The 106,056-nt window shown below is 38.8% G+C and overlaps 1 protein-coding gene across 3 annotated transcripts; it reads left to right on the top strand.

The window, feature by feature from the left end:
* The first annotated feature begins 10,931 nt into the window (after window positions 1–10,931).
* Window positions 10,932–78,263, top strand: LOC124387778 (aquaporin-4-like). 3 transcript variants are annotated; one of them, XM_046852338.1, is made up of 8 exons: window positions 10,932–11,002; window positions 58,820–58,935; window positions 59,026–59,062; window positions 70,026–70,145; window positions 71,208–71,622; window positions 71,977–72,141; window positions 73,081–73,161; window positions 76,144–78,263. In XM_046852338.1, the coding sequence occupies exons 4-8, from the start codon at window positions 70,078–70,080 to the stop codon at window positions 76,414–76,416; spliced, it is 1,002 nt and encodes a 333-aa protein (XP_046708294.1). In that variant the 5' UTR covers window positions 10,932–11,002; window positions 58,820–58,935; window positions 59,026–59,062; window positions 70,026–70,077; the 3' UTR covers window positions 76,417–78,263. The 3 variants fall into 3 exon arrangements, with proteins under 3 accessions (XP_046708294.1, XP_046708293.1, XP_046708295.1); XM_046852337.1 differs by lacking the exon at window positions 59,026–59,062 and having other exon boundaries at window positions 69,954–70,145; XM_046852339.1 differs by lacking the exons at window positions 10,932–11,002; window positions 58,820–58,935; window positions 59,026–59,062 and adding an exon at window positions 70,604–70,652 and having other exon boundaries at window positions 70,090–70,145.
* Window positions 78,264–106,056: the final 27,793 nt, after the last annotated feature.

Here is a 106,056-nt window from a genome sequence, read left to right as displayed (position 1 = left end):
TAGTTTAACTATCACAGATGGCCATCTTCGTTTACCTTTTTGACTGCCGTATTTATTCAAGTTAACGGAGATTTTTTTCTACGATTTTTTTGTTTTTTAATGGTTTAAAAAATAATTGCATACTTCGTCAAATATGTAGACAGGGTTTTTTTGGTGTAGTATTTATTACATATTTTTGGTTACAGTTTTTTGGAAAAAATTATATTCATATTTTTGGCCAATAAGGCTGAGGGTATTCCGAGTCCTAGGGTCAATACCGGATATAAGTAACTCTGGATTGAGTTACCTAAACCCCCACCCCCATGTCTTATATTTCTAATCAAATCTGTTGTGCTGAAAAGCACTTCACTGCCTTACATCCCACATCTTCTCTCATCTCAGTACAAGCACTGCTTCAGAAAGCAGCAGCTCTTCATTCTGCTAAAGTAATAGGATTGAATTATGTCTATTATAATATTACTATGGATTTTTTTTATTTTATTTATTTATTTTTACGAACATGGTTGTAGACATGCAAAGTGATGATTGAGTGAAGTATTTTTGCAGTTTATACATCTATACTAAACATTTTCTAATGACCTTACTGAGCTAAATGCATGATTTCTGTGATACGTTTAACTGATATGGTAAATATGGAGATTTTGATGAATCGGCCAAAACTCAAGATGAAAAAGAAAATGCTACAATAATAAATAACAATGTGGACAAAAGTTTGTGGACAATTGACTGTAAGATTGGCGTGTGCTTTTTGAACATACCATTTAACATTAAGTCTCCATCTGCTGTTAAACTGTATTAACCTCCACTCTTCTGGGAAGATGTTCCACTTGATTTTGGAGTGTGCTTGTGGTACTGATGTAGGTGAGAAGGCCTGGGTGCAGTCAGTGTTCACATTTATCCCAAAAGTATACAATAGGGTTGAGGTCAGAGCTTTATGGCAGGAGATCCACATTTTCCTGGAAAAAGTAGGATGTCCTAATACTTTTGGTACAATGACTAAACATCAGCAGCTTCATTATTAGTATGTACTTAATTTACACATACATTTTCTCTCTCTTTCTCACTATAAAGTGTCATTTATCTAACTATCATTATCACCAATTATTAATAATGATTTTATTTTTTACATTCTAACATTCCTTACCATGTTAGCATGCGCAGTGATGGTCATTAAAAAATATTCAAAATGATTATGATGCCCTGCCTTGTTTTAGAAGCAACAGGACAAACAGTTTTCACCATGCAAAGTTATGAAAGCTTGACTTTTCCTCACATGAGAAACAGCAAACACAACTAAATTCTTTATTCATTTTTTTTATTTACTGTTTTTTTTTTCTTTGGTTCAGCGAACACACACACATACACGTGCCAGCACTTTCAAGCTCTAATCCTTACAGCTGGAGGCGATTCCAACTTTTTGCGATTCCAACTTTTCAACTTTCCAAGTTTCTGTGTGGCTTCAGACTGTTTTGACATAAAAACTGCATCGTAGAATCGTTTGAAAGCTTGGCTTTGAGACTACAAACCGCTGTCTGTGTTTACACAGTTGAAAATTTCTCAACGGGACTACCGTGGAGGCTAAAGTTTAAATTCACCTTGGCTGAACATACTCCACATAGTCCAGTTATTCACACCTCCACACATTTCATGTTACCGAACGTTTCATTTTAGTTGTGCATTAAGACCTTGTTCATACACCTTCTCAAGCAAATAGACACGGTTATTTCACCTTCTGCTCATTATATCAAAATTACTGGGGTTGGAAAAAATGCAATTCACAATTATTTCATGAATCAAAATGAGTTTTAGAAGCTTCTAATTTTCTATCTATCTATCTATCTATCTATCTATCTATCTATCTATCTATCTATCTATCTATCTATCTATCTATCTATCTATCTCGTATACAAGTTTTTTGTATCACGATGCATTGTTTTGAAAATATTTGCAACTGTAAAAAAAACTATGTATATATATATATATATATATATATATATATATATATATATATATATATATATATATATATATATACGTAGTTTTGCATTTAGGCATGTAGACATGGTCAAGACGATCTGCTGCAGTTCAGACCAAACGTCAGAATGGGGAAGAAAGGTGATTTAAGTGACTTTGAACGTGGCATGGTTGTTGGTGCTGAACGGGCTGGTCTGATTATTTCAGAAACTGCTGATCTAATGGAGATTTTTCTTCAACCATCTCTAGGGTTTACAGAGAATGGTCCGAAAAAGATAAAATATCCAGTGAGCAGCAGTTCTGTGGGCGCAAATGCCTTGTTGATGCCAGAGGTCAATGGAGAATGGCCAGACTGGTTCAAGCTGATAGAAAGGCAACAGTAACTCAAATACAAATGAGGTATGCAGAAGAGCATCTCTGAACGCACAACATGTCGAACCTTGAGGCGGATGGGCTACAGCAGCAGAAGACCACACTGGGTGCCACTCCTAAAAGCTAAGAACAGGAAACTGAGGCTAAAATTCGCACAGGCTCACCAAAATTGGACAATAGAAGATTGGAAAAACGTTGCCTTGTCTGATGAGTCTTGATTTTTGCTGCAACATTCAGATGGTAGGGTCAGAATTTGGCATCAACAACATGAAAGCATGGATCCATCCTGCCTTGTATCAACGGTTCAGGCTGGTGGTGGTGGTGTAATGGTGTGGGGGATATTTTCTTGGCACACTTTGGGCCCATTAGTACCAATTGAGCATCGTGTCAACGACACAGCCTACCTGAGTATTCTTGCTGACCATGTCCATCCCTTTATGACCACAGTCAAGAAACCAGTCTGTGATGATTTGCGCTTTATGACATGGCGCGTTACCCAGCAGGATAACGTGCCATGTCATAAATCGCAAATCATCTCAGACTGGTTTCTTGAACATGACAATGAGTTCACTGTACTCAAATGGCCTCGACAGTCAGCAGATCTCAATCCAATAGAGCACCTTTGGGATGTGGTGGAACAGGAGATTCGCATCATGGATGTGCAGCCGACAAATCTGCATCATGTCAATATGGACCAAAATCTTTGAGGAATGTTTCCAGTAGCTTATTGAATCTTTGCCACGAAGGATTAAGGCAGTTCTGAAGGCAAAAGGGTGTCCAACCCGGTACTAGTAAGGTGTACCTGATAAAGTGGCCGGTGAGTGTGGCCGGTGAGTATATATATTATATATATACAGTACAGACCAAAAGTTTGGACACAGAATGTTTTTTGGTCTCATCTGACCACATGACCTCTGGATCATCCAAATGGTCATTGGCAAACTTAAGACGTGCCTAGACATGTGCTGGTTTAAGCAGGGGAATCTTCTGTGCCATGCATGATTTCAAACCATGACTTCTTAGTGTATTACCAACAGTAACCTTGGAAACGGTGGTCCCAGCTCTTTTAGGTCATTGACCAGAATATATATATATATATATATATATATATATATATATATATATATATATATATATATATATATATATATATATATAGTACAGACCAAAAGTTTATATATATATTATATATACAGTACAGACCAAAAGTTTGGACACACCTTCTCATTCAAAGAGTTTTCTTTATTTTCATGACTATGAAAATTGTAGATTCACACTGAAGGCATCAAAACTATGAATTAACACATGTGGAATTATATACATAACAAAAAAGTGAACTGAAAATATGTCATATTGTAGGTTCTTCAAAGTAGGCATCAAGAGAATGCCAAGAGTGTGCAAAGCAGTAATCTAAGCAAAAGGTGGCTACTTTGTTGTTTTTAATGACATAAATCATCAGGACACCAAAGTAAACTTTTGCTATGTTTCCATACGGACAGTTTAAATTGCTGGATGTGTCCATCATGGCGGATTTTGGTGCTTGATTTGAGACTTGGTGCATCAGTAAAATAACTGTTTATTGATTACAATTTTTTTTGCTGTAGTTTATATATATATATATTTTTATATTTAAGTAAAGAAAGGATGTCATAAATAAATGTTTGTTGCGCTAAAAGTTTTAATTTTGCCTCTTTATATTTATTTATTTATATTTTTGATCAAAATGGCCCAATAGAAATGCGTGCTGCATTAATCAGGCGTTACTAAAGTTAGTGCCATTAAAATGAGTTTGCATTATTAATGAATAGTATATTGGGATGTGCATCTCCAAACCTGAACCCAATGCGATTTATGAAAAAAAAAAAAATTTAACCGTAAGATTAGTTTGTGCTTCTTGAATATCTTATTCCACACTTATTTCCCATTTGCTATGTAGGTGAGGTGAGAAGGCCTGGGGTGCAGTCAGCATTCACATTCATCCCAAAGGTGTTTAATAGGTTTGAGGTCAGAGCTCTATAGCAAGCCAATCAAGATATTTCACTTCAACTGATGTAAAACATATCTTCATGGAGCCAGTTTTGTGCACATGGGTATTGTCATGCTGGAGCAGGTTTGGATTAGAGCTGGACAACTGCTATAATCAGATAGAGCCAGAGGTGGCAAAAGTAAACACATCCTTCACTCAAGTAGAAGTACAAATACTTATGTTTTAAAAGACTCTGGTAAAAGTTGAAATACTGATGATATTATTTTACCCAAGTTGAAGTAAAGAAGTTTGGGCTCTGACATGTACTTAAGTAAAAAGTAGTCATTGCTGCTACCTGTTTTAGTGTCACAGTGGTAACTATCTCACAATATATCAATATATTAATTCAAAAGAATTAAAAATTTTGTTATCCAGGCTGTACATCCACCATATAGAACACAAGCAGAGAAAAGATGATGATGATCAGATGATCAGGAATGTCTCTGCTCACAGTCATGTTTACATCACTGACTCTTGCCTTCTTGTTGATTCTGCTAGATAAACTAGCGTTCATCTGTGGTGTGTGAGAGCCAGGAAATGATACACTAGTCGTAGACTGAAAAAGTTGCACAATGACAGGAAATAGGTCGATGGGCTGAAAACGGCGCAATGAGAAGAAAAAATATCGATCGTCACCATATAGATTAAAACTAAAGTTACAAGTCTGATTTGAAAATGTAGGAAGTAGAAAGTAAAAATATTTGTGTAAAAAATGTAATGAGTGAAAGTAAAATGAAAGAAAGATTAATACTGAAGTAAAGTACTGATACCAGAAAAATCTACTTAAGTACAGTAACAAAGTATTTCTACTTCACTACTTCTCATCTCTGGATATAGCATGTGTGCAGTTATTACAAATATTCATAATACTGTAGGTATTTTGTGTTAATTTATTTGTACATTTTTATCAAATTAATAAAAATCGTACACAAGAATGCAGTATTCAAGGAAAGACACTTTACTTTCTTCTACCAAAATTTTAGCAAATGAATAATCAAAGAAAATATTTAAATTTTTATTTATATAAAAAAACATATCATATAATGATGATAACAATTTTCTGCAGTTTTATATACTAGAATGATTATGCTGGATTTTTTTCTCAGTTAAATGAAAATTTTCTGAAACTCATGTCATGTCATATTGATGCCTCGAAATAAAGCAATATATTTAATTAGTATTGGCACCCTATAAAACAAGGATGCATTATTGTGTATGTCTGTAGCTGATTCATTGCAGTGGCTGAGCTGCTTAATTGAAAAAATACAGTATATGTTTTAGGAAGGGCTGTTCATTGTCTTCGTTGTTTGTCAACTGGTTTGAGCTTCTCTGTTTGTCTTTATGACAAATGAATCACATGTCCAGTTTGCTCATTTATAACCAATTAGCATTTTCTTAAACTGCATAGTGAGTAGAACCACAAAAACAGTATTACTTAAAACTTTTGTAAAGTGATCAAACAAAATATTTTGTCAGTATATACGGCTTTTTAGACACATGATCGTACGACTTGTAGATTTCCTGTTTTTATAACCTCCACTTTTCTGGGAAGCCGTTCCAATAGATTCTGGAGTGTGAAGAGGCAGTCAGCGTTCCAAATTTATTTCACAGATGTTCCATAGGACAGTATTACTTAAAACATTTATAAACGTGGTGGGAATTTTTTTTTTCTTTGTTTCTTTCTGTGAAACATTTACACACAACCTTAAAAAAAGTGATCGTAACCAGGGACGAGGGCTGCAGACTAGCTTTATGCTATATGCTCATGTGAGAGAACCTCAGCACTGTTTGTATTCACAAAACTAAAATGAAACATTACACTGCACTTGTGTTCATCACATCCCTGATTTCCTCCTGGAAGTTTTACGAGACTGTTTTATAGGATACTTTGCAGTGAAAAAACCCAGATATCACTCGTCACACAACTGTACTTGTATAGAGGAGGTAGGAATGAAAAATAATTGGCCAGATGGTTAGACCAGAATAACACGGTCTTCCTTCACAGGCCAACGGAGAGAGAGAGAGAGAGAGAGAGAGAGAGAGAGAGAGAGAGAGAAAGACAGGATTGAGTTCAGCTTCATGCCTCAGACCATAACTCTGCGAAACAAGCAGTCACATGGGGGATTTTACCGTCGGCACAACTGATACGTGTAATGTATCAGAATGAACTTTCACCGCCTACATGAACCCCTTTACACGTTTTTATTGATATGTTCATTCTAACATTATGGTTTCTATAGTAACAGCTCATTTAAAGGAACCTAACAGATTGGGTGGTGATGGAGTCTCCAGTGTTAGTGCAGGTTGTGTGTATTTCAATTTTTTTAATTTCAAGCAAAAGAGACAGTTAATAAAAAATTTAGTACATTTTTTTTTTATATAGCACTTTTAAAAGTTACACCTCAAAGAACATTTAATGCATAAAATAGGAAATAAAAATAAAATTAAAAAATGTAAAAAAAAAAAATAATAATAATAATAAAAATTAAATAGGGTTAGGGTTAAGGTCATTAAATAAATAAATAACTTAAAAATGAACCATCCAAAAAAAAAATAATCATCTGAAAAGGTCAGTTTTATGAGCAGATTTAAAAACACTAAAAGATCCAGCCTGTCTAATCTTAATAGAACGTAAACCATAGAACGTAAACGGGTAGCAGAAACAAACAAAAAACCTGAATCAGAGGAAAAGAGATCATGTCTTGGAGTGTAAACAGTTAAAAGTTGTGACAAGTAATAAGGTACCATACCATGTATAGTATAGGTCAGCATAGTCATTCAAAATCAAAAGGAAACCTAATAGTGAGCCAATACAACGACTCCAAACCCTGAAGAAATATGCTCACCAGACCCGGTTTTTGTTACCATGTCTCTGGGATACAATGTAAATGCAAGTATAGATGGATTAAAAGTTGTCAAATTCCTGTGTAACAGGTATAAAAACACTTCAGGATGCACTGTTATAGAAAGCTAAACACATTCAGAATGGTAACAGTAATTGTGCCTTATCACACCAACTTTTCTTTGATTATTTTTCTTTAGTAGCAAAAACTCCAACACTCTGATCCTCAATGCCACTGGTTTTGGTGTAAACCCTTCATAAGACATTTAGCATTGCTTTCTAAAATACCACACAGAACCAACACTGTCATTGAATAAGACAACTCTGGATGCAAGTGCAGAGATTTGATTTCAAGTGCAACCTTGAAACACAAAAAAAAAAAACAACAACAAAGGAACAAAGAAAAAAAAAAACGCAACCTGGATCATGGAAACAACGATCAAACAACATCAACTGCAGGCGACAAATGTGGAACAGGGAATGTGTTGTGAAGTGTCTTTATACAAATGCTAATTAGCTGAGAACGTGATTCGGGTGCAAACAGTTATGTGACATGAAATATAGAGAGGTGCAGTAGCTGATGGGAAACAGAGTCATAAATCATGGCATAAACCTACCAAATTATATATATATATATATATATATATATATATATATATATATATATATATATATATATATATATATATATATATATATATATATATATATATATATATATATATATATATATATATATATATATATATATATATATATAGTATAATACTATTCAATTTAATATGGTGCAGATAGTTCGCTTTTATTTCTTTGAACAGCAAATCATCGATTTACTTATGTGTCTTCTGACTTCTAACACATGGCCCTTTCACACACAGAGGATTTTGTAGTGCAAAACAAAAGAAAAAAAAATTATTTTCCTGTTCTGTCTACTGGAAAATGCAGCTCTACCGCTGCCATGTAAATCTGTATTCTATGTGACTCAGGATACACCTCGGTCTCCACAGTGTTGTGATATGTCATAACGAAACAGTTTAGCGAGGAGAAATCAATCTATATATAAAATATTGGCCACAAATTATTGGTCACTTTCTAAATAATAAAATTATAGCATCTTCTAATAACAATGGCAACTTGTATCTTATGGACACTTTTTAAAATCGATGAATCGCATACCAATGTAAATCAGTGAATCTTATCATCTTTATATCTATCTATGTATCTTTAACATGGGAATGACCGATGAAGGCTGAAGCCATGTGTAGCGCTTGGAGGGGTATCATGAAGTTTTTCTATAACCCTGTTTATGCAAGATTTTGTTTTGAATGGGTTAAACCACGTGTTCTGTGTTTGGAATGGGGGCATATGAGGGAAGATGTAGTAGATGAAAGAGTATATACGTGTGTTAAATAGAGCTAGGTTACATGCACCTTATATATGTGTTTGTGTATGATTTGTTTGTTTGTTTGTTTGTTTGTTTGAGAGAGAGAGAGAAAAAGAGAAAGAAAATGAGATCCTCTCTTCTCTTCCTTATGGCTGATGAATGTTGATGCTGTTTGGCTCACTGGGGAAATAAGCAGCAGGAGGATAATTAAAGAGAAACCCTGTGCACTGCAGCGTCTCTTGGCCCTGAAATGCCGTTGCCATGATCACAGCCAGCATGCATGGAAAAGTCCGGAAAAAAACACATCGAAGCCGGACCGCGGCTGTGCATCAGCTAAATTTACACTAGTACATGCTGGATGTGGAACTGTAATGAGCTGACAGAGTGAAGCACAAGAACATGTGAGCTTTTTGTATCTGCCTAGAACTGGTAATAATCAGTGAAAAATAAAAGTGTCGGAAAAGTCAAGTAGTTACTGTAAGTACAAAAGTACATAAGTAACTTCTTATTACTAGAATTATTAGTAACTCACTTATTATATATCTTGCAACCCCCCCAAAAAGGTAGGATGCTGTGTAAAATGTAAATAAAAACAGAATGCAATGATTTGTAACTCTCAAGCCAAATTTTATTCACAGTAAAAATTATAGGTTTTACACTATGGAAATGTACCATTTTAAGGAAAAAATAAGGACATTTGTTAAATTTGTTGGCTGCAACAAAAAGCTGCTAAAAGAAACAGCTGGATGAACTTTTTTGCAGCTAATTAGGTTAATTGGCAACAGGTCTGTAACATGATTGAGTATAAAAAGAGTCTCTTAGGGAGGCAGAGTCCCTTAGAATTATTGATGGCCAGAAAAGATCTGAAATTAAACGTTGTCTACAAATTGTGGAACAATTTCAGAATACAATCATAAAGTAGTTTCCAAATGCCTTTGTACATATAGTGTATTTTCAGCTGAACACAAATGAAGTAAAAAGGGATTTATATCTACAGAGACACACTGAAACAAATCAAACAAAAAGAAAAACAATTGTAAAGGTGTCTAAAAGTGCATAACAGCTACCAAGAGACCAGACTTTAAAACCTCTCTGCCAGCAACACAAGCTCTTTTATATACCTGGGATGAAAGGATTGTTTATGAAATTGTGACAATTTGATGTTCGGTTGTTTACCGCCACGGAGCAGGAAGTGAAGACACAAATAAATCGCAAGTCCAACCTAATTGGTTTTACTGGTTGATGAAGCTGAGACCAGGGTTGGGCAAAGATACAACAAAATGTATTTGAAAATAAAATATCAAATACCTTAACTTTAAGTGTATTAAAATATGCTACAATATACAGCAGCCGCACCATGTATCAAACAGTTATTTTTCTGGCCGAGTCACACAATAAATCTGACAAATGCAACCTGTTAACGGATCAAATATTCACATACAAAATCCCTGTGATCTCGAAGATAAAAACTAGTTTTAAAGTAGCCAACAGTTTGATGTTTACCAGTTTGTAAATGACTCGTAATTGTATCCTAATTTAGTTAATTGGTGATTGGTAACTACTAAAAGGGCTACTTTACATCAGCAACACTGACTCAATGACAAACAAGTCACTCATAAGTCAATAGACGATGGCACCTGCATTCATACCAACTAGTTTTTAACTAATAAATCATTTGATTGTAAATCATAAATATAATAATATATTACGTGTCAGGCAGTCATTCATGCAATGGTATGCAAAATCATGTTCCTACTAACAGCTACTTCAATTAGGGTACAATATTCGACAGTCAAATATTCATTTAGCAATCAATGGACACCTATTTGGAAGTTAAAAAAACAAACATTTTAGAATTTCAACAATTATCAAATTATCAGTTTTAAAGCTGGCAGCCTGCACGTTTCGTACATTCACCACCTTCCATATGGATCAAGTTTCTGTTCTAATCTCAACCAGTCCGAGAAAATGACTGAGTTCTCTTTCAGGAACTCGAGCTGCCCCAAACAATGCTTTCGGAACGTTTTCGCGTATAACGTCCGACTATAAAAACGCACATGCGGTGTGGCCGACGGTAGCTTTGGTTTGCTCAGGAAGCGTGTGTGTCTGTGTGAGAGGAAAAAACATAAAAAAAAGAGATAAAATAAGCTATATATATATATATATATATATATATATATATATATATATATATATATAAGAAATGGAATAGAAAAGCAAGCATGACTTCCGGCTCTGTGTCCCTGCTTGCCCCCGTTATATTACGGGGGAGGATACATACTGTAGCTTGCTTGGGAGAGGAGCATGCTCAGTCGGCTCTCGAGGGAGTCGACTGTTCGCATTGCAGCCGGATGTCCATGTGGACATGTTCTTTTCAAGGTTTTTAGTTCCTTGTCCTCCAACGGTGAGTCAGTAAGAGACTTCCACAATCCTGTGCTTCCTCTTGAAACTCGCGAGTGTTATTGCTGCCATGAAAAAGGTCATATAATTGCTGTGTGCCTAGTGGTAAATCGAAAAAAAAACAGGAACAGCAGGCTTTAGTTAAGAAAGTTAATGTCAAAGGTGTTTTGTCGGACGTGCCTGTATCCAAGCCCACTGTCGAACCTGCGTTTGAGTCATTTATTTCTTCTTTTTTAACACTAGGCGCCGAAGGGGTAAAGCATCCGATTAGTGTTCTGAGAGACACTGGTGCTGCTCAGTCATTTATTTTAGAAAGTGTGTTACCCTTTTCTGAAGTTTCCTATGCAGGCAGCGATGTGTTGATTCAGGACATTAAACTCTTTGTTATGCGCATATCCCTGCATTACTTATATTTGGAGACTGAGAACTTTTCAGGTCAACGCTTCCTGTGAATGGGTTTTATCTTGGGGAATGACCTAGCTTACCCGAAGTGGTGGCTGATCCGGTGGAGAACACTCCTGATATAACTGTTCTGTATTTTTCTGTATTTCCTGCCTGTGTATTAACACATGCCCAGCAGAAGAAGCTTTATTGATTTGTCTGAGACCTTTTTGTGTCAGGAGAAACAATTTGTGGATAAAGTCTCTTGTTTGTTCCTGCTGCGTGTAACAAAAGTCCGAAAGCTAAGTCCAGTGTTGAGCTCCATATATCCTGTGCTGCTTCAGTGACTGCTTACAAAGTGTTTCCATCCTTAAGACTTAAGTTTTGAGCCTGTGGTTCGTAAATCTGATTTTACTAATCCTCAATCTGGTTGTTTTGTAGAACATGATGTGGGAAACGGTGTCTACATGCTGTTGATATTTGATGGAAGGTCTTTCAGGTGGTGGGTCCATGTCCCCTAGTTGTTCCTGAGTTGCAGATCCAGCTGTCGTCCTAATATATTGTTGCTGACGCTCTTTTACATTGCTGAAAATAATTGTTTTTATGTTCTTTTGGATAATGTGAACCAATGGGTGTGTGACCAGTCTCGATGGGTGTGTCCCACTCGGGTGGAACCCAAGCAGGCTCTGGTCTTGGAACAAGAGGTACTTACTCTCTTAAGAAAGGAGGCTATCAAGCGGGTCCCTCCTTTAGACAGAGTTCTACAACCTGTACTTTGTGGTTCCCAAGAAGGTTTGGGGGTTGCATCCTATTTTAGATCTGCGCTCTTTGAACCACTTGTTACTGAGGCTCAGGTTTAGGATGCTTACTCTCAAGCAGGTCATGTCTCAAACCAGGTCTGAGGACTGGTTTGTCATGATAGATCTAAAGAATGCTTACTTCCACATATGCATCCTTCCGTCCCACAGGAATTTCCTGAGGTTTGTTTTCTGGCGCAAAGCTTACCAATATCAAGTCTTTTTGTTTGGCCTTGTGCTCTCACCCCACACCTTCACAAAGTGTATGAATGGGGCTCTGACCCCGCTGAGACTCCTGGGCATCCACATTCTAAACTATATTGACGATTGTTTGATATTAGCACGATCAGAGCTTCTGGCGGTCCAGCAATATGATGTTTTCTCACCTGTATGAAAAAAACCTGGGGATAAGACTAATCCTGCTCCGCCCAAGTTTGGTGGAGTGGGCTCCATCTCACTTTGCACATCAACTGCCTGGAGATGCTGGGCATGTTTTTGGCTCTGAAGCACATTCTCCCAGACCTGAGGGACCGTCATGTGCTGGTCCGTATAAACAACACATCGGTTGTCTCCTATATCAACCATCAGCGGGGTCTGCGATCTCAACCCTATACAGACTGGCATGGCAGATCCTCCTGTGAAACCAGGGAAGACTGCTCTCCTTGAAGGCACCTTACATTCCAGGGTTCTTAAATCAGGGAGCAGACGCCCTCTGGAGGCAAGGGCCAAGGCCCAGGAAGTGGAGGCTCTAACTCGAGGTAGTGGAGCAAATATAGAGGAAGTTTTACAAGTTTAAAAGTTTGTGACTCAAGAGACATTGCTCTGTCCCCTCTGCTGTTTGCCTCACTCACGAAGCCCCTTTTAGGCTGGACGCCATGGTACAGACAAGTGAAGTCAACAAGCTTTTTTACTGTCATATCAAACATATATAGCTGATGCAGTACACAGTGGCATAAAAACAAAAAACTTACATAAAACAACGTTAAGAGGACTAGTAAGTGTACTCAACTCATAAAGTGCTTCGTGTGCAACCTGGTGCAAACAGTTCAAGACAGACATCAAAAGACAGTGTAGGACAAATACACAACACACAAAATATTGCTGCCAGTAAATGTACTGTATATTAAACAGTACAGTGTGCAGAGAGAACTGAGTACAGGAGTGTACTTGTAAGACAGCAAAACAGCAATAACAGAAGTCAAAAAGACGTGCAAAAACAGCATGTAAACAGTATGTAAACAGTTTGTAGCAATTAAGTAATATAATATGGGTGGTACTACAAACATGGATGTGTGAAATGAGTACGAGTCAAGTCAAGTCAAGTTTATTTGTATAGCGCTTTTCACAACAGACATTGTCTCAAAGCAGCTTTACAGAAATCAACAGTCAAGGTGAATGGTGTGCATTTATCCCTGATGAGCAAGCCTGTGGCAAGGAAAAACTCCCTCAGATGTTATGAGGAGTATGAGTGTGTGTTTGAGTCCGGGTTTTACAGATCAGTAACACAGTTGAGTGTTTGTGAGTTTCAGTTCAGTTCTGTGTGATGAGGAACGCTCCTCATCACACAGAACTGAACTGAAACTCACACACACTTAACACACTCAACTGTGTTGGCTCGAGGGAAAAAACCGTTGCACAGTCTGGATGTGGTGGCCCGAATGCTTCGGAACAGCTTCCCTGATGGTAGGAGAGAGAAAAGTGTGTGTGGGGTCATCCACAATGCTGCTGACTTTGTGGATGCAGCGTGTGGTGAAAATGTCCATTATAGAGGAGAGAGACCCCGATGATCTTCTTAGCTGTCTTTACTATCCTCTGTAGGGTCTTGCGATCCAAGACGTTGCAGTTCCCAAGGTAGTCAGTGATGTAGCTGCTCAGGATGATGCTGTTCCCTAACCGCATGCACCTTAGTGGTCATCAATGGGGAATAGAAGCCTGGTGCTCGAAGCAGAGGTTGCATAGCTTTTGCCGCAGATCATCATTTATTGTGTTGTTAGGGTTGTTTCTGTGTTCCTGGAGTGTTTGTTGATGGTACACAAGGACACCGGTTGCTCCAATGTCCATATGTTGCGTAAGGTGGGCTACAAAGTGAAAGTAGCACGATTTTGGATTCAGAACAGCTGCTGTGAGCTACTGCTATGCCACCATCTTGGATCGAACATGGCTGAGGCTGCACCTGTACGCCTTTCCATTCCAACAATGATGCTGCTCCTGGGAGTTCTGGAGAGAATTTGCCATCCTTCAATCAAGAGCTCCCTCTGTACTGGAGTTCCTACTGGAGCAGTTTGCCTCAGGGTTGTCTCCTTCTACCATGAAAGGTTACATGTTTGTAATTGCAGCTTACCGTGCTCCATGTCCCTAAGAAGCCCTCAGTTCCCCTATGACCTGTCATGCTGCAGGCATTCTATCCTTCTCTTTTCCAGGCCCCTGACCAGGAGAAGCTAAACCTAAGCTAAGCTAAACTGTGTCCGGTGCGAGCACTGAAAAAATCTGTGGAGTAAGTCATGGCAGCGTTTTGTCTGCTACGGTCCCTATAAAAAAAAGGTTCCCTGCAAACAAACAGACCCTCAGCAGGTTGATTGTGGATGCTATCTTATCCTCCTATGAGTCTTCTGGTCTCCCCGTTTTTTTTGGGGTCAGAGCTCACTCTACCTAGAGTGTGACGGCCTATATGACCTGGACCTCTGGAGTCCTACTCCAAGATATTTGCAATGCTGCAGGCTGGTCCACCCTACTGACGTTCAGGCTTTATAAGTTTGACCTTTGAGCCACTCCTGGCTCTTCCGTCTTTTGGTCTAGCTGTGCCCATCCACCCTGGGTGGGGACTGGAATGCTTCTTCCCAAAGCATTGTGGACACAGCATCTCGTTCCCTCAGGGAACCAGGATTCCACACTGACAATCACTGGCTGAGAAGTCAAGATATGTAGGAAAAATAAATAAATACATAAGGTGTGAGGCCACGAATTAGATGAACCACAGAGATCTTGATGGTGCAATCTGCTGAATTTTTAAATAGTAGGGTGCTTAACTTTAATAGTTGAGTTGAATAACCTATAGCACTTTAAGTAAAGGTAGCATGCTAATCAGCGTTATTATTAGCAAGGACTCATACACAAGTGATTGATTTTTGTTTTAACAACTAAAAATATCTGCACAACAACTGATTTGGTATGTGTGGATCATTTAACCAATTATTACGTGTTGGTTGAAAATTGCATTAATTGATTTATCCAGGACACAAATTCTGTATCCATAATTCCTCCATCTTGGTAAAATGCTGTTACTGTTTACTCCGGTATTTTCTGTACTCTACTCAAGTATTTTAACTTGTAGAGTGATTTTCTTTTTTAGTTGATAAAGGGTTGGAGTAACATGATAATCAGGAGGATCATGTGAACACAAAAAAGCTTTCCAGGATCTATCTATCCAATCTATCAATCAATATGTTCAAAAGTGTTTAAAAAGCTCTTTCAACATCAGATTCCACATTGGTATAATAATGATTTTTTAAGTACTAATAGTGAAATTAGGAGGACTGGGGTGCAGTCAGTGTTCCAGTTCATCCAAAAGGTGTTAAGGTTTGAGGTCATAGCTCTATAGCAGGAGATCTTCCACTCCAACCAATAAAAAGCATATCTTTATGAAGCTGGCTTTGTGCACAGAGGTACTGTCATGCTGGAACAGGTTTGGGTCTCCTAGTTGAAGTGAATGAACATTTTTTTATATACACATCCAAAGACATCCTGTACAAGTGTCTACCTACAAATTATTAGAAACAGTTTGGGGAAGAAGCACTATTTGCTGGAAAATCAGATGTCCAATACGTTTTGTCCAAATTAATCAATTACCCCAATGTTCACCATTCAGTATTTTCAAAACTACTGTAGGTTGACTTCATGGGGTAAATGACAAAATATCAAATTATTTGTACCAGCATAATAATACTGAATCATTTAATCACACTTTATGTATACTGTCCGCAAATGAAATCTAGTTCAAAACAAAAATTTGTAAACAAAAATAAATAAATAAAATAAAATCACAAGCTATACTAATATAAAACCACAATATCACAGAGAATAAATCACCTTCAACAATGAACCTATAACCTAAAGTACTATCGTTTAATACTTATATAAAAAATATTGTTAATTATTTATATATTGGTTTATTGTGTTTTTTTTTTTTATTTGCATGCAACAATTATTCTGGAATTCATCAATAGTCGTTTTTTTATATTTATTATATATATATTTTCAATATTATTTTGTATATATATATATATATATATATATATATATATATATATATATATATATATATAAAACAAATGTCAAATTAAAGTAGTGTTCAGTTATGAAAACAATATTATTATTTCTTTGGAACAATGAGTTTGGCTCCTGCCAGTGTAATATTTGCCCTTGGGTCACATTTATACCTGAAGTAATTGTTCCGAAGTGATTTTCAGTTTTCCAGGAGGGGCGAAATTAAATCACTTGCATTGACGCTGCTCTATTTGGACCTACATTACATGTTACAGGTGACTCATTGCGGTTTTATGATGTAAAATGCAATCCTTTATAGACTTTATTAGTAATTTGCCATTTGTATTGGTGCCATCAAGCTGCATGTGATTCTACATACACACGTACCAACCGTTGGTAAATCAGAGTATTAAAGTCTAGATTGGATCTAGTGATTATTAGAAAAGCTTGATTCAGATAATCTAGCCGAAGGAGCTTTATTTGCTTTCCTAATATGTTTACTGACCTTTTCACGGTAAACAGCTGCATTGATTAACAGTTGCAGGAGCAGACGGGTCTCATGCATTTGAACAGATTTATCGGGTTTATTCTGCTCTCTGAATGGACAGTTACATGTGGACAACTGGGACCAGACAACAATGCAACCAATGTAATCAGCAATTCTTCTACTGTAGACACTAAGACCCTAATGGCCTGATATTTTGCCTCATTGGTTTTATTTGTTAAGAGGGAAAAAAAGGTCAGCCCCTGTATTTGTTTGGCATTTCCAGTATTGCCACCCAATCAATGTTCATTTTTGTACTAAAGCACTGCTGATATCCTTGCTTCTGATTGGTCAGAAGGTTTTAACTAGTTTTTCTTTAAAAAGTAGTAGTGGTGCTTGTTTTATTACAACCAGAATTCTAAATAAATTGGGACACTGTGCAAAATGTAAATAAAAACAGAATGAAATGATTTGCAAATCTTATAAATCCTTATTCTATTCACAATAAAACAATAACAAAAATAATGTATAATCTGAGAATATATACCATTTTAAGGAAAAAGTAAGTTTACTTTGAATTTGATGGCTGCAACACGTTTCAACATAGGGCCATGTTTACCACTGTGTAGCGTCACATCTGTCTGTAAACATCTGTGAACAGAACAGAGATTTTTCTCCAATTGTTTCATAACACTGAATTTTTTCATACTTTCGATGCCCCGTCCCAACTTTTGCATGTTGCAGCCATCAATTTCAAAATGACCTTATTTTTTCCATTAAATGCTCTCAGTTTAAACATTTGATATGTTTTCTATGGTCTATTGTGAATAAAATATGGGTTTATGAGATTTGCAAAGCATTCTGTTTTTATTTACATTTTGCACAGTGTCCCAACTTTTTTGGAATTGGGGTTGTATAACAGACTCAAGCTGGACAATAAACAGTGAAGTTTTTATATATAAATAAAAACTATATATTTTAGGAGTTTACTATTGAAAATAGGAAAGTCTTTGGAACAGAAAGATTTCTGCTTCCTTTTTCCATCTTATTAACTTCTAAAGAAAGACCGATGACCAGAAACTGGTTGACTCTGGAAAAATATGCCCTCTAGGGTGCTACTATGATGCTGGAAATAAATTGATGGTGAACATTTTCAGTAACTGCTGCCTTTCATAAGAGGTATAGGGTGGTACTTTGTGCCTTATGTGCCCTCAAAGGTGTTAGTCCTCTAGGGCAGTGGTCCCCAACCCCCGGGCCGCGGACCATAACCGGTCCGTGGGTCAATTGGTACCGGGCCACACAGAAATAATAATTTCTGTTTTATTTATTATCTGATTCTGACTGATGTTTTATTTTGGAAAATTACCAGATTCTCTCCGCCACATCTGTCTATGACTCACTCTTGATGCATGTCAAGATGCCTCGGTCACATGTCTTACTTCCATCCGCTACCTTCTTAAAGGGGCTGCTTCTGCCGCTAACGCATAATACATTACCACTAAATTCAAACCCCCAAGCTAGCAAAATGAACAAACAACAACACAGTGGATTCACGTTTATTATTATATTTAGAAAATATCAGTTTTTATGCGGTTGATCATTTTATTTTGTTGTATTTACCACTCCAGGCCTCCTCACCTCACCTACATCAGTTCCTGACTTTATTAACACTCTTGTAGCTGAATGAGCACAAATCTCCACAAAACCTAGTGGAACACCTTCCCAGCAGAATGGTGGTTATTATAAGAGAAAACAGAGACTAAAATGTGAATGGAATGTAAAAAATGCACATTTGAAGCAAACGTTTGTCCGTATAGTGTAAGTAATAGCATTCATATCAGCACATGAGAACATTTTCGGGAAAGGAGTCTGGTCCAAACATTACTCAATAAAATATGCACAGGCAGAAATCATGTTTTTACGCGATTGCAAATCTATTAAATGTTGTCCGAAACTCCAGTTCGGTTTAGGGATGCCACTTGAAATGGAAGCGAACAGATCAAAGAGGACGTCTTAATTTCCTGGCCAGTATGAAGGTTGTGGTGTGAACACGACGAGATGAAACAGGCCGCTGTGAATATGCAGATGGAAAAAATCTCCCACAGTCGATCGCACCGAACAAGCAGATGGGAAGAACGAGGGACGGGTCGGCTTTGAACCCTCCACCCTTCCAGCACTTGGTAATGAAACTCAAACTTCACTTTTACACTCTTCAAGTGCAAAGAAAGCATAGGTCAAATGTGGGTTTTTTTTCTAATTCCAGCTTGTCCCATATCAACGACGGCTGAGGACGAAGCAGCATGAGGCTTGACATTTGTTTCTCTGAGGCTAACTTAAACAAATCACTTTGCCCCCCAGTAATTGCACACTTACCTATTTTAAGAAACTCGGGAGAGCTACCCATTTTCCAGTTGATGCAGGTGACCGAAGGGGTCAGTGACTTTCATTATGTTGCAAACGCACATTAATTACAATTCAGGTTTGAAACGCAAGAAGGGAAAAAAAACAGCACCGTCACCATGACAACAGCCCCAGGAGAAAACGGTGTTCGGTGCTTTGTTTATGAAGGAGCCCTTACAGCAAGTGCCCTAACAGCGGGGCCTTGAGTGAGTGAATGGCTGCAATAACTTCATAGAACATAAAAAAAAGCATTGATGTGAATTTTCTCCTTCACAATGCTGTTTATATGCAAACGGTTGATTTTGTTTACCATCCCAAAATGAAAGGTAGGTCTCAGGATATTACTGTAGGTCAATATACAGCACTGGTGATTGTAGTACTCTAGATTGTCCTGTTTCGAGCTCAGGTGCTTTTATAGACACTTTTCTGGCCACAAGTTTTAAAATCCCAACGGCTACACTTTCATTTATAAAGAAGTATTTTCTCTAAGTATTTGTTGTAGTTTTGGAAAACCTATTGCCAGGTCGATTGAGGTACTTTAACTCCTCTACACAGAAAATGTAAATATATTTAATCGAAACATTGTGTAAATGTTTATATTTTGGCTACTTGTTGACCTTGCTTTTGGGTCATGCTGCAAAACATTTTGTCTAAAACACAGCAGTGCAATAAAAAAAGCAGTGTTTGTTAGCTTAGTGAGGTAGGGATATTTAGATGTTGTAGCTAAATGGCATAAACTTAATCAATTCCATTTATATTCACATATAGACTCTCAAAATGGCTGCCACATTTCTCTAACCTTCTTCATCACATTCAGACATGGGCTGGGGACATTTTGTTTGGGGAGATCCTCAAGGAAAGTCAGGAGGCTATGATATAGTGATAATATAACTTTTCATTCCTTTATTTGTATAGTATTTTTAACAATGAACATTGTCTCAGAGCAGCTTTACATAGATATAGGTTTTAAAGTGGTATAAAACAAAGTATAAGTTTATTGCCAATAAGTTTGTTCTTTATCATTTTAATTTTGTCCCTAATAAGTGAGCCTGAGGTGACTGACAAAGAAAAACTCCCTGAGATGGCATGAGGAAGAAACGTTGAGAGGAACGAGACTCAAAAGTGAACCCATCCTAATCTGGATGGCACTGTATGAACTTTCATTACAGTTACATCATTGTTGAGGTGTACTGTTTAGCGTTGGGCGCATAAATGCAGAACTGCTCACGCAACCTTTGGTCCTAGTAGACTGTTGATATAATTAGAGGCAGGTTTATATCACTTCTTGTCTCATGGCTGTTGTTATGGTCCACACTTGATCAGATTATGGTTTCTTTGTTACCTGTTTTTTGTTCTCATGGCTCAAATCCCAGTACCTCCAAGCTGGGGGGAACTGGGGGCCATCGAGCAAGGCCCTTATCCCTCAACAACTCAGTTGTAAGTCGCTCTGGATAAGGGCATCTGCTAAATGCCATAAATGTACAAATGTAAATATAATGTAAATATTTACGATAATTTAATATAATGTAAAATTCCTGGACAATGCAGTACAAATTTATTTACTCTTGTTCTTATATTTTATTTTATATTTATTACATTTACCTCATATTTACTTAGCTCTATTATGTTTAATGTTTACTCTTAACTTATGTTTAATGTTTACTCTTGCTGTTTCACAGAATTTATGTACATTGGCCTGTCAGTAACAACATTTCATTCTTTTGTATACTGTGTATGTGGAAGAATGACAATGCTTGAGTTCAATTTGAGTTGAGTTAAGTAATGTAGTAACACTGGAAATTCATCCATCAGAATATGTTACTGCATAATTCTTGTTATATTTCCTTATTAGTGTTAGCATGAACCTCTCTGACACTGTTCATAGATAAGAAATATGTACAGGCAGTATATTCAAGGCAAAATACTTGATCAGAAGAGTTTTGAGTCCGCTGCACTGAGTAAATGAGGTGGTCTTGGTAAGGTAATGAGGTAATGTTTTTGCTGTGGGGAGAGAAAGAGGTCTGCCATGTCAGTCAAATTGCCTCTTCCGGTAAAAGTCACTAGTTCTTGTCTGTGTTTGTTAAAGAGCCAGGGTATATTGTCTGGGGTGCGACACTGTACATCGCCCACAATAAATGGGTTTTCCTTTAAAGAAAGAAAAGATTGAAAAAAGAATTTTTCCTGAAGCTCTCCTTCTGGATCAGTGAGTCAAATCTATCATGGTTATACAAAATGATCAAAGAACTACATTTTCATGTTTGTCCTAGCCTACCGTACACCCTCTTTCATTTCGTGGGATGATGAAGCGCCCCGGCGTTATTGCACTTTTTGTGTAATTGCTTTATAACCGCCCAGATCTGTGAGGCAAATGAAAGAAAATAAATATAAGTGTGGCACGGTCATGTGTTTACCCAAACAGAAATATAATACGTCAGCATACATAAACACTATCATCTACAGTACAGTCATGAAGCTCATGTATCATCTTTTGCTTTTTTATGACAAACATGATTCCATTGCATTAATGAACTGCATATCACTTAATACAAGTAAAATGCCAGTAATACTTTCCCCAGTGATCAATCATTAATTTTACACTCATTTACCTTTCCTCATCTCTCCTATAAATCATGAGAAGAAATGCGTATGGCTTTCCGTGCCCAGAACTTGTGGTCTGCCTCTTAGCTCTCCTTGTTTGTGTGCTTTCTGTAATCCAGCACATTCCCAGAGCCAGGCCTGGCCGCAAAAAAAAAAACACGCCGAACCAGGGGAAATCCAGATGGTAAACCGAGTCTCAGCATGAGCCTCTTATGCACTGGATATTTTTTTTGTCTCCAGGACCACAATAAGAGGAGATTTTGTAGCTCAGTAATGGAGTGAGTAATAAAGTCATAGCATGCAATCAACATTTGGGATAGAAACGAGAATGTCGTGCCTTTTGTAATCAGACATAAAATGCACTGCAGATCATCAATGTTAACTCGTGAATAAACGTTATACGGTCTATTTAAATGAGTCCTGGAGGGAGAGGATTTCTGCTGCTGCCATATTCTTTCAGTTTCTGCTTACAGACTTCACAACTGTATGCTACAAAACGATACTGTGCTTGCAGACATTTCTGTTATATGCTTAGAGTTCCTTGATGCATTGCCCCTAGAGCAGAGATGGTCATGGGCCCAACAATGATAGATTGGTGGTGCTAGGGCTTGAACCCCAGACCTCCTGATGAGTAACCCAGCGAAAAAAAAAATAACCTTTTTACATGCCACATGTACATAACAGCACAGTAAAACTCTTTAATCACATGTCTCCGTGATATTAGGAAGCTGGGGTCAGAGTGCAGGGTTCCAGCAGGAATACAAGGGATACAGCACCCCTGGAGTACAGTGGGTTAAGGGCTTCGCTCAAGGGCAACAAGAGTGGCAGCATGGCGATGTTGGGGCATAATGGCTTGAATTTTTAAGCTCTAATCAACAGTCTTATCCTTTAAAATGTAGTTGCTCTAGCATAACTTCATGGAATCATTCTTATCTTTCAATAGAAACAAGTGTCAAAAGTCATATGTGATTGCTTGCATGCTGAACCTGATGCATCAATCATTTCCGTCTTGAGTTTCGATTGTCTCTTAAATTAGTATTGGATTTGATAAATAATCATAATCATTTCAGTGGCAATGAGACTTTATCCTCTTTTATCTAATGGATCGTTATATGAACAATATTTTTAAGCATAATCAGGGTAGTGGTAGCTCAATGGTTAAGGCTCTGGGTTACTGATAGGGTGATTGGAGGTTCAGGCCCCAGTACCACCAAGCTGCTTCTGTTGGGTCCTTAAGCAATATCAAGGCTGAAACTCTGCTCTGACCACAGCTTCCCAACAAACTGGGATATGTAAAGAAAGAATTTAAGCGTGCTTTTAAGGAAGTGGTAGCTCATAGATTGAAGGTTCTTGTTACTGATAGAAAGGTTTGGGGTTCAAGTCCCACTATCCCCAAGCTGCCACTCTTAGGGCCCTTAAGCAAAGAACACTATGTTCGAGGAGTGCTGTGTCAAGGCTGACCCCAGCTTTTTAATATCACTGAAACATTTATGGCATTTGGTAGATGCCCTTACCAAGAGTGACTTCAAATTACAACTGAGCAGTTGAGGGTTAAGGGTGCTGGGATTTAAATTCATGACCCTTTGGTCCAGTGTCCAATGTTTAATGTCAATGTCCAGCCACTTTTCATCTCTGGGTTACTCATCAAAAAGTCTGTGTTTCCAGCTGCAGCACCACCAACCTACCACTGTTGGGCCCTTGAGTGAGGCCCTTAACAATCTGCTCTAAGGCATCATGGCTGATCCTAACATCCTAAGTTGGGATATGTGAAGAAAGAATTACACTATGCTGTAAATTACGTGTGATATAAAGGCTCTTACTCATTTCTGCTGTAATGGAGATCCGATTCCAATCTATGTTTTAATGATCTTCTCTTATACGATGGATCAGTGCATGTGCAGGTCAATCCCTCTTGGTCATGGCTGATAGTTTATTGTCTTTTGTTCATCAAGTCAATGAATTGGTCAGTGACCAGGAATTGCTTTTTTGCCATTCAGTGTATCAGTGTCTGAGTAGTGAATTATTCTCCTATAATCAAGAGTTGGAGGGGAGGTGGTTAAGATGTTCTGATCAGAAGGTCAGGAGTATAAATCCCAGCACTACTAATCTCCCACTGCCTGGCCCCTGAGCATGCCCCCTAACCATTACCTGTTTCGTTGTAGTAATGAGATTGTTGTAAATCTACCAAATGCTATGAATGTAAATGTGTTTGTCTGATTGAAACATTTCTGCCATAATCAAAATGTAACCATCTCTTGTTCAGCAGATCTGTGCTTTCGTCAGTGACTCCTTTTGGTCATAACCGAGATTTCCTTCTCTTTTATTCTGCACCCGGGTGTTTTGCATCAGCGAATCGTTTGTCATGAATGAGATTTAATCGTACTTGTTCAGTGGAAAATTAGTTTGTGCTCAGCTCAGGCTTGCGATCTTAATCCGCGCTTCTTCAGAGTATCAGTGTTCGAGTCAGTGGATCATTCAATCATAACCCTAAGCAAATTTTTGATATTTTGTATGTTTTATCAGTAACATCTTTTAACAAACATCGTATTTGCAGCTACATAAAAAAAAAAAAACTTGACTACATTCCTTCTAGTTAGTGAATCCTGACCAGCGTTCACTCTCCTCTTATTTAGTGGATCAGTGAGTCAGTGAATCTTTCTGTCAAGTCTGAGATTTGCTCTCTTGTGTTCAGCAGATCAACTGAGTGAATTCAATGAGTTTCATTCAGGCTTCGTTGGTCAGAGCTGAAGATTTCGAGCATTTCAGTGCACGAGGTATTAATCGGTGTTGAGCTTAGGGGTGGGGACTTTTTTTGCTAAACATGCATTTTTTTTAGCACACACACACTGACAGTGATTTTCAATTATCTTTTAATATTACATAAGCTGTTTGTTATTTGCTTTAGATGGTAGGTTAATCTGGGTTTCATTTGCAGAAATTTTTTTAAATCCTGCTTAAGAGAAGGTATTTTGTACCCTTTCTTTGTACCAGGAAGTAGTGAGTTGGCATTTACTATTACAAGCCGTTACTGGTCAAATGGCTCCACTGTGAGCTTCGGCAAGCTGCGCTTACTCCTGAAGCTCTTTTGTTCATGCCAACTTGAATATGTTGGTGTGTATCGTCACAGAAATATCATTCCGCTTGCAATATTTGTTCAGCTAACTAGACATTAAGGTAATTAGTAATCTACACCTCTGCTGGTGTAACTGGTTTTAAAAAGCTATTTTATTGCTAATAAACCAAACATGTGCAAAAGTACACACATCCTTCATCTAAGTGGAAGGACTGATTATACTTTTTCACTCAAGTTAAAGTTAAGAAGTTTGGGCTCTGAAATGTACCTAAACAGTCGCCATTGCTGCTACCTGTTTTAGTGTCACGCTGGTAACTGGACCTCACATTATATCAATATATTAATTCAAAAGAATTTCAAATTGTTTTACCAAATGAATGTATCCAGGCTGAACATCCACCATATAGAACACAAGCAGAGAAAAGATGATGATGATCGGTTGATCAGGAAGGTCTCTGTTCTCAGTCATGTTTATATCACTGACTCTCTTTGTCTCATCCAGGTTACTCCCAGACTTCTTGTTGCCTTCTGCCTGCTTGTGGTTAGCTTCGTAAACCAGCCTGTGTGTAGAAGAGCCAGGAAATGATACACCAGTGGTACTGTAGATTGAAAAATCGCAATGACCCGAAATAAACGGTGGCCAAAAAGTGCAAAAAACATTAGCATATCAGAAAACAAATTAACAAATTACAAAACACTAACAAATCCAAAAACAAAATAACAAATCCAAAAACACAACGACAATTCAGACAAACTGGAAAGGGTAGGTATAGTTTGTGAATGGAACATTTACCGAGCATTGGACAAGACACCTTGGTTAAAGCGTTGAAAATGGCATGCAATGAAAAGAATTTTTTTTTTCCACATTTCACCCAATAGATTAAAACTAAAGTAAAAAGCCTGGGTTGAAAATGTAAGAAGTAGAAACCACAGATATTTAAAAATAAATAGTGAAGTACTGATATCAGGAAAATCTACTTAAGCACAGTAACAAAGAATTTGCAGTTTGTTACTTTCCAACTCCCCACGACTAAAACAACCACAGTCCCTGCAGTGAGACTAGGACCCTGCCTAGAAACGGAGTTGTTCAGGAAGCTTGCAGAAAAAACCTTCTAGCTCATCCATGCACTTGAGTAAATCTCAGCTTGGCTAATCGAAATAAATTTGGACAAAAGTGAGTGGAATGGAGAAATGGATGGGATATTAGAACTGGGGATATAACAGCTACTTTGGCATGCCTATGCACTCTTATGGTTACTAGCTGCAAACAAGTTCATAACGACCGTCTAAGAATACATTTACGACTCTAATTATTATCCCCAATCTATTAGGAGCTGCTCTTGTTGAGGCTAAAAAGCACTTATATAATCATGGTATTGAAATGCATTTACATTGTACAATTAATACCACTAATGGTGAATTAACTTGGGTAACCCCGACTGGGGTTAAACCCGCCAATCAACCGGACGAACAGGGCAATTCAGCTGCGCTGATTGTAGCATAATTATTATTACAGGTTTGTTCAGGGCAAAAGAAGAAAAAGACATGACTAAAGACATTCTCAATAAAATCCAACTTTGCAACTGATTATTATAGTGCTTTGCATAAAAAGGATTAGCCCTTATTAGCCTTTGTGCTCCACTTTATGATTTAGAGGAAGGTCAATATGCTCAAAACTGTCCTCTATCAGTCTTAGCCCTTGATAATTCATAATTAATTCATGTTTAATGGAGGGGCGTTACTGCTATGGGTTCCAGATTAGGGGAACAAGTTTAACAGTTACTGTTGAACAGCTGCTTGAAGTATATAGAAAAGATTTCAAGTAATGTCCATTATACTAAATCACAGAGCATAGAACACTTTAAATGGTCCAAAAGTTATTCATGGCTGACAGCTAGAGTGCATTAGAAAAGTGAAGAAAAACAGCTCAGTGTGAGTAAAGTTTATTGATAAGGCAAACTGTCAGAAATCCTTGAGGAAGACTTTTAACCTTTAATGGTTTGGTGTGTATTAGCTTTGCTTGTAAATTGCTCTAGATAAAACATGAGCCTGTCATGTCCTTGTGGTGGTTTGGCCGAGAATTGCCTCTAGGTGTTAATATGGTGCCTTGCAATGAACCATCCAGAATGACTTCCCAGTTTACATCCAGTATTCCCAGGACAATCTCTGGATCCGCTGCAACTGTGACCATAATTATACACAGATGTTGATCCAGAAATGCCATGAAAGCATATTTTGTACACTGTAACAGAAATTCCAATGTTTCCACTACAAATACCATTACAAACCAACAGCTTTTTGCCATCGAAACCATTACAAAATACCAATTGGTGTCCAGTAGGTACAAACATCTCAAAGTTGCCACAGGTGTCCTGTTGGTCCTCGATGAGATCAGACATAACATAGCGTATTGTAAAAAAAAAAGCAGCATGAAATATAACATACCATTACATAAGAAAACAAATAGCCTGTAGAGACCTACAGAAACCAACACAGTTTCCATTAAAAATTCTAATTTCTATTTGTTTGGGGACGTTTCATTTTTTAGCAGGTCTTTGTGCTGGTTATTTGAACGACGTAAATGTCAAATCTGTGTTTTCTGTTACTTTGGTATTTTTCATAACAGTCAGGTAAAAGTACAATCCAGGAACTAGGGCTTTTCTCAAGGAACTTTTATCAGGTCCCTGAACAATATTTAAAAACGTCTTCAATTGTATTGTTTATTTTCCACAAGGGAATTGTTTCATCTGGAAATTGGGAGCTCAGTGGTTAAGATGTTGGACTTTTGACTTATAGGTTGTGTGTTTAAATTCCTAATCTGCTCCGTGAACCTCAACTGCTCAGTTGTATAAGGTTGTTCTGTATAAGAGCATCTACCATCTTGAACATCAACTGCTTGATTCAGGGGCTACACTAGAGCACCCTGTCCTGATTTCAAGCTATTCTGGAATGTTCTTGTTTATCAAGTATAATCCCCACATTCTGTTCGTGGTGCCTTGGAATCCTCCTTAACATAAACCATGCTCAGTATTAACAACTCAACATCCTGTAATGTGCAGGAAGGCTGAGTGTCTCATGCAACAAAAAAGCAGTTTTGATGTGATGCATGAACAACCGATAATCAGCGCCAGACACACTGACAAGCCATCTACCATATTGAACTGCTGCACAATCTCAGGTTCTGGAAGTTGTTCTTATTGGTCAGGAGGTCAACTGAAAGATGATCTTGACTAAAAGGAAAATCTGTGAATTCTATTATTTAATAATATTTATAATAATTTTCTCTCAAATATTTCAATCTTCTATAAGTTCTCCCAGGCAGAAAGAAACTAAATTTGAAAAACAGACATTTTTAGGTTGTCTACATTCAAGATAAGTAGGAAATGTGTTTTCAGAGGAAGTTTTCTCCTCATATGATACCTTTAATGTTGTCTATTTGGCGCACGATGAGTGGTTTTGTATGTTCCAGCTAAGTGAGGTTCCAGCAGTGGAACAGGAACAGGAGAAGAACTGAATGTAACTTATTACGGAGAGACAGGAAATCTGCGTGGCTTGTAAGCTTTTCGCTAAGCAGCGCTGCTCAGGAATTTGCGGGCTAAAGGCTACATGGGAAAAGTAACAGATACACGAGTGTCTGAGTGGGGGGGTAATGCTGGTACAATCCAATCAAGATGTTCATGCTTTCTCGCTGAGAATCTGCTCCTGTCTTATTTTAAATAAGCTGTCTGACAGCAGGTGGAACGAGTTTGCTGTCATGTTTGACCAGGTTTGACTTCCAGACAAAGGAATTACTTAAATACATTTGTCATAACTCATTCTTATTCTTAAACTCTATGGACAAAGGTTTCTGGACACCTGACCATAGGATTCAAATGTGCTTTTTAAACATCTTATTCCACATTTAGTCCCAATTTGTTGTTATAATAAGATCTACTCTTCTGGGAAGATGTTACACAAGATTTTGCTGAGATCTTTGCTCATTCAACCATAAGGATTTTAGTAAAGTCCGGTAATGATGCAGGTGAGGTGAGGAGGCCTGGGGTTCAGTCAGCATTCATATTCATCATGTTCAGTAGGGTTGAAGATAAAACTCTATAGCAGGAGATCTTTAACTCCAACCCATGTAAAGCAAATCTTCATTGAGCTGGCTTTGTCATCATTGAGTGATATTGTCATGCAGGAACAGGTTTGCATCTCCTAGTTCAATTGAAGGGAAAATTGAATGCTGCCACATCTAAATTATTTAAATGCCACATATTAAAAGTTGCTCCTATTCATTTTATATAAAAGTGTAAAAACAATTATGTGAGCAGATGTAAAAAAGAAACTAAACACTTTGTTAAAAAAAGGAAATTAATCATATAGCATATATAGAAAATAAACACATAAATCTGCATGAAAACAATTAATCCATAAGAAAGTCACAATTGAAAAGTGAAAGAAATTAAATTAAAAAAGTAACCCCTGTAATAAATTAATCATATTTTCTTAAATCATGTGTAAATTTATTACATGGGAAAATAAATAATTCAGAAAAGAAGATAAACAAATAGATGATTCACTTGTGACAACAAATTAATCATGGAACAAAAAAACAAAAAAACATATGACTAATTGTTTGACACCTGAAAAATTAAGGCGTAAACTATTATCTATCGCATGAAAGAACTGAAACAAGGACCAATAATTCATGTAGAAACAATAGTGTAAACAAATGAAGGCTGAGAAACATCATATTAGCATAAATGAACCTTGTGCACAAAAAAAAAAAAATAATCATGTTAAAAATCATTCATGAAAAATATATGAAATCATGATAATGACATGGAAATGTAAAAAGAAAAGTGGCGAATATTAAATGTAAGCATAAATGAATCCTTTTTTTTTATTCACACCTGGAAGTAAATTGTGTAAAAACAAGGTGAGCAGTGAAAAAAAGATTGTGAACTAAATATTTTCTGTATAAACATTCATATGCTTTATTTATAATGTTCTCTAAAATATATATTGTATAGGTTAGAGGTTGTACAGGAAGTATATTGAATATAGAGTGGAGTGTGTAAGTGCATGTGGTTGTATGTATGGTGACAGAACTGCAAAAAAAACACACCCCTGAGGTGGAAAAAGCTGTGACCTGTTTGACATTAGGCTGCATTCATTCTTCAAGGCTCTCTTTTGGAGAACAGAGACAATAGCAGACAAGGATCTCCAGAGAGTGCAGTTACTGAGAGAAACCCAGTGTGCTTGTGTACGTGTTCTATAGGAGAACCACAAACTGGCTTAACATGCAATAATGTCACCATGACAAAGATAAATTGTTGCGACCTGGAAGACTATTGAGGGAAAGAAAGAGGGAAAGAGAGAAAGAGAGTGAAAGAGAAAGAGAGATGCGAGTAGAAAAAAAACACAAAAGCATCTGGCTGTTTTAATCCTCAGTGATGAAGCTTGTCATCTTTGCATTTCTCTCAGGGTTAAAAACACCAATTTTGTTCTTGTAGAAATATTATGGAAAAAACCCCACTTGGGTTTATTTTACATCTAAAGAGAAAACAACATGTTTCATGTAGAACAATCTAAAAAACTAAATATAGGATATGCTTCCTGAAAGACAAGAAGAAACTCCATATGTGTAGCATGTGTTGTTGCTTTGGAGGACGCCTGACTGAAAGCAAAGAAGGAACACATTTTTTTTTTTTTTTTTTTTACATTTCACACGCGATTATACTGTACTGAAGTACATTATATAGACCAAAGTTTGTAAACACGTGACCATAAGATAAATCCCAGCACCACTGAGCTGCTACTGCTGGGCCCTCGAGCAAGGCCCTTAATCCTCAACCGCTCAGTTGAGATAATTGGAAGTTTTTCTGTATAAGAGCATCTGCCAAATGCCGGAAATGTAACTGAACATCCCATTCCACATTAAGTTCCCATTTGTTCTTATAATAAGATTCACTCTTCTGGAAAGATTTTTCACTAGATTTTGTAGAGATTTGTGCTCATTTTAAGTAAAGTCCCTTTAAGGAACTCGAGCTGCATCAACAACGCTTTGGGAATGCTTTCGCCCCAATGAAAAGTGGGGCGGGGTGACCTGAAAGCTATAAAAACGCACATGGAGAAAAACCGGCTTCTGTTTGTAAATGAAGCGCTCTATGTGTGCATGTGTCTATGGTAATTGGTAAATGTTTGAAAAAAATATAAAAAATTAAGCGACTAAGAAACAAAGCATTCCCCAGAGGGCAATCCACTTTGTACGATCAAGGTCACGTGGTGAGCCCTACGTGCCTTAGATGTGTGGAGAGATCCCAGGTTCCTGTCTCAGGATCCATGCTGGGAGTTCCTGGTCATCACGTAACGCTTACGCTTAGGTCTCTGGCAAAGGCCCCATTACACATGGCATATCAATTGCCTGGAGATGCTTGCTGTACCTCAAGCATTGAAGCATTTTCTTTCAGACTTCTTTCAGAAGGCTACCATGGTTCCTACATCAACCACTAGGGTGGTCTGCGATCTCACCCCCTATTCAAGCTGGCACGTCAGATCCTTCTGCCCCTCAAGGAAAGCTACTCTCCTTGAGGGCAGCATTATCCCAGGTGGATCTGCTTGCGACTCGAGAGACATCGCACTGTCCCCCCCTGGTTCTCCATGACACCCCCAGCCCCTCTAGGGCTGGATGCCTTGGTACAAGCATAGCTGAGGCCGTGCCAGTATTCCTCTCCCCCCTTCACACTGCTTCCGGAAGTTCTGGAGAGAGTTTGCTGGAACGGAGTCTATCTCATTCTGGTGGCCCCACGGTGGCCAGGCAAGCCATGGTTTGTGGACCTGGTAGCCCTTCTTGAACACCCTCCCTGTGAGATTCCTCTCAGAAGGGATTTTCTCTCTCAGGTAGGTGTCACAGTATGTCACCCCTGCCCAGACTTGTGGCTGTGGCCCCTGAGAAGGCACAGCTCCTAGCCTCCGGTCTCTCCACCAAGAGACCATTCTCCAATCCAGTGCTTCTTCCAAGAGAAGGTCGTACACTGCAAGATGCAGAACCAGTAAACTGCCCAGTTGGTTCAGTGATGAAATTTCTTTAATAACAGTTTGCCAAAGGGTTGGCTCCTTCCACCCTAAAAGTCTACATGTATGCCATTGCAGCGTAACATGGCCCTCTTGCGGGGAAGTTGCTGTGTAGAACCCGTTGGTGACACATTTTCTCCTTGGTACCCAGAAGCCCCTGGCACAACCTAAAGTGCCTGCGTGGGACTTGGCCACCGCCTTGGAGGCCCTATCGGAGCCTCCCCTCAAACCGTTGACCGAGGTGCCTTGGAGGTTCCTCACAGTCAAGACTATGTTCCTCCTGGTCATTTTCTCTCTCAAGAGAGTGGGAAATCTTTAGGCCCCCTCTTTCCTTGAGTTTACTCCAGGCATGGCCAGTGGCTTCATTTACCCTAGAACAGGGTTTCCAAGATACCCTTGGTCACCCTATGACCTGTTATGCTACAGACATTCTTCCTCCTCTTTTCCAGGCACCAGACCAGGCAAAGCTGCACCGACTGTGTCCGATGCGAGCACTGGACATATACGTCCACAGAACAAATCTGTGGAGAAAGTCGGAGCAACAGTTCATCTGCTATGGCCCACTGAGGAGAGGCGAACCAGCAGACGCTCAGCAGATCGATTGTGGATGCTATTTTATCTTCCTATGTATCCACTGGGCTCCCCGCTCCTTTCTGGGTCTAAGGCTGTTCTCTAAGGCTTTGTCCTTAGTAGTTTCTCTTCAAGACATCTGTAACACTGTGGGTTGGTTCACATCACTGACCTTACAGGTTTTATAGCCTTGACCATAGAGCCACTCCTGGCCCCTCAGTCCTTTGAACTAGCTGTGCCCTTCCACACTAGGCAGGGACTGGTTGGTCTGGCGTGATTAGACTCTCGTTCTTAAAGCATTGTTGTTGCAGCTCAAATTCCTGAAAGGGAACGTCTCTATGTTACGTATGTAACCCTAGTTCCCTAAAGCCATTAGACGCTGCATCCCCACTGCCTGCATCCCTTCAGCACTTTTTTCCCTTTTCAGAAGCTAGCGCCGGTTTCACTGTGCATTTTCTAGCTTCCTGGTCATGACATCAACTCAGCATCCCATTCCCTCAGGGAACCAGGGTTACATACGTAACCTAGAGACAGTGCTGATGTAGGTGAGGTGAGGAGGCCTGGAGTGCAGTCAGCATTCACATTCATCCCAAAGGTGATTAATATGGTTTAGTTCTATACTTTATTCCATATAGCGTATGTGAAGGTGGGTTTGAACAGACTAGGCTCTGAAACTCAGGTTCCTGCCTTACACAAAATGAAGGAATGATTGTATAAAACTGAATGATGTAAAACAAAAGAGGAAAAAAATCTATTCAACAAACCAATAAATAAATTAGTTGTAATGAATAAATAAATACATTTAATTCAATAAATCATCTAAAATCCACTTACTGTATCTTTTAATAACACCCCACAAAAATACATTTCAAGTCAAGTCAAGTTTATTTCTATAGCGCCTTTCACAAGAGGCATTGTCTCAAAGTAGCTTTACAGAATTTTTAGAGTTAAGGTAAATGGTGTGCATTTATCCCTGATAAGCAGCCAAGGCGACTGTGGCAAGGAAAAACTCCCTTAGATGTTATGAAGAAGAAAACTTGAGAGGAACCAGACTCAAAAGGGGAACCCATTTTCATTTGGGTGACATTAAGAGTGTGATTTATAACTCTTTAAACAATACAGAACACTGGAGAGTGAGAACTAACATGAGCACTGGAATGTAAGATTATGAGTAATGTTCTTTCGACAGTCTTATACAGTCATTTGTGGTTTTAAAATTAGGAGCTACTGAGCAACTCATAAAATAGCTCAACATTTGAGATCATCACAGATCCAACACCAGCTTCTCCATACCAGAGCCTTTAAACACTCAAGGAGGTCCAGTGTCCAAACTCCATATGAAGTGGGATCCAAAGGGCGCTGGTACGTCTCTAGATGGTTCGGGATGTTTGCAGGCTTCTACTTCTTTAAAGGTCCACAATATTCATGAGGTGGGACGTGACTGGGGCTGGCAAAACCTCAGGATGCCTCAGGATGGGGAGAGAAAGAGAAGCAGTTGAGAGAAATAAGCATAGCTGCTTGTTAATGATATTAACAAGCACAAGTTGATGATGTGCATTTGATCAGATGTAATGCAGCACAAGGTTATGATATGTGATGTGTGTTATGTGTAGGCTTTGCTAAAAAGATAAGTTTTTATTCTGCACTTAAACTGTGAAACTGTCAAATCATATTTGAATCACATTTTTAAAAATCACATTGAAATATGTATATTCACAAATTTATATTATATATATATATATATATATATATATATATATATATATATATATATATATATATATATATACAGTATATATTAATAAACATTTGTTTTACTGATGCACCAGATCTCAAATCAAAATCACTAAAATAAGCCATGATGCACACATCTGGCAATTAAATCCGTCCGTGTGGAAACATTGGTGTCCTGATTATTTACTTTATTTAAACACCATAAATACTTTAATACATTTACAAAAATATTTTGTCTTGATGTTGAGTTTTGTTTCACTATTAATAATAAATATATATTTGCATAAAGCATCTATATTTGTCCATGTTGATTAGAGTATTAAAAACTTGAAAAGTATTAATTTAGGGTACATTTAGAACAGATCAAAACAAATAGATATGCACAATTAGGTTGCAATTCATCACGTGTTAACTCATGACTATCGTGCGATTAATAGCAATTAAATCTTTTTAGCAATTGACAGCAATAATGTCCATCATCTATCTCATCTCTCTCTCTCTCTAGATGGATGGATGGATGTATATTATATATATATATATATATATATATATATATATATATATATATATATATCCAATTTAAAGTAAAATGATTCCCTTATATCAGGGCAGAAAGTGGTGGTGTAAGCAAGCACTGACCTCTAGTGTCCCTATCCTGCTCTTGCTTGTGAAAGCAGGGTGAAAGTAACAGTAAAACATCCATAAAAGGAAATGTCTGGGGAGACGGAGGACTTCAAGAGGACTCTCTGATGAATCACACTTTGTCTGAAGAAAGTGCTTTTTCAACATGTTTGGAATGTAGGATTAAAACGAGTTTTAGTTAAGACTGATGAAAAGCTTTTGAATCCTGCTGTTGAGAGTGGAATGTGAGAAAGAAACAAGCGGGCCAGCTCAAGGCCACAATGATCGTTTACACGCAAATGCAGAAAAATACAGTGTGGTAAATGTTTGTGTTTGATGGAAATCCATCCTGCACTCATGTAGCGTGTTTTTTTTTAGAAAGCCTGGTCTATTTAATTAATCACGCTACATTGTAAAAGGAAGTAAAAACACATTCGAGCTTATCGTGATCCAATCTTTGAAGAAAAAACAAAGGGTTTCTCAAGGGTTCTTTTTGGCGGATAAAAGATCCTAAAATAATGTTTTAGAGATTTTGTGTGAGATTGCAGGAAATATTATTATAAGAAAAAACTATTTTGCTGAACATAGAACTTTGAAGTATCCTAAGAAAAGACTGGAGAACCCTTAATAGTGCTATGTAAAGTAATATAAAACAATGAGTATATAAATAGTTTATAGAGTTCTACATAGAAGCAGGGTCTTCTCCATTGAACAACATAATCATGTTCAACCGGGATGCACTTATTTTTGACAGCTTTTCTTTTACTGAATGTGCCCCACTATGTAGTGGTTCAGAGCTAGAACCCATTTCGGGAGCAAAGACTTCTTAATTATCTAAAGCAGTGGCCCCCAACCTTTTTTGCCCCACGGACCGGTTTAATGTCAGGCAATATTTTCACGGACCGGCCTTTGAGGTGTGGCAGATAAATACGTACAAGAAAATAAAATGAAATGACCGGCATAAAAACTGGTATTTTATAAATATAAAAATAAAAAAAAATTGTTTTTTGTTCATTTTGCTTGCTTGGGGGTTTGAATTTAGCGGTAATGTATTATGTGTTAGCGACCGGAGCAGCCCCTTTAAGAGGGTAGCAAATGAAGGTAAGACATGTGACCGAGCCATCATGACATGCATCAAGAGTGAGTCATAGACAGATGTGGTGGAGAGAATCCAGTAATAATAGATAAAGATAATAAATAAAACTGAAATAATGTAAGTTATGTATTCTTTCTGTGCGGCCCAGTACCAATTGACCCACGGACCTGTGCCGGTCTGCGGCCCGGGGGTTGGGGGCCACTGCTCTAAAGAACCTTTTGTAGAAAAGATTGAGTACCATAGCACTGGCAATAATCACAATTTAAAACACAAAGAATAAAAAGTTGAACAAGCCCAGCATTGTACAGTAGATTGGTTCAGCCAATCAGTGACCGTCATCTTGCCAAGCGATAATACAGAGTGATACAACCCTAAATTTATGCTCCTTAATGAGTTTTAGCCTGTTTTAGAGATGTTTTAGCAAATATCATCTAATCTCCCCACAGGACATCACTGCTGCTAACCAATCATGTTAGTTAGTTTGTCCAACCGAAGACAAATTCTTAGATTGTATATAGGCCACGCCTCTTTTTGCTACATGATACTACGTGATGTGTAGTCCAGTAGATGAGAGGAAGGCATATTTACACTTACTATATACAAATGAGGCTTAGTGCTGCATTCAGTTTTACTCATGCTGCACATTTGCTTGCTCCGAGCTACCAATTAGAAAAAATCATTAATGCTGCCATGTGTTAGCAACAGTATAGTCAGCGAAATGTTAGTGATATGATTCAGAACATCAAATTATATAGTCAGTATTACAGATTTTACTCATTCAAAGGTAATAAGTGCTGTACTGTGCTTAATGTTGATGCTGGGAGAAGCCATGTTGATTTGATGTCACTTGTTGTGCTCGAGGGTTGAAAAGATCTTCTCTTTGAGGTTTCTAAGTGTAAGAGGGCATTTCCTTTGGCGTTTGGTGAGATTTATGATTAGTTGAGGGAAATTTAAATCACCATTGCTCACACTTTTTTTTTGGGTTGCAAGCTACTTTTAAAATCCCCAAATCTAAATGATCTACCTACATCAAAAAATCATACATATTATATTATATATGTTATATAATTCTTTTTTTTTTTTTGGAGTCAAGCTCTGTTATTAATCTACATTTTCACACCATCCTCTTTAAAATACTCCCCTTGTCAATACTCCTTTGTCATGAGCTCCTTGTCATGAGCATTGCTGCAGAATTCCTGCCACTTCTGGAATATGTCCTGCAAGTCTTCTTGAATCACCTACTGGACCTCCGCAATGGTATCAAAACAGTGACCTTCAGCTGGATCTTCATCTTTGGGAAGAGGGTGAAGACCACAGGAGCCACATATGGTGAGTACGGTGGGTGCTAAAGTGAGATTGTGTTGTTTCTGGCGAGAAACTCGCATGTAAGGAGAGTTTGGTGACCACCAGTTGCACAGCTCCCGATTTACATAGGACGTTGTCTTTTGGCACACAGATTTATGAAGGTTGGTGATCCCTGTGACTGTGCAAACAGCCTTGCACTGCCATCTGCTGGCATGTTACAAAACTAGTCTCAAACCACCTCATACGTTTTATGGTCACTATGATACATTTATGGTCCCTACCTTCCTCTGATGACTTGCGCTGGATGGAGTCAGCCAGAGTTGACAGTAGCTGCTGGCAGACTTCCGAATGATCATCAGTCATGGTGGAATGGTATTTGAAATTAGTTTTTCTCAGTTTCTTTGAAGGATTCTCAAATCAGAAATGAAATTCTCAAAACTACTTGTTCAACCTCCACATCATTTAGTGCACACCACAAAAACATTTCATGTTGCTCAAATTGTCAATGTTTTGGTAAATGTATTTAATTAATTGTGTACAATTGTCAAGAATCAATTTCAGAGTGAGTGACAGATTGACTGACTTGATCAACCAATCCATCATGATTGACATATTGTTCACCAATGTTCTAGAAGAATGGTTCTAGATTAACTTATGGTATTTAGAACACTTTGTGAAAGAGAAACAATTTCATTGTGACTGACAGACTGACAAAATGAATGAATGTTTAAATAATTTTGGAATAAATTGCTTCCAAACCTAATATGACATTCCAAACCGCAATGAGATATTTTGTCTAATGAACTATAAATCGGAGGAATTACCTTTCATGAAATTATTACACAAATCCTAATGATTCTCTAATGATGTTAATTTCTCATCGCATTAACCCCATGCTGTTTTAGATCTTTCCATTTTCTACAAAAAAGAAAACCCGTGCAGGTTCACTGTGACCCACACTCTCTACTAGCACTGGGAGAAGAAAAAAATATTTGATCATTACAAGTATTTGATCAGATTTCCCAAAGCCTTCAAACGAAATTGTATTTGCGTCTCAGTTCCCCGCTTGCAGCCCCTGCTGTGCTGTGGTGGACACATTTAAATTTAAAGGCGATCCCTTTGTGGAAGCGTTTGAATTTCCAGCAAATATGACATCTCATTCCATGCTTCTTCTCTCTCAGTGGAAGCTCAGCAATGAAGTGTTTTTTTTTTCATCATCATCAGCCAGGGGAAACTTTCAAAGGGCACTTTGACAGGTTGCTGAGCACTGAGGACCCTCCCCTATGATTACAAATGATCTTGGTGACTGTCTCTTGGCCTCCAGTTTCTGAAAGGCCGCCTGTGATTGATGGATGGCTCAACAGGTCCTGCAGCAGCACAGAAATAATTGAGATAATTGTACAATTAGCCGATAGTGGGAAGGTTGGGGTGGGAGGTGGGGGGAGAAAGACTTGCCACAATGAGATGTTTAATAAGATTTGCATAGTGCGAAGGGAACACTGTTCTGAAGCAAGAGCTCATAAATCACACTCTCTTGTAGGATGAAGCTCAAGGGCTGCTATCCCTATGAAAACGATCGCCAATCATCAGAGTTTGTTTTATAGCATGTCAGGACACATCAGGCTTCAATTTTGACATGTGGAACAATTCTCAGCAAACTGGTGTAAAAAGGGCAAATAACTGCATACACTTTTACAATGCTATTTTTTGTAAGTTTTTTATTACTGCATTTTTTTTCCACTTAATGTGTTGTTTTACAATCATGAAAGCATGATGCAACAGTGTTGTAAATATCCCCATTTTGCTACAATTGGGATATATAGCGTGTAGTGTAACTCGAATATCTTTCATAAATCAAGTCTTATTATAGAGTTTGAAAAACAAAGTCGCTGCTGTTTCCTGGAGTTTTGTAAGAGTAAAGAATATACATTTTTATTGCAGCAGTATTAAAGATGGAAAAAATAAAATGCACACCAGAACATTGTTTACATAATAAATATGTGTGATGTGTTTAGCCTTTTTCTTGATAAAGTTTGGTGCTGTACTCTCATTCATTCATTATTAAGAAAAGTTAGCAGTCATGTAATGCACTGATATTATAGTCAATAGGACAAAAAACTCAGTCTCAAACATGGATAACGATTAAGGTTTGTTGTTGTCCTGAAAGCAAAAGATCTTTTTTTTCTTCCTCAATATTTTCCAGTGTTTAATGAGAAATCCAGCGTAGAAGTAATGAGGAGAGTAAAGATTGGATTTTCTAAGTGCCAGATTGCAATGCATCTAGAGATCATTCAGAGGCTTGGCTCGACTAGTTAGCAGTCTATAAGATGATGAGTGGTTCAGCATGAATGGAAGCTAATAGATTGGAGAAGGAGGGAGGACTGATGCCACATTGCTCTCATAAGGTGATATTAAGCAATAGCTATATCCTATGAAAATCACTATCAGCAAGTAATCATTAATCACAGCATTAGGTAATTCAATTTGCCTATAAATCCTAGATTCTGTCAAAATCATATGCTGTTTAGAAAATGACTATGCAAGTGATTTACCATGGAATTAGTTTAGCGTTTGCAGCATTTGCACCAGTTAATAAAAACCACAGTCACATTCTCAATGTACTAAAGGAAATGTACTAAAGTCAATAAAGTGACTCTATGGTTTACATTTACCATATTTGGTAGACGTACATATCCAGATGTGCTTTGAAGTTCTTTATCAGTAAATACACTTTGACTCTGGTTCACTACGTCGCAGACTAGGAACACATCTAGGGGTTCATCCCACCACCGACAGTAGGTGACAATACAAAAATTGTCTTGACACATTGCCTTCTTTGTACCCTGAGAGATGTTTGGACAGATTCAAGTTCAAATTTGTGCAGTGCAGTGCAGTTCCCCTGAGAGATGCTGGGACCAGTCTTGATGTATTGACACATTGCCTTCCTCATACTCTGAAAGATACCAGGAACCAGTTTTATTGCAGTACTAGAAGATCAGCGGTGGCATGGTATAGTGCAAACTGTGATACATGCTTTAACTCAAGTTGATGCTGGTCCATCTATTTTGTATGCAAGCATCAGTTGTTAAATATGATGTGGTCAGCTTCAGGAAGCCAGTAGAGGGTGGGGTAACTTTTGAACGAAGTTAGGAAGGAACTTAGGAACTCAGTTAAAGAGACTGAATGTCGCTTGCAAACCGGCTTGCCATAAATGAGTTGCCATATATCTACTTGTGTATCTACTCTTGTGTCTACTGAAAGGCACCTGATATCTCCCATGTAGCCCACAACCCTGCACCTCCGGCATAGTGAGTTGCAACAAGCAGAGCAGTGCGACTTGCATTGCCTCTGTTAGAAATCCTGTGCGACAATCAACCCCGAAGCCTTGTGAGCTGATGGGTCTGAGGGCCGTCATCCGCAATATAGGAGCTTTGCCCAAAAAGTTAGTATACAGTGCCCGCCCCACCCCGGCACCCTCAGAGAGCTGGTTTGTTAACCCTGCCACTTTCAGTGCTTCAGGCCATGGCCAGCTCCAGCAAACACCCTTCTCGGATCCACCCGATACTGTAGCAGACTCGCAGGAGGCCCCTAGAGCTGCACCAGGGTGTAAGCTCTGGTATAGGTGTAATAGAGGTCAGTCTCGAGAGACTGATTCCCTTAGGAGACGATCTAGCTGCCCAGATGTGTCTTGAGGGTCCTGAGCAATGTAGACAGAGGCTAATCGATTCAGTCTGGGTATTGTCTGACCCAGCTCAACAGGGTGTGCCCCACCTTGGTGGGCCCCGAGCAGACTCTGGTCATGAAACATTAAGTAGATATTTTCTTGAGGAAGGACAGACAGACGGAGTGCCCAGTACTTCAAAGTTCCCAAAAAAGATGTAGGGTTGCAACCCAGACAGATTTATGTCAGCTGAACTGCTCACCTTTGAGACTCAGGTTTAAGATGCTGACCCTGAATCAGGTCGTGTTCTGCATCCATCCGTCTAGCAAGCTGGTCTGTTAACCCCGCCACACTCAGTGCTTCAGGGCATGGCCATCTCCAGCAAATGGCCTCCGTTTCCTCCCGGTAGCGCAGTGAACTTGGAGGCTTCGCTGCCTCTCAGAAGGCCCCTAAAGCTGCACCAAGTTGTAGCTCTGGCTCTAGGCACACTAGAGGTCAGTCTCGAGATACTGATTTCCTTAAGAGACTATCTAGAAATCAGCCAGATGCGTCTCAATGGGTCCTGCGCACTGTAGACAACAGTTGCATCATACACCCTGGTTCAACGGGGTGTGCCCCACGCAGGCTCTGGTTATGAAACATAGGAAGTTGCTACGGTTTGCTTTCAGGTCTTAAGTTTACCAATACCGGGTCCTTCCATTTTATCTTACCACATTTCCCCGCACCTTCATGAAGTGTGGATGTGGCACTGACCCCGCTAAGACTTCGGGGTGTCCGCATTCTAAATTTTGTAGACGTAAATACTGGCTCATTCGGAATAGCTGGCAGTCCGGCATCAAGATGTCCCACATGAAGGAGCTGGGGTTAGGGCTGAATGCCAAAAAGTGTGCATTTTCCATTTCTGAGAACCAACTATCAGGTGTAGTTTGGGATTTGACCTTTATGCGGGCACAGTTGTCCCCTGCTCGGGTCGAATCCATCCTTACAGCTGTCAAGAGAGTGAGGGAAGGCCAGTCACTCATTGTGAAGCAGTTTTAAAGAGTGCTGGGTCTGATTGCGGCATCATGTTTTCCAATGTGCAGGTGGATTGTGAATGCTATTTTATCCTCCTATAAGTCCTCTGGTCTCCCTGCTCCTTTCAGGGTCTATTTGGTCTGTGGCAGGCGCTAAGACTTTGTCCTCTGGAGTTTCTCTCCAAGACATATGCAATGCTCCCGGCTGGTCCACCCAGCTGACCTTGGTCATGTTTATAGCCTTGACCTTAGTGGCACTCCTTGTCCCTCAGTCCTTCGACTTAGCAGCGCCCATCCACACTAGGCACGGACCGGTAAGACTGGCATGATTGGACTCTCGTTGTTGACGCAGCTTGAGTTCCTGAAACGGAATGTCTCTAGGTTACATATATCTAATCCTGGGTCCCTGAGAGAATGAGGCGCTGTGTCTCCATGACACACTACCTGCATCCCTTTGGTGCTTCCTTCCATTTTTAGAAGCTATCGCTGGTTTTACTCCATGTGTGTTTATAGCTTCCTGGGCAGGACCTCACCCCACCAGTGACGCCGTGCTTTTCATTGAACTGATTACACACCTGCTTCAGATCGTTGTTGATGGGAAGCGTTCCCAAAGCATTGTTGATGCAGTCTCATTCCCTCAAAGAACCAGGGTTACATATGTAATCTAGAGATGTACTCACTGAAAGGTGTTGGGAAGGAATAGACCCTGAAGAGGATATCAGTTATATTACATTCATTTTTTTTTCACTTTGACTTTTGGGGTTGACTGTGGCCGAGCGCCGGTTTGTAAAAGGAGGGCGCGGCCGAGAGCAGGAAAGCGTAGGAATGACACACCTGAGGGAGATGTTTACTAATGAATGTTCTCTCTCTTGCACTTTTAACAATGGACATTGTTTCAAAGCAGCTTTAAAGAATGTAATAATTATAGAACAAAATTCCCTTACATTGATATGTATGTGTATTTATCCCTGATGAATAAGCCTGGGGTAACTGTGGCAAGGAAAAACTATTAGATGGTATGAGAAAGAAACCTGGAAAGGAACCAGACTCAAAAGAGAAACCCATCCTCGTCTGTGTGACACCAAGATTGAGATTATAAAATCATTAAAACATACCAGAATGTGTTTATGAGTAAAGTCCTTACTACAGTCTTATACAGTTTGAGTTTTGGAACCAGGAGCTCCTGAGAAACTCATAGCCTACTCAGTGTAGTCTAGAGTATTTTGGTAAATACAGACATTTAGATTGCTCAGTCACATCTTCACCAAACAAACAAAACTTTTTTAAAGCAGAACTGCAGCCAGCCTGTGACTCCAAAACAAGTCAATGTTGTGCCACCATCCTTTTCTTTTATTTCCGTGCTTCACGAACATGAAAAAACAGCTTTTTCACCATGTGTTAAATTGATCCAGTGAGCCGGGATTGCAATCGCAAGGACGGAGGCCATTTTCTCATCGAGGGACTAGAAAATGGAATGGAGCGTCCCTGGCACAAAGGGACTTTCATCTATAATTGCGGGAAGGTTCATTGCTGTGGCAATCGAGTGCAGCTTTTTATGCTTGCAGACAAGGTCAAGTCCAGTTTGTGAGTTAATTAACAACCAAAAGAACAGCGATTCAATCCGTGGAATGAGCACTTAATCATACGTGGAATGCATCTGGGCTGGGTGTGTATGAAAAAGATGAGAAGCTTCAAAATATAAAAGAAAAAACCTCTGCAGATGAGTGCATCGGGGTAGAAACATCACTGAAATGCTTAATCATAATTCTTAGGGGAAAAAAGGAAAGAGCAAGAGATAGCAAAGGACTTATGGGATCTTCTAAAGCTTCTAGATGTCCATGTTCATGAATCAGCCTGAAAAAAAAAATAGGTGGAATAACAGTACAGTGGATGGAGTGGCTTTCTTCTTGTTAAATTCGTACTGATTTCAGTCAAATTTTGATAAAGACATAGCATCAGCGCATTCCTGAAACAGCTTGTTAGTGTAAATCGTTCCAGAGTTGAAGAGGATGGGCTTTCACTTTCCCTTGAGCGAGATCGTCTGCTTTTCCGAGAAAGTGCTTGCAAAGATGTGTGTTTGTCAGGCATTTATATCTAAATAAACATCACCAATCATATTTACAAAGAACTATTGGGTTCTATTCTACATGCTGTTGACCTTCTGTGGAGGCAAGACTGCTACTGTGATCATGGGGTGAGGGGAGCATCAATTCTTATTGCCATTTCCAGTTACTGTTTACAAAATGCAATGCAATACAAGCAATGTTTTTTTTTCCCTGAAGTAATTTTTACACACACACACACACACACACACACACACACACACACACACACACACACACACACAGAGATCTTTTTACAGAATCATGAATCATTAATAATGGACTTAATTACTGAGTTTGGTTTGGATTTGGTGCCCCCATGAGGAGAGCGATGCCATCTGAAAGAGCTATAAAAACAGAAATAGAAGGGACAAGAAATTAAGAGTAAAAAGCCTAAAGAATTTCAAGAGTGTCAGAAAAAAAGACTACATGGATTTGTAAAAAAAAAAAAGAAAGAGAAAGACAATGAGGGAGAGAAAAAGAGTGAAACATGAGAAAAGAGGAATGAACTGGGGGCAGGGAGATAGAGGAGTTATGGAAGGGAAAAGACAGAGGAAGGGAACTTATCAATACATTTACATTTGTGGTACACTGGTACGCTAGATTACAAACTTAAGATAACTCGAACTATAACTTTTGATTTTTACAATGCAATCTTGGAAAGTGCTAATTTAAGTGTTTCAGGAAAAGAAAGGTCATCAATGGTCACTTGAAGATAGTCAGGGACTCCGCTGTTCAGACATCTAGGGGAAGTTCATTCCACCACCTCAGTGCCACAACAGAGAAAAGCCTTGTATACTTACCTCTTATTCTGAGAGAAGGTGGCACCAGTCGAGCAGTGCTGGAGGATCTCAGACAGCATGGCGCAGTGCGAGGTGTGATGAGGTCTCTGAGGTAAAATGGTGCTGATCCATTTTTGACTTTGTAGGAAAGCATCAGTGTTTTGACTCTAATACGTGCAGCTACTGGAAGCCAGTAAAGGGAGTGCAGCAGTGGGGTGGTGTGGGAAACTTGGACATACTTAACTGAAGTCGTGCAGCTGCAACTTATCGATGCATAAAGACTGAGACAACTAGCAGAACGACAGAGAGAGAGTGAAAACAAATGCAGAAAAATGGAGAAAGGACATAATGAGAGAGACAGACAGCAGATTTGTATAGCAGTACAGAATTACTGTCCTCCAAAAACTAAATAACTGGCAACAAAAGTTTGTACACCCTGAGTTATAACAGCTGCATGTCGTGTAACTATTCAAATCCACATCCTATTCATCATGTTCATGTTTTTGTCTGCTTGACAGGACCATACAAATATGTGTATCTTGTATTAACTGGTAAAATCTGGTGCTTTTAGTACAATTCTCTCATATTGCCCACTGGATTTTCAACATGGCACCTCATGGCAAAGACTCTCTGAAGATTTAAGGTTTAGAATTATTGCTCTCCAGAAAAATGGCAGAGGCTATAAGAAGATCAGTAACACCCTTAAACTGAGATACTGCTGCTGCTACTGGGGAGCTGCGGTTCATTAAGGGAAACATAGATTTCTACATGTACTCTGACATTCTGATGCAGAACATGATGCCCTCCCTTTAAAAACTGGGCCAAATGGGAGTTTTCCAACATAATAACGACCTCAACCACAATGACAATTGCCTTGGTGAGGAAGCTGAAGGTGAGGTGACAGCCAAGTATGTCTCCAGACCTGTACCCTATTGAGCACCTGTGGGGCATCCTCAAGCGGAAGGTGGAGAAGTGCCATGTGTCTAACCTCCAGCAGCTCTGTGATGTCATTATGGAGTGGGTTAGGGTTAGTGGAAGCTCTGGTGAATCCCATACCCAGCAGAATTGAGGCAGTGCTAGATAACAATGGTGCTCACACAAAATATTGATGGTTACATGACATACATCTGTTATAACTTAGGGTGTACAAACTTTTGTTACCAGTTATTTAGACAAGAATGGCTCTATGTTAAGTTAGTGAATCTGTACTGCTATACAAGCTACTCTAAAACATATCCAAGTTTTATTTGTATAGTATTTTCCTTCGCGAACATATAATAAAATTGTGGCTAAAATGTGAGGGGTGTACTCACTTTTGTGAGATGCAGTCAATTGATTAAAATATTCAATTGCGATAATTGAAGACAATATTCTTGTAAATGTTATTTAAAATTATGTAAATCTTCAGGACACCAAAAAGAACTTTTGCTATGTTTCCACATGGACGATTTTGATAGCCAGATGTTTGATGTTTGATTTTAGACTTGGTGCATCAGTAAAACAAATGTTTAGTGATTAAAAAATATATATATATATATATTTTTTTTTTTTAAATAATAATCAGACAGACAGACAGACAGAAACATAGAGAAAGACATACAGAGAACATTAGGACATACTAAAGTTTTTTGTCTTTTTGGACATTTGATATACCGTAATTTCCGGACTATAAAGGGCACCCAAATATAAGCCAAATATAACCACTGAATTTCACAACATTTTTTATTTTGAACATAAATAAGCCGCACCTGTCTATAAGCCACAGGTGTCTACACTGAAACTAATGAACTTTACACAGGCTTTACCGAAAGAGAGTGTCTGTTACACGGTGTAAAGGGTGAAATATGTTGTGGCTCCTTTAAGAGCAGAGCGGCATTTTGGGAATAGGCTGGCGCCGCATTTTTCTGCTATTACTGCATGTGTGCAAGACCGAGGAATATGTCCTTATTATTTTCTGATGCTCATTGCTAAGTTTCTTTGACTAACCCGTAACGCTGTTGCCAAGAAAAATAAAAAAGCATGAGTTTTGGAAACCTCTCTGTGCTTATATGATTTCTGTTGTAACTGAAGTAAGCGAGCTCTCCCAAGACCCAGACTCAACGCGTTACAACGGCTTGTATCTAAACAGTAGCCTACCAAGAAAGTCATTGTTCACTGTCTTCCTCCTTCCTTTCACAACAATTTCTCTTTCTTTTTCTTTTGGCATCGTCCTGCGTTTAAAAATCACCATCAGTGAAGCTTTTCTCCCGATGCCGTGCAGCTCAGAACACAGGTGAAGTGTGTTTTTTCATGCCCGGTTGTTTTCAGCATGACGAATGATTCCCATTTCCTGTAGACAGTCAGAGTGTGCAGCAGGTCAAACGTCAGAGGAACCTCATCCATATTTATGATGTGGTGCGGGTTGATTCAGTGGGAGGGCATCTGATTTAATATAAAGAATTTCATTGGTTCACCTAAACCCATTTGGCAATTTCATTGGTTTAATGTTATGGGGCTCGGTCTTTTGGCTTGAAGCTTGTGAAACCGGGGAAAACCCAGGAAAAATCCATAAAATCAGCCGCCTTCGTTGTTTAAGCGTGGGGGAAAAAGTAGCTTATAGTCCGGAAAATACGGAAGGTTCTAACTGGTTTAAGAAACCAGAAGCTTCAGGCTCTTCACGTGCTATTTATCGCAAAATAAATCAAATTAAGTTTCTCATAACAATAAGCCATAAGTGGTGGCTGTGTTTAAGATGTTTGAAAGGTCTTGAGTTCGAATACCAGCACCACCAAGCTGCCACTGCTGGTCCCTTGAGCAAGTACAGTAAGTAAGTACTTGACCAACAGCTGTCCTTTTCAAAGAAATATAAACAGATTAAAATGAATTAAATAGAACAATATATTCCTAATTTCACTATTTCTTCTAACTATCTAACTAAATGTTCTGGGCAGAACCATATTATCTGGTTCATGTCACTCATCCATATTACCCATCAGCCCCTGCATATCACATGACACACTTATCACTAATCACCCTCACCTGTGTCTTCTTATGTCTTGTTAAGCTCCCAATTTAGGTTCTGGAATCTGTCTGTGTCTTTCTCGAGCTCTTTCAGTGTTAGACATATGGTCTACAGTCTTGCCATCTGTCTGCCTGATTTTGTTTCACTTGTTACCTGAAACATTTGTCCCCTGGTGGTCTAGTGGTTAAGATGCAGTGCTCTCACTGCTGCGACCTGGGTTCGATCCCCGGTCAGGGAACCATCCCCAGCCACTCTCAGTGCTGGTCCCAAGCCTGGATAAATTGGGGAGGGTTGCGTTAGGAAGGGCATCCAGTGTAAAAACATGTGCCAAATCAAACGTGCGGAGGATCTGTTGTGGAGAAACGGGAGAAGCCGAAAGAAAGTTTGTTACCTGAAACATTTGGGTCCAGGTTCCTCCTGTCTTCTAAACACATTCAATGTTGGTGAATCTAATGTTCTTCTATAAATGTGTGTGAGTATAAATCCCTGACTAGGATGAAATGCTTGCTGAGGATGCATGGTTAAATACAGAATATAATATATATATATTTAGTCTTTGAAGACAAATGAGTAATAAAAATGTGCTTTTCTCCACTTTGGTCCATAGCAGCTAATGAGATTCAAAAGGTCCATCAGGAAAATGTGTGAATTTGTGGCGCTCCTCTGCTCCTCTGAGCCTAAATCTAATGAGATTAACTGTGGAATGTATTGTTTTCATCTCCTAACTGAAGTATTGTTAAGTGTGTGAGTCTGTCTGCCTGTCTATGTGTGAATGTGTGTGTGTGTGTGTGTGTGTGTGTGTGTGTGTGTGTAAACAAGAGAAAATGGAAGAGAGAGAGAGAGAGAGAGAGAGAGAGAAAGAGCAAGAGAGAAGGGGGGAACCATCATCCCTGCATTGCCACAATGATCAAATCTGACAAGCCTCAGCCTGTTATTTCAGTTTGATGGCCAGTTCCTGAAAAAAAAGGGCTGCTGCAGTGGGTTTGAGCAAGACAACAGTCCCATCTCCTTCATTTTCCTCAATAAAGCTCAAGCTCATGTCTCACTTTCATGTTCTGCCTTTGGCAAACACATAGTGCTTTTGCTTTTTGGCCCGATGTCAGGTAGACAGCTAATGCGGAAAGCCAGAGTTCAACTCTCTGCAGGACTCTAGGGAGCTGAGAGTGCAGGTCCTAACGAGGAAGCACGCTCCGCTTCAATCAAACAGGGCTGAACAGACTCTTTAACCATGTCTGGTGATTCTACGGTTGATCTTTTGCTTCTGCCATGGGGCACTTTTAGTGTTTCTGTCACTGTAGAAAAGTTTGGCCCTTCAAGTTTGGATATGCTTGAACTTTTCAACGTTGTTTAAAAAATTGATGAAGAGAAAAGACTTGAAAGCTAAGTGCGCAATGAAAATGCCAAGGAATAAATCAATGGCAGGGTGGTATGACGTGGTACTAAAGTAAAGATTTTTGTTATCAGTCTTAAAGTTAAGAGTTCTAAAGAGATTATTTTCATTATTTTACAGTAGTTTTTATAATGCCATATTATTTAGACAACTATATTAGGTTTCAATATGCTATTTAATGACATAAATTGATGACGATTATGGCTGGAAGCAATATATCAAACTTAGTACAGATTATATGCGTTGCCATCTACTGGCTATACGAAATGGTATCAAAACAACTGTTGCTATTCTGACCACTTGTGTTACCATGTCTGAGATTATATCATGGACAGCAAACTAAAACAAAGAGCAAACATTAAATTCTGCGTGAAACTAGGCAAATCTGCCACAGAGACTTTTGACATACAGTAAAACTGCAACCAGTCCTTCAAGTCGTTTTGAGTGGCACGTGATATTACCGGTGGGGTGACGTCAACCAGGTAACTAAAAAAGCACATGCAGTGGAGACAACAATAGCTTCTGAAATGGAAGGAAGTGCTGTAGGGAATGTGGCCTGGAGACGCAGCGTCTCGTTCCCTCAGGGAACCAGGATTACATATATGACCTAGCGATGTTGCCTTTTAGGAACTCGAGCTGCGTCAACAACACTTTGGGAACGAGACTACAATACCGCCAGACCAACCAGTCCCTGCCTAGTGTGGATGGGCATAGCTAGGCCGAAGGACGGATAAGCCAGGATGGCCATAAGGTCAAGGCTATAGAACCTGATGAAGGTCAGCGGGGGGTGGACCAGCCTGCAGCGCATAAAAACTGGCATTTTCTATATATATAATATAATAATAAACGTGAATCCACTGTGTTGTTTTTTGTTAATTTTGCTAGCTTGGGGGTTTGAATTTAGCGGTAATGTATTATGTGTTAGTGGCCGGAGCAGCCCCTTTAAGAAGGTACCAGATGGAGGTAAGACATGTGACCGAGGCATCATGACATGCATCAAGAGTGAGTCATAGACAGATGTGACGGAGAGAACCTGGTAATTTTCAAAAATAAAACATTGTTCAGAATCTGATAAATAAAAGGGAAATAATGTAAGTTATGTATTCTTTCTGTGCGGCCCGGTATCAATTGACCCATGGACCGGTGCCGGTCCGCGGCCCGGAGATTGGGACCTGACCTCAAATGGTGCTGGGAGACCAGAGGACTCATAAGAGGATTAAATAGCATTCACAATTTACCTTCTGAGGGTCTGCTTTTTCACAGGGAGCCCCTTTATATAGAGACCACAGCAGATGAACAGCTGCTCAGTCTTTCTCCACAATTCCGTTCTGTGGATGTGAGGGCAGCATATATCTAAACCAGGGAGCAGACGCCCTCTCAAGGCATGAGCCAAGGCGTAGGGAATGAAGGCTCCACCTAGACATGGTGGAGCAGATATGGAGAAGTTTTACAGAGCACAAGTGGACCTGTTTGCAACCCAAGAGACATATCACTGTCCCCTCTGGCTTTCCCTCACTCAACCAGCCCCCTTTGGGCTGGACGCCATGGTATAAGCATGGTATAGAGGTTGTGCCTGTACGCATTTTTCCCTGTCACACTGCTCCCGGTAGTTCTGGACAGAGTTCGCTGGAATGGAGTCAGTCTCCTACTGGTGGCCCCACGGTGGTGAGGTAGACCATGGTTTGCAGACCTGGTATGCCTAGAGAAGATTGCTGTGGCCTGAAACAACATATGGGGCATAAGCCAACCTTCTGAGGGCACCAAGGAGGGACAGGCACTGTATACTGAGGTGTACAAACTCGCAGAACCTCGCAGATCCGCGAGGAGTGAGAGCGCCTGCTGGAGCAGAGGGTCCGCATTGACATGTGGCCATAATGAGAGCAGTCAGGTCCCTAAAGAACTGACTGAGCATGCTCCACTCCCATGCAAGCTACACACAAGCTTTGTTATATACACATATATATACACATATATATATATATATATATATATATATATATATATATATATATATATTTTTTATAATTCTAAAAAATTTTTTTTTATTTTACCACTTACCATTGACACAGACACATATAGAGCACTTCCTGAACAAACAGAAGCTAGCATCGTCTCCACCGCATGTGCTTTTGTAACTTCCTGTTTATGACGTCACGCTGCTGGTGACTTTGCACCTTTCTGTTGGACAGATTACACACGTGATTCAGAGCTTGGACTCCCAAAGCGTTGGTCACGCAACTGAAGTTCATGAAAGGGAACTTAAACAAGCTCAACCCCCAAAAATGTCAAGTCCATTCGCCAACTTGTGCATGATGATCGTCAGAGAACAGTTCACATGATTTCAATTCCGCACCCACTTTACTTGCCAATTTTGGCTCCTGTGGACTTCCCCTCTTTCTAAAGACGAAGATTCAGGACAAAGGTTGCCATTTTAACACCATTGCGATGATCATTGCGATGCTCAACACACTTCGAAAAGAAGACATCCAGGACACATTCCAGAAGTGTCAAAACCCTGAGAGCACTGTATTGTGCAAGAGGACTATTTTGGGGTGATTGTGTGTAAACATAGAAAAATGTACTACTTTCTTATAAACAGAGCTAGTTTTAAAACTTTTTGTATAACACCTTTGTAGCTATGCAGTGGCCATAAGCTGAGGCGACATTATCAAGACATTATCACGATTAGGAAAAGGTCCAAGGTTTTTTTTTCCAAAAGGTACATTAATGGGGTCCCCTCGTATTTTACTCCTCAATAAATGGTCCTGCCAAAATGGATGAAAGTATGGCTGTAACTGATTTACATTATCTCTGGTATGCAAATTATCCCAGAAAATTTCGCTGACACTTAACCCAACTACAGTATATGCAATACCATGAGAGTGACATTAATGAAAAATGTATTTCCTTCATTGCCTCTGTACTTGTCAAGAAGCTTTTATATTCATATTAACCATATATAGCTTATGCAGTACACAGTAAAATGAAACAAAATTCCTCCAGGACCCTGGTGCTACATAATCAAGTCAAGTTTATTTCTATAGCGCTTTTCACAACAGACATTGTCTCAAAGCAGCTTTACAGAATTTAACAGTTAAGGTGAACGATGTGTATTTATGCCTGATAAACAGACTGGAGCCACTGTGGCAAGGAAAAACTTCCTTAGATGTTATGAGGAAGAAACCTTGACCAGACTCATAAGGGGAACCCATCCTCATTTGCGTGATATCAAGAGAGTGACTATAGTTTTTAAACAATACAGAATACTGGAGAGTGAGAACTAACATGAGCACTGAAATGTAAGATTATGAGTAATGGTCTTTCTACAGTCTTTTACAGTTATTTGTGGTTAAATAGACAATATAAAGCCACATAACAGAAAACACAGGGCAAGGGACTGGTAAGTGTCCTCACCACATAAAGTGCATTGTGTGCAACTGTAGACATTGTGTGGACATGGCTCATTGTGCATCAAGGTGCTTATACGCTACCAACTTAGACAAACACATACTTTTTGAACACTCCAATATACATTTAGTTCCCATTTGCTGTAATGATAAACCTCAGTCTTCTCCAAAGATGTTCCACTAGATTTTGTGTAGATTGGTGCTTATTCAGACACAAGCATATTAGTAAAGTCAGGTACTGATATAGGTGAGGTGAGAAGGCCTCATAGTCAGTATTTCAATTCATCCCAAAGGTGTTCAATAGGGTTGAGTTCAGAGCTCTATACCTGGCTCAGATCTTCTACTTTATTGCATGTAAAGCATGTCTTCATGGAGCTCATTTGTGCAAAGATGTATTGTCATGCTGGAATAGGTTTGGGTTTCCTAGTTTATGTGAAGCAAAAATTAAATACTTCAGCATCCAAAGACATCTTATACAGTTGTTCACTTTCAAGTTTGTTCCAACTGTTTGTGAATGTATGTACTGGAAAAGTCAGGTGTCCCAATACTTTTGTCCATAAAGTGTACTTAAAATCTGTCAATTTATAAAGGGCTCTCCTCTGTACAGCCCTTGTCAATTCATAGGATATGGAAAGGATTAAAATATGAACTGAGACATTCTGAAGATTTTGTTCTACCTTTTGATTTTGATTCCCTCTATCTTGACTCAGTTCAAGCTGAAGAAAAACAGCCCCATTGCTTGGTGCTTCCACTGCCATAAGGTTTTTGTGTTTTATGAAGTGACACTTCGTAAGAGTTCCGTTTTTTTTATATATATTAATAAATTGGGTTCATGTTAAAGCTAAATGCTTAGGGTAATAGAGTTCCTTAATTTAATTTGCATAGTTAACAGTCCAATATATAGATATAGCTCACTCTTTTTGAGGAAAATGTAAAATATTTCTATAATATCCTGTAATGGATAATATATATCAAAATTTGGGCTCTGATAAAAAATCAAGCTTTTAAAACAGTTTCCCAGAATGTAGTCTTTAAAAAAGTTCTGTTGTTACAAAGAACTTTTAAAATTTCACCAAGTGGGTTAACCCAAAGTATTGTGAAATCCCCTATCGTTTCACTCTTTCCTGTAGATTTGTTTTCAGTTCACTCCATTTGCTTTTATTCTGTGTTCATTCATTGGTTTTCCTGTTTGGTGTCGTGGATTAGTTAGTTAGATTTTTGATCCTGGGCATGTTACATTTATGGCATTTAGCAGATGCCCTTGTCTAGAGCGATGTCCAAAGTGCATTTAGTCTCTATCAATGAGTAAATCTACACTCGTATGCAAATCTGGAAAAAATACTTGTTTAAGCATTACAGGAAGAGGTACAGTGTATTGAACATGTCACTATTTTCAGACCAATGTGCCCCCTGCCTGGGAGAGCATTGCTCAAGTGTGATTTTGGCCCATTCTCCTACACAAACATTCATCAAATTTTGAAGGCATCTTGTATGTTTTCTAATCTTTAGTTCTTTCTATAGATTTTCAATAGGATTCAAGTCAGGTGATTGTCTGGACAATTCTAGCAGCTTTGTTTTCTTTCTCCGAAAACAATTAAGAGTGTCCTTGGCTGTGTGTTTGGGATCATTATCTTGCTGAAATGTCCACCCTCGTTTCATCTTCATCATTCTGGTAGATAGCAGCAGATTTTTATCAAGAATGTCATAGTACATTTTTCCATTCATACTTCCTTCAATTACAGTATATGACGTTTGCCAGTATTGCATGGTGAAAATCAGCCCCACACCATGATGTTCTCACCACCAACACTGTTGGTATGGTGTTTTTGGGGTGATGTGCAGTGCCATTTGTCCTCTAAGAATAGTGTGTATTATGGCATCCAAAGAGTTAAATTTTGGTTTTATCTGACCAGGCTATTTCTCCCAGTATTTCACAGCTTGTCCAAATGTTGTGTAGCAAATTTTAAACAAGCTTTCACATGCTTTTTCTTTAGAAATGGAGTCTTGCGAGTTGCATATGCACACAGGCCATGGCTGTTGAGTGCATTATTTTATTTTTTATTTTTTATTTTTACAATTGTATCTGCTAATTCCAGGTTTTTTGAAGCTCTCCACAAGTGGTCCTTGGCTCTTGGACAACTCTTCTGACATTCTTTTCACTTCTCTGTCAGACATTTTGTGAGGAGCACCTGGTCATGGTTGGTTTATGGCAAAATGTTCTTTCCACTTCTGGATTATGGCCCCAACATTGCTTACTGGAACATAGAAAAGTTTTTAAATCCTTCTGTAACTAATGACATTAGTATGTTTTGCAACAATATGGTTGCAAAGGTCTTGCAAGAGCTCTTCACTTTTACCAATCATGAGATGTTTCTTGTGTGACACCTTGGTAATGAGACACCTTTATATAGGCTATCAGTTGTGACGGAACCAGCTGATATTAATTTGCACTGACACAGGGCAGAATTGCTTTCTAATTACTCATTGATTTCATTTGGTGTCTTGGCTTTCCATGCCTCCCTTACTTCATGTGTTAAATACTTTTTCCTTGTCACATTTCACATTATTACACATATATGATGGACAAGTATGGTTTGATTTAGTTGTACGTGTGGATTGCATGGGTTGTTAGCAACATCTGGTAAAAATTATGTCAATAGCACCTTTAGAAATATATTTACTGAGAAAAATGGTGATGTGGTTACTACTTATTTTACCTGCTATAGTTTCCCTTCAGGCTGCATCAACAACTCTTTGGGAAAGTTTTCCCGTTGTCCACGCTCTGAATCACGTGTGTAGTCCATCCAATTAAAAGTGCGGCATCACTGGCGGGGTGACCATGATAGGAAGCTATAAAAAGTATATGGAGTAATACCAGCACTAGCTTCAGTTTGTTCATGAAGTGCTCTCTGTGTATGTCTTTCTGGTAAGTGGTAATGTCTGAAAAAATAAGAAAGAAAATGAAAGCAAGCAACAGTAAGCACTCTTTCCAACTGTGTGTTCCTCCTTGCCTCTTCTATATTACGCCTGTGTTTTGCTTGCTTGGGAGCGGAGCATGCTAGGTCAGTTCTCAAGGGAGCCAACTGCGCAAATTGCAGTACCATAGTGAACTTGAAGGGTTCGCCACCTCTCAGTAGGCCCCTAGAGCTGCACCAGGGCATAGCTCTGGCTCTAGGCACACCAGAGGTCAGTCTCGAGAGACTGTTTCCTTTAAGAGACAATCTAGCAATCTGCCAGATGTGTCTCAAAGGGTCCTGCGCAATGTAGACAGCAGTTGCGAGTCTTGTCCGCCTCAGTTCAATGGGGTGTACCCCAACCTAGTGGGGCCCTAACAAAACGGTGCTTTTTCCATTACAGAGAACAACCCATTTAGGTGTAGTATGGGATTCAACCCTTTTGCGGGCACAGTTGTCCCCTGCTTGTGTTGAATCTATCCTTACGGCTGTCAAGAGAATGAGAGAAGGTCAGTCACTCCCTGTGAAGCAGTTTCAAAGAGTGCTGAGTCTGATTGCGGCATCATGTTTTCCAATGTGCACTGAAGCATTTCCTACCAACCAGGGGGGTCTGCAGAAGAGAAGATGTACGGGTACCACCTTGGCCATGCCTGCATCTGAGGGAGAACCAGAGGGGACTTTTGTTCCCAAAGCATTGTTGACACAGCTCGCGTTCCTGAAGGGGAATGCGAGATGCTGCGTCTCCATGCCACACTGCCTGTATCCCTTCGGCGCATCCTACCCTTTCAGAAGCTAGTACCAGTTTCACTCTATATGCTTTTTATAGCTTTCTGGTCCTTTATAGCTTTCCATTGGACTGATTACACACACAATTCCGAGCACGAATACCATGGAAGCATTTCCAAAGCATGCTTGATGCAGTTTCTCGTTCCCTTGGGAAACCATACGTAACCTGGAGACGATCATCACTTGAAGATAGCCAGTGACTCTGCTGTTCCGACACCTAGGATAAGTTCGAAAGGGAGTGCAGAGAGCGTTCATTTACGAAGATATGCCAGAGTGGAAGATGATCAGAGTGGAAGCTGTGGTATCTGAGGGAGGTAAAGAGAAGATAAGATGTCTCATCAGCATAGCAGTTGTGATAAAACTCATGTAAGGATATGACTTTCCCAAGAGAATGAGTATAGTGGAAGAAGAAAAGGACCAAGTACTGAGCCTTGTGGGACACCAGTGGACAGTCTGCGTGGAGCAGATGTGATCACCCTGAATGTTACCTGGTATGAGTGACTTTCCATGTAGGAAGCAAACCATTCTGTTCCATGGATACCAAGGCTCCTGAGGGTAGATGAGATTCTTATGGTTGACGGCATCAAATGCTGCTGAAAGGTTTAGGAGGATGAGTACAAATGACAGCTTGGCTAATCAAGCAGCATGTAGTTCTCAGTCAAAGCCAAAAGGGCAGTCTCTGTGGAATGTCCTGCTTTCAAGCCATAATGGTTTGGATTTTGAAGCTTGTTCTTTGAGAAATAGATAGACAGTTGGTTAAAAACCAGCATTTCAGAGTTTTAGAAAGAAAGGAGAGAAGTGATACTGCTCTGTAATGGTTTGATGGATCCAGAGCAAGTTTTTTAAAGATGAGAATAACTTGCTTGCTTGAAAGAAGTTGGCACATGGCCAGATGCTAAGGACCCATTGATGGTCATTGAGATAAATGGCAGGAGGTCTTGTGAAATCTTCTGAAGCATAGTTGAAGAGTTTGGATCCAGCGGGCAGGTGGTGGGAGTGCAAGATTAGATGACTTGCGGTATCTCTTCTTTGCACTTCCTCTCTGCTGATTTAAGTTCTTAACGATTGCTGCACAAAACTAGTCAGGGGGCAGATGAGGTTAATGGTTGGGGAAAGAGAGGAAAGGAAATCATTAGTGGCAGAGTCCAAGGGTAGAGAAGAAAATAAGTCAGGGTAAGGAAGAGATGAAAGGGTACAGGAAGGTACAGAGGCTGGAGAAATGGAGTGGAGGTTTTGGGGTATGATAGGAAGCATGATTGTAAAGGTGATGATCAGAAATTTGAAGTGGGTTAGCAGTCATGTCTGTTGCTGGGGTAGGGCGAGTGAAAACAAGGTCCAGGAAATTCAATTTTTTTACATATTCTGAAATATACTGTCCGGAAATGTCAAATTCTGCATATCCGTATACAGCCGATTCCATACCATGTGACCCTGTGCCATCACACCGAAATGATGGGTGGTAACCTAGTGTGAGTCTGCTTCAAGTATATTCTGTAGCTCTTGACACAGACCTGACAGTTGTGGGCTTCTGTGCGGAGGCGGTTTAACAATCTACACTGGCCTGCCATCAATAATGCTATCTTCTTCATCAGACGTTAAATCGATTGTTGCTAAGATCCAGAGATGTCATTCTGTATCAGTCTGGAGGACCACCTGGACTCCAGCAACTACAAAACATAACAGAAAATTAACCACTGCAACCACTGAATTGAAAATGAGTAGAAAGCAACATTAACAACTTTTATTACATTTCTTAACCTACCCTTTTTTTTCAGTGGTAGCGCATCTGATTTCATTTAAAGAATTTAATTTGTTCACCTTAACCTGCAATTTAATTAGTCTAATGTTATGGGGCTCAGTTTTTTTGGCATGAAGCTTGTGAAACCGGGAAAGACCCAGGAAAAATCCATAAATTAGCCACTTCATTGTTTAAGCTGTAGGGTTCAAAGAGTGGGAAAAAAGTAGTGGCTTATAGTCCGGAAAATAGGGTTCATGAGCTTTTTAATTAAAGCTTTTGGACTTGGTTTGCTAAATTCATGAATGGAACACCAAATTTGAACCCTTAAAATGGCTGTTCATCATTTTTCTGATTGTCATGGATGGCTCAAAAGTACATGCATACATTTTTACTTATTGTTGTGAATGGCCCATCAGTACATGCATATGCAGCACAGGATGCTCAAGTGCAGGGTGTTTAACAGGTTCTCTTAGTAAATATATAATCAATCACTCCCTGTTTAATTTAAACCAAGTATTCACCCAGAACTGTTAACAACTGATTGTTAGCTTTTGTCACAGTTGAATAATCACTTATTTAACTGATTCTAAATGTACTTTATTACAGGAAACTATGGCAGTCCACATGAGGGGAATTTGCGCATGCCTAATGAAGATATGGAGGCGACAGAAGATCCAGATTTACAAGAAGGCATGCTTAACACAGTATGTCAACCACTAAAGGTGTGCATAGATAATTATAGGTGTTTTTTTATGATGTTTATATTTTTTTCTTATGTATTTGCTGATGACATGATTCTATATTTTTTTTAGATGATGAGCTCAGACTCTTCCTAGAGCCAAGTGAAAAGTGAGTCTTCCAATGAGGACAATGATTATGACCATGAGCCAGACTTAATAGAGGAGCAACGAACTAAACATCTGGGTTTAACAACAGATAAAAAGATGCGGAAGAGACCTGGAAATAGCTCTGGTCAATTGCTTGTGAAGCTCATGGCTATGATGCTTTTAACCTGGCAAGCTGCATTTAATATATCTGACAATGCTATTACAACACTGCTGCTATGCCTAAGACAGTTTGCCTAAGACAGCATGATTCCCAAGACATTATATTCACTAAGAATATTAACCAGCATAAACAGAGAAAACTTGTGTCAATATCTTGTATGTCCCAAGTGTATGGTTACATATACACATGCTGAGTGTTACCACACTACCAGAGATGGATCAGCAACCAGTAACACATGTGGATATGTTCCATTTCACAAACATCTACACAAGACATCTGCACTGAGAAAGAAATGTGGCTCTCCCTTAACGACTAAGATGATACATTTCAGTGACAAAGGATATCTCTACCCAATACAAACTATTGCTATAAGAAAGTAGTTCAGTTTTTGGAGACATTGATTAAAAAGCTTGGTTTTTTTAACAGTGTACAGAGTGGAGAGACAGACAAATTCCTAATGATGTTATGGCAGACATTCAGTATGTTGAAGGGCAGCCTTTTTTTTTTTTTAGCAGAACCAAACAATTTTGCCCTCATGATGAATGTTGACTGGTATCAGCATTTTAAACAATTCCCATATTTGGTAGGGGTGATTTATCTGGTTGTTTTGAATCTACCATGATAAGATCGTTATAAAGAGGAAAACATGGTTTTAGTTGAGTTGTACCAGGACCTACAGAGCCAAAGATTAACATTTATCCATATCTTGGGCTTTTAGTTCATGAGCTTTATGAGCTATTGGAGGAAGTTGTCATAATGGACTCCTCACTCTTTGGTTGTCAAGTGTACAGAGCTGCTCTTCTCTTCATCTCATATGACATTCCAGCTTCTCGAAAATGTGCTGGTTTTGTGGGCCATAGAGCTTTAAGAGGTTAGTTCTGTTTAAAATAATTTAGTTTTGTTTTAATATAATAATTACTGTTTGGGCAAATTTTACAAAACTTTTAAGATTAATTGATTGTTTTTGTATGATAAAATGAGTGCTTCAAAACAATCAAGAAGACAACTTTGGGAGGGCAAACAGATTTCTCTGGGTTTGACCGTTCAGGTTGGGTACCATGCACCTCTGAGGAACACAAGTAGCATGCTAAAATAACTAAGAAGGCAACATCAAAGGCAGCCCAGAAAAGATTGGAAGCACAGAATGGTGCCAGATGGTCTGAACTATTTCACCTGCATTACTATGATGCTATAAGTTTTGTTGTCATTGATCCAATGCAATCGTGTACTCGGGACAGCAAGGCACATTTTTAGGTTATGGAATAAGCTTGGTGTTTTAACACCAAAACTTGATGAAATGAAATACAAAGAAGAATAGACTCTGTTAAGGTGCCTCAGTGTGTAGGAAGGATTATCAGTAAAATTGCCTATGGATTCAGTGGATTTACTGCTGACCAGTGGAAAAAACTAGACAACCATATACTGTATTCTTGGGTTAGGGTAAGGGTCTATTTATTTTATTTGAATAGCCTGATTGATAAGAAACACAATGTGAAATATAATGTATGGTGTGACTTTGTACAAATATCCATTATCATGTGCTCAAGGGTTATCTCCACAGACAGACTAGAAAAAACAGGTATCTGCAAACATTTTTGACAAAGTTTGTTAATCTCTGTGGGCCACTGAACTGCACACCCAACATGCATTTGCATTAATATTTAAAAGAGTGTGTTTTAGTTTGAATGTAGATTTATTTTGAGAGGTTCAATAGAATGTTAGGTTAATATCCTCCTAATAACAACAGAAACATTGATGTTCAAGTTTGTGAAGCATTTTCAACAAAACCAAGAGCTTTATATTTCAGTGGCTTGTGATTATAGTGCTGAATTTATTAACACCTTGACCAGCAAAAATGAAGGCTCTTTATCACTTAACGGTACTACTCTCATAGTGGCCCCATTTCTTCTTCGAGAAGGGCACTCTCGCGGTTCTGGCCCCACTTCTGCCAAGGTGAAGTGACGACTGATGTCATGGGGCTCGCAGTTGGATCAGGCAGAGGGTTTGGAGAGGGTTTGGAACCTGTTCCTTTCTTCTGCCTCTCCTACCAGATTTAGCGCTATCTCCCAGGGTTCAGAAGGAACCTCGGAGGAATAGGAGGGAAGGAATTCCAGCGAACCCACAGACACTCTTTCACAGCCAGTTCTTTTCAAGGAGCTCCTGAAGGTAGTGACTCATGCTGTCGCCAAGCTGGATATTGCTTGGCCAGACGAGAAGCAGAAACAGCATCCACTGAGCAAGCTGGATGAGTACTTTTGTGACTTACGACATTGCTATCTCTCCCTGGGTGTTGCATCATCTCTTAAGGCCCCAGCACTGCCCACCAAGCCCCTTCGGACTTCCTCTGCTTTGGTGGGCTAGGCTTACACAGCAGTGGGTCAAGCCGCCAGCTGCCTGGACACCATAGCAATGTTGCAGGCTTATCAGCCTGACATGATGCATAAGTTGGGCAGGGGAGCTATTATAGTCTTCTTGACAGTGTTCGGGGCTCAGACACACTCTCCAAGTTTAAGTGCAGATTAAAGACGCATCTTTTTAGAAAGGCCTACACATACACATCACATATCATAACCTTGTGCTCCATTACATCTAATCACATGCATATTATCAACTTGTGCTTATTAATATCATGAACAGCAGCTATGCTAATTCCTTTCCACTGCTTCTCTCTCTCTAACCATCCCAAAGCATCTTGAGGTTGCTCCAGCTCCAGTCACGTCCCAGCTCATGAAGACTGTGGACCTTTAAAGAGGTAGATGCCGACCCCGCAAACATCCTGAACCATCTAGAGACATACCAGAGCCATTTGGATTACACTTCATGTAGAGTTTGAACATCAGACCTCTTTGAGTGTTTAAAGGCTCTGGCATGGAGAAGCTGGTGTTAAATCTATGATGATCGCAAATGTTGAGCTATTTTGTGAGTTGCTTAGTAGCTCCTGGTTCCATTATCTCAAATGACTGTATAAGACTGTAGAAAGGACATTACTCTTAATCTTACATTCCAGTGCTCATATTAGTTCTCACTCTCCAGTGTTCTGTATTGTTTAAAGACTATTATCACACTCTAGATATCACCCAAATGAGGATGGGTTCCCCTTTTGAGTCTGGGTCCTCTCAAGTTTTCTTCTTCATAACATCTAAGGGAGTTTTTCCTTGCCACAGTCACCATGGCTGCTTAATAGGTATAAAAACACATAATTCACCTTAAATTCTGTAAAGCTGCTTTGAGACAATGTATTTTGTGAAAAGCGCTATAGAAATAAACTTAAACTGACATGACAGATGTCCTTAAGTCTCAGGGGGACCAGAGCCACATCCACACACTTCGTGAAGGTGAGGGGTGTGAGGGCAAGACCAAATGGAAGAACACGAAACTGGTTAACTTTAGCCCCAAAAGCAAACCTTAGGAACTTCCTGTGAGAAGGAAGGATAGATACATGAAAGTATGCATTCTATAGATCTACCTTGACAAACCAGTCCTTGGATCTGATCTGCGACACAACCTGCTTGAGGGTCAGCATCTTGAACCTGAGTCATATAAGTAAACAGTTTAGCTGATGTAGATCTAGGATTGAACGCAACCCACCATCCATTATGGGAACTATAAAGTACCGGACTCTCTTTTTGATGGAGGGACCACCTCGATGGCCTCCTTCCTCGGGAGAGTGTCATTCTTGTTCCAAGACCCACTGATGAGTGTGCAGGACCCACTGAGACGCATCTGGCAGAGCCTGCCAGGCTGCCAGGTAGTCTCTTATGGGTATCAGTCTCTGATCTGAGGGTATCATGTCTATCTTCTCTCTGCACAGGTTAAATACTATGTCTACCTTTTTTTTTTTTAAGAATTTCAATAATACATGATGCTAATACAAAAGCAAATTAAGATTCCTCTGAGCAATGAACTGGCTTGAAAATTCCCTTTTCTAATTCTCGAGTGTCTGGTACAAATCAAACACATCGTTGTTTTTTTTTTTTTATTCATGAAGACTCACTCAAATCACTGTGATGTTAGGAAAATGCAATTAAGCAAATTCATGTTGAGGCTTTCATCACAGCGATTCTTGATTAAAGCTCTGCAATTATCAAAGGAAAATAAATACACTTATAGAATATGTAATAACAGCGCAGCACATTACTTCTCCAGCAGAGGATAGCTCATTAGCTGGCACACTTGCATCAGCCACTCCTGATAAACCCTTAAATCAGCAAATCACAAACACTTGTGAATGGGAGTGGAACTTGATGAGATAAAGTCAGTGCAGAATAATATTTGATTAATGTAATCCAGCTTTCTGTTGCACCACAGACACATGCAATTGTGGGCAAAGTGCACATACCACTTGAGTTACTTGAGTTAAAGTAAAGATACAGTAGGTAAAATATGACTCCAGTAAAAGTGTCCACTTTAAACCCTCACTTGAGTAAAAGTGCAAAAGTATTTGCCTTCAAATGTACTTAAGTATCCAAAGTACTATGATTTATTATGGCTATAATGTTCCTATTATCATTTTTGTCACAAGACTCTTTGCTTAATCAACTCACTTTATGTAAAAACACTTTGTTGTGTTGAAAGTAACATTAATCTCTTAATAGATTGATATTAATGAGTCAAACACTGATTAATATGTATTACAATTATCATGAGCCCAAGCCCAAAAATCGCTCAAATAAGGCCACAAGTATTGTGACAAGTTAGAGTCAGGAGTTTCTTCCATGGTTTATTCCACTTACAATGTTCTATTGAACTGTGTGTTGGTGTAAGTAGATACCACCATTCAGAAAAAGTTCATAACAGAGAGCGTGCTCTACCCTGATTGGTAGTTTGCTGCGCATTTGACCAGTTACGTTTTTATCCACTTATAAATAAAAAGGAACGACTGATTTTGCAAAATGTAGTTGAGTAATAAGATATTTGACTTTGAAATGTAGTCAAGTTGAACTAAAAGTCTCCTTAAATGGAAATATTCAGTAAAGTATAGACACCCAAAAAATCTACTTAGGCACAACTGGACACATGTTACCTATAAAACTAAAACAGGATGTAAGTTAGTTTTATATTTTTTCAAATATTGTTGTCAGCTATTTCTTTCCAGCTGTACTCCTTGTATACCCAAGAGCGTATGTCACTGCATATCTCCAACATCAGGTATGCAGATTATACCATGGTGGTAGGTCACATCAGCATGATCATCCTAGATTATACTCATATCTATATATTATCTGTATATACACTGCGTATAATTTTTGTATGTCCAATGTTGTAAATCTTTATATCCCAAATTTTCTACACATAATGTGCCTTACACACATTCTGCACCAATATAACTCATATGCTTCAGCCTTAACATTATGACCACCTGCCTAATATTGTGTTGGTCCATCACAATTTGGCCCTTATCACACTCGCTCAAAACCTTACGCTTGTAAATTTTTCCTGCTTTGAGGATAAAATGTTCACTTGTTGCCTAATATATCCCACCCACTAACAGGTGTCATTATGAAGAGATCAGTTTTATTTGCTTCACTGCTCATAATGTTATAATTTAAAAATGTTATCAGAATTAGAATAGTTTATTGATCCCATAGGTTTAGAGCCTTTATATTTATGTTCTGTACATTTATCCACTTACAGTGAGGAAAATAAGTATTTGAACACCCTGCTTTTTGCCATCCTATTTAAGTTCTCCCACTTAGAAATCATGGAGGGGTCTGAAATTGTCATCGTAGGTGCATGTCCACTGTGAGAGACATAAAAAAAAAAAAAAATCCGGAAATCAGAATGTATGATTTTTAAACTATTTATTTGTATGATACAGCTGCAAATAAGTATTTGAACACCTGTCTATCAGCTAAATTCTGACCCTCAAAGACCTGTTAGTCTGCCTTTAAAATGTCCACCTCCACTACATTTATTATTCTAAATTAGATGCACCTGTTTGAGGTCGTTAGCTGCATAAAGACACCTGTACACCCCATACAATCAGTAAGAATACAACTACTAACATGGCCAAGAAATTGCAGAAAATGGAAGAAGCTAAACATGACTGTCATCTCCCTTGGACTAGGGCTCCATGCAAGATCTCACCTCATGGGGTCTCAATGATCCTAAGGAAGGTGAGAAATCAGCCCAGAACTACACGGGAGGAGCTGGTCAATGACCTGAAAAGAGCTGGGACCACCGTTTCCAAGGTTACTGTTGGTAATACACTAAGACATCATGGTTTGAAATCATGCATGGCACGGAAGGTTCCCCTGCTTAAACCAGCACATGTCAAGGCACGTCTTAAGTTTGCCAATGACCATTTGGATGATCTAGAGGAGTCATGGGAGAAAGTCATGTGGTCAGATGAGATCAACATAGAACTTTTGGGTTATGACCGGGGCCATGTATTGCGAGATTTTGGAGAACAACCTCCTTCCCTCAGTTAGAGCATTGAAGATGGGTCGAGGTTGGGTCTTCCAACATGACAATGACCCGAAGCACACAGACAGGATAACCAAGGAGTGGCTCTGTAAGAAGCATATCAAGGTTCTGGCGTGGCCTAGCCAGTCTCCAGACCTAAACCCAATAGAGAATCTTTGGAGGGAGCGCAAACTCCGTGTTTCTCATACAAATATACAAATAAATAGTTAAAACATCATACATTGTGATTTCTGGATTTTTTTTTTTAGATTATGTCTCTTACAGTGGACATGCACCTACGATGACAATTTCAAACCCCTCCATGATTTCTAAGTGGAAAACTTGCAAAATAGCAGGTTGTTCAAATACTTATTTACCTCACTGTATATACAGTATTACAAGCTGTACATAAATTTGCACATTTGTTCATCCTCTTCCCCCCGAGATCTAAATAAACTTCTATGAATTCCTAACACAAAAACTGTTCAAACTTCTACAATCCAGGAAGAAGGTCATCCAGAAGATATAGTAACATTTGTAGCAGAACCAGCAGGTTCAGCTTTTAATCCACACCATCACCCTACACTAAAAGGATACTGACCTTTCCCTCTCACATGTGTAATCTGTCTAACGGAATGACCAGGAAGCTATAGTATACATGTGGTGGAGACGGCGCCAGCTTTTTCCGGTACGAAGGACAACCTATGAAGGTGTAGTGTGGGATTTGCCGGTTATGTGGGAGCAGCTGCCTGTCGAGTCTATCCTCACGGCCACTCAAGAGAGTGAGAGAAGACAGCTACTTACTGTGAAGCAGTTTCAAAGATTGCTGGTGGTGGCTGAAAGGGCAACCCACTCTACACAATCAAGGTCACCTAATAAAGGAGAGCCTTATGGGCCTTAGACATGTGGAGAGATCACAGGTTTCTGTTACAGGGCCCTGCATTGGGAGCTCCTTGTCGTCGTGAAAGGTTAACAATGGACGCCGCCTAAGATCTAAGGAAACGCCCCCATCTCTCGTGGTACATCAACTGCCTGAAGATGAAGGCTGTTGAAGCATTTTCTTTCAGACCTAAGGGCCCACCATGTGCTGGTCTGTACGGACAACACATTGATAGTCTCCTACATCAACCACCAGGGGGGGTCTGTGCTCTCACCTTCTTTACAAGCTGGCATGACAGATCCTCCTGTGGGCCCAATCGAAGCTGCTCTCATTGGGAGCACTACAACTCAATTCAATACATTTTTATTTGTATAGCGCTTTTAACAATGAACATTGTCTCAAAGCAGCTTAACACAGATAATGTGGTGATAAAAAATAAATATGTTCTTTATGAGTGTAAGTTTGTCCCTGATGAGCAAGGTGATGGCGACTGTAGCAAAAAAAAAAAAAACTACCAAGATGGCATAAGGAAGAAACCTTGAGAGGAACCAGACTCCAGAGGGAACCCATCCTCATCTGGGTTGCACCGAATGTCCATTTATTGCAGATATCCGATGTTGCAGAGTACAGTGATGGTGATAAAAAGCAAACTGTGGTCCTGAGTCAGTGTAGCAGACTGTTGACATTAACTACAGTCCAAATCCATCCCCGAAGCTCCCATTCTTACTCCGGAATTTCATGGAACCACCCAAGGCGTTGATAGGAAACCGTCCCTAGCTGCAAAGAGTGGCCTCCAAAAGAAGAGGACACTGTCCAGAGGCAGGCCTGGACGAAGTGGGAAGATCCACAGAGGGAAGAAGGGCAGGAACAATGGTCACTGGAACCTCAGGAGCATGTTTAACTCGACTGAGAGAGAAAGAGAGAGAGAGAGAGAGAGAGAGAGAGAGAGAGAGAGAGAAGAGGGGTGACAGGTAGAGAAGAATATGGATTATTATGTGTCCTTGTTATTGAATGAAAGTTAAGGTCACTGTGCAGTTGGGACTCTGGCAAGACTCGCTATGGCAGCATAACTAAAAGGGAGAACCAGAAGGTAACAAAGACATGAGGGATCTCTGGGATAAGAGACGACCCACCACACCACGTTAACAAACCTGAGTGAACGTGTGAGAGTGAGGGGACGACAGCATACAAATACAGTTCAGTCCTGTGGTCTCCTTGCTTCTCTAGGTCAGAGCGCACTCCATCCAAAGTGTGGTGGCCTCAAAGTCCATATCCTCTGAAATCTCTCTCCAAGACATTTTCAACGCTGCGGGCTGGTCCACCCCGCTGACCTTGGTCAGGTCCTACAGCCTTGACCTTAGTGCCACTCCTGGCCTTTCTGTCCTTCAACCTAGCTGTGCCCATTCACACTGGGCAGGGATCAGTCAGTCTGGCAATATTTCTACACTTGTTCCCAAAGTGTTGATGATGCAGATTGAGTTCCTAAAACAGAACGTCTCGTTATGTATGTAACACTGGTTCCCTTGCATTCCTGTGAGCACTTCCTTTATTCTCAAAGCTAGCACTGTCTCCACCACGTGTTTTTATAGCTTCCTGGTCGTGACATCACCTCGCTAGTGACAATGTGCTGTTTTGTTGGACAGATTAAACAAGAGATTCAGAGCGTGGTCACGCTGAAGCATTCCTGAAGCATTGTTGATGCAGCGTCTCATTCCCTTAGGGAACCATGGTTACGAATGTAACCTAAAGATGTTAACTAATATTTCTATTGCCTATAATTATCAATGAGTTCAACATTTTGTGTATTATATATTCTCTGTAAGATTTTTTCTTTCTTTCTTTCTTTCTTTCTTTCTTTCTTTCTTTCTTTCTTTCTTTCTTTCTTTCTGCACTAACTCTAGAAGTTTACAGAGGAATAATAACTCATTCTGACTTGTTCTAAACCTAACAAAATATTTCTGCTATCAGATGAAAGTCACACAAACCCCAAACAAACCTTTGTCCTTGACAGAACAGACATTAAACAATGTAGAGGCAGCAGACGTGTGCAGGCCATAGCAGTGGTCCTAGATTTCCTCGACCTGTGTGTGTTTTCTGCTCTACATATCCATGCTGATTCAGAGAAAGTGTTGTTTAGTTTAGTCAGGTGAGAAAACAGATCATATGCAAAGTTATGATGCAAAAATAAATAAATAAATAAATAAATAAATAAATAACAGTGGTTAAGATGCAGCGCTCTCACCACTGCGGCCCGGGTTCGATCCCCGGTCAGGGGACCATCCCCAGCCACTCTCAGTGCCGGTCCCAAGCCCAGTTAAATTGGGGAGGGTTACGTTAGGAAGGGCATCCAGCATAAAACGTGTGCCAAATCAAAAACATGCGGAGGATCCGCTGTGGCGACCCCTAACGGGAGAAGCCGAAAGAAAGTTTTTAAAGTATTAGGACAAAATATGAATATCTTTCTTTCTTTCATGCATTCTTTCTTTCTTTTATTTATTTATTTATTGTTTGTTTGTTTGTTTGTTTGTCTGTTTACAATAACAGATAAAAAGAAATGCATTTGCAATACATTTACAATACATTACCCCATTTAATTTGCCCAAAAGTATTTGTTTTACATTCATATAATATTTTCATATACTGTATATTTAACTTTTCCATTCAGTTCAATAGAATATAGAAATTGGAATATGGAATACTGAATAATAAGCAGAAGAAGAAGAAGCGGAATTGTTGTTATTATTATTATTATTATTTACAGGTTGTCATAATGTGATAGAAGAGTGTCTGCAAGAGTAAAGGGAAAGTTTATAGGACTGTGGTGAGACCTGCGATGTTGTATGGTTTAGAGACAGTGGCATTGAGTAAAAGACAGGAGGTGGAGCTGGAGGTAGCAGAAGTGAAGATGTTGAGGTTTTCGTTGGGAGTGATAAGAATGGACAGGATTAGAAATGAGTTTATTAGAGGGACAGCACATGTAGAACGTTTTGAAAACAAGGTTAGGGAGGCGAGATTAAGAGGGTTTGGACATGTGCAGAAGAAGGACATGGGGTATATCGGTAGGAGAATGCTGAGGATGGAGCCACCTGGAAGGAGGAAAAGTGGAAGACCAAGGAGGAGGTTAATGGATGTGGTGAGGGAAGACATGCAGGTGGTTGGTTTGAAAGAGGCAGATGTAGAGGACAGGGGTGTGTGGAGACGGATGATCTGCTGTGGCGACCCCTAATGGGAGAAGCCGAAGATTTAAAGGTGGTCATAAAATTATGACTAAGCAATAAAATATAATCTTTGGAGAAAGTTGAAAACAGAAGCTTTTTTTGGAAGCTTTTGTTGAAGTGTACACTGTATGGGTTAGGCAGATTGTAAGTTGAGGGAGTTGATTTTCTTTTTAAAGAGCTAAAAGAAATCACTGCATGTGCTTTCTAAAATATCCTGCCTTTCACTCAGGTGGCTAAGTGGGCATGGTTTATTTAAACTCCACCCCCAGCTCTCGTTCCTTCTTCCTTCCTTGTGGGGCAGATACCCCCCCTGGGCACTGGGATAAATCACCGTGAGGAGCGTGTACTGCACAATGTGTGAGTGTGACGAATTCACTCCGGCACAAGTGCCCTCTTCAGTACACACACTCTCTGCTCGCACGTGAGTGTTGCTGTTATTATTATTATTATTATTATTATTATTATAATTATTATTATTAACAATTTAGCTTTTATATAGCCATAATTGTATGAGCTTTGTAGTAAATCTAAAATCTGCACAATCTGAGTTGATCACTTTACTTCACACTAACACTTAGTATGTTAATTTGATATAACTCACCAAAAAGGTAAACAAATTAAAGATATAATAAAAAAAAAAATAATATCACATTTACAAAAGGACTGTGATATGGTAGAATGTCCAGGTTTTCCAAGCTTCTAACATTTTATAGTTCTAATAATAAAATAATGATAATGATATGAAATTCTGTTGCATAACTTGAAAATGAGCAAAGAATGGATTTTGAAATAAGAATTAAGAATTCTCTGCACTTATCCTGTGTATAGTCATTACACCTCCAATGTGTGTTTATAGATAACACTTTTGTATTTACTCAGGCACCCCGAGACAAGGCCATTAAAAGGACAATATTTTTTTAAGCTAAAGGTATTATACAGGCTTCCTTATCACACATTTGACACTGTGTCATTTGGTGTAGTTTGGTTGTGTAAAGAGATTGAGAATGATGTTAAAAACAAGAATTATTTGACTTTTCCTGCTTGTATGTTATTTCCATGCTTTAAGAGAAGTCTGGTTTCTTTCCTCAGTCCAATGACTGACTGACTGACAAGACAGTGTCCATAGTGTCTCCTAACTTGTGCATTGGGAACCCAGGAAGATATGAAAATGAATAAATATTTAACTTATGCTTAATTATAACTGACCACCAGTTTGCTAGGCTTAGCATAGCTAACTAAAGACACAGGAAGAGTTTTTAAAGATCATGGGTACAATGTATTTTGTATATCCCAAGTAGGGATACATTAAAGATACATATAAGCGGCTACTGATGCAATGCAATGCGATACAATTCACCTCTATAACGACCATCATTTTTCAGCCAAAAAAGATTCGATTGAAACCTATTCTATTCTGGTTGACACCTAACAATAGCAGTTGATGAATAGCTGAACATGAACCGTGGCTTTATTTTTCCTACAGGTGCCTACCCTTGTGCAGATGTAAAGACATCATGGCAGCATTTAAAGGCATTTGGACAAAGCCATTCTGGCGTGCAGTCTCCGGCGAATTCTTAGCCACGCTTATTTTTGTGCTTATTGGTCTTGGCTCAACCGTTAACTGGGCAAAGGATAAGGAGACTCAACCACCGGCGGACCTGGTGCTCATTTCTCTTTGTTTCGGGTTGAGTATAGCCACCATGGTGCAGTGTTTTGCTCATATCAGTGGAGGCCACATAAACCCGGCTGTCACCGCTGCCATGCTAGTCACGAGAAAGCTAAGTCTTGCCAAGGCTTTGTTTTATGTACTTGCACAGTGTTTGGGTGCCATTACTGGGGCAGGGATTCTATTCCTGGTTACGCCAAGTGCTGTTCAAGGAAGTTTAGGTGTTACAACGGTAAGATTGGCCAGATTGTTTTTAACCTTGTTTAATGTTAATTTCAGTTAATCATATGGTTTAAATGATTCAAAGATACAGGTCTGTAAATAAAGGGCAAACTTTGATCATTAACAAGCAACAACAAACAATTATTTAATCATTTGAATTGAGGTTTTATCAATTCTAGGCCAATTTCTGTCATTTACACTAAATCCTATAGCAAATGTGGTGTAAAGTTTTTATCACATCCACTTTAGTTCCTACCTGCAATTAGTTTCTGTTTAGGTAGACACTAAAACCTGTAAGAAGCAAAGTAAAATACATAATATTATGTAACTGCAAAACTTTTTCTCATTCTTTGTCTTTGATCAGGTCAACTCGAGTATCTCAGTGGGTCACGCCATGGTTGTGGAGCTCTTGATCACTTTTGAACTTGTCTTCACTGTGTTTGCTACCTGCGACAACAAACGTAATGACCTCAAAGGTTCCGCCAGCCTTGCCATCGGCATTGCTGTAGTCATCGGCCATCTTTTTGCGGTTAGTTGATTTAACAATCCAGTGGGGTATTTTTTTTCTCATCTAACCCAGCTGATCCCTCTCATTAACCAGCATTAGGGGCTTTAGAATATAGTAAAGCAGTTGGGTTTAAAAATGTTGTAAGAAATTTTAAGATCAGACCCTCTGAAGATCTTGGATCTAAGCCTAAACTCAATACTTCCTATTACCTTGATACAATCAGCTTGTTTTATTGACTGGGGTAGTATAAGTAGATTTAGAACAGAATATTTGAACACATTTCAGTTCTATCCTACTTCAAACCCATTAAAAACAATTGATCTCATTAGGAAACCTCTGACGTCTCTCTCTGTATCGCCTGAACACTTGGTGTGACCATAGCTACATCCTCCCAAAAGTAAATTCCCTATGGACTTTATCTAGAGCCCAGCCTAGAAACAGCACTCTCAAACACACCACTCTGTTTCTCTTTTCTCTTTTTTTTATTCGTTCCTCAGAAGTTAATGTTCGAACAAGTTAGGATTTACACATTGCCAGCCTAAAACCATTCTTTGGATATTTAGACAGTGTTTGCCAATTTTACGCACTCAAGAGGAAGCCGTTTTCACAACGGTGCCTACTGGGAAATACAGTTACTCAACTCATTTGGTTTTGTAAATGAGTTTATTTCATTCCACAACCTCATCGGGGATTTTATATAACACAGAGTTGCAGCTCGAGTGTGGAAACACTAAAAAGAGGTGTAATAAATATGTTTGCAATATAAGAGAAAACAATGCATTACATCACAATTCAGGCCCTTTAACTCTCACTCTAATAGCACTCTAAAATAAGATTACAGTTTGGAAAGTAGACCTTCAAAAAAATTGTACATTAGAAGGCAAAATATGTCAAGGCCTTAAATGTCTGTGATGCGAACGACATGTACCATACCATATCTTAAATTGTATACTGTTACAGATACCTTACACTGGAGCCAGCATGAACCCAGCTCGGTCTTTTGGACCTGCAGTCATCACATTAAGCTGGGAAAGCCACTGGGTAAGTATATATATATATACATATAGCAGCCATCTTGCTTGATCACTTTTTTGTACTTTAAAATCCAGCACTGGTTGTATATATATTACCACTTTAACATTGTTATCATATGCTATATTTAAACCCATGCACCATGTAGCCAGGAGGGCAATTATGCCATAAGGGAATGCAGAGAAGGTACCACTAAGTGTAATCCAATAAGGTCGCATATCCATGTCCTCCTGCCAGGAACAATTAATCTGATCTCTTAGTGCTCGAGGGCATCGCTACCTTCATTTCGTTCCGTAAGGTTGATAAGGCAATCAAAATGTCACTACTGATACCAGAAATGTTGACAGATTTCTACTGAAGCAAATATGTTGAATCAGGGGTAATCAGTTCAATTCAGTTCTTAAAGAATGGCAGCATTACAGCTTGCTTTGTTTTATCCCAATCTGAATTATTACTCTAGTCATGGTTGTATTTTGTACAGTACAGAACTTGGGAAAGAATATAAGTCAAATACTGATCAGTGGTGTAATCCATGTATGGAATAGTAGATATGGAATCTGAATTAACTAAGCATGGGACATCTTTACATCATTCTTTTCTTTTTTCTTTTTACCAAACCTGGAGGGCTGGTATGGTACCAGCATGAGGCCTATTTCTTTCCATTACACCAACACAGCTGGTTAAACTCAAAGGATTAGTAAATATAAGATAAGATCATTAGCACTCGGACAATGTAGCACCCTTGTAGCTTTGGGACTGTAGTATTAGGCCATGACCCTGTCCTAGAGTTTGGACTTTCACAATTTCATACTTAACCACTGCAAACTTCCCACTAAATCACTTGTTAAAAAAGACATGAATCAGGTATCCTACACTGACCAGGCATAACTTTATGGCCACCGTTTAGGCACAACATTATGACCACTTGCCTAATATTGTGTTGGTCCCCATTTTGCTGCAAAACAGTCCTGAACCATTAAGCATTAATAGAATTATCTTCTTCAGCCATTTGTGCTACAGGATCGGGCCGCATGGACCAGTTGCAGTTTTTTTTAGATGATTTGACCCAGTCATATAGAAATCACAATTTGGCCCTTGTCAAACTCACTCAAATCCTTATGTTTGTCCATTTTTCCTGCTTCTAACACGTCAACTTTCAGGAAAAAATGTTTACTTGTTGCCTAATAATATCCCACCTACTAACAGGTGCCATGATGCAGAGTTAATTAGTGTTATTGACGTCACAGGTCATAATGTTATAATGTCATAATATGCCTGATCAGTGTAAATTTCCCAGCCTCTAATAAGTACATACTTGGTTAAAGGGAGTTGATGTTCGACTCTAATAAATATAAAGTTACCTACAAAAAAAATTGATGATTTGTTTGCTTTTTGACCCCATTTTCTGTCAATGCACATAAAGTCCTGCCTTTTAAAACATATGATGACAATAAATAATCTACCTTTGATAGTTTATTAGAGAGCTAGTGAACATTGTCATCTTATTCTATCAGTGGCTGCCACCAAGGCCTTCTTTGCTTGTCTAAACTCTATCAGAATATTAAAATCAAGTATCAAATTATTCCCAATAGACTATTCTCTTCATTTCATAGTGTAAATTAAAGTTAGGGTTTTTATCCAATAAGATTTCAGCCATCATCAGCATGTGTTGCCAGGGTCAAAGGTATCTATCTGCCTTGAGCTTTCATTGTTCGCTGCAGGGGTCCTGTAGGTTACAATCCATGATGCTTCAAGCTGTTGCTTTAACCAATCAGATTTCAACCTTGATGACTACGAGTGCCTCTAAAAGGAATCCAACCACATCAGCATTTTCATGTCCTTTGATTGGATGGTCAGAGAGCGCACTAGTCAGAGCTTGCAACCTGGATCTGTTTAGCAAACTGCACAAAATCAAATATATTTGTCTGGGTTTAATTGCTGTTTTTTTCTTCCTCGATGACTGACAGTATAGAAGGAATCGATTTAGTCTTAGATTCACTTACAAGGACAGACTTATCAAGAAAAGATGGACATCATGAAGAAAGGTCAGCCCTAACAGTTCAAAACAATTGTTAAGCCTTTTCATGAACCATTTATACTTTTGAGTTTTCTTTCCTGTAGGATACACACAAAAACACAGATTTTCAAATCCCAAGGAAAACCATAATGCACTGGAAAAAAATGCATTTTATGCATTTAATTTTATGAGGTTAATATCGATGCTTCTGCTAAAGATGATGTATGCGTGCGGTGCAGCTGTGGCTACAGTGAAAGGAGATGTGTTGAATTATGTTAATTGGATTTCTTACTTTAGTAATAACATTCATTCTCACTGTATGAGATTCCTGTCTGTTACACTGTTATAATGCGTTCCTCTACAATATTGATGGTTTCTAGATCCTTGGCATCATGATGATGATATTAAGAGGTGAATTGATTCAGATTGGACACCACTGAAGGACATTACTACGGAATTAATGATGCAAACTGTACCTAGACAGTAACTGTTATGTTGCCGCTTAGAGAAGATTACTATGTGCGCTGCTATAAATAAGAACAGTGTCACAATTTCAATACTGTATGTCCCCAGTGACAGATGTGACTTGGCAGCATCTGTCTCAGAATGTGCTGAGGCTCACAGAATCCATTTGTAGCCCTGTGTGGCATTTTATGTGAGGAGTGTGTGGCAGGATTCAAGTGAAAAAACTTTTACTTGTATTTCTTTGGGGTGAATCTAAGTATCCTTATTAAAGGGTCCAAGGAAAAGTAATGAGCAATGGTAGATCAGATCATTTATAATAAATTGAAGAATTGGATCACATCCATGGAATCAAATAAAACACACCACACAGTTTCACCCAATGGTTCATGCTTTGGAAAGGTGCATAGCAAATTGTGCTAGTTAGGTAAACCCATAAAGGTGTGAGATTCAAGGTTGTGCTCGTTACTAAGGTAGTTAATGTGTAATAGCTTGTTCTACCTTCCTTGTAGGTGTATTGGGTCGGGCCCATTCTAGGTGGCATTCTGGCGGCTGCAACGTACGAGTACTTGTACTGTCCAGACCCTGAGCTAAAGAAAAGCTGCAAAGAAATTTTCGTCAAAGATTCTTCTGGAAAATACAAAGAGGTGGAGTGTTCAATTAGCCAGAATGCTGAAGAGCCAGATGATCTTACAATAAACCCTGGTTCTTCTTCAGATACAGAGAAAGTGGAGAAGAAAGAGGCTCTACAGGATGTCCCGGCTGATGGGTTGTCCTCTGTATGACTATCAGTAATGCTGGTAAAGGAGACCCATGTTTAATGTCTCCATCATCAGTATGCTAAAGGAGTTTGTACTTTTTCTAAAGCTAAAGTGGCTAACAATAAATTAAATCTCGCTGGCTAAAAAAGAAGCTGGAAACACTGATCAAATATACTGTATGTGCTAAATTCATCTTCATTATTAACAGCAGGTTTGGCTTCTATTACGACCTAAGCCTTGGCCCAGGGAAACACATCCCTCCAGCAAAGTGTATATGAGCTCATGAGTGGCCTATTTGTATTCACTGTAGTTCAGTGCAACAGGAATTTTGCATGCTACTTCTAGAGGCTGTTACTGTTACTACATGTTGCTATCTGTCTTTTTGTTTTTAATGTTTCAAATATTTGTATTTGTATTTCAATTTAAAGAAGTGGCATTGCCAAAATTGGAAGTTTTTATAAAAAAAAAAGTTTTAAATTGTTATTAAATATAAACCCTATTACTTTGCTCCTGGAAACCCTGGATAAAAACCTAGAAACACCAGCACCGTTCCTCAACCTAAGCTGCATCGCTTGAGTTGATAACTGGTCTCCTCTTAAACGTTTTTATTTATTTATTTTTAAGTCTGCCTACCATCACAGCCACTTCTTTGATATTATTCCTCACATGCATCATCCAATAACCTTCATAATAATAAAAGATTCCCACAAATCCAGCTTTCACCCTGGTTTAGAAAAATGGATTAATGTCACATCTTGTATATGAAGCTGATTCAGTGCTTATTAAGAAAATTACAGCACACTGCATTAACTGAAATAATAATGATGTCAGGGATTAAGGAGTGTGTAAGGCAGGTCTGAAGAACCGTCAATTTGAAAAGCTTCAGTTTATTGAAATACAGATCTAGACTGCTATTTAATCACCTTAAAAACGTTTTTGCTAAAACCAAATAAATCTATATAGTCAATGTACCATGATTTCACTGACCTAAACTCTCAACATAAAAATAACTAGAAGCTAACCGCCATAATCGATCATAAATAACTACTAGATCAGAAACAGGAAGATTTTACGATTTCCAATAAATATAAAATGAATAATCAGCAGCGAATGAAATGGTTCTAAACACCGTATGCTGGTTCTTTCATCATTACCAGATTTGTGTTACGTTTCTCTCTAGCGGCATTAGTTTTTAATTTTTATTTTACTAATTAGCGTTAACATGTAAAAGCTGTATATAGAGTATATTAATATGAATATGAATAAATCTTTTACATCTATTTTAAAAATACCTTCAACACAGGAAGAAATTAGATGTAGAAATTGCGACTATATCAAAACAAAAACAGAAACTTTGTGTGTTCTTCCAGACCCAATGGTTTATGCTTTGGAAAAGCTAATTATTCCAGTTAAATATAGTAAACTAATGAGAAAATTAGACAATATCAAAACTTAATTTGTCATATAATTATGTACTAATTGTTTAAATCGAAATTTATAAAATTCTCTTTGCTATTCATATATCATATGGTAGTCCATACAAGTCTACAATCTTTACACTTCTTTCAGGGATAGGGTTTTAGGGGCTAAAGAAGATTTTTTTTTTCTTTTTGCGGGGGGGATTTACAGATTTAACCGCTTTGTTGCTGAAATTATTTTAAAACCTTTTGTCATAGTTATGCTAGATTTCACCATGCAATTTTATGCTGGACCAAATAATAATAAATAATAATTATAACAAGTTTCTGTGTAAAATAATGTTGCACTAAATGTTATACAATACATGTATTTATGCTACTGAAATGCCTTTCTATGATTGTATCATTTTGCCTTTAATTTCTCTCAAAATGTATTAAAACGTGTAAAATGTAAAATTAAAATGTGTAATTTCTTCCCAAATTGTGGCAAACCCTCAAAAAAAATGGAGTACCTCCCTCTATATTTTGTGTAATGTGAAAAAAAGGAATGAACAATGTCTGAAATCTATGGTCGTCTGATCTTGTGATCTTCACTCGCTCTGAGCTAATCATGAAGTTGAATGAAACCAGCATTCATGTGCAAAAACAGAGGAAGTATTGCATCAGAAATAAAGTCCATTAGCCTGGAGAAAAATGTGGAATGGGGAAGCCTTCATATTGATAAAAAAAAAAAAAAAAAAAAGCAGTGCAGGCTGTAACCATAACAACAGACTTACCAGGTCCTAGCTAGTATTAGCTAACTAACTACTTCACTTTTGTAATTACAATAATAAAGATTGAATAATCTTCTTCTTCTTTCGGCTGCTCCCATTAGGGGTCGCCACAGCGGATCATCCGTCTCCACACCACCCTGTCCTCTACATCTGCCTCTTTTACACCAACTACCTGCATGTCTTCCCTCACCACATCCATGAACCTCCTTTTTGGCCTTCCTCTTTTCCTCCTACCTGGTGGCTCCATCCTCAGCATTCTTCTACCAATATAATTTATGTCCCTCCTCTGCACATGTCCAAACCATCTCAATCTCGCCTCCCTCACCTTGTCACCAAAACATCCTACATGCGCTGTCCCTCTAATAAACTCATTTCTAATCTTATCCATCCTCGTCACTCCCAACGAAAACCTCAACATCTTTAGCTCTGCTACCTCCAGCTCCACCTCCTGTCTTTTACTCAATGCCACTGTCTCTAAACCATACAACATCGCAGGTCTCACCACAGTCCTATAAACTTTCCCTTTCAATTTTGCAGATACCCTACTATCACAAATCACTCCTGTCACTCTTCTCCACCCACTCCACCCTGCCTGCACTCTTTTCTTCACTTCTCTAACACACTCTCCATTACTTTGCACTGTTGAACCCAGGTACCTGAATTCCTCCACCTTCTGAAGCTCTTCTCCTGCAACCGCACCACTCCACTGCCCTCCCTCTCATTCACACACATGTACTCTGTCTTACTCCTACTGAGTTTCATTCCCCTTCTCTCCAGTGCATATCTCCACCTCTCCAGGCTCTTCTCAACCTGCTCCCTACTCTCACAACAAATCACAATATCATCCATAAACATCATAGTCCAGGAGACTCCTGTCTGACCTCGTCCGTCAACCTGTCCATCACCACTGCAAACAGGAAAGGGCTCAGGGCCGATCCTTGATGCAGTCCAACCTTCACTCTAAACCAGTCTGTCGTACCTACTGCACACTTCACTGCCGTCACACTGTCCTCATACATGTCCTGCACCACCCTTACATACTTCTCCGACACACCTGACTTCCTCATACAGTACCACAACTCCTCTCTTGGCACCCTGTCGTCGCCTTCTCTAAATCCACAAATACACAATGCAATTCCTTCTGTCCTTCTCTATACTTCTCCATCAACATTCTCAAAGCAAATATGGCATCTGTGGTGCTCTTCCTCGGCATGAAACCATACTGTTGCTCACAGATGGTCACCTCTTCTCTCAGCCTGGCTTCCACTACTCTTTCCCATAACTTCATGGTGTGACTGATCAACTTAATACCCCTGTAGTTACTGCAGGTCTGCACATCTCCTTTATGCTTAAAGATCGGTACCAGCACACTCTTTCTCCATTCCTCAGGCATCTTCTTAAACAATCTGGTCAAAAACCCCACTGCCATCTCTCCTAAACATCTCCACGCTTCCACCGGTATGTCATCTGGTCCAACCGACTTTCCACTCTTCATCCTCTTAATCGCTGCTCTCACTTCCTCCTTACTAATCTTATCTACATCCTGCTTCACCATCTCCACATCATCCAACCTTCTCTCTCTCTGATTTTCCTCATTCATCAGCTGCTCAAAATACTCCCTCCACCTTCTCAACACACTCTCCTCACTAGTCAACACATTTCCTCTCCATCCTTTACTGCTCTAACTTGCAGTACATCCTTTCCAGCTCGGTCCCTCTGCCTGGCCAATCGGTACAAATCCTTTTCTCCTTCCTTAGTGTCCAACCTCTCATACAGCTCCTCATATGCCTTTTCCTTGGCTTTCGCCACATCCTCTTAACCTGCTGCCGCATCTCCTTGTACTCCTGCCTACTTTTCTCATCACTCTGTCTATCCCACTTCTGTTTTGCCAACCTCTTTCTCCTTATGCTCTCCTGCACTTCCTCATTCCACCACCACGTCTCCTTGTCTTCCTTTCTATTTCCAGATGTCACACCAAGTACTTTTCTAGCTGCCTCCCTCATCACTCCTGCAGTAGTTGCCCAATCATCCAACACCTCCTTAACACCACTGAGCCTCTCTCTGACCTCTTCCCTGAACCTCACACTACACTCTTCCTCCTTCAGTTTCCACCATCTTATTCTTCTTTCAGTCCTCACTCTCCTCCTCTTCATCCTCGCCTCCAAAACCATCCTACAGACCACCATCCTATGCTGTCTAGCTACACTGTCCCCTGCCAACACCTTACAGTCGCCAATCTCCTTCAGGTTGCATCTCCTGCATAGCACATAGTCCACCTGTGTGCACCTTCCTCCACTCTTATCGTCACCCTATGATCCTCCTTCTTTTTAAAATAAGTGTTCACCACTGCCATTTCCATCCTTTTAGCAAAATCTACCACCATCTGCCCTTCCACATTCCTCTCCTTAAAACCATACCTACCCATCACCTCCTCATCACCTCTGTTCCCTTCACCCACATGCCCATTAAAGTCCGCCCCAATCACTAACCGTTCTTTCCTAGGTACACCATCTACCACTTCATCTAATTCACTCCAGAATCTTTCCTTCTCCTCCATCTCACAGCCAACTTGTGGAGCATAGGCACTGATGACATTTATCATCATCCTTCAACTTCCACCTTCACGATCATCACCCTATCAGAAACTCTCTTCACCTCCACTACACTCTTACTGTACTCTTCCTTCAGAATCACCCCTACACCATTTCTCTTTCCATCCACACCATGATAAAACAGTTTAAACCCACCTCCAATGTTCCTGGCCTTACTCCCTTTCCACTTGGTCTCCTGAACACACAACATATCTACCTTTCTCCTCTCCATCATATCAGCTACCTCTCCCTTTACCCGTCATAGTACCAACATTTAAAGTACCAACCCGAACCTCCACTCTCCTACACTGCTCCTTTCCCTGCCGTCTCTGTAGACGTCTTCCTCCTCTCCTTCTCCTCCTTCGGCCAACAGTAGCCCAATTTCCACCGGTACCCTGTCGGCTAACGATACCTGTGGCGGTCGTTGTTAACCCGGGCCTCGACCGATCCGGTATGAAATTCTCATTTGTGATCCGCATATTTGATTTGGCACGTGTTTTACGCTGGATGCCCTTCCTAACGCAACCCTCCCCATTTACCCGGGCTTGGGACCGGCACTAAGAATGCACTGGCTTGTGCCTCCCTAATGGCTGGGTTAATAAAGATTGAATAATGATCGGTTTAAAAGAAAAAATCAAGAAAATTCATACAGCTTATAGGTAATTTGAGCAACTCGTACATACAAAATGCTGGGTGTATTGGTGAACCTCTTAAAAATAGTATTGAAATATTGGCGCTGACATTTTGTAATCGTAGAACCCCCTTATCTATTTTGGAATTACAAGAACACATAGTATCCAGATAGAAGTAATAAACAAAATAACAGTTAGAAGAAAAAAAAACAATGAATAAGTAAGCCTTTAGTCAAATTGGACTTAATGTGCTTTGTCTGAGGGAATGTTCAGAAATAAACACATCCAAACCTATTATTAAAAGTCAAACCTATTATTAATATTACTAATAGTACTGTTACTAAATAATGTTCCTGAGGTAAATCAGTCCTGAGGAGGTTTGAGGAATTTATTTCAATGTTTAAGGGGTCTCTGGCTACAACAAAGCAGCTTCTACATACATGGGTTAAGAGAAACCTGCAGTAGAGAAATATGGGAATGTTGTGTACATGTGAGTGGATGAGTCGTGCAGTCTGATAGTGGTAGGTACAGTATGAAATCTGTCATCGTAGGTGCATGTCCACTGTGAGAGACATAATCTAAAAAAAAAAAAAATCCAGAAATCACAATATATGATTTTTAAACTATTTATTTGTATGATACAGCTGCAAATAAGTATTTGAACACCTGTCAATCAGCTAGAATTCTGACCCTCAAAGACCTGTTAGTCTGCCTTTAAAATGTCCACCTCCACTACATTTATTATCCTAAATTAGATGCACCTGTTTGAGGTCGTTAGCTGCATAAAGACACCTGTCCACCCCATACAATCAGTAAGAATACAACTACTAACATGACTAAGACCAAAGAGCTGTCCAAAGACACTAGAGACAAAATTGTACACCTCCACAAGGCTGGAAAGGGCTACGGGGAAATTGCCAAGCAGCTTGGTAAAAAAAAGGTATACTGTTGGAGCAATCAATAGAAAATAGAAGAAGCTAAACATGACTGTCAATCTCCCTCGGACTGGGGCTCCATGCAAGATCTCACCTCGTGGGGTCTCAATGATCCTAAGGAAAGTGAGAAATCAGCCCAGAACTACACGGGAGGAGCTGGTCAATGACCTGAAAAGAGCTGGGACCACCGTTTCCAAGGTTACTGTTGGTAATACACTAAGACGTCATGGTTTGAAATCATGCATGGCACGGAAGGTTCCCCTGCTTAAACCAGCACATGTCCAGGCACGTCTTAAGTTTGCCAATGACCATTTGGATGATCCAGAGGAGTCATGGGAGAAAGTCATGTGGTCAGATGAGACCAAAATAGAACTTTTGGGTCATAATTCAACTAAACGTGTTTGGAGGAATGATGAGTACCATCCCAAGAACACCATCCCTACTGTGAAGCATGGAGGTGGTAGCATCATGCTTTGGGGGTGTTTTTCTGCACATGGGACAGGCGACTGCACTGTATTAAGGAGAGGATGACCCGGGCCATGTATTGCGAGATTTTGGGGAACAACCTCCTTCCCTCAGTTAGAGCATTGAAGATGGGTCGAGGCTGGGTCTTCCAACATGACAATGACACGAGGCACACAGCCAGGATAACCAAGGAGTGGCTCTGTAAGAAGCATATCAAGGTTCTGGCATGGCCTAGCCAGTCTCCAGACCTAAACCCAATAGAGAATCTTTGGAGGGAGCTCAAACTCCGTGTTTCTCAGCGACAGGCCAGAAACCTGACTGATCTAGAGAAGATCTGTGTGGAGGAGTGGGCCAAAATCCCTCCTGCAGTGTGTGCAAACCTGGTGAAAAACTACAGGAAACGTTTGACCTCTGTAATTGCAAACAAAGGCTACTGTACCAAATATTAACATTTACTTTCTCAGGTGTTCAAATACTTATTTGCAGCTGTATCATACAAATAAATAGTTTAAAAAATCATACATTGTGATTTCTGGATTTTTTTTTTTAGATTATGTCTCTTACAGTGGACATGCACCTACGATGACAATTTCCGACCATATATATATCAAACGTCACATTTTCAATCAGCAGCTATGGACAAATTTTGATGAGAGCTGAGCTACTCATTCTCTTCTGGTCTGTGTCGTCAGTTCTTTTATCACATGACTCCCATAATTATTGTAACAATAATTTTAAGATTCAGACAAAATATGCCTGATCTTTTGCATTGTGTAGCATCTATGGAAGTCACGTGACAAAAGAACGAATGACTCGGACCATGAGATGAACTACTCAATTCTGCATATTGCAATGCTTGGTCCATGCGTCCAGTAGCAAAACGAACAAATAAATCTTTGAGATGACTCGTTCTTCTGAATCACATCAAAATGGACAAATTGTTCTTGAACGACCCGTCACTGATGTCTACTGTGAGAAAAAAAATACCCAGCATCCTTTCTTGTCAAACAAATTGCAAGAAGGTTCAGTTTTCTAGCATCGTCTGCATTAATGCTACAATGTACCACTGTGGAAAAGATGGCACATGACACATCAAACAAACTTGTCATCTTATTTTAAATTAAGTGTTTCAATTGAAATGAATGCTGAGAGAAAGAAAACTAACAAAGCTTAGAGAAACCAGCAGGGGGCAGTGTAGACCACATGCTGCTACCACTAAGTCGTTGTGTATTTCTGTGTGTATGATTGTAGTGTTGCCCAGCAGAGGACACTACAGGGTTTTAAACGAACATCCTCTCAAATATTATACTTTATTCTGCCTTTACATTAGTGTCAGAGTGTCCTGGAAAGTCATCGCATTTATATTTATGGCATTTGGCAGATCCAACTTATATTTATCTCATTCATACAACTGAGCAACTGTGGGGTTAAGGGCCTTCCTCAGAGGCCCAAAAGTGGCAGCTTGGTGTCACTGGGATTTGAACACATGACCTTTGGATCCAAAGTCTAAAGCCTTGACTGCTAAGCTACCACTTTTTCATTGGAGCCCACTACCCTCTCACCTCGCTCGTCCCCCTGCAACCAAGTTTTCCTCCACCTCAAGTCAATCATCTTTATTAGGCTTGTAAATAAGGACATCAATCTGAGAAGGTGTCAATATACCTCATTGTGTATACAACACCGGGGGTGTGGGGAGAGTCAGGGAGATGGGGCAGACAAGGAGGGGGGTTAACCTTATGGTACATTTATCAAACAAGGACGGAGGAGACTTCTCGCTGTGCCGCACATTTCAGCACGAACCACTAATCATGCAGTCCGCCATTAGCACAACTGAAAAATAAATGAACAGCCGAACTAAGGAGCTCAAGTTTTCAAGAAGCTTGTGTGAGCACAGGGGTTAGGATTCGAATAACCATGAACGGTGTAAACTTATGAACCAGAAGTTCTTAGCCAAAGGTGGAAAATTCTCAAGTAAGGGAGGGATTACTGATTTAAAAGAGATTTTGAAGAACTGTATATGGTATAATAGAGAAGTATGAACATGAATGCAAAAGTACATTTACATATGCCTTTATCCTGAGTGACTTCAATGTTTGGAATTCCTTACAAGCTTTGCTCAGGGGCCCAGAAGTGGCTGCTTGGTGTGACTGGGATTTGAACTCATGAACTATCGGATCCGAAGTCCAATATCTTAACCACCCTCCCAATAGACTTTTTTAATAAAAATTCACCAAATGGAATCAAGCATTGAAGTGAAAACTCAGTGTTGGATTTTTGCTAATAAGGTCATGTATTTAAATCTTAAACCGCTACGCTGCCACTGTTGAGCCGTTGAGCAAGGCTTTCAGGTGTATTGAAGGGTTGTAAAATATTTGTACGATAATTGTAAGTTGCCCTGGATAAGGGCATTTTCTATATATGCTATTCATTCCTCATCATTCAAATGTTAGCTAGTACACTAATACCTCTGATCATATGACTAGCTGGATGCTAATTGGTAGCTGTTGGTTAGCTTAAACCTAAATACTACAGCAAAATATTATTTAGTGAGGGATGAAAATGTTAAAAAATTATTATATATTTTTTTTCTGTTTAAATATAGGAAGTGAATGATTCGCAGTGTGATACAAATTGGAATACCAAAAATTCAGTAGTACCTCATGTCCTGAATGACTCTGAAGCTCTTAATGGTTGTTTTTCAGAAAGTGTTAGAAATAGATCTGGTATCAAAAGCTAAGAATTCTTATTTTTAGAGTTTATACATGGATCGAGTTGCATGAAATATAATAAAGTTGGCTAGAAATATAGAACTGCCTCTCAAGGAACAGGGTTTTCCACTGTTCAATTGAATTGCATTTAATTTATACAGCAATTTTAACAATGTTGTTGTCCCGAAACAGCTGTACAGAAAGAAATAGATTACAAATATGCATTTTAAATTCACAAATTCATGCCTATCCTGTGTTTATCCCTAATGATCAAGCAAACTCTCTGAAATGATATGATGAATACACAGTAGGAATCATCCTCATCAGGGTCACACCAAATATGAATTCATTACAGTTTCATCATTGCGTCTATCAACGTTGACTGATTTTTGACTCATAGAGTGCCAAACTGTTCATGGCAATTATAGTCCTATGTCACTGTAGGAGAACTGTTTATATTAATTTTAGTCCAGATCTACCTTCATAGTTCTTGAGTAGAACCATCCACAGTAATCTGATGTATCTTTAGGCTGTTTATGTGGAACCATCCTCCATAGCAGTGAGTGGTTTCCAGTTGATGAGAACTCCATCCAGATGTAGGGCATCAGGACTGATCAGGCAGGTCCGGAGAGCAGAAGTGGTCAAGATCACTAGTTTCCCAGGAACATGTGTACCTTGACATACACAGAGAGAGATGATTCTTTGCAGATCAACATTATTAAGTTGCAGAAACTTTTTTTACTGTACTGTTTTGTTCACTGTGTGTGTTTGAATCTGCACCGCATGTAGGATGTCTGACAAGCACACAATCAAAGAGAATTGAGAATGATCGCAGACTCAACTTCAAACGTGTCACCGATGTTCCAGTGACGATCACGGAGAGTAGCAGAGCAAAAGCATGTCACCGAGCGAGTCAAGCCAAGCACAAAAGAAAGTGCTCTATAGGAAAAATGGGATTCGGTTTGAAGCACTTCAAAGTTCTCAGTATGAGAGAGTTTGCTTGTTAGAATAGGTTTTAAGAAGAGCCTCTTTATAAACTCACCTAAACTACCTTAATAAATGATAATCCTAATTTTTCTCCTGTCAGCTCTTTACTCGACTTCTCTCTATCTCAAGCAACTCATGGATTGATTTAGACTGCAATTTAAAAAGAATATGCAAGTAATTAATATCAACAGTATACTACAATGGCTACGGTCCAAAGTTCTGAATGAACATAATGAATGATTTCTGAATTTCAAAATGAATGTATTTAGTCGTCCATCACTGAACAGTACACCACAGCAATAATGGAACGGCAATGAATGGACATTTGGTACCACACAGATGAGTATAGGTTCCCCTTTTGAGTCTGATTCCTCTCAAGGTTTCATCCTCATGATATCTCAGGGAGTTTTTCCTTGCCATATTTGGCCACTGGCTCACTCAGGGATAAACTTATAATAACTAATAATAATAACCTCTTTATCAATGTCAAATGTTGAAAGTGGTCGACAAATAAATAAAACAATTTAAAGAATAGAAAAGAGGAAAACTTAATTTCTTTCAATAGAAGAGATAATTAGAAAGCTCACATCGGATAGAATTATATAGAATATATAAAAATAATTAAAATAGAATAAAGTTTAACAGAATACAAATGAATATTCTTCTGATTAGAATGGTAAGTATCTAACAGTGTAGACTGGAGTAGTAAAGAAGAAAAGAAAATAATTCGGGATAGAATAGAATTATCCTTAATTAACAATTAAGAATAATAACAAAGTAGAGTATAATTAAATAATAATAAAATGCATAATATGATACTACAAAAAAATACTACTTCTTTAGAAAATTATAGAGTAGAATAATGGTTCATAAAAAGAGAATAATGTAGAAAAATAGTAAAAAAAAATTGTAATATTTTATTACAATAGAATAGAATAGAATAGAATAGAATAGAATAGAATAGAATAGAATAGAAGACAGTGATGTTTTAAAAGAATAGAAATAATGCTAATTATTTATAATAGAGTAGAATGGAATTATATGGAAAATATAATGGACTGTTACTTCATTAGAATAGAATAGAATAGAATAGAATAGAATAGAATAGAATAGAATAGAATAGAATAGAATAGAATAGAATAGAATAGAATTGAATCGAAACGAATAGAAAGTTGATTCGTTTGAATTGAGTAGAATATAATTAAGTATAAGGGACTATTACTTTATTATAATGAAATGGACTTAAGGGCCAACATTATGTTTTAATAGAATAGAATAAAATAGAATAATGTTTAATTAAAATAGAAAAGAAAACAATAATTGTTTAATTAGAATATAATAGATTTGAGCAGAACAATGCTTCATTACACAGAATACAATGGAAAAAAATAATTTGTACTGAATTATGTACAATATTGCCTATTTAGAATAAAACAGAATAAAATTAAGTAGTACTCCATTGGCAGAGGTGGAAGTAATGAAGTATAAACATTTAAATGATACAATGATTTTTCTGATATCAATACTTTATTTCACTATTTATTTCTCGGACAAATTTTAACTTTCCCACTACATTTTTACACAAATATCTGTACTTTCCACATTTTCAAACCAGACTTGTTACATTAGTTTTGGTCTATTTGGTGAAATGTCAATATTTTTTTTTCTCATTGTAAGATGTTTTCAGCACATCATCCTTTTTCACGCTAACACAACAAGAAAGGCAGAAGGTAACAAGAAGTCTGGGGGTAACGTAGATGAGACAGAGGGAGTCAGTGATGTAAACATGACTGAGGACAGAGACATTCCTGATCACCTGATCATCACCATCTTTTCTCTGTTTGTGTTCTATATGATGGATGTTCAGCCTGGATACATTCATTAGATAACACAATTTTTAATTCTTTTGAATTAGTATAAGACATGAGGTCCAGTTACCAGCATTACACTAAAATAGGTAGCAGAAATGGTTATTTTTTTACTTAAGTACATGTCAGAACCCAAACTTCTTTACTTTAACTTGAGAAAAAAGTATAATCAGTGCTTTAACTTTTACCAGAGTTTTTTAAAACATGAGTATCTGTACTTCTACTGGAGTGAAGGATGTGTTTACATTTGCCATCTTTGTCAATTGGAATGCAGAAGAGTAGAGAAGAACAGATTACAACAATGCCCTATAAATAAACATTAAATAAAAAAAGAATAGAATTTCAAATAAAGTTCAAAAGAATGGAAATTTATAAGAATGAAATTAGAGCTGTGCTTCTTTAGAATTTGAAAAGATACATGTTCTAGGATTCTTCGAAAAGCGTATGACCCAGTAAGACATTTGTCTTCCTTCAATTACTTTTTTCTTCATTTTCAGCCCATGATTCATGTCTTTCATTCTGTGGGCATTTATCGTCCCATCACGAGCCTCTTGATGTTTTATTACTTCACCCTCACATTTGCAAAGCCGCTTCATTTGTATCGCTGCTGCTGCGTGTCATTACTAACACAGGGCCTGAGAATAAATTGTTAGAGCCCTTCTTTTTAGGCTATAAAGATTTCAGCTTTTTGAATGATATGGCTTTTGATGTCATTTGACTTCACCTGCCGAAGTATGAAAACAAAAATAGTCCAAAAATAAAAAGTGAACAGCGTCATTTTCAGCTTTACTTCCTGTATGTTTAAGTTGAAAGAGAGAACAAAAAGGCATGGTTGTGTTTGGAAGTCTGAGGAGTTTGTGACAGCTTGCGAAAAGAAATACAGCGAAGACATGAAACGCAGAGCGTGAAAATCATTAGCAATTAATATTTGAGGGAACAGTGGAGAAATAGCGTCGTTAAACAGCGGTTTAATAATTCATTCTATAAACAAGAAAGTCTCTGACTTCCTTAATAATTTAGACGTAAGCTAATGTTGATTTATTCAGGAAGGTCGGTGCCACCAGGGCCGCCTCGAGTCCTCGCATTTGAATTAAAGTAGGACAGTAGCGGGCGAGGCTGTAATAACATTTGTATAATTTTATTATTGCTCTGGGCTCAGTTCATTTCCTCCTCCAGTAGCAGCGTGAAATTGTTTGATTCTCCAAAGCGCCTTGAGTTGCCCACTCTGGGCTCGCCTCATGCTACAGGAACAGGAAGGAACGCGACATTCTCACACTCTCACAACACACACACACACACACACACACACACACACGCACAACATTGTGCAGGCAGTGCCATGAGACAATCCTGAAAGATTGATATACACAAACAAATATGAGTGCTAATGAAAGGTTGCATACACCCACACACAAACACACACACACACACACACACACACACACAGTCCTGACTTAACTTATAATGCATATATAAGCTCCATAATATTGTATTCCTGCTTACACAAACACACACACACACACACACACACACACACACAGTCATGACTTAACTTACAATGTACATATAAGCTCCAAATTGTTGTATTCCTGCTTACACACACACACACACACACACACACACACATTCCTGCCTTAACTTACAATGTACATATACGCTCCATATTATTGTATTCCTGCTTACACACACACACACACACATTCCTGCCTTAACTTACAATGTACATATAAGCTCCATATTATTGTATTCCTGCTTACACACACACACACACACACACACACACACACACACACACACACACACACACACAGTCCTGCCTTAACTTACAATGTACATATGAGCTCCATAATATTGTATTCCTGCTTACACACACTACAATGAGCCACCTGAACTACAGAAAAGGGAATTATACAAAGATGCTGTTTGTGAACTACAGTTCAGCATTTAAAACAATAATTCCCTCCACACTTACCTGGATCTCTAACTTCTTGACAGACAGACCAAAAGCCGTACAGGTGGGAAAACACACCTCATGCACCCTCACCCTCAGCACTGGAGCTCCCCAGGGTTGTGTTCTGAGCCCACTGCTGTACTGGGCCTGATCTCCAACAACAATGAGACGGCCTACCTACAGGAGGTTAAAAACCTGGAGATATGGTGTCAGGAGAACAACCTTCTCCTGACTGTCAGCAAGACTAAGGAGTTGATAGTGGACTTTAGCACAAAGCTGGAGCAGTCTTACCAACCGCTAAACATCAGCGGGACTCCAGTGGAGAGAGTGGACAGTTTCCGGTACCTAAGTGTTCACATCACACAGGACCTGTCTTGGTCCTGTCACACCAACACCCTGGTGAAGAAGGCCCGGCAGCGTCTGTACCATCTGAGACGCTTAAGGGACTTTAAACTACCCTCTAAGGTGCTAAATAGGTGCTAAAGAGGGTGGTGCGTTAAGCTGAACATTCCATCCACACCGCATTCCCTAACCTGCAGGACATCTACAGCACGCAGTGCCGGACCAAAACCAGGAAGATTGTGAAGGATCTCAGCCATCCCAACAATGGACTCTTTTCTTTGTTGCGTTCAGGGAAACGCTTTCGCTCCCTGAAAGCGAACACATAGAGAATAAGGAGAAGCTTCTTCCCGCAGACCATTCGGAGTTTGCACCAGAAAACACCCAGGATCTAAAAGCTGGTCCACTCTCTCCATCGTCACACTTTTTCTGCAAATATTTTTCTTTTTGCACTACAACACTTTAAACTCTGGACTGTCACTTTTACTGTGGGCATGCACGGCACAGTGCACTTTATACCACACCACACCGCACACGGTCACTTTATACCACACCATACCGCATACGGTTACTTTATACCACACCACACCGCACATGGTCACTTTATACCACGCCACACCCCACACAGTCACTTTATACCACACCACACAGCACAGTGCACTTTATACCACACCACACCACACACGGTCACTTTATACCACACCACACCGCACACGGTCACTTTATGCCACACCACACCGCACACGGTCACTTTATACCACACCACACCGCACAGTGCACTTTATACATTTACATTTACATTTACATTTACATTTGTGGCATTTAGCAGACGCCCTTATCCAGAGCGGCGTACAAAGTGAGGTGTGGTGAGGTATACCAGACCGCACACGGTCACTTTATACCACCACACCGCACACAGTCACTTTATACCACACCACACCACACAGTCACTTTATACCACACCACACCGCACACGGTCACTTTATGCCACACCACACCGCACATGGTCACTTTATACCATACCACACCGCACAGTGCACTTTATACCAGACCGCACACGGTCACTTTATACCACACCCACACAGTCACTTTATACCACACCACACGGTCACTTTATACCACACCACACACACAGTCACTTTATACCACACCACACACGGTCACTTTATACACACCACACCGCACACGGTCACTTTATACCATACCACACCGCACACACGGTCACTTTATACCACACCACACCCACACAGTGCACTTTATACATTTACATTTACATTTACATTTACATTTGTGGCATTTAGCAGACGCCCTTATCCAGAGCGACGTACAAAAGTGAGGTGTGGTGAGGTATACCAGACCGCACACGGTCACTTTATACCACACCACACCCACACAGTCACTTTATACCACACCACACCCACACAGTCACTTTATATCACACCACACCGCACACGGTCACTTTATGCCACACCACACCGCACATGGTCACTTTATACCATACCACACCGCACAGTGCACTTTATACCAGACCGCACACGGTCACTTTATACCACACCCCACACAGTGCACTTTATACCACACCACACCGCACACGGTCACTTTATACCACACCACACCGCACACGGTCACTTTATGCGACACCACACCGCACACGGTCACTTTATACCATACCACACCGCACAGTGCACTTTATACCACACCACACGGTCACTTTATACACACCACACCGCACACGGTCACTTTAAGGACAATCACATCAACCACCTTATGTGATTACTGTTTACTGTACATAAGTATACCTTGTATTCATAAGCATACCTTGTATATACACTTTTTTTTCATATATATCTTTGTATCTTTATATCTTTATATATTTAATATTTCACATAGTTTATACTCTTTATTTATCTGCCTTCTTTTTCTTTGTTTTATTTTTCTCCCCATCCTGTTTCCTCATGCCAGACAGTCTTATAAAGCATTTCACTGCATGTTGTACTCTGTATGTATGTGTATGTGACAAATAAAATTTGATTTGATTTGATTTCACACACACACACACACACACACACACACACACACACACATACACACACACACACACACACACACACACACACAAACAGTTCTGAATTAACACACAGTGTACATATAAGCTCCATAATGTTGTATTCCTGCTTACACACACACACACACACACACACACACACACACACACACACATGCATACATACATTTATACATTTATTATTGTAAGACCCCTTAGTATTTTTTCATTTCCTTAGTAAGTCAATGTGAAGAGAATGACACTGAGATCCTGTCATCCTGCTGCGTTGGTAAATATTTTAGTGTAGCCTTTGAGAACACTGCAAAAATAAATGTATTCATTAGAGGCAAGAACCTGAATGAGTTGGAGTAAAGTGTGTTGAGATGGTGACCTAATTGAATACTCTAATACTCCAAATATGGAGTAAAACTCTTCAGAGAATGCTCTTAGAGGACGTCACATCATACCATCAGTACAACCGTGACATGGCATGATGGTATGATGTGGCATGTGGTAAAATCATTTTTGCAATTTGACCAGATTATTTGTATTAATATATTTATTTAAACATTACAACAGTTTTAAAATCTGTTTATAGTTGCATTTAAAATCAATTTTAGTAAGTTACGTCTTTAACTCTGACACTGGTGACTAATAAAAAAAAAAGTCTATGTGGACTGTCTATACAAACGATAATGTATGATAATAACCTGCACCCAGAGGGAGAAAGAAAGAAAGTACTTGGCTTTGATTTGATTAAGAAAAATCTCTGATGGCTACTTACTGTATTTATTTCCTCAAATATCACTATATAATATATAGATAATATCAATGGTGAATTGTTAGTGAAAAAAAGAAAGATGTAACATTTCTTATGGTTCATAAATGGATCCTAATAGAGCTTTGAAACCGACGTTTAAAGCTACACTACATGCAGCTCTGTACTGAAATGTACATATTACAGGTACAAAAGCTATTTCCTTTAAGGAAATTACCCAAATGTCCAATTTTCTCTGAGAATAAATATGCAGTTGAGTGTGGGTGTGTTTTCTATCTACTTAACCATTCATTTTCAGAGACATGAAATTAATTTAAACAATTCTCAATAGAATTTAATTTATTATTTAATTTGAATGAAGAAAAATTTGTAATAAAACTAAAGGCTACTTTTATTCCTGAATCATTAATAAAGAAATCAATGTACAGTACATTTGTGTGCTTAAAAAATATAACTAGATAATTAGTCACTAAAAATAATTAATAATATCTTTAAAAAATAGGCTCAATATTTTTACAATTAAATGAAACATAAATAGGTTGGATTATGTTCAGTTCAACTTTATTGTCATGGTCAGATTATGTGTATAGTGACAATGAAATAATAATACAATCAGCAGTTGCATTGAAACCTTTGTAACTTCAAATAGAGCTCCAAAGGGGTTAAAATGCCTGACTTCCACGATCTCCACATTATAATGTGATCACATGACCAACTTGCACAGATTAGAACCCTTTTTGTTCAAGCAATGCAAGTGAAATAATCATGTTTTTTAAATAGATTGCATATGTGCACTTCTAACTAGTAACTGTGAATAAAATGAATGTGTTCCAGTAGACATCATCAATATTCCTACACCATAAAACACAAGTAAGGGTCAATAAAGTAAAAGGGAAGTACTATACATGGAACTTTAGAACATGAAAGGTCGTGAAAGGTATAATTTTTTTATATTATAGTATATAGGGTTTTACTATATTAGACATAACAGGGGTTTATACATGATTTAAAATAAAACACAAAAAATACAAGATGAACACGGAAACATACTGTAACAGTTTCAAATTATGCTATGAATAGAGAGAAGGAATTAATGATGCTGAGCCAGTTTGGATGCCATATTTTTACAATTAAAATAATAACTTGCTAATTGTTTCAGGAAGTACACTGTGGTTCAGTATTTCTGTTTTAGACATATGGTTTTTACCTGGTGCAGTATGTCAATGATATAAGAGCCTAGAACAGTGCTTCCTGCTGACTAGAACAGAAAAATGGATTTGTTACTCTTTAAGTTTGTTGCTTGTTGTTTTCTTTTTCATACTCTGGAACTAAATCTATCAGCAAACAAGTTTAGGCGTTATTAGCATGTGCACGGTGCACCTGAGTCCACCCAGGGCTCTGTGGCAGGATGGGGGTGGAGACTATGTGATTGGCCTCCTCCTGAGACTTACCGCCACCTACCGCTTTCTCCAAATCCGACTTCCGCCTTCCCCCCAGGAGCCCCGAGACATATGGCAAGGCAAGCAATGCAAATTAGCGCAACTGAAGTGTGATGAAAGACATTTGTTTTGCTTAACCATTGCTCTGTTGCTAGCAAAAAGACCCAAAGCTGAGGTAAGAGTCAATGACGAAACAATCACTTCAATATGTAATCGAATTTCCTTTAGCAAAGACGTAGCTAAGTTTGTAGTGACAGTCAATTTCGGTTAGTTTGGTTATTCTGGTTGAATTGTGGTTCTCTAATACATGAATTGGAACTTGAGGAGCTCTCGGTTATGGTTGGTGTGATATTTGATTGCCCCCCCGACCCCTGGAGAAGCTAATAAGTGGTCACAGGAGGCAACCAGAAGAGAATCTCCTCCGTTTGGGAATGGCCTCGTTGTGTTATTAGGAAAACGTTTGTTATCACCGCCCTCTAGGGGAAAGCACATAATAGGATTACATTTTATTAGAGCCTCTGAGCTTCTCATAGCTTTCCCCGAAATTCTCCTTCTTCGTTTTTGATTGTAGTGTCACCACGTCTTGCGCTGGCGGGTATCGAGGGCGTATTGGATAGTAATGACATTTGAATATCCCTAGTTCAGTTCACTTTGCTTATGAGAGATAGTGTTGAAATTCTATTGACATTTCCATGAAAGTTAAACTTGGGTTGCATAGATACTTTTAATTTCTTTGGGAAGGCATCATAGCAATAATGATACTGATAATAACGGCAAAATGTATGCCATAAAACGTACTATTTAGCGAGCATTTAGCTAGTTATGTTTTTAATGGTTTTAAATGGAGACGCTTGATCTGCTGTGGCAACCCCTAACGAGAAGAAGAAGAAGTAGCTAGCTTGTTTTAAACAATGTAACAAAGTGTGATAGCTAGATACATATGTTACCTTTAACGTTTTTAAAAATACAACAGAAAAAAGTCATTGTTTTTATTGCGTCAACATTCTTTGTTCTTAACGTCCAACAACTTTCTCCTCAAGAACAGTTCAAAAGGTTCTCTCTATATATTAGACTGATGATGCTTCCTTGTTTCCTTCCACCAAATTTCTATGACATATAAAAGTCCATGATATATTTATATATAATACATAATCTCAAAATCCATGTGCCTTCACATACAATCAATATTAAAGCTTGTTCTCTTGCAGGTCGTTACGGATGTAAAACCCCCTACCAGGTACTGTTCCAATGTAGAATTTTCTAAAATTACAGAGTGAACAATACATAATCAAATTAATACCTAATTACATTTTTAAAAACCTTAATTTGCATACAAGACAAAGCTAAATTTACTCCATCACAAAAAACAAGAACCCACAATTTATTTCCCAACTAACTTGATACAGACGAAAAGTAATTGGCGTCATCATTGTTCATTCCATATTTAATAAAAATCAGACGTTTGATTTTTGATTCAACAAAATATTTTAAATAATAAACAAATTAAAAGGGAATGGACAAAAATGATGGGACCCTTAAGCTAATATTGTGTTGCACAACCTTTAGAGGAAATCACTGCAAACAAGCAATTTCTTCAGCTATCAGTGAGAATTGTGCAATTTTTCTAGAGAAAAACAGTCTCAGGACTACAGTTTGCATCTGATCACCATCACTGCAACCCCAACATCGTTTATCTGTAATAAATGGACATTCGGTGCAACCCAGATGAGGATTGGTTCCTCTCAAGGTTGCTTCCTTATGCCATCTCAGGGAGTTTTTCCTTGCCACACTTGCCACCAGCTCACTCGTCAGGGACAAACTTACACTTATAAAGAACATCTTATTCATTCTTGATCACCACATTATTTGTGTCGAGCTGCTTTGAGAAAATGTTTATTGTTAAAAGCGCTATACAAATACAAATTAATTGATTTGAAATAAATAGCCTGGCCTGATCTTCACACCAAGGCCTTCAATGGTGTCCTACCTGAATCAATCCAACACTTACAGTTTTTCTCAGTTGCTTTGGACCGTTTCTCAGATCAGAAATGAAATTCTCAAAACGAACTGGTTTTACCTCCACATCATGAAAGCAATTTCTTGTTGCTTTGAACAAATTGCGATTGCTTGTGTACATTCATTTAATCGATTGTGTTTAATCATCTGCAGTTTCCTACATTATCAGTTGTTGTCATGTTGATCAAAATATATTCTACTGGTTTCACCTGAATAGTCTCAACCCCAAGTCATAAGTTTTTAAACACTTATTCAATGAACTGATGCTGAGATGTTTTGGGGGTTAAAACTATTCAGGTGAAACCAGTATAATATACTTTGATTAACATGAACATAAACATCTGATAATGTAGGAAACAGCAGACACTCGTACACAATCCATTAAATGAATGTAGAAAAGCATTCGAGATTTGATCACAGCAACATGAAATGTTCTTATGATGAGCACAAATGACTAAATAAGGTGGAGGTTGAACAAGTAGTTTTGAGAATTTTATTTCTGATCTGAGATACGCTCCAAAGCAACTGAGAAAAACAAAAAAATTCTTAGTTCTGTGTTTTGCTCTGTAGGTATACGCTCACCAACTGAATGTTTATAAGATTCACCATTTACATTAGGAAGTAGTGAAAATGTAAACATTGTAACAATCGTGTTTGTGATCAATGACAAAAAGACTTGTCATTCTGATGGCAATGAGTGAACTGGGGATTTTGAAAAAAATCCAATGTGTTGTGCTGTTTGTACAAATTGTTTTGAGAAATGATGATTCAAGAAATGCTTCAAAGCAATTGAGAAAAACTGTAATACCATTATTATGACACCACGACTATAGAAACCATCAATATTATAGAGAAACAAAAATCTCATAGAATGAAAATGAATGTCATCACTAAAGCAAGAAACCCAATAAACACAATTTAACACGTCTCCTTTCACTGTAGCTGCAGCTGCACCTCACGCATACATCATCTCTATCAGAAGCATCAATATTTACCTCAGAAAATAAACCCTGGGTTTTCAGTGTATTACGGTATTTCTGTGGATTTCAAATGAAGGCAAACTGTCTGTTTTTCTAATTCTACAGGAAAGAAAGTGCAAAAGTATAAAAAGTTCTTGAAAAAGCTCAACAATTGTTACGACCTGTTTGGTCCACCTTTCCAAACAATGTCCAGCTTTTCTTGAAAAATCCATCTCAGAAATGTCCTTGTATCAGTACCAGTATCTGCAACCAAATCAATTTCTTCTCTGTAAGTCATTTTTTATGAAAAGCTATTTTTTTAAATTCACTCAAATACATATTTAAGTTTGCGCAGTTTGCTACAAATGCGGGTTGTGAGCTCTGACTTGTGTGCTCTCTGACCGTCCAATCAAAGGATGTGAAAATGTAATAATACACCTACTAGATGGCCCTGGATTCAGCAACTTCCAATCTGACTGGAGCAACATGGATTTTATGCTACAAGAGTCCAGTGAAATGTTTACGGCAGATACCTTTGACCAGAGCAACATGATGTGACAGCTGAAATCTGATTGAATAGAAACTCTAACTTAAACAAACACTCCAGGAAGCAACGCAAGTGAGAAAAAACACTATGAAATAAAGAGAATGGACTATTCATTAATAATGGACTTATTTAATACATATTCATGGACAATTATATTACAGCATAAGTCAGTGATTCTGATGAGAGTCTAGGCCAGAGAAGGCCTTGCTGGCCCTGATGTCCCTCCACTGATCAGATTCTTTTCTGTAAAATGAATTGATTTTTTGCATTTGTGAATGTGTTTTGCCAGAAAGCTCCAGTTTTGCTGGTGTTGGATCTGTGATGATCGCAAATGTTGAGCTATTTTATGAGTTGCTCAGTAGCTCCTAGTTTTATAACCACAAATGACTGTAAAAGACTGTAGACTCACTCTCCACTGTTCTGTATTGTTTTAAAGTCTATAATCACACTCTTGATATCACTCAAATAAGGATGGGTTCCCCTTTTGAGTCTGGTTCCTCTCAAGGTTTCTTCCTCATAACATCTAAGGGAGTTTTTCCTTGCCACAGTCACCATGGCTGCTCATCAGGGATAAATACACATCGTTCACCTTAACTGTTCAATTCTGTAAAGCTGCTTTGAGACAATGTCTGTTGTGAAAAACGCTATAGAAATAAACTTGACTTGACTTGACTTTTGTCTCATCATTCTCCCAAAAGCCTTCTGGTTCGTCAGTATGCATTTTAGCAACTTCCACTCTGGATTTTTTTTATGTTTTTCTTCTAACAGTGATGTCCTCCTGGGTCCTCTTCCCTAAAGCTCACTGCTGTTCACAAGAGCGACTCATGGTGTGATCAGGCTCTGCTGTGTTTCTTAATAATAACTGCAACTGAAGTCAAAGGAACATCAAAAGATTGGAGAATTTATGGCTTTACCTTTAAAATACCTGTTTATTATTTTCTTTCTGATCTCCTCAGATAAGTCTCTCTTTTGTACTGGTCAGGTATTTAAGCCGCTGGCCCATGACCTTTTCGTTTGTTTGATGTTTTTTAAATGTTCTACTCAATCAAAAATAAAAAGAGAAGTTTTTTTTTTAAAATATGGAATAACAACGATGGATATTTCAGAGAAAATTGTATGGGGGATTGAGGGTACATAAACCAAGAAGTTTGTCTACATCTATAGAACTCCAAATGATTACTAGAGTTTGTAACAATGAAATTAATACATGTCTTCTGACCAATCCAATCCAAGCATTCAACAGTGCCATGATTTATATAAAAAAATCCTTTATTCAATGATTTTGTTTGTTTTTTTGCTTTGCTTTTTTTTAAATAGTACAATGAAATTCTTGTCCACATCAAGAGCACACATGCTACAGATTTGCTAGACAGCAATTAGGTTGGAAAACAGTCAAGTATTCATTTAAAATAAACAATGTTATATTACAAAAAGACCCAAGCTGGGTCTAATTCTTTCATTGCATAGCGAACTGGATTACAAGCAATGGCAAAGATTTAAATGTAGAACCATATGGACAAAAGCATTAATAGGTCATAGGTCAAATGAATATGTTTCCATTGTGGAAAAAAAAAATTGGAGAAACTTTACAATATCAGTTTTTGGTTCTTTTTGTTTCATACCAAAGTCAGCATTAGTTTCTATGAATAATAATAAAAAAAACAGCTGAATTTAGCTATAACTTTACAATGTTCTCATGTGTAATTACTGTGAACCTGCTTTCATTTTTCCTCTATAGTCTGGAAATTTATAATAACATGATGGAGCATCTTCCATAATTCACCCTAATAACAGCATAATTTGTCTCCTTCACATAAGCTGAGGTCAATTATGGAAAGCTTAGAGTGATCCAATAATTTTCGCCTGAAGGGCTTTTCAAAGGGTGCGGTAGGAGATGCTGGTTTGGCCCATTTTCAGAGATTATATCATGGTAGCTGTGGTTTAACCCCTTGAACTTCCAAGATCTTGGTGGATCCAAGCTTACATTCCAAAACTCTAGCACAGTCTTTGTATATACAGTGCATTGCCTGCTTGATTCACTGTAATGACTCAGTGATTCATTTGAATTGACTGACAGGCATGCTTTCAAATGGTATGAAATTACAGGAATAATACAAGTCAGTCACCATGTACCATTTATTTTTTTGCTTGTATGGTTTGGCTCCACTTTTCCTGATACCCAAACGGACATACTTTAATATACCAACCTATTTCCAGATATTCATAATGACAGTATTGTACCCTGTTCCAGTGGCATTGATTACAGGCCCTTACTTTACAGGATCTTACTGGTCAGGCCAGGATTTTATTGAGCTGCCCTATGGTTTCTCTTCTGCACGTTCCCTCAAATAATGACTCTGTTCTCATGGCCATGCTGGCCCAGAACAATTCACTCTTTTACTGTGACCAGGTCCAGAACAATTTATCCCTAGGTGTTGTGTTCTTTCTTTTTTTTTTCCAGCTCTAAAATTCAGTGTGCAGTCTATTCATTATATAAGCATAACGTTTAAGTATTGACTTAATACATTAATTATTTATAATTATTTAATTAATCAATTATCCTACAAACACAAGTGCAAAAATAAAGAAAGTTCTTCTCTAGTGAAGCATTTCTTCCATCATGGACCATGTGGTCTATTCCAGGATGACTCCACCCCATCTACAGGTCACAAGGACTCCTTAAAAGCTAATGAACAGACAAAATTCGCAACCAAATTGAACACCATTGAGAAATGTTGAGGTTCCGTCTTACATGCACGGTCTAATATTCTTCTTCTGGAAGATTTAGTATTCATGATTCTGGAACAGAGACAGTAAAGAGATTTGTAGAATTTGTGCTAAGGATTCAATTCAATGTAGTTTATTTTTATTTGTAGAACGCATTTAACAATGGACATTGTCCCAGAGCAGCTTCACATAAAGAGATAAAGAGGTTATAAAGTTGGATTGTATAAAAATCCATGGATAGAAATTCTGGGAAATCAATACTAATACATGAATAGACAATGAAAAAATACTCCTTAGTGTGTTTTAGTGTGTGTGTGTATGTGTGTGTGTACGCAAGGTGCTCGGTGATGAACTGGTGTCCTATTCCAAGTGTTTTCCTGACTCGCACCCAGTGTTCCAGGATTAGACTTTGGATTTACCACTGACCAAGTGGTTAAGGTGCATTTCTAAAAGAAACCAGATTATTAACTTTATGAAGACAAACCTCACAAGAACATGAGCAAGTGAACTGTTTCTTTTTAAAGCAATCAGTATGGCATGCATTAGAAGCCTGGAATAACACCACAGGCTTGGGTTAAAAAAAAAAAAAAAACTAAAAAAGCCAGCATTCCTTCCCATGATGCAAAGTTCCACCAGCATCTGCATGATTTCATGTACCTTTAAAAAGTGCAGCGTTGCTGCTCAGGGCAAGCCACATCTGCAAGCCATCGGACTCATGCGTCCACCAAAACATTAATCAGACGGAGAGTTCTGCAGCTGTGCAGTGCCAATCCAAGGAAAACAAGCTCTCCGTTGTCTTAGACTTCAAAATACACAAAGTCATTGCACGTCTCTTGTAAAACTTTCCAGCGCTGCTCCAGATCTGAACACACGCACCCGTTCTTTTTTGGTAGCGCAATCAGAGTAAGGAGGGGGTCGGGGTTTGAAACGTTGGCTCGGAGGCTTTCAAGCTGCCAAGAATTTGGTTTAGACTTTAGCGCCAAAGAACTGCACGTTTTCAAATAAATGGTAACTATTAAGTCATCAAGATTTCATGCTTGAAGATCTCAAGCTGTGGCTGATTTCTTACTTCCAACAGACTGCATTACTAGGAGTATTTGTCACTTATTGTGGATTTTCTTTTTTTTTATGTACCTGGAGAAGCAGAGGGTCTTCTGTCCTAAAGACTTCTTTGTGTGGGAAAACTTCCAGGTGTTGCAAAGCAATTCAATGAAAATAGAATAGAATATATTCCAAAGGTTTTAACCTCAATTAGATGTAAAACTTTATTCTCTATGCTTTTTATTATTATTATTATTATTATTATTATTATTATTATAAAAAATATGGAAATCATAAAAATCACACCAAAATATTAATAATTATTTGTGACCCCTCTGCTAATCTGCAAAGCAGTTCATCCAGATGACCGAGTGCATGTCATATTCATAAAAATGGGATGAAAATAAATAGGCTAATTGTAGACTGTAATAAAGCCTATGCACCTGTTTGCAGGCCAAGAGAAATGGAAAAATTACACCGCGTGTCCCTGCAGGACATTCATGATACACACACTGCAGTGTTTCTGAACGTACACACAGCCGGTAGCACATTATTAAACTCGCTCGCACTCCCAAGATTATGATTGTCTTGATCCTGAGTAAAACGAACAAAAACAGCTGCATTCCTGACCTGAAAACTTAAACGTCTTCTCTCTGTATCATCCAAAACATTAAAACTACCCACCTGATAACATGTAGTTTTCTTTTTATTGTGGCCAAAAAAGAGGCATGGACTGAACAAGAGTGTGAATTTATGGTGTGCATTGGGATCTGGCAACCCTGCCCAGCCCAATCTGGTTGTTAAGGTGGGGCCTCAATGGATTAAATCCAGCATGGGTCAACACTGAGACTGACCACTCTGAAGCTACACAGCCCAATCCACAACAAGCTGTGATGCCAGCATTACCTTATTCAAAATTTGTGCCACATTATAGTGCTTCTAACCAGCCATTGCTCCTCACATTCATCAATGAGCCTTGCGTGCTCACAATCCTGTTGCTGGTTCACATTTTTGCTTGCCGATAACCAGTGCATACCAGAAACACTTCACAAGACCTGGTGATTTGGAGAAGATCTCACCCAGTCATCTTGCCATTTCAATTTGGTCCTTGCCAATGTCCTCAAACATGCTAATTTTTCCTGCTTCCAGCACATCAACTTCAAGAACAGACTGCTTACTTGCTGACTAATATCTCCAAATGCTTGACCACTGTAACGAGAGGTATATCAGTGTCTTCACTTCACCTCTGAGGATTAAACACACTGATGTGCTCGGTATCTCTCAAAACATTTCATGTTGTCGCGATTTTGTTGTCATTCGCTGCGTTTCAAATCGAGGAGACTGGACAGAGAGTGAATTTTGAAGCTTTGAAGGCAATATGAGAGATATTTTTATATTTTTATATATATATATACGGTATTTCATGGACTCATCTAAAGTATCTCACAAAAGTGAGTAGACCCCTCACATTTTAGTATTTATTTTCATGGGACAATACTATAAAAATGAAACTTGGATATATTTTAGAGTAGTCAATGTGCAGGTTGTGTAGCAGTACAGATTTACTGTCATCTGAAAATAACTTAATATACATCCATTATTGTCTAAATAACTGGCAACAAAAGTGAGTACACCCTCAGTGACAACAGCTGTAGGTCATGTATCCATGCAAAGTCCCATATCCTATTTATCAAAATGTGGTGCTGGATGTTCATTATGGCACCTCATAGCAAAGACTCTCTAAAGATTTGAGAATTACACTTGTTGCCCCACACAAAGCTGGCTAAGGCTATAAGAAGATCCAGTTACAGTGCAGTGGTCAGGGTCTTACAGAGGTTTCCAAGAAGGGTACCACTCGGAACAGACCTCACATGGGTTAACCAAAGAAGTCCAGTCCTTGTGCTGTGCGTCAAAAAACAGACGCATGAGTGCTGCAGCATCGCTTTAGAGGTTGCAGAAGTGAAATGTCTGCTTGTCATTGTTCAGACCATACGCCACACACTGCAATAAATGGCCAATTATGTCTCCAGACCTAAACCCTGTTTGGGTTGATGTGGGGCGTCCTCAAGCGGAAGGTGGAGAAGCGTCATGCATCTAACATCCAGCAGCTCCGTGATGTCATTATGGAGGAGTGGAACAGGATCCCAGCAACAACCTGTGCAGCTCTTTTAAACTCCATCCCAAGAAGGATTAAGGCATTTGCTGAAATGTGAGGGGTGTACTAACTTTTGTGAGATACTGTATATATGACATTATATACTATCTTTAATATTACAGGTAGTATATAATATTACAAAATTACATTATATTATAATATTACAAGGAAGTAATTTGTGTGGAATGTTGAACATACATCAAAGTATTATAAATATTTTCATATTTTGGGGAAATGTTTCACACCATTAAATCTTTAACATTTTAAGAAGATAATTTTGATATTTAAATGAAGCTGTGTACCCAAGAATATTCTCCGTATGACACATATTTATATTATTATATAGTATATACTATACTACACTGTACTATACTGTACTATACTGTACAATACTGTACTATACTATACTTTACCATACTGTATTATACTATACTATACTTTACTATACTACACTTTACTATACTATACAATACTATGCTATACTATATTATACATTACTATACTATACTTTACTATACTATACTTTACCATACTGTATTATACTACACTATACTATACTATACTATACAATACTATACTACACTATACTATACAATACTATGCTATGCTATACTATCCTTTACTATTCTGTACTATACTATACTTTACCATACTGTATTATACTACACTATACTATACTTTACTATACTATACTATACTATGCTATACTATATTATACATTACTATACTATACTTTACTATATTATACTTTACTATTCTGTACTATACAATACTTTACCATACTATACTTTACTGTGCTATACTATACAATACTATACTTTACTGTGCTATACTATACTATACTATACAATACTATACTATACTATACTATACTATACTTTACTATACTATACTTTACTGTGCTATACTATACAATACTATTCTTTACCATACTATACTTTACTGTGCTATACTATACTATACTATACTTTACCATACTGTATTATACTACACTATACTATACTTTACTATACTACACTTTACTATACTATACCATATAATACTATACTTTACTATACTATACTATTCTGTACTATACTATACTTTACCATACTAAACTTTACCATACTATACTTTCCTGTGCTATACTTTAAAATACTATACTATACTATACTAGAGTGTTCTGTATGAACTTCCTCACTGATTTTAGACTTTGGTCTAGACTGGTCCAGATTTGTATATTTTTACACTCTTAATATTGACCAGCAGGGGGCAAAAGAGAAAGAGAGAAATAAAAGAAAGCTGGAGTAGG

This window comes from Silurus meridionalis, chromosome 6 (genome assembly GCF_014805685.1).
Source record: "Silurus meridionalis isolate SWU-2019-XX chromosome 6, ASM1480568v1, whole genome shotgun sequence".
NCBI classification, from domain to species: domain Eukaryota; kingdom Metazoa; phylum Chordata; class Actinopteri; order Siluriformes; family Siluridae; genus Silurus; species Silurus meridionalis.
The sequence above is the reverse complement of the archived record's forward strand: the minus strand, read 5'-3'. Positions and strand labels throughout refer to the sequence as shown.

Excerpts from the sequence above, each read along its gene's own strand:
- LOC124387778 (XM_046852337.1), top strand. The coding sequence starts at position 70,078 with ATGTGTGAGTGTGACGAATTCACTCCGGCACAAGTGCCCTCTTCAGTA. Across the intron at positions 70,146-71,207 it reads CACACACTCTCTGCTCGCAC|GTGCCTACCCTTGTGCAGAT; the intron begins GTGAGTGTTGCT and ends TTTTTCCTACAG. Across the intron at positions 73,162-76,143 it reads TAAGCTGGGAAAGCCACTGG|GTGTATTGGGTCGGGCCCAT; the intron begins GTAAGTATATAT and ends CCTTCCTTGTAG.